The following is a 144179-nucleotide window of genomic DNA, read 5'->3' on the forward strand; positions in this document are numbered from 1 at the left end:
GGGCTGATGACTGATATCTGTGTCTTTGTGTATGAATCCTCAGCTATAAGCTTTCTGCTGCAGCCAGGCAACCAGCTGATCGCAACATCACGATTATTAATGATGTTATAAGCAAAGTCTTGAACCTGGGCTCAAATGATGATACAATATTTTGACGTGTCGAATCCTTCTGATACTAGAATAATGCCTTTGTGAAAGTTTTAAACTCTCTTAGAGCCCAAGCAAACTGAATCTACAATAGCTATGTAACTCAGGGTTCAGCTTCAATATACAACAAAAATGTATAACAATTGTAATACAAATCATCTTTATTTATGTCATTTTGGTTGGTAAAGAAGAGCTTTTTGTAATCGGGGATGCTTGCTGTTGCAAGGAAGTGGTTAAATAATCAAGAGCTTTAAAAAAAGACTTTGGTATAAGTGTCATTTTCATTTAATTTATTCTACCAATGAGAGACAAGAATAGAGGGGGGCCATTTTGACAAAACCAGTTTAGCTTGATCAAATAGACTCAGGCAATTGTATTCAAACAAATGTCTAAATTCTTTTGTGACACAAATTACAAGAGGGAAACCCTGTTGTGTCCCCCTGTGTAGATTGAAATGGTTTGAGCAAAGGTTATTAGTTCACAGAGGCTAAGGGAAAGGCAAAAAGTATCAATCCATGAACAAAAACGGGACAGAAATCTTACTTTTAACCTAATTTTTCTAATTTATGAATGTTTATTTTCATTCATTCAAATCTTAGTGGGTGCTAAATGTGAGTATCCTTCATTTTATTATTATTAAGGCATTTTTACTATTTCAAACCATTTATCTTGTGGCTTAAAAGTTTCAGCTACTTTGTGTGCCATTAGCCTTTTGTAAAGAACATTTCATGAATCTCTTGCCATAAATAAGCAGGTGCTGCCATCCTCTCTCTGCACACATCATCCAATGTGTTAATGAGGAATGGATACGCTCACACTCTCTGTTCTCTGCTGATTGACTTCCTGTTTCCATCCCTCATTTTCAGATAGGGTCGTTATTAAGCAAATGAGTTACTGCTCCAGTGGGCTTAACCATCAGATAGCCATGACTGAAGGTTAATGACAGGGTTGTTCAATGGGAAATGAGAGCGCAGGGGGAAACCTCTTGGGCATGACGCCGCTGCTATGTACACGTGCACTTTGACCTCATGTCACTGGTCTCGAGCACCAGGTCCTGACTCCCAAGGGTGCACAATCTGTAGAGAGCAGGTGGCAACAGATGCTCAATGCTAAACAGAAACAACATCATTAATCAAGGCAGGTAAATGTGTCCTTAGTTTACCTCACACTTCTGCATAGGTTGTTTATTTCAGTAATGTACACCAGGCAGTCGTGCTGAAATAAATTATCCAGCAGTCGTGGCTAACGCTCAAAAGAAGCAGAGGAGAGAAGCCAACTTGAGCCTGCAATTCACCAACATTTTTACACTACACAAGAGGTGATCATCTAATTCATTTCTTATAATTAAGCAGCAAAAGTTGAATGTAAAGACACTTTGCTGCTGGGACTATGATAATCCAGTGGTTGATAAAGTATTTAGTGGAATAGCGTCATGATCTCAGAGCTGCGCTTGAAATATCTCTAGCAGGACTCAAATTAATTGCTTTTCTTTTTGATTTACTGCAACTGCTCTCCAAAGCTTTCCCTCTTGTATTAATGTGTTGTTTAACTACATTGAAGTTCTCTGTGTAGTTAAATCAATCTTCATCCACTCTATAATTAGGTTTTCCGCTTTCCCCCCCTCCCCTGTCAAAGCAAACCAAACAGCAGCCGAAGAGTTTCTTGACAAATCCAAAATCCGCACCAAAAATCTTTCGCCGCAGGTTAATTGCCACGTTTGAAAAGTCAACCTCCTTTTCCGGTCTTGAATGAATCCTTTCTTTGTCTCCCGTGTGCCAAACATAAAAAGAAGAAAAAAATAAATAGCTTGAATCCTCAGGGCTGGCAGTGCCAACAGACATTGTGTTTGGCTCGGTGCCTGGCTTCAAGAGAAGATTCTTTCATTTGCAGCAGGCTTTCCTTCTTCAACAGGGGGATAGAGGGAGGATGAGAGGTGGATTTTCCTGCATTACAGCAGAAAATCACTCTTATAATCTGAAATCTTGGCATTTTTGTGTCACTGTTGGTTTAAGTAAGAAATCTGGCAGTTATTCTCAGATGAGCAGCTGGATATACAGTATATTCATTTTGGTCTGGGGTATAGTTGTGACTTTTAACATCCAAAACAAGTATGAGATATGGGTGCTTTACAGATTCTAAAGTCCGTCCTGTTAACGAGAAGAACAATTAAAACTCTATTACTGTGTATATTGAGTTGTATTGAAGTCTGGGGAGAAAATAAAAGAATCAGGCCATTTGACAAAACTGCAGAGATAAACAGTTGCGCCTTGATAACCACTGCAAGAAACGTAACATTACAGTTTCTATTCCACCACTAAACCATGCTTTATGTAGGCCTACAGTAAGCAAAGACATTTAAGTAGATTCAAGTATTTTCCAGGATGACTTTCCAATCCATTCATGTGTCAATGTGTGGCTTACAAGACACTTTTTCTTATTCAGTTATGTTTTTAACTTGAATAAACATAATGCTGTTTGCATTATTTTCCAAAGCAAAAACCAAAGCTTGACAGAGTCAGCATTTCCAATAAAGCAACTGCCATGGGCTTCCAAACAGCCCACAGAAACCAATAAGTAATGTCATTTAGGCTATACGTCAATGTGTATATACATTCTATGGGCATAATAAATCCAAATCTGTGGAGAGTTTTGTTACAGAACCAGGTTGTCACTGCAAACAAGAGTGCATGGATAAAAAAGGCATATCCTCTAGTTTTGTTGAAAATTTTTCAGTACTTTTTTAAATAATGGGGTCCAAAGTATTTGAAAGATTTTTTTGTGTTAGAATACAAGCCAAACACGCAGGCCTTTAATTCTTCGCAATCCTAATCATTTTCATATCTGCCACAGTTTCCTTGACTTACACACATTAAACCATATCTCCAGGCAATAACTTTAATATTGGACTATTCACACCAAACCCCACTATTATTCTTAAAAGTTAGTTGTTGAGTCAGTCAGTGTCACTTACAACAACATTACGTCAAAATGTTGATTTGTCTAATGCTTAGATGTATGACCTAATGACCACAAACGCCAATTCAAATGTATTTAGTGTTGGCATGCTGCTTACTCTGTCAACTATGATGGAAAACCTTCCTTTTTTTTACTGCTTAGTTAGCATTTTTGCATGCTGAAGACAGCATTTTACTTGTATTAATGTTCCCAATTTTTCAGTAGTGATACCTTTTTTCTCTTTCTCTATTCTCATGGAAACTTGGTATGAATTATGTAATGGAAAGACAATTCTACTTAGTTAATTCCTTGCTACTTCATTAAGGACACACAGTTTCACTTGACATGAAATCCCCCATATTCACTGTTCCTTATTTGAGGTGTAGCATCATTCAGAGGACTGAAGACTGAGACCAGAAATGAGATTCCCCGTTTCAACCAGCTGTACCCGCCCTTACCCTTTTGTTTCTATGCGCCACCCCTGTTGTCTAGCAACATAGGCAGCAGCATGGAAACTAGCTTACATCACTCAGATCAACTTAACATAATTTAACATTCTAAGGCCTCTTTGTTTCCACATTCATAATGGTAGCTATTTGAGTTTAAACCAATTACATACATTTAAAAGTATATTACTCTGCCACTTGAGAGTCCACCATCTCATTTGAATTGGCCTGCAATGAATCTCTGCATATGTTGGTGCACTGGATGGCAGAGATGGGTACAATTCACTCTTTGCAAGTCCAAGTCAAGTCTTAAGTCTTCTGAGGGCAGCTGTCAACTCTGTTACGGTTTTAATAAACAATAATAAAGTAAGAAAGCTATTCAAAAAAGTATATTCATATATCCAAATATAGGCCAGAACCAGAATGGCTTTAGTGAGTAAAGGCAGTGATTCACCTGGAAGAGGTCTGAAGGGCTTCTCTTGCCATCTTACCCCAGACAGTCAGATGACATGTTGCAATTTAAACATCACAATGAGAGGAAGGAAACGAGGAAAAACATGCCTTGTTTGGCCCTGAAAACATCGACAGCATTCTGTTCGGCGCAAAGAGACATTGATTGTCAGTCGGAGATGAGCCTGTCAGTCAGGCCTCATCTCCATATTCTTGAGAGTGCTAACATTTCCAGAGTGATGGCAGCTTCTCTGCTGAATTCCTGCATCCAGTTGCTGTCTTACATTTTCAGGTCGTTGCTTTTATCTGCAGAGCGTGCCAGTCACATTATTAATTACTTACTCGATGGTTAATTACAACAGATTATTACGGTCTGTAAAAACAATTTGATGAAGTTCATATTTACATGCAAGGCCAATAAAGCGGCTAATAAACAAAATTTGCAAAAAAAATCTGTCATTAATTGGTCAATTAAATATTCATTATTCTTGCTCTGATCAATGAGTACATTTTACAATTCATGAATGGATAGGATCACTTTTGGATCACTATATTTTAATCCAATTCAACATTAAACACAGTTGGCAGTTGCTCATTCTCATTTGTATTTTATTAAAAAATATATGAGTTTGGTAAGAATAAATGAAGAAGTAGAACACCTTTTCAAATACTGATACTTTACTCCATTAGAGACTCTTTTAGACCAGCTTTTCTTTATGTACATGCCATTGCAATAGTTCTACATGAGTCTCTTGTCTGAATGAGCGTTTGAGTTAACAGCTTGAATGGTCTTTTTGACATTTTTCAGCAGCTGCTAATGTCCTTGTGAGCACTGACTGTGTGTGTTCGTATGCCATATGCAGACCAACATGTCTGAAAATGCCTTGTTTGCAGACATAAAAACAGAATGTTATTAATTTGTGTCATCTCTACCTCCATCTGTTTTGGACCAATTTCATCACTCGATGGGCAAACATATTGTACATAGAAAAAACACGTCTTGGCAAATACAACTGGGTAGTTAAGTTGTTATGAAAAGCCTGTTGAGGCTCTAAAGGGAGCAAAGTAAAATTTCAGATTGCCTTAAATGATGTCACTTGAGTCAGCATTAGTGAGGCCTAAAGACGTCAAGTTTGCATGGGAACATTCAAGAAGTTATGGTTGGAGTCTAGCAGCTTGTAGCGTGCTCTAAGGGCATTATCCATCCAAATCTCTGACCAAACTGTACTGCATTGTGGGTAATGTAGGCACCAGGCAGTCATCGCCAAGAAAAGTCCATGGAATTTAAAAGACAACATCTCTTATTCTGCTAAACCTTTTGGGGACCTTTTTTTAATCAAGGGGTCCATTGTGAATCCTACACTCTAGCACTCTAAAGCTTTATCGTTAAAGTTTTTCAAAACCAAAGATGTTTGTAGTTTGACGGTATTGCAAAGGTGAGGTCAACAGTTGGGATGACAATAGGCGGTGGATCAAACTCAAATCTTAGCCTAAGTAGCTTTTGTTGCCCCTAACTCAGTGATATGATTGACCATAAAGCACTCACATGGGTCTTTGTAACCACAGATATAACTCTTCAAGGAACTGACATGTAAACCTGTTTTGTTGGTGTTGAGGTATGAGGAGTGTCATTTGATTTGTGAATTCAACAATTGCTGCAGAGACATTTGCTGTGAAATTTTAGAAAGACAGATAGCTGTCACAAAAACAAGTCTCGGATGATATTAAATCTTTCCTGGTAGACTTTTTTTTCAAAATATTACTTGATCTTACTTTATTTTTTACTTTCACTATTATGACTAATAGATGACACACATGGGATAGATGTTTTTATTTCAAATTAGTTCTTTCATTTAGACATGAATTATGTAGGAGGCTTCCTCAGTTGGTTGCCCGGCATTACCACTTTCTTCTTTGCCCATTTGATTAGTGATCATTTGTTCATCGACTTGATAACATTTAATTGAGAGTGTCCACAGAAAGCTGAGTCTGCGATTCAGAGGCGAGCCTTTGGAGAAAGAAAAGCTTGAGGGTAATGATTTCGTCACAAGTTATTGCTCCTTTCTTCATTCTTTCTCCTCTTTTACCCATTTTTTCCCCCCCCAGCCGAACTGAGCTTGCCAGACCTACATCAGTGCTTTGGCCAGGAAGTTCAAACATTTCATCTGCAGTGAGGAAGAGGAGCAAGCAATTAGACCCATAAATAAGAGGGAAGCTCAGAACCCAAAGACTTCTGGGTTCACAACAAGGTCGGTTGTTATTTAAGGTTGATCATCCTAAAACAGCAGAATTGTGGTGAAGAATACTGTAGATGTCCAGCAGCTCACACACCATACAATATGGTCAAAGCACACTAATATAATCTTTAGTGATTGATGTTTATGTTCCAATGACAGCATGTTTCTTGATGTTGGAGTTGACCTATTTATCACACACACTGCTGGCAATAAATGATGTCTTGTATTATTAACGCTGTCTCCAAAGGGAAACTGTCACCCGTTGTAGGCCAGCGTGCAGTGTTGTTCCCAGTGCATAATTTATGCTCTGCAATTAAGTAAGATCAAGCAAACTAGCTTCCATTTTACAAATGTCTGTTATAATGATTTTGAATTCCCCTAAGACACTTGTGAGATTTCATACCCTAGGATAAGAACTTGGTTAAAATTGTCACACACTTATCCCTGTTCAAGTGTCCAGTTGAAGTGTGAACATTTTTATGCATCTAATCTGAATCTCTGAAGCTGAACTTGCAGAATTCCTTCAGTCAAAACCAATTTATTTTACAACTTGCAAGACTAATCAATTGAACCTCTCTTTTGTTATTTTTTTTCCAGCTTTCCTACAGTCAATCAGTTTGAGCACTTGCGACCCCCATTACTTGCATCGACCCAGAACAGTGTTAAAGCATGAGATGGGATTCAATAAAGACTTAAGAATAAAGGTGAATTGAAGAAGAAGAAAGGGGAGGTCAGTGCAGGTAAAGCGTCATATCGCCCTACTTTGACCCTTAATGCCGTTGAGTGTTGTATGTGTCTGTACTGTATGTGCTTCACTGTGAGCTGCAACATAGCAAAGACAGAGGCCCCTGAGACCAGAACACAGTACCATGAGGGTCACAGCTGACCAAAAGGAATTCAGCAGTTTTTATCACAGGGGATGGGAAAGGACGGACTGGGAGGTTGCAGCTTTTTTCTTTCCTCCTTACAACCATTCTCTTTTCTGTTCAACCCCATTATTGGTGAGAGTGACCCTGCAGGTGAGCTTTTATATCTCAAACTGTAAGACGGTAGGTTTTAGGAAGGATAAAGGAAATGCTCAATTTTAAAGGTTGGATTTATTCTTTAAACCTGCAACAACAAAAAACCTTTTTTCGAGCAGTGGAAAAGAGTTAACTTTTTTTTTTCCTTTCGCGTTGTTATGATAACTTGTTTGCAACAGTTGAATAGTTTCATAATTAGCAGAGTTGGTGAAACAATAGCAATCATCTGGATTTGAATTTGTCCAATATTTAAGCTTTACTTTATTTCTTCCACCAACTACTCATAGAAACATATGGCTTATTAGCTACTAAATGCTAAACTGTGTTTGTTAGCTGGTTACTAACTTTATTCTTCTTAATTTGCTTCTTAAGTCCAGCAGCATCCTATAACTGAAAACATAAATCATCTATGTGGATTTTTTATGTCCAATATTAATTAGTTCTGTTATGTTCTCCACCAACTCGAAGCCCAGCAGCAATCATCTAATGGCGATATACCCTTTGGGAGTTTTGGCAACTTTTCCGGACTTCCGATGTAGCCTTGAAGCATTTTTGAACAGGACTTCATTTTCTGTGTGTTGCCTTCGTTTACAATCTGACTAGCAAAAAGATGGGCGAGAATTGGGATGGCTTTGAGAGATGACATCTAAGAGCACATTGTGAGCTGCACTTGTGCCCAATATCTGTTGAAAGACATTCATGAAAACTAAGTCATTAATAGGTTCTGGGTCTGCATTCCACTGGTTGGCGTTCTGCCTTTTTTGCTCTCAACATGCCTACAAATGGGTGCTACAAAATTTGTGGATGATACTAATTGTACTAAAAGAGAAACCAAAAAACTTCTGATACTGACGTCTGCTCATGCTTCCAAATATCTGCATTTTTATGCAGATCTGTAAACAGAGGTTAGTTCTTCAGCTGTCATCAAGAGTCTACACTTGCTAATTATGAACTTTATCCATCTGTTGTTAAGTACTTGGTTGGCCATAGTGGGCTGTGAAAGCATTTTTTTTGCAAATTTAAAATGCTTGAAGACGGTAAATAGCTCTGCTGCACTGATGAGTTGGGTGTTTCTTCTCTGTGACTTTCACTTACAAAACCATATCAGTTATAGGCATGCAACCTAGGGGCACGGAAGTGTCCAACCACTTTCATACAGAACTTCACATCAAAGTATTATCATATTCATTTTACCAGCTCAGGCAGTCACCAGAGAGTTAATGGCACACACACTCACTCCCTTTACCTTCACACTACATTAAAATCAATCAAGTGAGAAGATATTTCCTGGAGATAGCATCACATGTGTTGTAATTTCATGCCTGTTGTATTTTCTGTGAAGCCACATTTAATTAGAAATCATGTGAGTGTGAACAATTTTTATCAACAATCATTACAGGCTTAGAAATTAAATTACACAACCGATAATTAATGTACTAAAAAAGACTTATTTGCTTCTTTGGCAAAAGGTCATCTTTATATGGAGCAACAGTCAAAAACACTCATTATTCCAGAACAATCTGAATTAAGTGGTTCCTGTTATGACAATTTTATTCTTTTTGTTTTGCACATATGTGCCTCAGGATATGTAGGATTAGTGGGAAACTTGTTGAGAGAATATAGCTAGATGGTGTTAGCGTGATGAGTGATGAGTTCTACTAGTTAGCCAATTACAGGAACATTTGAAAGAGCAGCAAAACACAGGCTACAGACAGTTATAAGTGCTACTACAAGCCATAAGGAAAACACCCATTTATCTTAAACCTCACCAGGAAGTAGTGGTGTGTGTCCATGCCATTACAGCCTGTTGTGGCTGCTTTGCTATCTTTATTCAGTTGTGGTTTCGGCAGAGATTGTGGTTATATGATTGATTGAGTTGGTTAAGGCCATCATTACATTGGGATGTCATTGATATGAGGAGCAAATTAAGATTCTTTATTAATTATAAGCCTCATCCATCTCTCTGATCTCTTCAGTTACAGTCTAATTCATTTATCCGATTGATTACTTGTTAGATATTAAATTAAACTACTTCCATTTTGTCTTCTTCTCCAGTTCGATATTCTCTGGATGGAGTGGTTTGTATAATGTTCCTTCTTCAAGGAAAATAGTGACTCACTGAGAAAGGCTTTACGTCTGCACTCTGATTCAGTTCCACTGCTGGCTGCTTTTTGTTTTTCTGTGTGTGTTTGTTTGTGTGCGTGTGTGTGTGTGTGTGTGTGTGTGTGTGTGTGTGTGTGTGTGTGTGTGTGTGTGTGTGTGTGTGTGTGTGTGTGTGTGTGTGTGTGTCTGTAAAGCTGCACTTGGAAAAAAGCAGCTAAAATAAAGCTGACAGAGAGGAGACTGAGAAGTAACCTCAAATACATACTATTAGCCACAAGGACATTTATGCTCTGTGTTCAGCAGGCAGCTCCAGCATCAGCTATGAGTCAGCCGTCATTATAACTTCAGACTCACCACAATGAGATGTTTGCGTAACTGAGTTAGTACAGCGGCCAGAGTGTGTGTCATTTGTCCGAGTCCATCAGTACAAATGGTCTATTTAAAAACCAAATAACCGGAGCTTACAAAACCCCAGCATGTTAGGCTGTCACTTTTAATTCAAACTAGCATACGAATGAAAGAAGAAGTCTAATGTTTGATCTGTTATGTGACAGATTTTCATGCAGCAGGATGTGCCTCGCTGGAGATTTTCTTTAAGAACGCTTCCATCTGCCTGACGCCGTCTCTTTTGCTCTCTTTTACTTGCAGGGTGAAACTATAGTTCAACTCGTGGTTTCAAAATAAGGCAGATAGGTTTGCTGAAATAAATATGAAATATTCAGTTTGCACAACGGATTTGTTGAGTATTGGAAACACATAAGACAAAATCTGTTGCCGTTTGGTCAGGTTTAGCCACCGAGACAACTTGAGTTTGTTTAAAAGATACAGGAAGTACACTATATTTATATTTAGTAAAACTAGTTTAGCCAAAACAACAAAAGCAGTCCAAATATAGAAAAAGTTCAAGCACATGTGAGAAGTTTTATTGATCACTAAACAAATCCTGAAGCGGACAATACATAATAACGGATCTATTGGAGAAATGGTAATGTATTTCCTGTGTTTAAATGCCACTGCACAAGAAATGCATGTTGTATCGGATTTCATGAATTATTCCCAAACTACAAACAGCTAAAGAGCATGCTTTGTCAGCCATATACTACTGCTCCATGTGTCATTTCTGTATGAAAAAAAAAGCCCAAGTGGCTTGTGTGTCTGTGCATACACTAGTTACATGATCCTCTCTGCTTATAATTGACATGCCCCCCCCTCCAGATCCTCTGACCCTTATAATTTGAGCTTGATTGTGTGGCTGTTTCACTCAACACGAAGGTCTGTGGAGGTAATAATCATGGGAAAGGAAATGTGCATGGGGACACTGACCGGCTGAGCACTCATTGGCTCCATTTCAGCTTTAATTTGTCTCCCATGCCATAACTATATAGTCTGCAAGCAATGTCTTGAAATGCATCAAGTCAAGAGTGGAGCCTCTTTATAGTGTCTTCATTCTGTGAGTGCAACCAGAGAGAGAAAGACACAAGCACAGATGGACGCACCTCTGTGTCATTACTTGACACACTGACAGCCTCTTCTGATTGTTTCAGCGTTCACATCTTTGCTTTCATTTACAAATTCCTCTCTGCGACTTGGTATTGCTTTAATATGAGCTATCAGAGGACTCTCTCCCCTTTCTTCTTCCTCTCTAATCTCACTACAGTAAATCACATATCTAACATCCCACAATAAAAGGCGGAGGGCTGACAGAAGAATCTCCGACTACTGATTTTAATAGCTAATCACCATCAGCGCTCCGTCGGTAAAATGTGCAACCTTCTGGACATTTATTGTGGCTTATTGGCTGCTAGTGACAGCATAGTGCTTTTTTTTTTTTTTTCCAAGGCTGCCAGGTCTTGAGATACGGGGTGCTGTTTAATATGCATGGACTCACTAATTACAGCCCTCTTACTCTAATGATGTGGCCTTGAGACTGGCATGCACAGGAATGGGGCTCAAATATGCATGCATACACACATGTTCTGTCTCTTTCAAACACAGCAACACAATCACTGAAAAAAACATGACGACCAGGCTGGATGAGATTGAATTGATCTGAGGAACCCCTTGAGCGAATCACAATGTTCTTGGAAATGTCAGATGGCGGTGCGTAGGTTGGAAGAGCATGTGTCATGACAGATAAAGTATAAGACCGACCTATAAAACAGGGATAAAAAGAAGAATCATCCATTAAAATAAACTGGAAAATATGTGCGCACCTGTGGAGATGTTAAAAAAGAAAATTCATGAAGAAAGACAGCTCACTGTGCTAAAATGACTCAAATGACATGAGCATGCCCGGAGAAAATTGTTCTGACAATTGGCAGATCAAATGGGTAATTTTTGGTTTTCTGTGTGCAAGGTTCTCGTGCTGCTTCACCGCAAAATCTGGCACCAGGATGTCGGCCTGGGATGCTGCCTAGCACACCGTTACAGAGTGTTAGTGAGTAATCTGAAGTCTCTCCTCCTGTCTCCAACCATCCATTACATCTCTGAAACACACACTACACACACAACTATTTATCTGCCCGAGTCTTTCTCCATTCACACACAAGCTTGAGCCCGAAAGCGACAAACTCCCACGGTACTTTTGTTTCTGCTGCTGCCGTCTCCCTCTCTCTCACACACACACACACACACACACACACACACACACACACACACACACACACACACACACACACACACACACACACACACACACACACACACACACACACATAGAAAAGTAAACACACACTCCCTCTCTATAGCACTCACCAGAGGCACTGTGGGAGCTCGCGGTGGCAGCAACATTAAACACATTGGGAAAAAAAAAACTATCCTGTTTGAGCCAGAGCACAATGACACAACACTGTAGCGAAGCCCTTTGATGAATTTAGAAAATACATTTCAGCAAAATATTCTGCAGATTCAGAGGCTGCCCTGTGTCGTGGGAGGTGATTGCATTGTGTTTGTGAAATACAAAGCGAATTAATAGTTCACATGAGACAAAAACATCACACAATTTATACCCCACGTGAGCAGAACATTGAATTCTGCTGGACTTGCTAGAGATGGAACAAGCTTCTCCTATTTGATTTTGTAGAAGTCTGGCATGAAGATGCACTGACAGTTCCCTTTAGCAACATCTGAAAATGAAAGCAACGCATCAAAATTGTTCCTCGCCCCTCCGCAGAGCCTCCTGCTGCTGCACAGCAGAAATTCCACCGCTCCGTGTGTCGCACCGTGGCTCGCAGAGGAGGGAATTTACAGCATTGTGCATGCTTTCTGGAGCCATATCTTCGCCCCGCTCTGCGGGTGGTTCTCACACCCACAAAATGGATCAATTATCCAGTCACAGACACCCATCCATAGCACTCTCACACAATTAACTCAGCCTGACACATGACAAGAGGACTGGATGATCTGGGAACAGCTTCCTCAGCTGTAAAATTGATCTAGATGCATACCCTCTCAGCCTTCCCTAAAAATAATAAATATCTTTTTCTGTTTTAGTCCTTCAGTCACAGGAGAGCCCACATGTGGCTGCTTATGTTGTCCCAGTACGTGATTCTTCCTTAACTGTAGATATGTAAGAATGTGACAACCTAACTGTATGTTTGGACTTAATTAGGCAAGTAAAGCGCCAACACTGACTTGCACAGTTGTTTGCACACACACAGCGACTGACCCAATTTGCAAAGTCATATTTGTAACAAAGTAATGGGATCTGGATGCGAGTGCTCCCAGTTTTCCTTTTCATACAGTCAACGAAGAAAATTTGACGATGTTGCTTTTTGGTCTCGTGCTTTCAGTTGTACTAGACAATTGATGCATCATTCCGAAGATGAAAGTATGAATTCTACAACTCTTTTGGTAAGCTGATCCCACATCTCCAACTTCACCAAGGTAACATGCAACCGATCAGTCCCACAAATACATGCAAAAACATGAGCAATAACACAACACTAAAACTTTAAGTAGGATAGTGAATGAGCTAACCCCCAACCTTGCAGTTACATAATATTACGATTTAAGCTTTAAAGGATGTTTTTCAGTTACCGTTTGATATGCAAAAATCAACTGTTAGCTAAAAAGTTAGCCATACCAACTCAGAAGTGATTATTTAAATGTTGTTTACAACTTTATGGTTTGACATTGAGGTGGTTAGCCCTAACCACAAGCGGATAAACCATTTGCAGGTAACTTATTATTGTTTCTACATGCAGAAAGTATGAGGTTTGGTTTAAAAGATGAAGGGAATGTTAACTCTACCCTGAATTACGTTAAGCTAGCTGAATATGTAGCACATGGCTGTTCTGAAGGGAACAGAAGTAAATGATTGAAGCTAATCATCTACATTGTTGAGTTATTCATAAAGTTAGAAAAGTGATATTCAAAACCCACCACAGTATATCTTGCCAAACACTGGTATGGATACAAACAAAGTAGTAGCAAAGACATACACCTCTGATGAATTGTTGTACCTTTCAACCCTGTTTTTTTTTAGGTGAAGGTTAACAGCGTGCAGTCATCCATCCTGAAGCACACTGTGAACTTGTGTTTGTGACTGCATGATTGTAGTGAGAGGAGAAGACGTATTGGGAACAGACTGAGTGAAAGTGAAAGACTTGTTAAAGGACAAAGTTGGCGCAGCTCACTGAGAATCCGAAAACCCAAAACGAGGTAACCTCATCATGTTTTGGGGTGATCATAATGCCGCTAACGACATCAGATTTGCTAAATCCAATGTAATCGTTATGTGAATTCATGAACAACATAGTCACATTGTGGCGATTACTTTTGGACAAACTTTTCAGAACAACTCACATTTCCATTAGCATATGTTCAGCCAGACATTTTATTGCCTCCCTGGATTTTTTTATTGCTCCAGCAGATGTTCTAGGGGCTATCATCAAAGAGATTTATGCAAGCTGATTACAGCCAAAGAGTCTCCAGAACTGAATAAACATATTCAAGCCGGAAATGGACACAGGCTCCCTCTGTAGCCAAATAAGGTCTGGTCTCCTTTGGTCTGGAGTTTAACCTGAATGTGGAAAGAAACTGGGCAAGTCTCACAAGAAAAAAGTAAAAGTCCCTTTAAGATAAAATCAGAAATTGGTCAAGAAACACTTTTATGTTGGAAAAAAAAGTCAGCGTAGACATGTGAAAAAAAACTGAGAACTATGTGTTCATGTCTGTGTTTATTTCCATATGTTGTATTGTGTCCAATTGTAACTGCTGCTAATGCCAGAGTCAGTGACTGTGAACAAGTGTACCATGAGTGGCAGCTCACAATGTAATATGCTTGTTACTGCTTTGTGCCTGCACCGCGCCACTGAAGGCAATGAATTAAACCATAAACAGGTTGTTTGTCTTTCCCTTAACATTTAATTAAAAACTTGTGACTTCATACCTCCAACTAATTTAGAGAATTCCCAGCGGCCTGCGCAGGCCCATGGCTTGACCTATCTCTCTGTATTCAGCAAATGGAAACATTCGGTCTGAAGTGACACCAATTTATTGCGAAAAGGCAGCACTGGAGACCACCAGGGCCTGGGCTGCAGTCTCCTGGGCTCTCTGGGCTGTCAATGCAAAGGACAGACAAACAGCAGCAGTCAGCCACAATCAGCAATTAACAAATAACCTTTTACATTCATTTAGGGCCTACACTTAAATGAGACTGGAAATACACTGCTCATTCAAATGTGTTATATACAGCACTGGGGCACTGGGTTAATTAAGTCTTCTTTAAAAATCAAAGCAAAAGAGATTCCACAATGATATGATGTACTGCCAGGATATATATTCAGGTTTTTGAGTTTTTCAAATGTAAAAACACAGGACATGCAGGAATTGTACAATAGAAATCTTCCTCAATACACCTCTATATATATGAGGTGTTGTTTTAGTATCAGGGACTCAAAGAGGGGGAATAAGCTGTTTAATTTACTTAATATTAAGCAGAAAAAACATAGATTTTTGCTTTAACAAGGACTTAAGGTGCCATTTTTATTAGTGTAATAGGTTTTCCTTCTCATATTTAATACAAATGATTTAGACTCAACTGCTCAAATATTCATCAGTGGTATGATGTGCAGGTTTAACAACATAACCCTTTGGTTTAAACACCTATAGAAGTCCTACTGTCTTCTATTAGCAGGTAAGACGGTCGTATCTGTTACTAACACAGCATCCAGTCCATTCAGGAGGTCAAGCTGCTCTCATGATGAGCTTTCTCTGAAGGCTGAAAATATTGATTAAAACACAAGAATTATGTGTCTGCAACACAATTAAACTCATTGATTTTCTAGAGGGAGGCTAAAAGGGATTTCTGTTCCCATTGATTGTTTGTCCATTTCAATTTGTTGATTATTTCAGCTGATTTGAAGCTTGTGTGTGTTTACATCTCATTGAGAGAATCACAATTTTTCATTTTTTTTAAGATTAGTCGCTTCAAATATTAAAAGAAAAACCTTTCCAGTTAAGCGGTGTTGAAAATGATGCCAATCCAGAAGTGCAAAAAACTGCAGTTCCTCAAGTGTCAGCTTGAGGCTGGCTCCTAGAGACCCGGAAGTCGGATGCTCATCCATAGCAAAAAAAAAGCCTGTTTTACAGCAGAAATTGTTTACAAACCATTATGGTCTGATTAGTTATTGTCTTCATCGGCAAAAGCTGTATGGGGGGTGAATTTTTAGAACTCATCCGTTTTTATGTTTTGAAGGACTCAAGATATGCAGTAAGGCGCTTGGCTAACCTGACTGATGGGTGGGCACAATGTAACAATTTGTCAAGAGGCATGAAACCCCCTCAGCTCCCGCTCATAGCCTGTCGTTAGGTTGACTGAAAAAGGGTTGAGAGGGTTAGGGTTAGGCCACCGAATGGCTGCCAAAGCCCCCTGCAATAACAAATGGGTGATGTAACTTAGGCTTCGTCCACTACTGTTTATAGCCTAAGATTCTAACTTACATTTCTTATACAATGTTGCCCCCTCTTCATCACTTACTAATATTTGTAATTTCTACTAACTGAATAGCCATTGATGTGTGAGCACAGAAGAAACTACATCTCCCATGAAAAATTGACCAGTGTGTCAGTGGGAGTAGTCACGCAGTCAAAAGTGTGTTTACAGCATATACAAACAATTCAACAGAACCCTCTCAAATAATGTTAAGATGACTTCATCTTCGCATCTTTTACACCATCACATATCTCTGAACAGACGTGAGTTGTAGATATGGATAATACTTACATTACCAATGTCAATTGGACTTTCAATGAGGTTAAATACTACTACTTAAATACTTAATACTTCTGGTTAAATAACGGGGTGTTCTTGTTTTATTTCAGCTTTCTATTTCATGTATGGGAGCCTGTTGTGGATCTTACGAGAGTTGAGTGTAATGTTAGCAGCTCTGGCCTGATTTGGATGAGTTGACACACTTCGGTAAATCTTAATCCTAAAATCCCTTTTCTCTTGTAAATACATTTTCTCATAAAGTAAAAGTTAAAAATCGGTTTGAAACCTAAAGAACAAAATCTATGTGGCTAAAGTAAGGAAGAAAAAGCTGGGCTTAAATGTTCCCTTTCACTGCACCTTATCTAATTACTGACAAGCTCTACCCTGCTGTACAAATTTAATTACTGCTGAAGTCTTCAACCTGCTGAAGAAGTTGTCTTGTACTTCTTAAATTGTACTTTGCTGAAAGCTTTAACCTTGCTGTTGAATCACAAAATGCATACTTCAAGGGAAACTTTTGTTCATTTGTGAAAACAAGTCACATCCAAATCATGGAGCTAACAATACAGGCTAGCTTCCCTAAAATAAACTACAGACAGTTGTTATTTCCATAATCAATTAAAACCGTTACTGGCTAGAAGTGAATACTGCTTCTATTTATCAAGCTGACACATTTTAGCTCGTGACAGTTGTATTATTTATAATCAAAAAGATGGTGGCTGGCTAGAAGTGAGAGTATGTTAAACCATCATTAAAAACCGTGATAAAAAAAACCCCATTAAAACCACCAAAGGTTACCAGAAGTCAAAAGGAAAATGTGTATTCTACTCGGTTTTCATTACAATTTAATAGTTTTATGGTCAGAGTGATGAAGAATTTTCTCGTTTTTGCCCTTGGTAAGGATGTCGAGGACACTGTAAGATGTTTTGACCCTTTGTGGCTTCTGTTATAAGGAAGGTGTAAGACAGATCAGATCAGGTCATTAAGTGCCAATGACATTACTGGCATCTCTAACAAGGTGGTGTAACCTGTTCCTATCTACCAATGAGAGGTTACCAAGCCAGGTTATTATGGCACAGACAATGACAGACTGCTCCATGGAGCTTTAGAAGAGAGTCATCAGTCCACTGTACACCCCAAACCAGCTAGTTACCAAGAATTATACTGGAGACTGTTGACATTTTCTACAACAAAAGATGGTGGCTGTCTTGAGGTCTGAACCTTGTTCTTATCTATCTGTCTAATGAACCTTAGCCCATATGCCATTATACTACATGTTTGTGGCAATTCTGTATTCCACCATCAAGAAAGATGCCAGCTGACAAATGGGGAAACCCTGCCTCTCTCTCTACATCATGTTAGCTAGCTAGCACCAAAAAAAGGGGGCTGTTTTAAAGCAGGAACCATGCTTCATTTGAAAACAACAAAATATTGAACTACTTAATTTTCTAATTTCATATTGTTTTCCACCCGACCATGTTCAGTCAGCTTTCTTCATAAGATATTTGTTGTTTTGCATCCTTTTGCATCGGTGTTTATACAGACTTCAGTCCTTAACGCAAGCACACAAGTTGGATCTCTGTTGGTGTGGGCCTATGTGCCTCTTACTCCCTGCGGTCTGCTGCTGGCTAAGCCTCTGTTAATTTCACTAACCACCTTGGCCATCTTCTCCACAGTCATCATTAATCATCGCTCTCCTCTCCTCTCCTCCCCTCTCCACCCTTCCCCCACATCCTCGCCTTTATTTCCCTCCTCTACTGTATCTTTCCTCCTCTCTTCTGCTTCTCGGGCATTTGTGTAAGAGCTGCAGTGATGAGATAACACCAACAGGCCTAATAGCAAGAATGCAATAGAGTTGACACAGAACCCAGTCTATACAAATTATATAGATTATGCACTACTGTTATTGAACCCAGTTAACCAGAAAGGATTATAAATCAGCTTCACAAAGAATATGTGTATTTGTTTACGATGCAAGGTGTTAGAATAAAATGTTAACCAGTTCACATATCTTAGCCAACAGCCTCTGTCTTCTTTCTTATTATTTTAAATGCCATACAATGGTGTAAAAGCTTTTTTATGTATGATCTTGATTTTGGAATTGGCTGTAACATTGACCTCAAACTAGACAACCCCATCGGTAAAATACTGCTCAGAGAATAATAATAGCAACAATACAAGCTGAAGAGAGGCACATGTCCAACAGTATAAAATTGCAGGAAAATGAGTCATACCAGTCTGTCATGAAGTGTATGGATCTGCGATTGGGGCAATATGGCAACAGCCCTTTCTTAGATTAATTATTGAAATGCCATATTGCAACATTTGGGCTGGCTTATGATTCACTCAGGAATCCATATGCTGCATGTCATTTTGTTTTTGGTGGATTTCTTTCTTCAAGAGTAAGGTTTTTTTTTCTACAGAAACATTTGCTGTGAAACTCTCTAAACTGTCCGCTGCTAACACCAGTCTGTACGTTTACTCACTTTAACGCCACATGCTAACAGCTACGGAGTGTGCTGCCAGGGAATGCAGCTCTGTGCAACCGTGTCTGTTTTAAATAGGCTACTTCAATATTGTTCTGAAAGGTTAAAGAAACCAATCGCAGTTACTTTGTTACATCCCCTATTTTGAAGTGGGTGTAGACTTCTCCAAAGAATGCACTAGTTAGGTTACTATTATGATATGGAATGGTTAGCAAGCCTGAAAATAGCAATCTGAAGCTAATGATTTGCAGGACAAAATTTGAGTAATGTTTATTCAACGTTAGGCTAAACGTGATTTTTTGACTCTTTCCACTTGACTTTTACTTTCCTTTACTTTTTTTCTGATCCACTTTACGTGTTTTTGCCATTAAATGTTAGAAGCTAACATTAGCTAGTAAGCTTAATGACTTTACACAAATACTGACTGACATCTGGGTAACTAATTACTAAATGTTTTATGTAACATATGTTCAATTTCAACACTCAGTTATTGTATTAACACTTTAAACGTGAGCTAAGCAATGGCATTAGAATATTGGATATATTTTTTGATAAAATATTTTCATAAATAGGTGTAAGTTAAAACATGAAGACTGACAATACATTTACAATGCTAAATGGCTAAGTGGCTTCATAACTCAGACCCTTCTTAATAAGGGTTCATATATTCTTTATAAAATGTTATTATGTGAGATTAAACAAATATTTGTGCTAAACTGTGTGCCCCATAAACTGTATATATCACCCATTTATGACTTAATTTAACAAATCAATGTATGTTCGGCCTGTTGTTAACACCATACAGCTTCTACCCAAACACTGTCTGTAAGGAAGATTGAGGACAAATAATGTTACATAACTTAAAATTGCTGAATGTGTTTTAATGATCTAAATCCATTTAATATGGCTGATGGAAAGTCATTTAAGTTTAGGCCAATTGTTAGTCTGCTAAACTTAACTCTTCCATATAACCCTGACTTACTTTCACAAAGTGAATGTACTTCCCTTTGACATTTTCAAAAGCAGAAAAAGTTACTTCAGTTCAACTGAATGAAGTGAACCATGCATATACGCTAAGGTGACTGACAATGGAAACTAAGCAAGGATGTTTAAGGGTGAGAGGATCTCAGCAGCCCGGCTGTGTCTTCAAACACTGGAGCCAATATGAAAGGTCATCTCTCACCACTACACGCAGCCCACCTGGCATTTCAGCGGAAATGATCCCTCTCCCTGCAAGGGTATAGTGGTGCTCCTTGAAACATTTTTACACCTCCACAGAGGAGAGAGTGCTGGAGTGTGAATCAAATTATACCACAAATATGTATTGTTTTTTTCTCACTAAAGTGACCTCACCATAGGTTTGAGGTTACTCTTTCAATCTTACTAATCAATTTGAATCGTCATTTACATCATATAAGAAGTTCAACATTTATATCTATGACGAAACCCCCTATTCAGTTTTAAAGTCAAATCAACTTTATTAATCTAGCACATTTAAAAGTGTTTTACAAAGTAACAAGGTTAAAACAAAGACTACATCAAACATCATGATACAATAGTAAAATAAAATCTTAAAATCAGTTGGCATAAAACGTTCCCATCTAGAAAAAAAAGGCCATAGAGAAGATATGTGTCTTTTATTGTGTCAATTATTTAAAACATTCAAGAGTGGGGGCAGATCAGACTTGAATTGATAAGCTGTTCCACAGGTTCTGGGCCGTGACCACAAAGCCCAACTAGGAGCAGCTGATGGCTTGACCAGCTGATTACGAACATGGACTATTTCAGCTGGGTAAGGTGGTGCCAGTCCATTAAGAGACTGGTTCCACCACCTTTCATGACTGTGGTATTCTTTCAGCTCAATTGACTGTTCAAGGTAAATTGAATCAGTTGCGATGTGAGGTAATCAGCTGTGTAAGGTAATGCTAATACTAGATCACCATGAGTTGGTTTCTAACTCATGTCTTCAGCTCAAATGTCATATGATAAAAGATGGTGTCTAAAGCAAACAGGATCCAGGTTAAAAATCAGCATCTACATCAATTTCTGATCCATAGAGATTAAAATAAAAACCATGTATCGTTTGTGTATTGTTTGGTAGCGCTGTTAGCCCTACTGAGCTGTGACATAATTGTTGGATTGTTTCAACGTATTTTTTATAAACATACCTTGAAAGGATTTATGCTATTATGTTCCTATATTCCTAAAATTTACGAGAGAAATGACATTAAGACGAGGACATAGAGAAGAACTACTGGAGAGCGTCTAACCAAACCAAAGAGAAGAAAAGCGCTCTTAATGTCATCAAACCTCAGTACAATACTTCTATCTTTTCTCCCCTGACTGAATGTTTCAGTCCTTATTGGGTGTTATTGAACTCAACTTGTACCCTAAAAAAAGCGTAGTTAACGACGTGCCCCTTGCCACTGTATGAAACACAAAGTTAGTGTAGATAGTTCGGTCGTCAGCTAGTATTTACAGGTATTGTTAAAAAAGATAGACAGTTTAACCTTTTGTTCATGATTGGAGAGGACTTGTTTTAAAAGTTTATGAAGAGAAGTAACATTCAAACTCTTTCAAAAGTTTTTAGATAATATTTTGTTGTTAATGTTTCTGATCTGAACCATTGTTTCTGGGTCTAAATACGTGTCAGCTGTGTTTCTGGCTTTACTACCTAAACCCCGTTCCAAAAAGGTCTGTGTTTGGTGTCTGTAAGACATCAAGTCTCCCATCGGGGGTGTTATGGCCCACAGAGTGTCACTTCATAGTGTGTATGGCACCCCCCCACCAAGTGGCTAATGAGGTCAAATGACGAATTACACAGTCAGTTTAACCCAAAACCTTGGGGCCTTCGACAAAGAACAGCTTGCAGAGGGTGTTTGAGCCCAAATCCAGGACACCTGTGAGGCAGCAGGTCACTGTTTCCTTCATGCCTGATTGTAGGATGGCAGAGTCAAAGACATACACAGGAAACATGAAGACAAAAGATCTGCTGATAAGTACAAAAAAAATTACTCGCATATAGCTACTCTAAATTTTCTAACTAGAACAGAAATGTGCAGAGCAGGCGTAGCGTTTCAGCAGACGTTTAGGTTCATAGCCAGTGCAGCTGCCCCTCATGGGCTGAGATTAATTGCTGGATGGATAAAGCCACAGTGATTGACAGATGAGTTGCAGCATTGAGGAGACATGAGAGAGATGAATGTGGAGCAGTTCAAAGTTAAATTAGCATTGAGTTCTTTGAATTCCTCAAAAGAAATATGCTTGAATCAGACATTTGGAATTTATTTCTTGTGAAGTTTGATTTATGCTTGTGGAAAAATTAACAACAGGTGTCCAGAGTTTTGTTCTGACTTTGCTTTCATTTGGATACTCTTGAAAACCAACACAAAAACAAGTCAGACAAAGACTGAGACCCAAGCTGTTCTGCTAGAAATGCATGAAGTATTAAAGGGGGAGTTAGGATTTCTCTCATCCACTGTCAGTGTATTATTAAAAGTGGATAGAGTTGGCACACCCCAAGTCTGGTGAAGCAGTCAGGCGAGGCCTACTAAGATGAAAGCTAAACAATGCAGTGTATGTTATAACATTTTCAGAGCTTTACTTTGCTGTCAGACAGACATTACTCTGGAAGTACATATTCTCAACTGTATAACTTCTGTTTTCTCACAAGTTCTTTACAGTTGGTCTCTTTTTGACCTCCAGTCTCCACAAAAGACAAATGCTATCAACCCCAAATTCTAGGGACAGACAAAAAGTTATTTTTGACAGACAAAAAGTTGTTTTTGTCTGTACCAGTTTTGTCTGCGTTATTAATTAAGTGCAAGAGGCTGACATATTTGTCCTTTGCTCAAGCTGCAATTGCCTGTGGTCTGCATTGTTGTGTTAGCAGGCTACTGTTAGCACATTTTGTTAACTCATAGCTTCATATAGCACTTAAAATTGACACGGAATGACCGTGATCTAAAGACACTTACGTGACCTCGACTAAAACAGCGTCATATGCAAGGCCGTCCCGTCCCATACATGTAGACATGATGTAAACAGACAACAGTACAGCTGGCCAGACTCACCCTTCTCACTCATTGTAGACAGTCATGACTCAGAGATGTTTAAAGAGGATAAACTTGATTTCAGCTTTGTTCATGTGTAAAATGTTTCAAATTCTTCCATTAACTAAAAAACGTTTTGATATCCCTTTAGGTATTCCCTATACCTTTAATTCTGAAAGATGAACATAAACTATGCATTAATTAATTTATTAATTAATTACAAAATACCAAATTAAATCAAGATGAAAATATTCATTTATTGATGCCCTTCTACAATTTTAATAAAATTTACCATTTTATTTTTTGCACAACTGGCAGATACATTACAAGTCGTCCATTCTGAGTAACTGATATACCCAAAATACAATTTCCATGTGTGCATCTGATTTTTCACACTTTCCTTATTTTGCAGAATACAAGACGATTCATACTGTTCATTGAGGAAGCAAGGAGAGAGAGAGAGAGAGAGAGAGAGAGAGATAGAGAGAGAGAGAGAGAGAGAGAGAAAGAGAGGGTGCACAGGGCTTTAAAATGGCATGCTGTATTGCAAAAACTAACAAAGGCACCTCAACAAATATTCAGCCACATGTAGTTTATGGCCTATCATCTGATGGAATTATTTTCCTAGCGGCTCCAGGTGCAGGGACAGGATAAAGGCAGTTTATCACCAGAGACCCAGACAGCTAATGCAGCATAAAAAACAGCTCAAAATTTGCCCATGGTTGGAGCTACCCTTTATTGTAACCGGGTCTAGCTTAATGAACTACATGGTGCCTTGAATGACAAATAAATGGTGTTTTTTTTTTAGAGAAACAAACTTCTCAATGCATCACTAATAAGGTTAATTTGAGTCCCAGTGGGCAGTAGGCATTAGCCTAAGTGTTTATCTGCTTTAGCAATGTCCCCTGTGAAAGTGACAAAAAGAAGCAGTGCTGGCAGTGTCATTAGACCCACACTAAGTGGAAGGTGAATGCCCAATTCACTCGTCAGTACCTTGCCAAATGAACAGGATGCAATCACAGATTACTTTTTGTTTCATCAATGGTAAGAGATGCTTGTGTGATTGTTCTTTTGCACATTTTAACTAAAGCTCTTCATGGTCATGTGCGTGCTGCATGTTAAATGTATGTTTCTCAACGTGGATGTCCCATTTCCCTAATCTGATTACAATTACAAATTTAGGTTATGGCCGACACAGCACAACAGTTATCTCCGGCCAAACGGTAGACTTCCTTAATTAAAAATGGCAGACATTGAGAGTGCTGTTGAATGAATTATTTCTCCCAACGCCTCAGCACCATTCAGTCAAACAGTTTATATATGTCAGAGAGCTAAACCTGAGGCTGCTGTTAAATTCACCAGGGCTACTGTTGCATACAGTGGGCCTGATAAGCCTCATTTGAATAATTCCCATATAGCTCTGTTGCTTTATGTTTGAGTTTAGCCATCACAAACGTGGTGCTTATAAAGTTGTCAAATGCCACTGTTAATCAATAAATCAATAACAAGCTTTGGGCGCTGCATTGTATTTTGGCGCAGATACTATTGACAGCCTCTCTAAGTGGAAAACTTATTTTAGGTTTTGCCTTTGCAAGAGAATTTGACATTTTAAGTTCTTTTCAGCCATGCCTTTGTTGCATTTGTGAAATTTTGTTGAAAACAAGCCAGCCGCCCGACACAGTCGGCGTTCTAGCTTCATGGGAATTGATTGTACGTTTGCAAGAAAGTGCCTGGCTAAGCTCCAGATCTTGTTTTTTAGTTAGTTTGTTTGTTTGTTTGTTTGTTTGTTTTTTGTTTGTTTTTTTTTGGGGGGGGGTTGTCTAAGTCTCAAGTTCATTAAATCACTCTGTATACAGATTAGTGGGAGCCTATTAGTTGAAAAGAGTTGTGAGATTTTCCACTCCCACATCTGTTCTCAAAGTCAGCATGACACTCACAAAGTCTGCAAAGACCTGCTGCAAAACCAAATGCTTTAGGGTTATTGGAGGCTGATCTCTAGGACAGGATGTAATTAAGAAGAGGACATTAGAGAGGATAAAGTCCATATCTTAGAAATCTCAAGAGGGTTAATGCATCACTAGACACGCACAGGGGGGGTAAAAGTCCTTGTACTTCCCGTCTGTCATGCCACTATCAGCATTGTTCATTAGCAGTATATTTACGTGAAATTGTAATGTTAACCAGTGACATTAAACTACACACAGGAGGGGGGGCTGAGATCAAGATTGCCTCTGCAGCAACAGTATCTGAAGATGGATATTGTCTGCTGGGTGCCAAAACTATTTTGAGAGCCTGAGCCCCTGACTTGTCCCCGGGCAGCCTCTGATCCGCTTTGTCATCAGGTGTGAGAGCAACTAACACACCACACATATAGGCCTACATGCTGACACCTACAAGCGACAAACCGTATAGATCTTTGTCACTTTTTGGGAAAGAAGAAAAGGTACAGAAGAAAAAACAAAACAACTATATTTATCAATTTCTTGTACAAATTGGGAAAGAAATTGGAGCATTAGGGAGACACTCTTGAGATGACATTCTTGATAACCTTGAAGTGGATGCCAGAATGTAGAAACACACTGTGGGGGCTTTGCAGTATTTTTGGGTGAACCACAAATGAAAAAGAGAAGTAATTACGCAAAAGCACAAGTTTTAGGTGACTTTGTCCAGAAACAAAGCTTTGACCATTGATGCAATCATAATGAAAGACGTGCATAGATGCTTCCAGGTGTTTAATGGTGTTGTTTTGGTTTATTTCAGTCTGTAAGTTCCCCATGTTTGCTCATGCTGATAGAGATGACGCACTGCCATATATGGCTTTTTTTTCTCCATGTTTATTCAATTTCCTAACTCATTGCCTTTTCTGCTTACCTTTCCATTTTCGTTGCGCGGCGAGCTGAGATGAATTTTTATCGCGCGCGCGCTTATTGTTTAAACACACACGGACACTCAAAGGCGCACACTCATTTATTTTCCTAGTTTTTCTCGTGCATATGAATGTGTTTTTGTGTTGAATGAAGTCGTGTCCTGGAGAAGTTTCCACAGCGTGCGTCAAAAGTACGTGAGGCTCGTGGCGCATTGGACGGCAGTAGTGTTGAGTGAGCGGAAGGAGGAGGAGGAGGAGGGAGATCATACATTAACTCCTGCTGGCTGCGGGGACTCTCCAGTTGAAAGGAGCCAAGCAAGAGGATGCACTCAGAGCATCACTGACTGATTTTCTTTTTTTTTCTTTTGAGAAAAGCGAGAAATGAAACCCAGACGAACATCCAGTTGATTTTTTTATTGGGTACTCGGTGTTTTCCAAAGGATTTTACGCATCCGAAAAGAGTCAAGCAAACGCTGCGGAGATGAGTGTTGCGTGGTTTTTCATGCTCCCAAAGGATCCCCTCTCCTGATAAATGGACAAAAGAGGACAAAAACAAGGCTGTCCATGATATTTTCCAAAAAAAGGTTGCAAAGGTGGAGCGATTAGAGAAGGGCTGATGACGGGACTATTAATCCTTTCAGTGCATCAAAGGCACCAAAGGGTATTAGAAACGCTTGGATGGAAATCTGGCGCGTGTTTAGAACTGTTTTTGGTTCTATATGAAACTGGTGATTAGTTGCTGTGACTCACCTGAGAGGATTTTCTCTGTGAACTAAAGATTTTAAAAAGGAGTACATTTTGCTGTGTTTATCCTCTGAAAGGTATGCGCGCTTTCCCGGCTTGAAAACTCTCATCTCAATCTTTGTTTCTCTTCAAGTATTCCCAGATCTAAATGGAATTAGTTGAGTCTGAAGCCGTTTGTGAAAGGAACAGACATGGTACATGGGCACAGCTTCCCTCACGGTAAGACATCTGTATTCATCAGCTAAAGCACACTTGGTTAAAGCTCTTATTGCTTGCTTTCATCCTAGAAGTACAGTAATCCTTAAATCGGCGTTTAGGACCCCGGACACACGAGCAACAGATCCAAACTGAATATAGGACATAGGGGTACACATTTTTGTTCTAAAAATGTTGATAGCCTATCAGGAGGTGATATGGCCACATTTTGCCTCCGAAAACCAAACTCACTGCTGCTGGGTCAGCACTTGAAGTTCTTGCACCCCCCCCCCCCCCCTTTTTTTTATTCTTTCTTTGGTGCAAAGACTTATATTTGTGATAATAATTATTGTTGATGTTTTGAAAGCTCATTTGCCATCATTTTTTTTTTTTAATCTAATTAACTATTTAACTAACTCAATCACAGACAGTCCAAACTTACAGGCTACTTCATATTTCTGAGTTGTTTTAGACTTTTTTTTTTTTGTTAATACAGAAAGAAACTCCCTCATTAAAATAATGAATACAAAAAGTCCTTTATACATGAGATGATGTAGGCCTTAGTTATTTTTGTGCGTTCTTCAAGGTTACAGTAAGCTAGTTTCAGCAATAGCATGGCTAGCTTTACAATCCGTGAAATCCTATATTCTACCTGAAAAGTGTTTCTTGCTGACTCAACCCTCCCTCAGCAGAAATCAAGCTGTGTTTTAACAAGTGAAAATAGCAGAAGAAACAATAAATGTAAGGAGTCACAGTCAAAGAAGTATGTGTTTTTGTCTGTTCTTACAGTTGTTGCAAGTCTTCTCATACTTGGGTTGTCTGGGGCAACAAGGAAGGATACAGCAGGTAAGCTCCATCACCAAAACCGCATATGATTTTTTTCCCCCCCATCAATATCCTCCCTCTAACATTTGTATCACTTATTTGTCTTTTCTGTTTGCTGGTTGTGTTTTTAGTGAAAAACAATTCTGGAGTGAAGCCTGCAGGTCAATGTGGAACGTGGGTGAAAGAATCAGAAGGAGGGCTCTTTACGTCTCCCAATTACCCAAACAAATACCCCCCAGACACAGAGTGTGTTTACATCCTTGAAGGTAAATGTTCCCTTTAAGCACAGTGGCTGTGGGCAATGAAGGTAATCAAAGTAGTTATTCCCTGGAGCTAAAACGTTCCAGGGGTAATTCTGGGTGGAATCAACACTGTAACTTTTGGGGAAATAATGAGATGGGTTTTTAATGTGGCTATTTTCTAAAAAAAAATTTAAAAAAAAGGAGGTGATCTGATACTTTATTGATCAGAGCAGATATTTGAAAAAAGTGAATTTGGGAGTCTAAAACTGTTAAAGCTTTGGTGTTTTACAGATGAATTGACAAACCGCCAAATTTAGAGCTGTGTATTGATTGTGTGGGCGTGCTGATAATGAAACAGGTTGAGCGTTCATCAATGGAAGCATGAGTCATATTTTACTCCCTGCTTTGTGTTTGGTAATTATTTTCAACATGTCCTCCAGCTCCCCCAAGGCAGTGTATCGACCTACACTTTGAGGAGAATTATTCCATCGAATCCTCTTGGGAATGTAAATTTGACAACATCGAGGTTCGGGATGGACCTTTTGGCTTCTCCCCAATGCTCGGAAGGTACTGCGGCCAGCAAAGCCCGCCTGACATCAGGAGTAGCGGCCGATATCTGTGGATAAAATTTGTAACCGATGGGGAACTGGAAGCGGTGGGATTTTCAGCAAACTACAACTTCACAGCAGGTACATTTTTGTTTTTTTTGTCATTTGTTTGCCTTGCTGCTCTTGTCAATTCTTTTCTGTCTCTGTGAGCACATATGTGCTTTGGAGGCCTTACAGCGAGGCTCCAAATGAATAGCAAACATCATCTAAGAAGTCGTCTTTGTTGGAGCTTCTTGAGTTTTATTTATCGTCTCTTTGCACACACTCAGTATTTCCATCGGCGATATACTGTCATTGGCTGGGACACTCTTGTAGCAAGACTGTTATTTCTTTTCTCTCAATGTCAGGAAAGATGTTTAGCAGTGTCAAAATTGAATTCAGCTCAGCAGCACCACTCCTCAGTTTACACGGTTGGAAAAGGCAAGAGCAGAGGACACTAATGGGTATTGTCGAACACAATTGTGGCAATTATGGTTGGATGTAAAACCTTGGCTTTTCTAATTTCCCTAATCTTTATTGAGGCAGCATGAGGATTGATGACAAGTAGTCAGGGTATAGCTATGATTTAACACTCCTTCACCTACACTTGACTGGGTTTAATAACACTGTCAACTTTTTTTCATGAGTTTCAGGATTTCAAGGCACAGTGCCACAAAACACGAACAGTACAGCAATTGGCCTTCACATCCACTGCACCCTCAGGGATATCAGGGATATCATACCACTGGAGATTTGAGTGTGTCATTGTTTGCATGATGAATGCTCAGACAACACATTGACCTTTCATCCAAAATACATGCTACTTGCTACAGGCTATTGAAAAGACAGCGACCGAGGGGAAGCAGGACTGTAGATTTATCTCTAAAGGCTTTATGCGTGAGCTGCTATAGAGGAATCAGCATGGTGAAGCTCTTCATGGGAAATTACAGTGAACAAGTGCACTTGATAGGAATACATTCTACTGAGGGTTAAAGTGAGGGCTCTCTATCAGGGATTATTAAGAAGACTTACTGAAACCTTTCTGAGATGTGTAGTTGTAAATTGGTTATGTAAGACTACACTTAGGTAAAACAGCTGTAGCTCAGAGAATTCAGAGTGAAGTGCCAAATGTGATTTTTATTTTTCTTCCCCCGCTGTGCAATTCAGAGGGGAGTCGGAGAAGACACAGACAAAGCGCTCAAAAAGTAAAACATGAATCTACACACATTTCAAGGGAGTGTCAGACACTTTTTCTCAGCTGAGGCATGAATCATTCGGCTGTGTTATACATATCAGTTGCCTTGTTAAATTCAGTTTTTGAGTTTTGTTCATGTTAAAGCTCCTGCTTGGAGTTTTAAGCTGGTTATGAAACAGACTGAAATGTATACTGATGGCTTTCTAAGGACCTACAAAAGCAGTCAAGAACATCAGCGAAAATATTGATTATTTCTTAGTTAGTCTTAATGCCTGTTACAACTGCCACTGGGTAGGTGTCTTAAACGTGGATTAACATCTAATGAGGCAGCCTTGTTCACGATGTTTTTGTTGGAAACAGGAGGAGCTTTTTCATAAGAAAAACACTACTTACTCTGGTTGTAAGAGTCTGTGTATTTGTCCCAAACGGTCACGGTTCGGCAGTCCTGCAAAAAACATGATTGAGTGGATGTGCCAATCAGGGGAGCTAGTCAAAAGAAAACAGGTGTCCCATCAACATATACCTGCTGTATTTAAAGATCCTCAGGATGTGATAGTAGAGAGAGGGTCTAGGGAATTAACGAAGCTTTAGTAAAAAAAGCTTTTAGGAAAAGTGCCAATCCCCTCACCCTTCACCCTTCAAATAAACCAGTACATGTTCACTACTTTACTGGTGTACAGATGTGGTAGTTGACTATGAGTTGTCTACTGCACTAATAACAGTTGGATATACCTCCAATTATCTTTCTCACTGTATATATAGATAACTAAAAAACACTTTATCACCTCATAGTGATCATTATGCACCTTTAAGAGATTTTTTGTCCTCTCTTTTTTGTTCAATGTTGAACACACCCCTGGCTGTACCAACGGTCACATGTAGTACTAAACAACACTAAATGGAACAAATTGTAATTTGCACCACTGTCGATTTGGAGATACCTTTTTTGTGCTTTTTATTCCTTTTGTACTGAACTCGTATCTAACCATGACCCCAAAAAGCAGATATACTTACACATGTGCAGGACAGAATCAGCAAAAGAAACCGGACTTACCACACTGCACCATCATTTACCCAAACGAAAAGTTCCTCACAGTAACTTTTGACGTCTAGTTCAACTTTTTGGGAAAATTGACATTTTCTTCCAAAAGTTATATAAGGTGATCGATAGTGATCTCATGTTTGTAGAGTAATTTAAAGTGACACAGCAAGCTTGGCTTTTTTTAATACATCATAGTAAAGTCACCTTTTAAGCACCTCTACACATGTATCCAGGCAGAAAGAAAATTGAAGCTTCACTTTAATTCATTTACAAAAATACAATTGTGCGGGCTGTGTTGAGAGATCCAAACCATCCAGACGTTAGCTAATGCCTGCTACTATCTTTTATTTTTAAATATACATATTTAACCCAGCTTCTTATTGATTAAAGAATACATATATGTTCTGATATTTTCTAGCCACCTTACCTTCTCTTTCCATTTTTTTTTTCTTCAAATGAGGCTACTGTCACAAAGTCCTGGACGGACACTTTATCTTTCGGTCAGGGTGAAACAATTTGCAAAAGCTTGTGTTTAGCTCAGCTCACAAAGCACAGAGAATAGAGTTGGTATCTACATTTCCTGCTTGGCCAGTTTTCCTGATAAAAGTCAGCAAATTGTTTTTGTGAGTCAAATTTGAACAAAGTATATAAACATGAGAAGTATCACTACTGTCCCTCCCCAAAAATACATAAAAAAATGTAAGTACACATGGAGGGAAATGTGCTATTTCTGGCGCTGATAGTCAGACATATAGAGTGCTGACCACATTTGCTGTTGTGCATTATTGAATTACCGTTTCTTCTGCCTTCTTCTCGGGGGAGTCTCGTTGAAAATTTGCCAAAAGCAAAGAAAAAAAGCTCTCCCTCTTGACCGGATAGGAAATATCTGTGGCATATGATTTGCATTATTAAAGAAGATAAAAGTCTCGTATTCGCTCAACTTGTTACTCTGAAATCTGGCGATGTGAAAAGTGTCTCACATCTGCAGCTGCTCTGCTAACCGTGGTAATTCACACAGCTCTCGGCTGATGAATGGGAGAAGGAGAGAGAGAGGCAACAAAGGTGCCATGATTCTGCTCGTCTTACTCACTTTCCTCGGTCATATTAGGAGTGCAGATAGAAACACTCTGATGCTTTTCACATTCTGCCAGTGTCCTTTCAGAGCCTCGTGCACTCGATGACTAATACATATAGCACAGCAATCAGTGGATGAAACAGCAATGACTAAAATCCCACACTTTCTGGCGTAGAATTATATGCTGAGGTACTTCAGTGTATACAGCATTTCAAGTCTCCAGATGCCATACCTTCAACGTATATGTTGCATCAGAGGAAGGTAGAAATGCTGATGTAAGAGAACTAAAGATGACTCAGAAGAGTGACTAAACAAACTTGGCTGCTCCAGTGATGTGATGTGCTATTTATTTGTCAAACTAATTTCACCCAGATGCCTCACGCTTGTCTTTATCTGCGTCACAGAACTTTAACAGCAGTTACTTCTGAAGAGTGTATTGAAGGCTTTGGGGGAGGGGGGGGAATTAAACAGAACATTTGTGAATCATACATAAAGCTGTTCTGAAATAATTCAGCGACAAAGAATCACTCCTCAACAATGAGGCCGTCTGGCACCTTTGTGAGTATATGCTTACAAAGCTGGAAGACTGCAAGGGGGGCTTGATTACATACTGAATGAGAAAATGTAGACTTAACTCTGAAGATACCAACAGTTCTTGAGTCCATTTGGGCTCTCCTGATGAACCACAGTCAATGCTCATTAAGATCATATGTATGTCGTCCAAATATTTTCACTAGTTTATGCTGTCTTGCCACTCTACCAAAAAGAGCCTCTTGTCCATATGGTAAATATAAAGCTAGTGCTAGCAGCCAACATTACTTCCTCAAATAAAGCGAAATGAATCCGCAAGCACCTCTGACTGACTGACTTGTTTTATCTTCCATGCTAATTTGAACAAAAACAAAAGAGAAACAACATTTTTTCGATGAAAATCTGCACGTCACTTCAGGTTGAAAGGTGTCTTTGGTTTCTCCCTTTTGCTTCAGGCAAGATTGATAGAAGGCTACAAGTAAAAGCAGAACTAGAAAGTTTATTACAAATTCTTTTGACAATGAACATGCCCTGCTTGTCAAACAGACAAACACTTAGATAAATTTTGGGTGAGTTCATATTTGTTATGAATGCTGAAGTGCTTTTACTCTCTTGTCTAATTGAGGAGAAACTAAGATTTTTCAAAAATTACAACATATTCCTACGAATTCAAACTGATGGACTATTAACTAGTCTCCTAAAACACTCAGTTAACTGAACAGATTATCATAATTATACTTTGAAGCAGTAGACAAAGCAGACTGAATATCTTGCAGGAGTAATAACTTGCCACGGTCCCAAAACAAGTCCACAAATAAAAGACGGTTCTCCCAATTAAATGGGTAGAAAAGAGTGAAAACAAAGCCTATAAAAGTGCAGGTACATAGCAAACTAAAAAAAGAGGTTCAGGAAAGAGCCCCGGGCCCAGTAAGTCACGGCATGTATTTCAATTTGCAAAATAATTCCTGGGATGACTTTTATTTCTGTTGTCTCATCCATTCTGTCTCTCTCATTATTCCTCCCAAATATATTCATGATATGAAGACACACTCTCTGTGCTGTGTGAGTGACACAAATGATAACAAAGCATAATGAGTCGAATCAAATTGTCTCTCATTGAAGCCAATACAGTAAGAAGATGCTTATTGTTCAAAGCACACAACAAGTTGCCTACCGTTGGATTCCGATGATCTGTGGAGGTCGGTTACGAACCCATTGTGTGACAAGCAGCCTTATAGTACTTACAAATAATATAACATTCCAATAGAATAACTGAATTCAGGGTGCACAGGAGGGAAAAATTGCTGAGTGGAGGAACCATTGTGTGTATATTTCTCTGTGTGTGAGCGTGTGTGTGTGAGTGTGCGTAAGCTAAGGTGTTGGGGGATCTGAACAATGTTCTGCTGCTCAGATTGTCCGAGGGCGTCATGACCTCAGAACCCTGTGGACTGGCAGATTAAGTGGTGTTTCAGCACCTTAAGCCGAAGCCAAAGCAAATAAAAGCTGCAAGTTCTCCCCCTCCTGTTTCTCAGCTCTCGGATCACTCACTGTTTGCAAAGCGGAGACTTGGTGACTCGGTGGTGAGGCAGAATGAATGAACGCTGTGGAGTCTCAGGCGGTGTATATGCATTTCTTTGAGTCATGTTTTTTTATATAAAATGCCAATTAGGGATAAAACAAAAGATCTGTTTTTACAGAGCATACTCATGGTACCCAACAGGTGTTGGGCTGCTTTGTAGATGTGACTCATTTGTGTGTTTGTTTACTCATTTAAGATTAACTATGGAGTCATTTTATATGGACTCAAGAAAAAAAAAACAAAGAAATTGGATTTGTAAACTTCGACTATATCATGCATTTCTTTCTGTATTTATTTTAATCATAAAGAGGTTGTCAAGTGTTGTGGGGGGAAGTCTTACATTTGTAAACCGAATGCAAAAAAATGTAAATTTGTGCCGAACACAAGTTGAATAAAAATGGATCCTCATTTTTTTTTTCTGGAAAGAAACAGTGAAGTGGAAACTGGTCAGCATGCTGATCAGGCTCGTGTGTTCCCTGAGGCAAGTCTCAGTAGCTCTGCTACTTTATGTTTTCTACCATCAGGAATCCAGGCCATGATTTATGAATCTAAACCCAGGATGACACTGATTGATCTAAATGCCTCATAGTCTTATCGACCTCTAACTGGACTAAGAATCTTTTCTGGAATCAAATGAGTCAAATGGCATTTAGGATTATACCTGGAACAGGATATATGGTCCTATCATAAAGAAGGCAGGGCTGTGAGATTGAACTTTGATGGGCTAAAACTGGAAAATTGAAAATTGAACTGTAGAGATCGACTCTTTGCTCTTGGAAGGATACTGATATGGGCTGTGCTATAATTGAGGCTGGACAGAGAGTTCAGCAACTTCCCCGTTTTACATCTGCTTCCAAAGTCAATTAGTGGCAGCACTTGGCATTTTAATGAGTGCCTTTTCTGAATTGCATCCACTGTACTCCCAGTACCAATCTTCCAAAAACCATCATACTTCATGGTGGCTATCGTTGGCCATATTTTAGTACAGAACTGAACATTGACATCTCTTAATGAGATGTATGCTGTTAAGTAAATTGACTTGACTCTACTCTGAGTAGCCAATGACATGTTGGCCATTTGATCTTATGTAAATTTAAAGACAGTAGCCTTGTTGTTGTCTTGTTAGCTTTAGTTATTTATGGTTTATTTGACAGAGACAGGTACAATTAGACAAACTGAAAACAGCCACCCTAAAAGCCTAGCCAAGGACAGAGGTTGCAAATTAATAATAAATTAATTATTTTTACTGCATGTGCCCCTATTAAATAAACGAAAAAAAGCAAGCAAGATACATCAAGACACATTCAACTGTTTTAATGTGGATGTTCAATCATTGTTGAATGTAAATGTAGACAAGTCCTAGTCCGTGACTGGCCAAGAAAGCTGAGTTCTCCTGCTCCTGCCTACATGCCACAGGATGCATTGAATTGAGAAGCCTTTGGATTTCTTGTACTTTGAAAAACTAATACCTGAGTCAGGTGAAATACTGTAAAATGTGCCCTCTTCCAAACAATCCTGAGCATTGATGTGCAGGCATGCCGTTTCCGTGCTTTAAACAAAGTTTTGTAGCATGTTCACAAACCAATTCAAGCTGAAGGTAGCCAACAACATCAAATGGTGAACACATTTTGAATTACATCACAGACGAATACAGGCCCTTTGTATCCTTGGTTTAAAGTTGTCACTATTTCTCTTGAACAGTTGAGATCTAAGTAAATGAGCAACAGAAACAAAATTGTTCAGAAACATTTGCTTTAATATTTGGCACATCAGTTTAGGTGGCTGCTCTTTAAGAACACCAGCTCACTTCAGTGTGTTCCCAGATATTTTATTTATTTAGTAGGGTATATTGACAAATAATGACATTTATTTTGTCATATTTATGCATTTATTATTTTCTGTTTCACCACTAGGGGCCGAGAGAGCAGCATTTTGTCTTTTTTTATGAATGCAGAAACAAAAGGGAAAAGACGAATAAACAGAATCTTGAATCAATAGTCTGGATAATCTTCAGGAGACATGTGCTTCAGAAAAGTGTCCAATCAGTTCTCTACTAGAAAGTTCAATGTCATGCATCAAACAAAACAAAAAAAGTGTCACATCTCTCCTGAACTACAAAGCAAAATCTTGAATCTGTTCAGGTGGAAAGCAGACTGTGCGGCTGTAGAATCTCAACAACGACGTAGCTCAAACAGACTTCCCATCTTCTTGGAAACAGCTTTGTGAGATGTGGTCTGTCTTTTTCCAATTGTGATACTGCCCGACCTAGAATCCAATAAGACATTTTGAAAAACTTTGTCCCATGCTGGTGCAGCACCTAAGGCTCTGGGAGTAAAATTTCATTTTCCCTTACACCCCAGCATTGTCAGATTTTTTTCTTTTTTTTTTCACAAAGAAGCACAGAGGAAAGGTAGATGAAATTCATGAGTAGAAATGGGGAGAGAAATCTCCTGTGGCACATTTTTCTGCTGTTCTTCCAAGTTCTCCGTGTAGAGCATATTTGCCTGAATGAGCCACTTGCATGCCGTCACTCTTCATAAATCACACAAAAAAGACCTTCCTTCCAATGTTTTGCTCTAATGCTTATTGTCATTAATGCTCCCTACAGTGAAAGTCTCAGTGCAAGTAAGTTTTCTCCCTGATTGTTTCTACTGCTTACTGTCTCTGTTATTGTTAGGGCTATGTCTTTTCTCTGCTGGAAGAATGCGTAGGTGTACATTAGTCACAGGGTTGGTATTCTCCTCATGTGTAATACAATTTTCCCCAAAGAAAAGCTTTCACATGGAGGGCCCTGGGAGTGAAAAAACAGTAGAGACTCTGCTGGTGTTTATTCTTCAGATAACTGGTTTCAATGTCTCAGTCTTCCTGTGCAGTTCCTTATCTTTCTTTGTGTGTTTTTGAGTTATGGTTGACCACATCAATCTCATTTCGCGAAGGGGCTCCTTGGCTTGCTGAAGAGACCCTTCCTCCACAGTGCCTCTGCAAAAAGAGATGGATGGAGTGCGTTAGCATTGCAGGCACACCTCTTGCAGCTGTGGAAGAGGTCGGTCGCACCCTCGCTCTCCTTACTCATCTCTATGTCTCTCTGTTTTCACCCAACACTGCCTCCTTTCTCCTCTCTTTGCTTCTCTCCCTGACATAACTGGCTCACACACATTCACTCACCTTGGCATACATGTTTGAAATGCTTTTTGTGATGCTCTCGAAAACTCAGCTATCCATCCCTTAAGGAGGAGTTTTAAACAACCTTGTTCTTATTATTCTGTGATAATTTCTGTCTGCAGTATTAACTTTGCAGGCTGCGTACAAAGTGAAAGTAACAGTATGTGAATGTAAGGACATTGCTGAAAAGAAAATGTCTGGGGGGAAAAAAGGTAGTAAGAAGATAATTTAGCAAACAAACCCCCAGGTTAGCTGAACTTATTTCGTAGAGAAAACAAAGGCGCACACTAACATTGCTGCCAAAGCGTTCTGCTTAAGACATCCATCACAGATACAACTTAAGTCTCTGTTTCAACTTTGAAAATCTTCTCTCACTGCAGTCTTTTCATTATTTTTTTCAAGATTTATTTTTGGGTATTTTGGAGAGATAGGACAGTGGATAGAGTCGGAAATCAGGGAGAGAGAGTAGGGAATGACATGCGGGAAAGGAGCCACAGGTGGGATTTGAACCTGGGCTGCCCGCTTGGAGGACCACAGTGTCCATACATGGGATGCGTGCACTAACCACTGCGCCACCTGCGACCCTCACTGCAGTCTTTATAGACATCAGCTGAGATTAATGAGTGTGAAAAGCTTTCTAACATTCAGTTTAACCTTTATATAGTGTCTTTGACACAATTATGTTACTGAAAACTTTTTAGCTACAACCTGTCTAATAATCTAATGTCTGATTATCACATGTCCCAAACAAAATGAGCTTAGCTTGTACAATCATCACAACCAGCTGAAATGACCAAAGTTCTTAGGAATTATCCTAAGAACTTACAGGCTAAGGCACACTGATTAGCCTAACGCAAAATTTCACTTGAAAATGTGCTCAGTAAGTGCAAACTAGTTAGTAAGCTAGTTAGGAAGCTAGTTTGAGAACTCTCAATAACTACTGATTGTAAGTAGTTACACTTCTAACCGAAAATGTATTGAGTCACCAAACTTACTAGCTTGCTAATTGGCAAACACCTGTGACGTTATTTAGCTAGCTAGCTAGCTTTCAGATCTCTTAACTAGAGTAGCACTTGCACGTTCCCTCCTTGCTAGCATGTTAGTAATTAGCTCGTGGTTTACCAACTACCCCTGTGAGTTGAGGTAGTGTTTTGTGATATTTACAACACCTCACCGTGTATGACTCAATATATATCATAGTGAATTATAAAAAAAATGTATAGTAGCCTATGCTAAAAATGTTAGCTTTTACTGTCAAAGTAAACACCACAACATGTATAAAATTTGATTGTTAGAAATCTGAAGATAACTACACTTTCACTTATCACAGTCCCTGTAACATCAAACATCATAGTACTGTTTTCTTTACAACCTGCACCAAGGCAATAAGGTGTCAGTATCTTGGCATGGGATCTACATCAATGGTATTCTTTAGAATTGATACAGTATCACAAAACACAACATCAAGATACGCTAAAGAATTGATCATTTCTAACACTCCTGGAGTTATCAGGTCATTGTTTCTAAAAACCAAAAATTCCATGTTAATATCAAATTAGTCTGGTGTTCCTTCACCTTAATACCATTCAAATCCCGCCCCACTTCTACTCCACTCTACTCCTCTTCTCTCCCTCCTCTGACATCCCAACATGCTCCTTCCTTCCTTGTCGGCAGCTAAGTCTTGGAACGAAATGTTCACCTGCTTATCAGACAACGAGCCCTCACTCAGGGGACAAACCAGCCAGAGTTCATCGCTCTGTGGAACTTAACTCACAGGATGGCTGATATTTACGTCCTTTTGGCTGTTTGAGCCGCTCCCAGCCAATTACGCGGCAGATCAATCAGGGGCTCTTTCTGCCTCCTGCCTCCCCCGTGGCAGTTTGTTAGCCGGGCCTGCTGTTCAGCTGCAGATGCAGAAGGGGTCAGGGCACAGATATGCTTTAGCTGGAAGTACGCATGCTGGGTATCGAGTTGGTTTTGTTGTCTGGTTTGGGGATTGTTTGTTTTATCTGCTGTACACACACAACAACATATACTCTAATACCCAGTTGTGTATAGACCATGTTTGTACGTGTGTCTTATCTGTACCTGGATCTTGGCTGCTTTCCTATTCAAACCCCCCTGTCCTTCCTGTACTACATCAACAATAGAGCCACCTATTGTGTATTCACAGTGTTCGCTACATCGTACACATGGTGCATATGGTCCCTGCTCTCAGAACTGCATTTGAAATAAGCTGGCTTGTTGAAAGTGGGTTTTTTATGCACACCCCCCCCCCCCCCCCCCTCTTCCTTTGTAGGTATAACAGCTCGCCTAAGGCTCTTTGTTTCATTAGCCTATCACTATGGAGGAGCATCGTGTGTCACGCTGTGAGCATGACTCTCTCCATTATGCTGTATTAGACAGCAATGAGATTGAGCTGTGTGTTTTATCGCTGCATACGTTAAGGCTTCAAGGCTGCACAATGTCTTGAAGAATTATTCTCTTAAGGATTGACTGGAAAGGTCTTTTTTATTTTTGGAAGGGGAATGATGTTTGTTTGCTCATTGCGCCCCATTTGTACTCTGATTTCAAGGACTCACAGGACTGATTGTTCCACATGCTTTACAATGTTGTTTCTTTTGTTTTTGTTTCTTCTCATGAGTGGGATAATTCCTAAGGGAGTTCCCTTTACTAACATACATTGATAAAAAGTCTAAAAAAGGCCTCACAAAGCCTGTGATTGATAACTATTGTGGTTTTTTCTTACACTCCTTTTTTTGACAGTTGATTGGACTTTGCATTCCCAGAATATCATCTTAGGCCCCGTTTATATCTTGCATTAACATCCATCCTGGGTGATCTCATTACAAGTGAATAGAGTTGGAATAGGATGGATTGAGATCTGATAGCTCTGACACATATGGAGCTGGTCTGGTATGCATTTATCCAGATTGGTTTGGTAGTCGAGACGCTCATGCATCCTGGGCAGCATTAAGGACGGCTCCCTCAACTGGGAGAACAATGCTGCCTCCCGCTGGGTGTAAACGATGACTCATTCAGTCTTTTTTAAACATGCAGGTGTTTATATGTGAGGCGGGAAAGTGAGATCTGAATTCAAGTGCTCAAATAAGACACTTAAATGGAAAGTGTAAACGGCATACTTAAGTGCTATCCACTTATTATCCAATATCCGGGGATGGATGTTAATGCAAGATATAAACATGGCCTTAGAGCAGTCTGATTCCAGAGGGACATAGATCACATTTGGCATTTTGGTAATCTGATAGGTAATGTTGTTGTTTTACTGCTCGGGGAACATTGTCAACAATGAAGGAGGGCAAGAAAATGATGGGATTATGAAATGTGGAGTAATCCTCTGAACATTTTGAGCGATAAAACGTTGGTAGAGCCAAGCCAAGCGGACACCTGCAACGATATATGATGCTACCTTATAGGAAATGAAAATGAGTTTGATTGTACCTTTCAGGAAATGAAAGAGCAGCCAGGGTCGTATAGCAGCTGTTCTGCTCTGTGCACTGGTGGGACTGTGTTGAAGGGTTAATGCATAACATTACTGTTTGATGTGCTTAGAAAAAGCCATGACAAGTGGTTTATGGTTTACAACTGCCTGTAATTCAATGGCTCTCCTCAGCCAGTCATATTTTATATATATTCTACGGTTCTCTTGGTGCAGTGTAGGACTAGATATTAAATGGAATAATAATGGATCATAAAAGAAACAGAGACGTCAATGTCACACTGTTTTTACTTAATTTAACCATGTTTGAAAAGTCAAGACGTACAGAGGCTAAATTTTACACTAAAGGACGCACTTGGATCTCCTGCCTCCCCTATTCTTCCCCTGTCTGTGGGGGAAGGATTGCTATTGCACCCAAAGGATCCATTATGTGGGCTTCCAGGCAGTTCTTCAAAGATAGACCAGGTTACATTTGAATGTTTACCATTTGTCCTACAGGTTTCATGTCACGTTTCCTGGAGGCGTGAAACAGATTGCGCGATGTTCTTTGCAGGTGCTTGGGTTCACTTTTAGCTGAAGGAGCAAAGCATTTGCTCAGAAAATCGTGAGTCACCAGCGCTGAAAGACCTGTCAGGATGACGGCATAACAAACATTAACACGTTCTTTGCAAGGTGTCGTTTTCTATCAGCATCCCTGGCACACTTTGTCTTCTTTCATCCTCGTCGAAGATGAAATTGCCCACCCGTCTGTGATAATTACGGTGCAGGAGGGTGCGAGAGGACATGTTTTTTTCCTCGTTACGCTACTGACTGTACATTGATGGCGTCCGGCAAGTCAATTAAAACCATTTTGTTCCATCGGAGCGAGCGAGAGTCTTGTCAAGTCTTTTCTGGCAGATTGCAGAGAGCGAGAACCCGGAAAAGTCAGGAAGTCGATAATGTGCGTTCATCTCTGTTTGTCCCTCAAACAAACACTAACTGCCTGCTGTACAGCTCGGGCTTGCTGGCATTTCATTTTCCATTTGGCAAGCTCGATTAATCACAGCACTCCTATACAATGCGATGCACGTGGCCCCCCACCGCTGCTGGCTCTCATTATTCCCCGACGCTGGGAAATGAACAGCAAGCAGAGGCAGAGAAAGAGCAAGAAGAGCGCAACAGCTTCACTCTTCCACATACTGTGTATGTGCAATGCAAACAGACAAAGACAGAAGGAAAGGGAAAAAAAAGAATTTGTCGATACAGAGAAAGATTTGGATTGCTGTGAATAGGTTATAGCGGCGCTGTGAGGGAGACAGATAAAACATTGGTGCTGCTCCATGTCCCCTCAAGGCTCGGCTTCTATCTGAATATTCATTGAGCTGACACTGGCTTTTTCTCGCCACCGTCTATAAAATGATGCCAATTGGCTTTTACCTTGTGGCCTCGAATAAGCCTCTGTGCCTAACATGCATACAAACGACTCTCCGTAATGCACAGACACACTAAATGATTTCTGATGTCAACAGCCTGAAAACAGCTTGACAAACACACTACGTGATCACACTTTTTTTTCTCTTTGATAGTTGTCTCTATATCTCCAGGACTGAAAGCAAGATGCGCTGACTTGATCTCCTTCTATACATGCACGTTGATTGTTTATCCATTCTGTATAATGAAATATCTGATCTGCTGCAGGGGGATTATAAAAATCTTTTGGGAAATTTTTCCATTTTCCAGAAAGTAGATTATTCATTCATCGGAATGTTTATTATTTTATTTTTTTTCAGATAGGATCATGGACTGAGAGGTTCACAGCAAAGCCACTTCCATTACATTGTCTTTTTGACTGAGCAGAATCATTACTGCTTACAGTACTGGGGGGTGGAATCTTTTTTTTTCTTGAAAATCTGCATACTTCACAATCAAGAGAACTAACAGCTGTCATGATAAAAGACGAAAGGTAGTTATGATGCATACTTTCTGTGCACAAGCAGGGAGTTTTGCACATGCAAAGACACAAGGATGCTCTTTTTATGTGCAAAGAGGAATTTTCTCAGCTTGAGTCGAGCTGCATTTTAGCTGGCGAAGACTACTCAAATCTGTATTCTACTCCTAATCCCTGCACACAAACACACTGGACCTCTACTGAGCTGCAACATCTGAACTCTCACATCAAGGAATCCTTTTCATTTTGGCCTCCTGTTTGTTTGCCGAAGTGACGTCGGCTCGCACTTTGTATGCTGCGCGTTGGCAAGGAATAAGATCTGAAAATACTGTGGGATTTATCTTCTTGTGTATTATACATTAAACAAAGCAATGAACACATATTGTCATTCAAAATCCTTATTCACAACCACCCTCGCCATGTGCAGTAATCTTAAATATTCAGGCATAATCCTTCCGGGGCTCTGATGGTTAGATGTAGAATTGAAGTGAGATTGAAATCAACATCACTTCCCTAGATAGCTGTGTGCCACCAGGACATAATTTTCTTTTTCTTAAATTGGAAAAGATTACATCGAATCTGTGAGGCTTTGCTGAGAATTTTGTCGCCCTCTGGGCAACACTTGATTCCCAAGTATTTCAAAAGTCGACCAACTTCACCTCCTGATTTAGTTAATAATTCACTGTTTCTCTTACTCTCTACCTCTGGGTAATAGGAGGTGAAGATGTGTTGGGTGCTGGTATGATTTTAAAGGCCTTTGACTTGTTGACCTATTTTAGTTTTGTATAGAGTAAAACCCTTTTAATCTCATGGAAAACCATATGCAAAAAGCCTTTGACAGCACACTTGAGGTATTTTTTTTAGTTTTTGATCTAGATTCAGTGAAATAATCCTCAATGTCACAGTATTGTTTTCACCACGGCAGACAGTATGGTTTGAGAGCCTCAAACAGAACAGATGAAATAAAGAAAAAGTGAGTGAGATTGTGGTTAGATAAGGTTTAAAACTCCTCCAAAAAAACCTCTCTGTGTGTTTCTAGGTTATATGAGAGACAGGCTGTGATCAGGAGGGGAGTCTGAGCCATTGATTTTATCATATTCTGCCTCTGAAGAGGCGAGGCTTTGAGGGAAACTCAGATTGTGGTGGAAAAACCTCAGTGAAAATGCTTAAATTGAGAGTGTTTAGGAGAGGGGGGCTTTGGTAGGGCTTAAATATTCATTTTCTTGTGGCGCTAACTTTGGTGTGATGTTTAAGCTTGAAGCGGTCGTTCTCTTGACACATGACTTGTCAAACATCTGAGGTTTCACCCTCTTAGCTGAAACAAAAAGAATGCTTTACACAAGTGCTAAACACTTTCACATTTACATATTAAGAGTAGGTAAGGCTTTTTTTCATGGCGAAATCGCTGTGCCTAATGAGAAGAGCTCCAATTGTTTGAATTGGAGCCTTGATGTCTGACTAAACAGTAAATATGAGATCTTTGTTACACTTTTCAAGTCCTCCACTGGAAGTAACCACAAAAGACCTGCACTACATGATCTACAGACTGAACATAACTGAACATGTAAATGATATACTTTGTTCATCTCCTGCTTTGTTTTCTTGAATAGTAAAGTTCTGTATTAAGGCAGAAAGCAATAAACCAGAACAACCAGTGATTTGAATTGTTCTTTTTTAGAGTTGAGTTGTCGTGATACATTTTCAAAAGTACATTCATTGGCTTCTCAGCATGTAAACACAGTCGGGTGCATTTGTGCTGGCTCTTGTACTTCACTCGTATATCTTTGTACTAAGGTGTAGTTGACAACTTCCCACACACGATTGCCCTCTTGAGCATCAAGGGCAGTTGCAGAAATGTACAAACACTATTTAGTCAATATAAAGGACAGAGCTGCTCCTCAGTGAGCTGTTGTACAACCTTCTGAAACTTGCAAGATTCTACCAATGGAACAAGATGTGTAGTAGGATGTTTACATCCCAACTCTATACTTCCATTTTAATTTTAGCCCAATATGATATACATTTTCTAAAACATGAATAAGGATAGTGATAATGTAATAACTCACTAGTTTCATTTCTTTTGATTAATTGGCACACATAATTATTTGCTGACTGGACAAGCTGACCTTGTTACTTCCTGTTTTGCTTGTTCTGCTGGTAACTTGAAGTCCTGAGTTGACGGTGACACAATCAGCCAGCTCCAGTTTAGTTGATACAGGACCATTTAAACCGATGCTACTTTTCCCAGCGACATTCTAAAACCATCAAATGGGAAGAAATGACAGATATAAAAGCGTGAAACTCATATCTATGCTGGTGATTTTGATGCATCAAAATACAACCATTGAGAATTTTTGGTTGCAACCATTGTACATTTTTAGGTGTTTTTTAAAAAAAAAACAGGACATGTGTGCATGGGAGCAGATTTCATGTTCAATCAGAAGTGTTTTACTCTGAAGGTGATAAACGTTTGTTTAGCTTCCAGAGGCTTTATCTTTGTCAGACAATAGTTGATGGGTTTCAAGATTAAAGACTTTGTGGATCAACCTTCCAAACCTGGCAAAACTGTTGTTAAATTACATTGTTATATATCACTGAGTGTTGTGCAACTTCTTTTGGCAAACCTACATAGCTAAAAAATCTCTTTGGGTGTCCTCAATGTAATCCTTGATTTGAAATTGGGTTTTTCATTTCATTAAATGTGAGTGGATTTCATCACCTAGAGGGAGAGGTTTGCCTGGGGTTCAGATTCGGGAGGAGACAGAAATGTTGTGTATACTAATATTAACCAACAGAAGGGATTATTTGACAGGCATTAGAGATACCAAGTGACATAAGAATGACAAGAGAGTTTACAAGAGGACAGGGCATGTCAACATAATGAGTAGCATTGCAAACTCCATCTAAAGGACTTTCTCACCTCTGCTTTGCACCTTTTTTTAATTTGTTTTTTTGTGCTTTGAGTAATCTGTGCACAACTTGGCTGGCGTGATTAGCCAGCACACCAACGAGCAGCCATTTATTACACTGGATTGAGATCTCTATTTGATCCTTCTCTTTTAACACATTTCCTTGCTAATACCCCTTCTGATGTCTGATTAGGACTCTCACAGTTATGTGCCTCCAACCCCCCGCCCACGTAGACCCTCATACACACAACCCTATCAGGCACAAAAAAAAAGGCAATTTGAGAAAATTAAAAATCTTTAAAAGGATGTAGTTATCTCACCCCTTTTCTGACTGACATTTTTATGTAACTCAATTGATGCATGACAGCTTCCATTAACCTCTGATCCCTGAGTTGGTATAAATACTCTTTTCAATTTAGATAGTGGCGAGCGGTGAATGGGGCGTAGCGTTGGCTTGCATGTAGAGTACCGACCTCCATTAGACGTCTTGACGAATCATTCATGTGCACACACTGCAGCTGCGTCTGAATATTCGAAGAAGCAGCTGAATCCGATGACGTTTAGATATACATCTCTCAATCTTTAAGGCCGACTAAATGCAAATGTAAAATCTTTGGTAACGTGACCCTCATTTCTTCAGTGATCTATTCTGTCAATTTGCATTCCCTCTCTGTACGCAGATGCCCATTATCGTCTCCTTCATTCACTTCTTCACTCCCTTCCCCAGATTTCATGCAGCGTCGGGGCAACCTTGTATTCTTGCCCTCACACCCATTCCTCTGAGGCTCATAGCCTTTAAGTGTGTACGAGAAGAGGGGGTGAGAGAGTTAGAGCAAGAGAGAGGGAGAGATAGCGATGCTCTAATGGGGTTTATCAAAGTCAATGTGAATGCTCTGACAGTCTGGGCCTGAACTTCAAAGCCCAGTCTCCACTGCAATGCCAAGTACTCTGGACATCCATCAAACACCCAGGCAGGGGAACGCCTAAATTGACTAAATTGGATGACGGAAATGTTTGTATTGTACGGACAAATACTCTGATGAAGGGCTTATCCCAGCGTGTCGGTGGGACGGTGATAAAACCTGACATTTTGGGGGAGTTAGCTCAAAGGTGTCGCAAGAAGCTCCTTTCTATTTCTTCCTCCAGTCTTCCTCGTTGGTGGATTATGCCGGAATGCTGCGAGGTCTGCTCCAACATCCTTTATGACATGCAATTGATTCAAGAGGAGATGAAAGGAAACGCTGTGAGATTTGATTCCTCATTCAGGGGTCTTAATTCCCCCAGACATGCATTGAGAAACAGCAGTCCTTTGGATTGCAGCAAGTCTGACCAACATGGTTATTCTCTCCAGGAGATCAGAGTGTTTCTCCCCATTTTTTTATTTTGACTTCAAAGGTTCCATACAGTAATAAATGCAGTGCAGATACAGTACATGTATTCATCATTTTGATAGCTGTGCGCACACTTTAATTCATCATGAGTCAATGGGTTTCTGCGTGTGAGACCGTGTCCATTTAGACGAAGAGTAATGTTTGTGTTCTTTCCTGGCAGTGATAAATAAAAGTCTATTTATATAATAAAAAACACTGACGCTTTCCACAGTAAACCCAGGAAAACCCATTAAGTGAATTGCTCTTGCATTCTCCACAAGTCACTGAGACATATCTGAAAAAAAGGACATCATGGTACACTTGGAATTGAATAGTCACATTCTCTCAGCAGCCATATTTTGCCATATGGAGCTTTCTTGTTGGATTGGTTACCAAATGGTTATGGATCTGGTCCCCTGATGCTCTGCAAGATTACAGTCCCCTTGTGTTTACGGTGGTACTATTGTGAAAGGAGAGGCAAGAGTTGAGATAAGAGCACTTCTAGCTGGAAGCAATATCATATTTTGTAATTACTTTAAAGATAGAGTCAGTAGCTTTTGCCTAAAAAAATGAAATATACACTTACAGTATATACTTATGCAAAAGTAATGGAGTGGATACAATTCAGCGATAGGACACCATTCATACATGAGAATATATCAGACGTGGAAGTCGTGTCAAAGAAGAGAAAATATAATCAGAGTGAGGCGAAACGGCAAGTGGATAAAGCTTGTCTGTAACAAGGGTGAACCTTGTGTTGGCTTTCACCCACGGACGTGGAGTCGGCCTGCGTTCCTGTTGGACGGGCAGGTGCCAAACACCAGTGGTTAGCTTGTGCTAAGGTGTGGTAGCGTGGAGTGTGTAGATACAAGCAGTAAATGTACACACTACGTCCTGCAGTAAGTGTGCGCTTCTGGTGGTGATGAGCTCAGGAGGAGGGGCCCAGTTTGAATGTTGTGTTTCCAAGCTGCAATGAACGATGCAACTGAGTCCACCTTCAAGAGATTTTCTACATTTCAATTTATGATATGGGGAACACAAATGTAAGTCACACGTTCAAGACAATCCATCCAGTAGTTGATGTGACATTACTCTGAAAATGTCTAACAACAACAGGAGATAATCTAACTCATTAGGATACAATGTCTGGAAAACTTTGAATGTGTGTACTAAATGTGTGCCAATCCAGCATGCGGCATACATTGAGAGCTAATTCGAGCATTATGGGAAAATCTGACCTGAGGTTGGCCCTCTATTGAATGTCAGAGAGCCACCAAAGTCATTTCATCTTCTGTTCACCATGAATATTGTACTAAAGGTCATGTCAATGCTTCAAATAGTTGTCAAGATATTTCCCTAAGAGGCAAAAAGGTCAACTTGCTGGTTGTGTAGAGGAAAAACCAGGAAATTACCAAGACCCCCGGAAAATGGTCAATCACAAGGGACCATGAATGTCTGTACAGATTTTACAGCCACATCCAGTGGTTTGATCTATTTTTGGTCCTGGACCATGACTTTTACATAAACTCATATTAGCTTACTGCCGGTTTATCCACACCACTACATTGAAGGTGTGAGGCACGTATCTTCTAAAGGACGCAGTAAACTCACAATCCCATGCGTACCATATCAAACACAAGTTTAAAGATTTATTTTGGGGCTTTTTGTGTCTTTAATTGAGAGCTAGGACAGTGGACTGAGTCGGAAATCAGCGAGAGAGAAAGTGGGGAATGACATGCAGGAAAGGAGCCACAGCCTTCATACATGGGGCGCATGCACTAACCACTGTGCCACCAGCGCCCCAAACACAAGTTTAACTCTAAACGGGTAGCAAATATGATTTTTGTGTCTTGTTGTAATTTCCCAGGGACCCACTCAATCACCACACGTGGGACCTGGGGACTCACTACATTGAAAACCTATCAATATAACTGCCATTATATTTGTTTTTTTTATCAGTTACTTAAGTAGAAAGCAGGTAATTAAAAACACTCTCACGATAGTTTTATCCCCTTGAGACACTGAAAAGTTTAACTGTAAAATGTCTTCAGTGTGCGCATAGTGCATTTGTATATTGATCACATTTTTTTCCACAGTTATTTTTGGGGCTTTTTTTTCTTTATTGGATAGGACAGAGTGGGAGGAGAGAGTAGGGGATGACATGCAACAAAGGGCAGAAGTCGGATTTGAACCATCAGTCAAGGACAAGGACTACAGCCTTTGTACATGACATAACTCTTAAGCCATCGGCCCGGTTTAATGCCATTTTTAATGTATTAATATTGGTATAAGACCCTGAAAAACAGCTTTGGTTTTGTGACACAATCTAAAGACCCATTCTCATGCCTACATATACACAAACCACACATTTGCTGGTTTTAGTAGTCAAAATGTAGTAGTGGAGATGCAGTCGAAGGAAACTGCGAAAGCCAATACACCAGTAACACATACACACACATATGCACACATGCACACACACACACACACACACACACACACACACACACACACACACACACACACACACACACACACCTTAACTGTATAGTTATTGATTGCTCCTCTCTATTTTGCTGAGCCAGATGCTGCTGTTCCCAGAATGCTGTTGGACCACTTGGCTGGTGCCCCCCTACCACCCCCCCCCCCTCCCTCTTGCCTCTCTCCATCTCTTGCTAGAAAGCTATCCTTCATCAGCAGCCACATGCACTCACACTTACACACAAACGATCACACACACAGACACTCACACCTTATGTCATCACATCACTACTCTTCACCTGCTTTTCCATCTTGAATTCAGACAGCTTGTAGTCTTTCACATTTGTCTTTTTCCCATCTCTCCTCTTCTGTCAGTCTCTATTTTACTCATTCACCATCACTTGATTTTCCCTTTTATTTCCTCTACTGTTTAAAAACAAGTATTCTTTCGTTTCCCTGCCAATGTCTCCACCATCTGCCTTTTTGCTTTTTCCTTATTCTCTTTCTACTTTAAAACCCCTCCGTGTCTCTCTCCTCCTCTTGCTTTCTCGACAGCCAGGACCAATTTTCCTCGCCCGTGTCAGTCTTCCTGTGCCAGCCTGTTATTCTTGCCGTTTTGCAAGACAGGTTGTACCCGCCTCTGTCTCTTAGCACCCTGCAGGGCTGGTCGCTGACTTACCACTCATCCATGGATTACTCTGTGTACATCATTTACAAAGCTGCTGCACTGTTTGTCTTGTTTGTTACTGCTTCATTGCCAAACTTCATTATCTTTTAACCACCTAGAGGAATAATTTTCTACTAATTATGTTGTCTTTGCTCATTAGTTCTTTAAATTGGGGCTGCAACTAACACATTTATATACATGACTTATTAGTATGGCGGTGATTTTAAATTAAGCCGATAATCATTTAAGCAGAAAAAATAGACAAACTCCAACTGAAAGCAAAGGGATGTCTTCAGTTTTCTTGTTTGGTCAACAAGTGCCCAAATACCTTGATTCAAAGACAGAGGCAGCAAATATCTGAATGTTAATTCATGAGAAAAAGATTAAATAAGTCCTTCAAAACCCGATTGCCACTTAATCTTCTGAAGTACAACTAATTGACTTGTATACTAAATGTTATTACATCTAAACTGAATCTAACAGAATTGTTGCCAATATCAAAAACATCAACACATGTTGAACTCTTCTCTCCATTCTCTTTTTCTGTACATCCTAAAAAATGCAACATTATTCTATGATAGATTGACAAAAAACATTGATTTTGTTACAATGTTACAAGATGGAAGAAACAAAGTGGAAAAAGCTGTTCCTTCAGAGAATCAGCCATTTCAAAGACCTGAGTATGCAAAAGTGTATTTGCCTTTTGGGTGGAACACGCTTATGAACAACTCTTCAGAAAAAAATGAAGACAGAATGTTTGAATGTGAGTGTTCATGTCATTTCTTCCTTCTAAACTGAAGCAGTGCTTGTTTCAATGAGACTAGATTCACTTCGCCCCCAGAAATGTTGTTTTCCATATTGTCAAGAAGCTCTTATCTGGTCAACTTCCACTTTTTGATTGCCCTCCCTTTGGTCAACATACACTCTCCAAACGTGCAGCCAATCGGATCATTAGTTATGTGAAGAAAAGATGCGCAGGGATTATTTTCCTTTAAACTGTAACTTCAAAAATCAAAGGAAGATATCGATGACATTATCAGTGTTGCTTTTTTTTTACCAAACCTGTTGGCTGTAACAACATAGGACATGGTTGTATATCTTAATTTTAAAATATGAGACATCCAGCAATCACATTTGATATAGAAAAACATCATAAAATACTTGAATGGCCGCCTTTGATGGTTTGCGTTGACTTGAAGCTTTTAGTTCATTTCCCAATGCTAAATAAATCATTTCTACATAAATAAGAGTCAATCTAAAAGACTTCTGAGTTGTACTCCACATTAACCACATGTCTCCTGTTTGGAGATATTCCACCATCCCTTGTTTTCCTGATGGCTTGTTGAGCTTTCGACAACCACATGTACAGTTTAGGTATAGTTTTCACTCAGTTCAAGGTGTGTGACGGTCTTCAGTTAACCTGATTTATGGCTAATCCATGGAAAGTGTAGTTATCGTTTGGATTATTTGATAGGCAGCACTGAGGCATGTTTGTTGGGCTGCATGCCTACTTGTCATTAAAAAAAACAAGCAGATTGTTTTTTTATATTAGCGCTCCTGTGAAGAGTTGGTAGTTGGTCATGAAACAGACTGAATACTGATTCCTCTTTATGACTTGCAAAGTGAAACAGAGCATCTGCTAAGACTTACTTTTCTAAATTGTTACTTTGAATGCCTGAAAGCTGTGGGGTAGGTGTCAGAAGAGAGGATTCACAGCATGCTTTCTTTCCACAGCAAATTAAGACACCAAAATCAACAGAGACCAGACATTTCCTGAAAGGAGTTTTAAACTGTTGTTGAGAAAAGAACATCGATGACAGAACCATGTCCCTTTTGTGAAGATAAAACTCAAAATGACCATTTATTTGATTAGTGTGCAGAGCACTAAATGGTGTTTTTATGCATCCTTCAAGTCCCCAGAAGACTCTCTTGTTTTCTAACAAGTGAACTGTGACCTGTGAGTAATCTGGTTGTGGGAACCACAGTTGGAGCAGCTTAACCAGTTGTAATCTCCTCATCTGGCACTCTGCGCTGTGTCAAGCACAAGTGGGCTTTATTTCACGTATTCGTTGGAATCCATCAAAAATGGATTGAGCTATATTTAACTTGGCACGTGTGAAATAATGAATGTGAGGGAAGGAAAATGAATGATCATAGCAGGTGTCAGAAGTATTCTGGTTTAAAGCCTTGGGGCTGAGGGAAAATTGGACAGATCTTTCTGCTTTTATTTATTCATGCTCAAATCTGGCAGACTTGTAGCAAAAAGCTATGTTGTGGCACAGCTTCCCTGCTGCTTACAGCCCTACAGCTAGTGCTAAGAGCTAGTGCTTGGCTAGCGTCCTGTTGCCTTCTTATTGTGCTGGTGGCAGGCGAGAGTCTTGCTGCCAAGTAGGCCTTATCCTCCCTTAAAGCTCTAAGGGGGGGAAAAGCACCATCACTGCTGAAAAATGAGGTCGGAGAACATTTGAACTCCTTTAAACTCAAATTGTACCAAAACATTATCTTCGAAAGCTAATGTGTCTTATTGAAAATGTATTAAACCCCCAAAAAACATGTTTTACATGTGTGTTCCCTCATTAACCCTGATTTTGAAATGCCCAATCACAAGTTTGAAATTATGACAGTAAGAGGAAGCTTAAGGCTCCGGTGAGGAGTTTCTAGCTGGTCATGAATCACACTGAAATAAAAATTGATACCTCTGTGTGACCTGAAGAAGCAGACCAGGATTTATTTTCTGCACAACTTCACCAACTCCCAAAGTGCATGAAGCGTCAAAGGCTTGAAGCGGTCAAAGAGCTCCAGCAACACTTGTAGTATGAAGATCAACTTTATGAACAAATCAGACCCGATGTGTTTCGGCTTGTGGCCTTCATCAGGGTCATCAAGAAACAGATTGCAAACATCATTTATATGCATATATATATATTTCATACACGCAGCCCAAAGTGTTTCACAACTGCAATTCACAATAATGGATAAAATTATAAAAAGACTGAAACAAGAAAAAAAAGGTAATGAAATATCACACTAGTAGCACTCTTACTTTTACCCTTCGTGTTAAAGTCCAGTGTTGTTTGAAAGGTGTTTCTTTCTGTTTAAATCAAGTTCACAGAGGAAACCTTGAACTTCAAACTACCATTTAGGGAATTAATAAAAAACCTTAAAGCCAAAGTGTATGAGTACCATATCTTTTGTGAAACACACATCATTTCAAAAGCACACACACTCAGACATAATGTCATGGCACAGTGCTTTTCAATACGCCCTCATAAAGCTCATGACGCAAACTCATAAACAAACACTAATATAAAGTTGCTCATTTACCCCTCTGTACCATAATCTGCGATGAAAATTTAATGAAGTGAAAGAGTACTCATAACTTTGTCGTTATATCTTCACGTCTCGTGGACTTTATTGGCCATGTGTGGAGCAATAAAAAAAACACATCTTAGACCTGTCACCTGCTCGTAGAAGAGTTGGGTAAAGTTTTCCCAACTTCAAATCTCAGACACTTTCAGCAAGTTAGAGCATCATTGTTGAAATATATTTCAATGTATTCTCATTGTGAAGTCCCACTGAAGACTCTTACAAAAACAGGCAAGTAGCAGAAATATATTATATATTGCTGATAATCAGATTAAATGAAGCATGCTATATGTTTTTTTTACCGGTGATAGTGTTGTACTATAAAGACATGATCTCTTAAAGATCACATGTGCTCTGGCTGTTTTGTGAGGATTTATAGACCTGCATAAAAGATAGAAGTCTGAGTGGTTTTGGAGGTCATATGAAAACCTTTTTGACGACGTAAGCTTCTCTCTAGCTTTGATTCAGATTTATTGATCATCGCTTAATCATCCGTCAGCGTGATGTATGCTCCTTACAAAGACATAAATCCTTTAAGATATTTTAGAAATTGACATTTTTATGTTTTTATTTCTCTCTCGGCCACTGGATAAGAGGAAGACAAGTTAGCTCTAACGTATTCCTACAGATGGACCACTGGAGGAATGATTTGAGGGAGGCATATTTAGAAAGAACATCCGAACATGGCTGCCTCCGCACGCACCAAAAACCAGGCCACCGGCACCACGACATTTTTTGTTGTTGTTGATTGTGGCGCCACTGTGGACAAAGAAACACCTTTTTTTCTCTATGCTGATCTTGACCTACACATGTTTGGGGTTTTAAAAAACATCTCATCCTGTTTTTCTTGAAGGGTAAAACACTCCTTATGAAACCTCTCCATGAAAATTGTTGTAAAAATGGCTGATTCGTCTTGTTTGCTTTTGAAGTCAAAGATATACATTAGTATCAATTCCAGTCTGTTTCATAACCAGATAAAATCTTCTCACAGGAGCTTTGAGTCTTTTTTTAAAATATGTGTTGTAATTCAAATTGATGTAAAATTACTCCTACCCTTGAAAAGAAATAGTTGGGAATAATTTACTTAGAAGTTATTACAATACAGAGCTCCAGTATCAAAGAAAAACTTTTTAAACACTTTAAAAAATGTAAGTGAGCATGCAGGATGTACACACTCAAGTGCATTCAACATCTCATGCATGTGTGAATACACTTCAAATACAGCCACTGCTTCCTTGTGTATACATCAAGTTGTGTGTCTTGACATTGTTGTCACATTACTAACAAGCCAACACTCAACATCCCTGATGCAGAGTGATGCTCGCGACATGTGTGACACGTGTGACAAGCGATGCAAACCTCAGGGTCCACGTCTGGTGTCACAGTTTCAGGGCTGTCATCACTCTCAAGAGTCCAAGGCACGTGACCTTTGACTTTTCCTGTGACAGTGGAGCACAGAGACTACAGATACAGAAGCTTGTGCAGAGAGCGATTATGTCAAACACATGAACTCCAGTAGATGAGGCGTGGGCGTAAAACAGTAAACAGTACACAGCTTGTGTTGGACACTGGATTTGACGAGTGAAAATGTTGACAGTGTGTCACATAATGGCTCAGTGACAGCCAGCTCGACGCTTCCAACTTTCCAACTGCCAGGAATGCTGGTAGATGAGGCAAGAGGGGGGGAGGGAAAAAAGAGACTTTTCCAACCCTTTACGGTTCTGCACCATGGGATAGAGAGCACAGGCGAGGAGAGGTTGGCATGTTGACAGCTGCGATCTCTCTCATGCATATGTGCACATAAACATTAATACAAAAATCGGCCCTGTCCTGTCAGAGTTCAGGTTTGCAGTTCTCTTCTCCATAATTGGTTTAAAAAAGAAAAAGCAGGATCCCGGTAAAGACAATCACCTTGACATAAGAGCTATAAAGTTAGATTTTAGGATGCAAAGTGTGCCAAGAGCTCCCTGGAGAGCAATGTGAAAATATTGTAGGAGGATAATATGAAAAGTGCACTGCAGGAGCTGTTAGAGGGCAAAGCCATCAAAACTAAAACTGCTCAGAGCCCTTCGAGAAGTTTGGGAAATATTATCTTTTATTCATTTTTCCAGATTAAAATCAGCCTAAACCTCTCCAGCATAATGTTGATATAAAACTGTACTTTTTGTTTTTCAGGGGGATGGTAGAGGTTAAAAAGTGAATCCAAATTATGTGTGTTATCCTTTTATAATCTGCCTCCGGAGAACTTGTGCTGTAAAAATCCAACGATATATCTGCACAAAGAGATTACTCCATCTATAAAAAAGAAAAGCTTGATATTTCAGAGGGAGAGCACCGTGCCTTACAATAGATCTGAATATTGACAGTTATTAAAGGGCTAGATGAGAAAAAGCAGGATTAAACAGGATATGAATGAAGTCCAAAAGAGGTAGTTTAAAAAATGCAGACATTAGACGTTTTACCGCTTAACTCTCAAAGCACTGTGTCCTGTGAGAGCCCAAGTGTAGAGTCGCTTCATTACATGAACATCCTAAACATCGGGGACACATATAGATTAGCCCTCAAGGGCAGTCACACAATGAAGCTGTCGGTACTGACTGATTATGGATTCAGCTCCAATGTTCTGCTCCAGCCTCGACTTAGGAGATAAATAGAAAGATGACATGGCCACTGCATACTGTTACCTAAAGTCAAGAATATAGTTTTTAAAAAACCAACAAAGGGATATCACAGGTGTCCTACAGAAAGTTTAATGGCAAACTTTTTTGTTCAACAAACACATGCAGATATGAAGTCTAATTTCACCACAGGCTGTGTGCCCTGTGCGGTTTAGGTAAGGTTTAAAGCACCTAAAGATGAGGAGTAAGGAGTATTCACTTTCACTTTCCTCTCTCAGGTTTGTCTATTCAGTACTCAACACTGCTTTTGTCACCCTCAACCCATGCTAATGGATTTTTTTAACTGAATGACTTGATTTCTTTTTACCTTGAGCCTACATAAAAAGTCAAAAGCTAGCCACTCATTGAATAGTGGTGCTTTGAGCTAATTGCTAATACCAGTATGCTAACATCTTCACAATGGCAGAGCTGTGTTCCTATCTTAAGCAGGTAACTATCTCAGCTTAGCATGGTCAAAAAACAACATTAGGAAGTTATTATGCAGCATATATTACACAGTGATGCTTATTTGCCAATCTTTAGCTGGTAATGTTGCAAATGTTTACCATGCACTATAGACCTATTTATTTAGGCCAACGTAGTGTATGAGTAAATGTTTTTTTTTTTTAACCAAATGATTGAGCTTTTATGTTGACTTTATTTTTGATGGGAACATGAATGTGTACACAGATGTCAATTCATCCAAAAGCTGAAAGAAAGAACACTTCCCTCTTATGGCAGCGCTGGATGAAAAGTCACAGTCACAAAATACCCCAAGATTCATACTCTGGGAACTTTAGATACTGGTAAAGCAAATTATTTGGCAAGCCAGCTAACAGGATCTTACATTTTAGACAGACCAGCCTACAGACCAACATTTCTATTGCTTAGCCAGCATGGCTCTGTATGTTACACAAGAAAGTGAAACAATGCATTTTGGGTGAGAGTATTTTTTTTTTCTCTTCACTTTGATTCATTGCTCCTTCACTTGTTCCAATTATGTTGTATTCTTCAGTTCTTTATCCTCTGCTACATGGAGGTCAGAGTGTGGAGTTAGCAGAAGTCAAAGCAGTGCATATTAAGTAGCTTCAATTAGCTCCTTGACCAGTTTTACTTCAGACACACCAATTATCCCTGCATTGTAGCTGAAACCTTTTAATTATACAGTTTCAACTTTCTATGTTGCACCAGTTATACGGGAACTACTCCATATAAATAAAAGAGAAACTGTTTCATAATCTGGTGGGTTTTTTGGTTGTTTTTTTTTTTATAATTGCTTTTCAGATTCTCACATTGACAACACGTATAGACGAATAGAATTACACGTGAGTGTCCATCAGTGGTAACTGTGCAGATTCTGGCAGGCTTCCAGTCTTATCAGAAGAAATGTAAGTGGCCTTCGCTGACTGAAATGCTGAGCCTGTCATAAAAAATGTGAACATATGGATGTGTCGAGTTGTAAAAGCAATGACAGTACGCGGTACAACCAAATGGAACATCTGGACACTTAAAGCCAAGCATGCATGCACATCTTTAATGTACACATGCAGCCATATAATTGGACATGGGCACTAATGCGAGCACATGTGTGCTTGTATGAATCACATTTACATGTGCACACATATGGGCACAAACAGATGGATACAGAGTGCTGTATGAACCGCTCCCTTTTTGCTACAGTATAGTTTGATCGACCACAATGCCATAACAACCTCATAATTCATCCTCCTCTCAATGAAATCTGCGGGGCAGAGTACGCCAGTGTATTGGAATTTATTGCATGACGCTCGAGCAGCTCTCCCTTATAGCGTGATGATGGTGAAAGGGAAAGATGGGTACAGCAGTGTGGGAGTATTTCAGTGGGTGGTTCATCTGTAGCTCCTTCTGCATGCTGGTATTTGTTGCTCTGCCAACAGGGACTTAATCAAGTGTCACGTCAGTGAAAGGGAGTATATTTATGTGTGCACACCTATTTCTGTCCCTGTGAGAAAGTGGAGGGATTTAACATCCTTTTTTATCTTGTACTAAATAAATCTCTTGTCTTTTCTGTTGAGAGGATGATGACATAAAGTAGACGTTCAATATTATGGGTAATGCAACCTAATGTAACTTTTGCTGCTTTGCTAAAGTGCTCATGATGGATAGGCCGGGTCTTTGTAATATAGCAATGAGTAAGGTCTTTTACCTGCTTTTTGTAAAGATAACACTTGCTATGAGTTGACGCTATACAAAATAAATTGAATTGAATTGAATTAATGCGCTTTTTTGCTTTCCTGTTAGAAGTAATTATAAAGATAAAGCCAGCAGCCAGTTAGCTTAGCATAAAGTATGGCTCTTCCAACAGGAAACAGAATTCACCTTTCAGCTCCTCCTAAAACAACTTATTTACAAACTTTATCTTTAATCCATATATTGTGTAAAATCCAAATAGTGTTTGCACATAATGAACACTCTTTAACAATGCAATGTGCCTATTTTGCACTTCAGTGTTTGGGGAGGTAAAAAACACAAAAACCAAGCTCTTCCGGTGTTCATTGTATCTTTACACAATGCTATGCTAACTGCCTTCCGGCTGTAGCGTCATAGCTAATTTGTCCAGTGCACTTTTATGTTGTGTTATATCTCTGTGTTTCTTTGTCTGTTTTGTGCCTTTAATCTTCTCTCCTGACATTTACTTCACAGCAGCACTCTCAGACACTAGATGTACTGCAAACTTAAAAAATCAATCTTTCTCCGGAAGGGCTTGTTCACTTAAATAGGTCGTATGGAGACATCAATATTAACTTGAGTGTGTTTTATAACCATCTAAAATTCCTTGCAGGAGCATTTATGTTGTTTTCTTGAACATATACTTTCTTTATTTCTAACTTTTTGTAAAAAAATTATGAACATCATGCATTCTGTAGTTTGCAAACACATAAAAAACAAACTGAATAAACATTAAATTCTTATTTCAAACAACGGATGTTTGTATTTGAAATAACTGTAATTTTACATGCATGTCTGCATTTAGGTGTTCAATGTATTCAAAGTGCTGATATCTTAATGTCATGCCATTGATTATTGGCACCTAGTGTAATCAAGAGGGATGTCTAAGTAGACGAAAGCAGTCGTGAAGATGATTTTAAAAACACAGGAGTGCTTAGACAAGAGGATCACTATGATAAAGGAATTGACTGAACATTCTGACCTGTCGTGATCCACTGTACGTTCATAAAGATTGTACTAAATGATGTGGAAGACTTTTATTTTGAACTTTTTGGGCAACATAAGTAGGATTTCCCAACAGGTCCTCTTGGGGAAGCTTCTTCTTTTCATAGTGATATTAATTGATATTAAGAATGCATGCTTGCAATGGCTTGGAGGAGGATATAAAATAATGTGAAATCAAGAAAGGTTCTCTATGTTTTCATGCCCAAAGAATAATTCTTGTGTCAAAGACCTGCTGCCTTGTTTTATCCATTCAAATGAACAACATACTGTATACATAATAGTACTGAAATACTTGAGTAGCGCCCCTCTTCATTTCAGTGTTAAAAAATGTCTGCTGTTTCAGTGTTCCCAAACAATGGCACAGACATCCAACACTGATCACCCTCCATTAGCTTTCCTGTCTGCTCCGCTGAGATTTGTGTGAAACAGTCAAATCGGAGGTTACAAGTGTAAATGCAGTTTTCAGTGTGCAAATACAGATTTAATTCCTGCTAATATGTGACTGCAGTAACGCCCAACTGCTCACCCCTCCCTCTATGTTTCTCTGTTGATTGCATTTGCTTATTTGGGTGTAATGGCCAAGGCTTGGAAATATTCCATTCAGTAAGGAAAGCACTCAGCCTGGGTGTTTGCATTCATTAAGTTTAACCAACTCTCGAGGATTATTACCTTGTTGTAATTTCACAAAATTTCTACTTAAGAGTGACATTTTCTGTGGAATTTGATTTAAAAGTTAACTTCATTTTCTTATCATCCAGAGGAAAGAGAGTTACCGTTGTCTGAAGCCAGATTTTGCAGTTTACAGCCAGTCACTCTGTCGAGAAGTCTCTCCAAGAATAATTTGCTGACTGTCATAAATATTTTCGGCCTTAATGCACAATCAGGATTGGGAGGCTAAATTTAGCAGGCTTAAGCGTTTCTGGAAATAGACTGCAGAGAGAGTCAGGGGTGTTAAGAGAAAGACAATGTCATAAAGTTTAGTCCCAGAACAGTGAGTTCAGAGAGGAAATTAATTTGACTAATCCAATTCAAACAGATCATACCTAGTTTAATCTTCATGAAGACACAGTAAAAACTCTGTATGTAAAGGAGGAAGTTAATCATGTTCAGTTTGATCAAAAGGAGAATGAATAAGAGGGTCGAAAGCGGTCTTATTTGCCATCACAGGGCTGCTGTTTCTGCACACCAGTCCTGCATGGATTATCCTCTTGGCTCAGTGAATAGAGCGGTTCAGTCAGGCGTAACACAAGAAGCCCAGCACACTGAATATTTCCCTTCCTATTCAGCCAATTTAACACCTGCTTTTTCCCAGCAGACAGAGGTCAAAGTAAAGGAGACAGAAGATCGAAGCTTGTGGGTTTGTGTGCGTCAAGGTCCAGCAACTTCACTTCATCTTTCCCCCATGACACGCTCACTGTTCCTGGTTACCTGCAGTGTTTGTGTGGTCAGAGAGGCCAATGGGGTATAAAACAGAAGCTGCATCTCCTTGGTGACAAGAGAGAGCAGCCGCTTGCTGATGTGTCTGCAGAAAGGGTTGTTAGTTGTTAGCCATTAGAGGAAAAAAAATCATTAAGAAGTGTCGCCACAGTTAATCGTGTTGGGGAAAAGTTATAGTTTAAGGTACAGACTGTAGGATTTTGAGCTCGGGAGACTGAGGCTGCTGAAACTTTCAGAACTTTGACCTTTTAGTTTTCCAACCGCATACTAAACATAGTCGCTCAATTCTGATGTAGTGTGATATAGATCCAGTTGCTGCCATTGTTGACTTGACTATATTAAATATTTATGTCAACGATTGTTGGGATTTGCGCAACTTGCCGACTAAATGATTATACGTTGTACCTCTTGCGATTCTGCACCGGAATTACTATTCTGTGAAGCAAATTATTCATATTTTTATACCTTGACCTTCAATGCCGGTCAAATGTTGTGCTCAAGCTGTAACGCAGTCACCCACCACTAGCTGGGGCTGTAGTTACAGACTAGCTGTAGCCCAGGTCATTTGGCCTTCTCTTCTTGCTCTACTGCCTAGATGTAAACCAGCACAGTAAACAAATTGTGTCTTGTAGGATCTGTCTAGTTTGGCAGTGTTTTGATCCAGAAAATGGAGAGAGAGATGAATGAAGGCTGAATCAGGTTATACTGTCTTATTGACCAGTGCAATGCATAACCACATACAGCACAGAGATGTGAACGTTAACCTGAAAAGAGGCTGATGTTGTGTTCACTGCTATACTCCACACCCGGCAAACCGATTTCCTATCATTTACCCACAGACGCTGTGATCCCACTCGGTCTGAAACATGATACAGTTTAAAAACAATAACTGCACAAAATATGTTTCCCCTCAATTCAAAATAAATTCTGCTCAATTTTAATTCTTGTTTCTTGAATTATTCCTTACTTTTCGACTATTGCCGGTTAGTCACTGTACACTGGTTATTTTTAGTTACAAACCCACTGATACTGTTCTCCACATTTGTCCATAAGCTGTCGTTTTAGCTTTCTAGCCAACGACCTTACTTTTTTGTCTCAGTCATGCTCTCATGGTGTGATTTCTTATATACACTCCCGGTCAAAAGTTTGGACACACAACAGTGACAGTATTATCAATAATACAGTACAATATATTATTTTAGATACTGTAAGCTGTATCTAGGGCACACCTACTAATAGAAGGGGTTTTCACTATTTTCCACATTTTGGAATAAGAGTACATATTAAAACAATAAAACAATCTTCTGGAAAGAAATGCATACATATGAAGGCATCACCTTCACTATTTCTATTTTTTTTTTTTTTTTAAGATTTATTTTTTAGACTTTTTGTGCCTTTATTGTAGAGAGAGGACAGTGGATAGAGTCAGAAATCAGGGAGAAAGAGTAGGGAATGACGTGGGAAAGGAGCCACAGGCCGGATTTGAACCTGGGCTGCCCGCTTGAAGGACTACAGCCTCCACACATGGGGCGCGCGCACTAACCACTGGGTCACCAGCGCCCCACTATTTCTATTTATATAAGAAAGAGATGTCAAACATTTAAGCGTAAGTCTTCAGATAAAAATGTCTTTAAGAAAATAGCATGCTTTTTAATCAGGTGTGTCAAAACTTTGGACCGGTAGTGTACTTTTAATAATGGACCATCAAACCTGCCCCCCCATGTTTGTGTGCAAGGCAGGCATTAAGCACATAAATATATAAATAAAGATCAAGTTAAGATTACCCTGGTGACATAACCCAGGGTCATTAACTCATACTTGATTAAGCTCCCTTCAGAGCCGCAGAAAACATTATCTAACTTTTTCACAGCTGAGGAGTGCTCCATACAACTTACTGTATAAACTGACTCTGAATCAGTGAAGTTCCCCTTGTTACTATTGATTGTAAAATGATTATTAAAATTTACTAATTTTCTTCTGATCTTAAACACACATTTAGAATACTGATTCATTTTGACACCACTTGTGCAAAATAACGGAATAAGAGAGTTTTGGTGAACGTTTGCTTTATTCCCAAATGCTCAATGTTCAAGGTCTCTCTTAGATTACTCCTTAAAGGAAAGTTGTCATTGTGTAAATGCCCCCGCATGTGTGCTAGTAATGCATACTGTCAGCATTGCTTCAGTTGCTGTTGTAGTAGCTGATGTGTTGTAAGGATTATGTTCTCAAAGGGAACACGAATGTTGAAAATGTATCCAGCACTGCTGACAGTTGTGATTGTTTGCAGAACTGCAGGTTTTATAGCTTGCAGTGCCTCTGGCCTAATGACCTGTTCCCTTTAGAGCTCTTGTTGCGCTACACAGCTGCTCTGCTGGTTTAATATTCTTAATGCAGCTGGAAATCCTATTAAGGTTCTTTTTCAACAATTTGTCAATCACTTTAGAAATGGTAAAAGTTTAAGAAAATATGGAGCTTGGAGTCCAAAATCTCCATCTGCCTCTTACTTTCTCTCTCTTCCTTAATCTCTCTGTCATAATCCCTCCCTCTGCCTCTGTCAGACGCCATCTCTTCTCACAAACGCAGATTTAAATGCTTTCCCTCCACACACTCTGCTCACTGATGAAGTGTTTATTTAAAGGCTAATATTCCATTCAATTCCACCTTGAAATCGCATTATTTCTAATCCTAAACCATGTTTTGCTGACTATTACTGTGCAAATGTGGCAAGCTATTTTTCCTGCGTTCCTCCTCTAAATCCACATTGTCCACTAGATAAAGTGAGTTTGACTGCAGTTTATCACCCTACTGGGTCAAATTGTAGCCTGTTGTTGGCGTAGAAAAGTCCATGAGCCATTGATTCCCCCCTGGGCCCTGCTGGAACAAATGCAGAGCGGCGGTGGAAATTGAAAAAGGAGCCTGCTACCTCTCATAATTCGATGACAGTGAAATGAAACAGTACCTCAAGAAAGCAATCAGAATCTCAAATTACCTTTTTTTTTTTGCAGACGCATTGTTTGCAGATCAGCAGAACTGTCCGCGCTCTGTCCCTTTATGTCATTGTTTCCCTCTCTCTCTTTCTTTTCCTGCCTCTCAGGTGCTCTGCGTGCAGTAATGAGCGGCAGAGAGGCGATGTTGTGTTGATTTATTGCATGGTTGCTCAAATGGAACCTGGATGGAATGTGTCTGTCATTGGGGCGTCGCTTAGATAGAAACACCTGTGATGCCCAGGGACAACTAAGTGCTCCATCAGGGATAGGTTCTCCCCCTCAGCCATCAACTCACCTTACACACACAATCACACACAAAAAAAAAAAAACACACAAAATTGAAGCACGGTATACAAAACGTACACTCAGCATTGACAAAGTTGCAACATCATTCACATCAAATTTGCCCGAAATCACAGTAGCAGCATCTAGTTTACCAGAGGTGTAGCTGTGTTAAAATATTCAACCAATTTAATCTTGATCTACAAGAAAGATGTTTGACACAGAATGAACAGTTTCAAAATCGATCCTGCAGAACAAATATTCCACCTATGTTTCTTTCTTGTCAACCTGGTTGCTTCATTTGCCACATTCTAACGCTGATCTCTGACATCCATCAGGGTGGGTGCCCACATGCTATCATAATGTTGTACTGCTGTCCTCCATTCAAAGGAATGAAGGGAATCTAGCAAGTTGTTATAGTTTGACTTCTAGTTTAGATTTGAGAAACTGTAAAGACGATTTAAGTTACAATTCAGAGCGACATTGATCCATATCTCAAATAGAACACATCTGATATCCCATTAGCTACAGTTAGAAAACAGCTTATAAGCATCAGCCACTTCCAAGCTCATATTTACGTTATAGCTAACACTACGTTGGCTAACACTACGTCAGCTAAGAATGAATACCTTTCCTAATGTACTGTTAGAAACTACAAAACTGTTACATTAGCGTTCAGCCCCTTTCTAACTAACAATATTTGTTAAAGAAATAACTGCTAATGTTTGTTGTTTTTAAAAGTAGCTAGCTAGTAGTTACTTTAATTGGCGGTGATTCATGAAGACATTAAATCAAAACAGTTGTCAGGTACCCTTAATGTGAAAATGCAATACATTTCAAAACTATAGTCGTCAGCATTAACAAAAGGTCATCTCATTCACAAGATTTCGTGCAGTCAAATTTTTCAACAAAAAAACTCTGATGACTGAAACAACAGAGACCACAATTAGCTCAGATTTCAAGTGCTTTTAACACATAATCTCGGCATTTTTGTGTTTTGATTTGTAAAAATGCAAAGAAAGGAAGAAAACAAATCTACTGGAGTATTGTAACTTCATTTATGAGTTACATGAACATACATACAATGTTAAAATTAACTCATTAGTGAATTACACAAACGTCAAATACCACTCTTGAAGAATTCCAAACAAACACACAAGCGCAAGGGATTGGGGACATTGTTTACTTGGTGATGGAGTAGCAGTTGTCGAGGATCAGCCTTGTGTCCTTGTCATTGTTTCCCAGGGGCATCTGGGAAGGAGGAAGGAGGAGAGAAGGAGAAGAGCAGTTAACAGCTTTTGACCAATGAATGAGCCACACACATATAAAGCTACACGCACAGCCAAAAAAGCAAGTCTCTCAAATACTTCAATTTGAAGGTGCAGAATAAAGCAAGACTCCTATAGTGACTGAATTCCCAGCAGTCCTCTCAAACCAAAGACCTTGATGGAAAATGTTATTGTATGTGGCATACTCTGTGAGAGTAAAGATGTTTGCACCAAACTCTCAAGGTAGAAATGCTCCATGGACAACATTTAGACAGATATGTAGACAGAGTGGATGAGTAGATTGATTAAAATAAGCACTTCTCTAACCCTAACCCTAACCCCAACCCTTCTCCTTCAATGTCAAAATGCTCAATGGACCGTAGAAAATAGTGACATTGTAGTCAATGGAAGAAACAAAACTTATTTAAGAAGTTAATGAGAAAAATACAATGAAATCAAAGATGATACAAATCAGTTAGTTTTTCTAATGCCATATAATGCTCCCTTTCCAAGATTGATTATTTTTTTCTGCACCAATGAAAAAACGATGTGTCGTATGTGTGGAAATGTTCTAGAGTGAAATATACTGTGATAATAAGGCAAGTAAATACAATAAAAAGCCATTGGCTAACAAAAATGTTGGCTAAATATAAATAATAAATTCTTAAAAGTGCAAGCTAAAAGCAATGGTTAAAAATACTAAGATAAAAGACATATTTCAACCGTTAGCATTATCTGAAAAGTTATGGAAAAATAATGGAAATTGTTAGCTTAAAAAGTAATGGATAAGAGTTCAAATGTTTTAGGTTCCAGCTATATTCTTGAAATTGTGAGCTGAGAGTAATGGATAAACCAGATCTCTGGCCTAAAAACACATAACAGTAATGGAAAGTATTTTAAGCTAAAAGTTAAATGGATGAAATTGTAACTGACTAGAAGTTTGATGGTTACAATTGTTGGGTAAAAGTGGATGGAGGATTAAATTGTCATTGTGAAAGCGTTGAAAGTCATTTTGAAAGAGTTGAGATTGTTTGCTGAAGCTTACAGTTAAGTGGTTAAACTTGTAAGATAACAGAACTCCTTCAGATTCAAATTTCTTAGCATTAATAATGGTTAAACTTGTGCAAAAAGTAATATTCACCAAGGTATTCAACACGGTTAATGGTTGAAAGTTTAAGCTAAAACAAATCTCAACATGCTACTGATGTTGATGATATTAATAACATAGTAAGGATTGTATTGATAGGGATATTCATGATGATGATGATGATAATATGGATGATGAGGCTGTTGATGTTGTGGATGATTAGAAAAGAAAAAGTCATTAATCCCTGTGATGGGTTCAGTCCACTTCCTGTATTGAAGCGGTTTGTTGGCACTTACTGATGTTGTGTCCTCCTTTATAGGTCCTTGCTTGTGTTGTTCATACTCTCAGATGTGTGTCACTTTGGACAAAGGCATTAGTTAAATTCAATCATAATAGCTAAAGAGTTGAAATAGCTTGGTAGCCTTACAGATAAACGGTTGACATGAAATCCAAACATCACTGAGCCAAACTGGACACAAATTTAAAAAAAAAGGCTCACTAAAAAAAATGATCTAACTTTATCATAAAGAAAATGTTTAATCCATTAAAATCATAAAATCTCGAAGATAGTTCCCGTTGTTGATGAACGTTACGACCCTGAGAGTCATGTGCTTCACTTGCTGACCTGTCCTTGACCAAGACACTGTATCCCTCTCTGTATCCGGAGCATTTTCTTCTCCTGCTTCCCTTATGGAGATCAATAATGTATCACATGAATCATCAGTTCACACACAAGGGCAGAGATCACACAGTTCTGTAATCTATATGCCTCTGAAATGCTGTGACAGTCCATCCTGTGCGCTCAGAATAAAGAATGCTAGACTGAACATTACCAAACATTATTGGGGTTAAATCTTTGCTCAAGGGCACTTGGACCATCAATGTTTGGGATTGGTGTTGGGATTTATTAGTAGTTTTTTTCTCCAAGGTTTCCCAGTCACAGACCATATTTTGCATTTAGCATTGTTGGCTACTTTGATGAATACAGGTCAAGGGCAGGCTATGGTAATGCCTGTATGAATGCAAAGCAAGTAAGTTAAGCTTCCCTTGGATAAATAATGGAATTGTAAGTCATGTCAAAACGCCTCTTCTTTCCCTCTTTTCCCGACAGTCTAGTCCAGTGGAGTTCTTAGCAGTGTTGTTGGTGTGAAGCCGGTATTGGTCATGGCGTGACATTAGGGTACACATTGCTGCTAATCGCTGTTCAGGGCACAGACCCAACTCACTGGCCATGACACCCAGGGTGTGGTGAATCCTATCAGTCCTCAGCAGATCCTGTGGCCTCCTCGTTTCACTGCTACTGTCCTGTGTAGTCCGGCTGTCATCCGCAGGGTCAACAAAGCCCTGATGAGGGGATATTAGCTTTAAAGCTAATCTTTACTGCACCGTTTGGTCAAAAGTTGTTGTTTTTTTAATATATATTTATGCTTACATAAATATATAGAGAGAGATTTTTGTTTCTTTGTATAGTCCAGTATGTAACATGTAGGTTTGTTTTGGAGTTGAAGTAGGGTGAGTTGTTAGATTGAAAACTGCATACACACAGTCAATATAGGAGACTGTGCAAGTATGAAAGAGACAATCATCCCTGCCAAAATTGTTCTTTAGCTATGATTGAAAGGGCTGGAAGTAATCAAAACTGTGGGAAAAAAAATCGTCCTTTTTCTTTCAATTTCTTTTTCGACTTATTCTTCTGCCTGCCTCTCCACATCCATCTACAGTTGTGCATGGTGTGATTAATGGCAGCCATTCATTAGCTTGATCAACCACTTTAGCAGAGATTATTAATCAGATGCTTATTTAAATGTCACCACTGAGCAGCTGAGAGGAAATGAGGCCACTGGGAAATTGGGTTTTCTGTGTGTGGGCTGCTCATGTATGCGTGGTTGTGTATGAGTGTGTGTGTGTGTGTGAACTCCCTTTGGTTGCTGGAATATTGCCACATACTGATAACTATGAACCTCATTCATACTGTTTTACATACATTTGGCTCAGCCGTGAATACTGAAGGGATGTGTAGCAATAGAGCCTGATGTTCAATACCAAATGAGAACTTATTGTATCATTAATAAAACATGTGTTGTGCCTATTATGAAGAGCTATACATGTGGGATTGTACATTACTGGACGTGTATATCTCTTAACACCTCTATAATGGTGTGTTTCATTATTTTGTGTTGTCTTTCTTTTTCCAATAAAGGATGTTTCTCACTAAAGAGCCTAAAGGGGCTAATCAGGACCAACTCAACATTTGATTCAGATTTTTTACGAGAATTAAATTCTAATGTTGGTGGCTGCCAGACTGAATTACCATTGCAGCACTGCTACAATTGCAAACACATTTTTAAAAGAATGTGATTAGCAAATGTTTTGCCGGCATTAGCAAGCTGCTTGTGTGTGGTTATTGGAGAAATTGCATCTTTAATCTGTATATTCGACAGTGTCTATAAATCTCTGGGTTTGTCTTTTTTTTCATTCAGGTGTGCAACCGCTGTGCATTTGGTGTAAGTGTCATTTTCTGTCAGGATTAGTAGTTGTAAGTCGATGGCAGTGTTTTGCTCTTTGAGGAGCTCGATATGTGTCTGTGCAGAGCTGCAGGGCGACTTAAATTCTGCGTTGCGGGCTTTAAAGTGAACATTTTCTGTGTTGCAAAGGGTAAATACAGTAAAGCCCCAGAAGATTACTCACTTACTGGCGCTTTATAAGAAGAGGAGAGGGTGTGGCCATGTGAGGATTTGCTCTGAATTCAGTTCACCCAGGCAAAGGCATTGTAAAGAAGCTGCAGTGTGAATAAAATGACAGCACAAAAGACCCATACTCCTCATGTCAGAACGTATACAGTGAGCTATGATTTACCTTGGAGAATTTACTCTGGTAATTATTATTCAGTGAAGCAATACATAGTGATACTTTTGAAGTTTCACCTCTGTAATCAAATATTACCCAACGTGACCGAGCCTAGGCATCAGGCTTATAAATTTAACAGGATTAAATCACACGCTGTGGAAAGAGTACATACGCTTTTTTATAGTTCATCAATCATTTTATCAATCCATGTAATTGATTGAATCGATTAATCAAGGAGGGCAGCGTAGGAGAGGAGTTGATTGATAGCAGCGGGGATGGGACCCACCTGATTGAAATTCAGGAGCCAGAGTCTTAAAAGGTCACGGGTCACATGAGAAGCATTTATAGGCATGGCAGTGTCTTAGTGGAACCTTTGTTGCTGTCTTAAGAATAGCCTTACCAGAAGTGTCCTTGTGAGTGTGTGTGGGAGTGTGTGTGTGGGCATGCGACCATCATGCTTCTATTCCTTTGAGGTTGCCTGGCCTTGTGATTGTTGTAGGTTAAGTGATGCCAAAGCCCAATAATAAATCTCTGGAACAACCAGCACAGATGACCTGAAGGTCACTGTTTCATTAACTGTCTTCCACTTCGATTGGATCTCATCCCTCGTTCCTGTCTGCTTTTCTGCCTGCCTACCTACCTGCTCTCTATAAGTACTTAAACATCATGTGGAAGGCAGCATGTCGATACCTTACATGGATAATGCAGAGGGAGGCTTATGTAGGAGGTATAAGTAAATCAAGTCAAAAGAATAGTTCAAAAATATGGGTTTTTACAATGTTGGTGAAATATATAGGCTACTATTCTTATCTCTATATTAATAAAGACAGCAGAGCCAGAAGATTGTTCCCTTATCTCAGCATAAAGACTTGAAAAAGCTAGCGTGGATTTGGCAACAGGCAAAATAAACCAAGAACCAGAGGTGTGGACTCGAGTCACTTGACTTTGATTCACAGATTGGATGACTTTGGACTCGACTTGACAATATCATAAAGGGCTTACACCACCAATGACTCGTGACTTCACTTGGACTTGAGCCTTATGACTAGCGAGTACTTGAGATTTAACAGAATTGGTAATTGGGAGTGCTGATAGCCTAGCGGTTATGTCGCATGCCCAATGTACAGAGGTGAAAGTCCTAGTTGCAGCGGATGTGGGTTTGATACTGACCCTTAGCCCTTTGCTTCATGTCCCAACATTTCCTGTTTCTCTTCAGAGATGGCCCAAAAAACAAGTTAAATGTGTTCGTACAAAGACACTCATGTTGTATTTGCAGCGAGTGAAAACATTATTGTCTCAACTTTTGCCTGCATTCAAAAAAGAGGCTGGGACGCTTAGGTTCGATTCGAGCTAATCCAACCAATAGATGTCTGCGTTTTGCTATTGAAAGAAAAATTCCCTTACTGCTTTGAAGTACACGACTCAGCAGCTCTCTAAAATGGAGAGTGGCCATGTGGGCGGTTTTGTATGAATGGTAAAGCAGGCCATTGCTTCCAAGAAAGACAAAATAGAGTTGCTCACTTTCCTTTTGCTGTCCAAGGCCAAAGAAACCACTTGGTTTTTTTTGTTTTTTTAAATGCATGGCATACTCCATTCAAGTTCCGCTCATTTAAAAATTAGTTGGAAGAAATCACAGGGGAACTGAAGTAAATGCTTCAGGAGAGGCTTTTAAGTAGAAGTACCACTTTTGAATGTCTTTTGTGTTCACACGATTGCTTCACTATGTCTCTGTTGGTATAGTGAAAGCACCAAGGATAAAGTGATTTTTGCCTTTTAATGGGATACATTTTTTAACCAATATGTAGAGGCTCGGGTCTTCTGGATCCCTTCTTGAAAATGTCTTGAATCCGGCCAAAAAACTCTTTTGATTCCAGATTTGATTCAGCCAGTTTCATCTTCAAACCCATCTTCCCTCCCCCAATACTTGATTTCATTCATTTTTTTCCATGTAGTGTTCTGTCACAGGCATGAACCATTGCCATATATATATATATATGGGACTCGCTCTTCAAGTGTGCTCCAACACTGAAGCTCTGACTCATGTCTAGACAGAAAAATTAGGGCACACATACAGACAAAAACGCTGACATTTAGGCAAGGTATTCCTGCTGTGCAATCAGGGCTCATTTTCTAAACTGAGCTCAGCCAGCGGTCGCCATGTCTCATTCTGGCGAGGAACAATCAGATTTAATGGGAATCCTTTTTTGTGTTTCCCTATTTTCCACAGGCTCTGTCCTTAAAATGAATACAGCTCACAACTAACAGCGTCTCTCTGAAAGAACATCTTCTGTGGAAATATTTGAATCAACTGAAAGCTGTGGAGGTTTCTTTTTCGTTTCAAACACAATGCCATATGTCATGTCATGGTGACAAGGTGACATGCTGTGCTATTAGAGTGAAACTTCAGTACAGAAATTAGTCCAAGAATAGCAGTCATATGACTACTTTAATAGCTTTCATTATAATTTCCCTTTTGTCAAGAACAAAAGTGAGTCCTGACTATGAAAAACAAGTCATTCATAAGTGACAGGAGATCTCAATGATACATTTTTCCTTTGTCTTGGTAAAATCCTATGATTTTATTTAAAATCAACTACATGTCAAAGTCATTTAAGTCTATAGTTAATCATAAATTCTGCTGGAGTTTGGTTGAAAAAGCACATAAACATCACACACAGAGGTGATGATGTGAAAAAAACAAGACAGTAGAAAATGTTAATTTCTGTCTTGTGTGAAGTCGTCTGAGGAGTGATGTTGAGTCTTTAGGGATAAAAGTCAAGACTGTGATGTTTCACTAGCAAGACGAGGTAACACACCTCACCATGGACGGGCCTGTTGATGTAATTTATTGCAATATTATACAGAGAAACGTTTTAAAACCTTGTCATTTTGACTGTGAACACTTCAACACTTTCCCTTATTTGGCTGACAAAGGTTTGGCCTTTGTTTGGCTTAATTAAGTACTTTTTATTCTTGGTTTATTCAGGATTATGTTTACACCTTTAAATGGTCTACACCAGGCCTGTTCAAATAGCAGCCAAGGGGCCTGCGAATGACATCAGACTGGCCCACTGATCAGTTCTATTTACAATTAAAAAAGTAATAACTAATAAACAGGGGGGAAAACTTGTGAATGACTGTCATTGTTGCCACAGTAAAGTTTTAAAAACAGCACAGCGCTCCAATTTAATAGAACATCACACCTGTGCTCGCAGCCTATAACAAGCTTGTGTTGTTGATGTTTAAAAACAGGCCTGTGTACTGTTGTGGTGGGCTTGCTTGTCTGGCCCCTGGGTCCTTAGCCCTGAACAATATAGTTGAATAGCCCTGGTCTACACGATTTTCAGAAAATGTAGGCAAAAAGCAATTTATTTTTGCTTTTTCTGTTCCCATTAAATCTAAAATGTATCAAATCCCATAAAATGAACACAATTAAACTCATAAAACTCTCAATTTCCCTGTAAAATGAAGCTGAAACTTCTTCTGACAAGCATGTGAACTAATGAACGAAACCCAGAAGAACATCTACTCCACAAGAGTTTGACCTAGATCCTTTAAATGTTCTTGTAAAGATTAAATGGCCAGTCTATTTGTTTGTTTCTAGAGTTTTGCTTACGTCGGGACGCTTTTCAGAAATGATAATGTAAACAGATGGTCTCCTATTTCTTTTAGTAAAGATTCAACCCCTGCCTAAAGTAAAATTACAGGTTGGGCCAAGCGAGCAATAGGGAGTTGACATTAATTTACCATATCTAAGGAAGAAGTAAGTTTCTGCTTATGGTGTTATGGTCTTGCAGAACATTCATTGTAGATCATTTGGCTCTTAATTTTCTGTTCTTTAGCAATAGTCATTGCAATGGATAGAGTTTTATAAGCTAAGCTTCCAAAAAAATATCTCATGCTCAGTACTTTATGACTTTAAGTTGTTTGCGTTATACAAGATTACATTGGTGGTGCATTACATTCCAACCAACTTCTTTTCAGTGACTGAAAAGAAAAGAAAGTAATCAATGATTTAATGGTTCCAAAATAATTGAAGCATGAGAGCAACAGTTTCTCGCTTTCTCTGGAGGATTTCCCTCGGCGCTTTGTTACACCTTGTTGTTTTTTGTCTCTGTGAGGATCCTGATTTTGTAATCATGTATTAAAAATGAATGCCCCCGCCTCTCTTCTGCTCTCTCCTCAGATCCGGACTTTGCAGACTTGGGAGTCCCCCCGCCTCTACCCTGTAGGTATACTCGCTCTCTCTCTTTCTGCCTTTGTTTCTTCCGTTTCTCTCTTCATGTTTTTGTCTCACTTGTTTTCAATCTTTCTTAGTTTTCTCTTTTCATCCCAACAGTTTCATCCTCGTACTGTTTTTCCTCCAGTTTTTCTTCAATTTTCCATGAATATAATTGGACTTTTAGCTGTAAAAAACATGTATGTTGTGTGTTCCTGTGTGGTATTTGTGGAGTTCACATACTGTATATCTGTGATTGTGTGTGCATGTGTTTATGCATTCCCATGTGTTTCAGCCTGTCAGTATGATATGGTTGGTCCAGAAGGTATCGTTGAGTCCCATCAGATCACCAGAGACGGAAAGGCGGGCGCCACAGAGGCCGTCGACTGTAAGTGGTACATCCGGGCTCCCCCGCGCTCCAAGGTTAGTGACACCAGCAGCACTAACGTAGCTGTCAGTTAGATTTACTGGCAAATTTTGAAATGTCACATGAAATCTTAACGCAGTTAGCAAGTCAGACCAAGAATCAAAAAGAAACATAAATACTGCAAGAAAATAGCGCGTGTCTTTGGAAATTTCATTGAGCTTTTGAGTTTTTTTCCTTGTTAATTTGCTGTCTCCATTCAGAGTTCCTTCACTCATGCATTAAGATCAGTGGTTGCATCAGAAAGCTTTGATGTTTCATGTGGGTTTGTCTGCAGCTGTCAGCACTTTCCCAACGTGAGTGTGTGTTCTTGGAGGGGGGGTGAGGGGTCAGACAGACACGCAGACGGGTTTATTTTGGGTCAGACCCTTTTTTTAATCAGCGAGCTGTTGCCAGGAGGAATGGAGGGATGGTAGAAGGAGAGAAAGAGGGAGAGAGAGAGAGCGGCCAGACAGAGAGAGAGAGAGGGGGGGGGGGGTGCTGATGAAATGGTGTTGCCATGCAGCTTGACCCCGAGGTCCACTTCGGCCTGTGTTTGTTTCCCCCGGCCGCTGTTCTCCACGCTGCGCTGCATGCATATACAAATACTGCATACATCCACACACATCCACACTTTTGCTAAACACACACGAGACTGGTTTCCTTATCTGCCAGAGGTACCTGTGCTGCATTAATGCTACAGGATTAAAAGTTTCCTGAGTGCAGCAGTGCAGGAAAAGGCCACATTATTCAAATACTATAACTTCTCATTTGGCTCCATATTGCTCGTTCATACACACATACACATACCAGTCCCATAACTGCAGTAAAGCTGCTGATGAAACAGGTTTGGCTCCTCATGCTGGGTTTGATTTAATAGAAAATGGCAGCACATATATGGTTATAATAACAATTCATTCAAGTAGAGAAACTGCACTGTAGGGGTTTTAGAGGAGTAGTCACATTTACAGTATAATACTGTGTAATACTGTAAATGTAAATGGTGAGGTAAAATACCTGCATTTACAGTTCTTATGAATTAAGGACAGGGGCTTGACCTGGGGTAGCATTTCTCCCCTGAAATGTGATTGGCTAACCAAGGGGCAACTCCATAAATCTAACTATGATTTGTTGTCTGCTCAGTCAGAGGCGGGACTGAAGTCAAACCAACTTCTTGGGCTGTGTTCCAACAGTCTTGCCAGTATCTTTCTGGGGAATTCAATGTAGCTCATTTGTTTTCTGGTACTTTGTTCAGTGACTTTTGGAAATTCATTTTCTTTCTTAGTCCTTGTTCTAAAAGGAGTTGGCATCATGGATATATGTTTTTATGTTTTGGTACTATTTAAGTGGAAAACAAGTGCGTTAGTTGGGCAACCCGAATCAAAAATGTGTGGACACACCCGCGCTTCAGCTTGCATTTTTAATACTCTTTATCTTACCTTTTCCGGATTTGGAAAATATATAAATAGGTAAATAAGCAAAGCTCCCATTAACCCAAATACCCAAAGGTTTTGCACAAAGAAGTAAATACATGAAATCATTACAACACTACAGGTTTTTGTTGCTGCAGTTTCTGTCTGCATTCTCCCAGGTGTGAGACAAGGCAGCTGCAGTGTAAGCGTAACTGTGTCACTATTAGTCTCACTAATTCAACGTGTTACAAGATGTTATCCATCATTGCTTTGGCTACCATCCTTTAAAGTCACACAGAAGTCGAGGTAAGGGAAGCTATTAAGCTTTTTTTCCGCCCCTGATCAAATCTGGTTCATAGTAGTTTTCACACTGTTTTTCACACTATGCTGCAGGCTCTTGTTTTGTACTGTACACACACACACACACACACACACAGGCTTATGATATTAACTGCTGATAATCTTGGTGCGACTGTGATTCATGGAAGCAGCAGCTTCTTAGCTCTTATCTTCTTCCGCCCGCAGATTTCCTGCTCACGCCCTTATTTCCCTTCAGAAACGTCCTTCAGATTCAGTTTCTTTTAAGCCCCAAGGCCACAGGAACTATTAGACTGCGTCATACACCTGGAGCCATTCTCTCCATCATCAGTACTCATGTGGAGCTATACAAGTGTAGCATTGAAACAGGTATTAGCAGGTACCCTGGCCGTTTTTGATCGATTAAAAAAAAAAAAAAGCAGGATCGATTCCTCAAGGCTTCTAAGTGCAGTGTATGAGTCAGCAGGCACACCAAAGAGGACCATAAGTCAATTTACTGCTTGTTCCATGCATGCCACCATGTGTGAGGCTGTGTGTGTGTGCTTGAAAGAGCGACAGAGTGACACAGCCTGGCAGTATGATCTATTTTTCTTGGTCTAAATCAGTGTCATATTTCGCCCTGCAGGAGTGCCTCACAAGACAACTCATGGGGCCAAAGGCTGACACTGATAGACAAGGCAGCAAATCAAATTTTTAGCACAGATCTGTCTTCGGTCCTAAAGCTTTCACACTCAGCTACACATAAAATATAACTTACTCCATCTTTCCGTTTCTCTCTTCCTCTTTTTTTTTTTTTTACTCACATGCATTCTCGCACATTACTGCAGAGGATGCAAACAACCCCCTCCAATCGATGTGTATGTGCATGCGGGGGGCTTTCTTTCCCCATGCTGTTACAGTCCTGCACTAGTACCCAGTGTGCCAGAAACAGCAGAGAGATAATGACATCCTATACCGGAGGCTCTAATTAGACTGCACCAGAGAGAAGGAGAGAGGAGAGGGGGGGGGGGGGGGGCAGAGGAGGAGGGAAATGGGAAAGGAAGGGATAAGAGATGTACTTAATAATGTATTTTATCTGCGATCTTAATATTTTGGGATGGATTTTCGGAACGGGGCAGAGGGTGAGAGAGAGGGATGGCAGGAAAGGTGAGGAAGAGTGAAAGATATACCTGCAAGTAAGCAATAAGGAACCAAGTGTTGTTGCCAAAAGTTACAGCATTGCAGCAATTTGGTACTATAATGTGATTGCTTTTCATCACTTTGTCACGTTCTATTTTTTTATATAATTCGATTTGTCAGAAACTAACCTTAGAAAAAGAATTATGAAGCTAATATTTGTAGACTGCGTCACTAAAAAACAACAGGAAGCCAATGCCAACACAGTACTACACATATAGATGTATTTAGGACAGATTAGGATGTTTCAATGACAACAATTGGATTCTAAATTTGACAAAATGAAATGTCATTTCTTCAGTATGTTTTTCCAATATTTCCAATTTATCTGACAGCTGTTACTGTGGAGGAATCTTGCCGTTACCTCATTTTCTCCGCAGACATCATTTGTGTCCTGTTTGTCTCACACTGTCTGGATTCTTCCACCACACCTGCCTGTACTGTCTGACACCTTCTGTGTCTTTTCATGAAGATAATGGCCAAAATATGGACATTCATTCTGACTGTAATGAACAGCACGAACGCTGTTACAGGCGCCTCTTTAGCGACAGTGAGAACATATTTCTCCCCCCCGAGTCAGTGATGGATTCTGCGTCATTATTAGGCACTGCAGAATCAATGAGGAGGCAGCGCTATTTTTCTGCTGGAGCCAATCTCTCATATAACAAATTGGTGATTGTATCTATCTGATCCATTGCCATAATTTGGCTTTCGCGATGTCGTCTGCACTCAGATCTTTCTTCATCATTGGTCAGTTAGAGGATTTAGCCAATGAAAGCTAAAGAAAAACACCACAAAATGCTTTTTTTTCCTGGTATCTCTTGGTCTGTGCAGGTTTTCTTCTACACAAAACAAGGCTTTTGGCTGCCGCTTTGTCAAATCTGGTTTAGTGGTTGCAAAACAATATCAAAGACATGACATATTGTAGTTGTATTTTTCATTGTGCAAACTCAGCAGGATTCGCATGAGCAAAAATTGAAATGACTGCAGTCTGTGATACCATTTGCAGCACTTCATGCAATAAAAACGCTCCAGAACCGCAAGGCTGTCATCTTTTACAGCATAAAAGGGTGTATTTAGCAGCATTTTGTGATTTCTCTTTCTTTTATTCCTCTGTTGCCTCATCTCAGCCAAGTAGCCATAATTGAAACACTTCTATTTCTTGGTACTCTCAAGCACAGCCTGTAACTGTCAGGACTTACAATGGCAGCCACGTCCAAAAGCCACATTTCAGTCTGTGCTGAAATAGTGTTTCAGGTTTTACAGTTCACACTGGCTACGCTCCAACAGTAGTTGGATTTTCAGATACAGTAGTACATCTGCAGTACTTATCTTCTAGGTAAAGGGAACAATGAATCAATCGAGTGTTCTCTGCTTCTTCTTGGCAGATATAGTACAAGTGCTGCATTGGTTTACTTTGTAGTCGTACATCAAAATTGATAAGCTCTCTTTCTTAGGCGACCACAACACTTATTCTTCCCCCTTATTCCTACCATGCTGAGGACAAACCCACAAGGTGTAGCTGTGAAATGAGGCATACAGAAAGGATATAGGAATAGACATAAGAGTCTTCATTATTCTACTCTGAGACATATTATTAAGATGTATGTTATCTTGAAACTGCATTAAGGGTCTGAACCAACAGCAGCTTGAAATTGATATTCATATTCATTGCAAAAAGCTGACTTAGATCTTAAGTTTAGCTCAAAGGATTGCATAGAGTGCAGCTGTAATATATGTCAGAAAATGACAAACGTAATAGTCAACAGCCTTCCAGGCATCAGAAGCCAGCCGTGTTTAGCACTAATTCTAATAGAATAGAATAAAACTAATGCAAATTTTTTGAGCAGATGTGATGTTGTTGATGAGAAGTGAGGGGATCTCTAAAGTGATTCTAATTCCCCCTGGAGGGGGTCTCTAACAAAATGTAATTACGATTCCTCAAACATATATCATCTTTTTAACCAAAACCACAAAACATCAACACCATAAAGCCTGAAGATTACCAAAGTCCAGGCCGAACTCTCCCTGAGGAGCAAAGTGAAAATCCCCAGTGACCTTCAAACTAGTAAACTGAGTTAATGAAATCTGGGTCTCTTTCTGTCAAAAGACTTAAACACATGCTACAGGGTTAAACAGTGAACATTGTAAATATTCAACAGAAAACAAACGTTACACTAAGCGGTTACATGTGATCAATGGATTTGGGAAGGTTTGCCTCAGCTGGTAATTGCTGTCACTGTCCATCCCTTGCCAAAAGCCATAGGATTTATTGTCTCAGAACAATGAATAGCTGTACAAAATGTTCAGCCAATCCTTACAGCAATATATTAAATATCTCTATATATCAAACAGGACAGATACAAACTTTTTATTTATTTTGCAAAACAGCTGGGTTAGTAGAATCCATCCTCTCTGGGCCATGATTTGTACAAAATGTTCAATGGCAATTAGCCAATCTGTGGACACGAAACTAATTTTGGCCACAAGCCTCCTTACACCACCACCTGCCCTGTGACTCCATCCACAATTAATTATCAGAGTTTGTGCTCTTTAATGATCTTTAATGATTGCAGCTTGATATCTTTAATCAGCAATTACCTATAGATGGAGTCTGTTTAAAAAGTTGAATGTACACCATATAGCAATGTTTTCTAATTTTAATTATCTCCCCCTGATTGAATTACCTTTAGTTGGTTACACATGGATGCATTAACTGTATTCTAGGCAGGCAGACTGTGTGTCCAATATGGATGTGACCGGAGAATGACTGGGACAATTTGTTTTATGTCACTGGACTGCTGTGCAACACATAGAGATGAAGCATAGCTTTAGCCACAACATTAACTTTGACTATTACACATAAAAGCAGACTTCTTTGACACCATGCTGCGTGGAATAAGCCATTTAAAAAAAAAAACTTTTCCACCTATGTAACTACTAGGCTATTTCCTTGTTCTCAGTGTAATGGGTTGCAAGCTTTTCATGTCCGACATAAACATGTTCAGCAGATTTGTGTAATTTAACTTCCCAAATAACTTCCTCCGATTCTTGTAGCGAAGCAAATATGGCCACAATAGTGTCTAAAATGACATCGTCTTATTAAATAGGAAATCAATGACACAAATTCAAGACCTTAGGGGAATTGGATAGCTTGTTTTCCATTTTACCTGTCATGCTGTTGAAGCCGAGTTGACATTGCGAGGTCCATTATCCGGCTCCATCTGCAGCTTTCGTCATTTAAAAGCGCCACATTCCCCCCCCGCCCCCCCCCCCCCCCCCAGCCCCCCGTCAAAATGCTGGATCGGTCCACTCATTAACCGTAATGATGGCGAGGGCTGTGTTCGGCCAACCAGAACATGAGCTGTGATTGGGCGATCCACGTCTGATGAATGAGTGACGGGCGATGATACAGAGGCAGTCAGGAAGTGTTAATTTCACCGGGAATGGCTGTTATCAAGGTTGAAAGCAAGGTGGATATTTCACTCAACAGGGGGTTGTTTGGGTAATAAAGTATTCCATATTCTGTTCACATCTGTCAAGGTTTGAAAGTCTTCCTTAAATACTTTTATATCCTTTTAGTACGTTGATCAAAAAGTTTAGTGAAATTCAAAGGTCTCTTTAATAAAAAGAGCTATAAGTGGGGGACATTTTCTTTTTTGAACCTCCAAAGCTTGTGAAATATCCAAGGTCTCCCTAAAGTTTAAACAAGGTTGCAGGTTTTGTGTAACGCTTTATCTCAACAGATACGGGTAATGAGTCCAAAGCTAATAGACTCTGTCCATCTCTGAGTCCTCATTTGATATGCATATGTAATGACTTTGTACAAGCTGCGGCCTGTCAGTCTTATTTCATTACAGGGCTGCTGTATCAGACAGTTGGATAATGAGTAAATTGCACAGGAAATGATTGGAAGGAGCTGAAATCTTCTCTGTCACTCCTCTTTTCCTTTGTTTTGTTTCCACTGTCATGTTCACGTCGAAAGATTGCATCGTTTGATCTCTGCTTTTTCTCTTTTATGTGCTCCTTCCTTATTGCATGGACAGATCTACCTGCGTTTTCTTGACTATGAGATGGCCAATTCCAATGAATGCAAGCGCAACTTTGTGGCGGTGTACGACGGTGGCAGGTACCACTGTTTTAATATTTTTGACCCCTTCACAATCATTTTAGGACCCTCATGACTTGACCATATAATTTACCTTGTGAGGAATTATTGACGTCTTTTGTCAAGGAGAGAAATGAATGGTTTTGACTAGAACAGTCTCACTGTCAATGAATCATTAGCCTTACCTGACCTACTGGGTAACATCCTGCACACTAAAGGAAAAGATTGATTAACTCATCAGTTCTATTTAACAGAATCTATGTACTGCACACGCATCACAGCGAGTACTTTTCTATTCAAGACAAATTACAAAAAGGTTTAGTAAGTTACAGTCGAAAGAATAGTCCAAAATGTCCTGATTTTGTTCTCATTTTGAGTCTGTACAGGAAATACATAGCCACAGCCAACTTAGCCTTGCACAAAGAAGGTAGCATGGAATATTTTGTTTTCAAATGACATTGTTTCTTAACCTTTGGTGACTCCATGAGGTCACTGCAGCTGGCTATGAAATAGTCCACCTCTTAAAGTCATTGTCAATTCAAAACTTGCATTATTTTATACCTAAGTTCTGATTTATCAAACTAAACATAACATGTTTCTGAGAGAGCTTCCAAGAAGCTGGCAGATGGATTCGTTATTGAGGAAGAAGCAGGCTATCCTTTTGCTTTTGTTCCAAGTGTTTATGCTATAATGCTACATTATCTGCTAGCAGTAATTTCATTTCAGACAGACAGCTGGGAAAGAGGTGATTTTAAAGAACAGCGAGACAGAATGCATTTTAACACAAGATAAAAGGATATTTGAATCATGATCATAGACAAGAATGTTTGATTGATTTGAGATAAGGATGTATTATGGAATCTTCACGACTACATCAGGCCTAAAGACACTTCAAAAAGCAAATCTGTTATCTTATGAGAAACAGAATTTGAAGTTGTGATCAAAACGATAAAGCAACAATGGCTACACCATGGCTATTGGCATCTCTTAAACAAAGTAGATCGTTGTAATTCCCATTAATTAATGTCATAAGCAATAATGTTATAATAGACTCTGGTTTTCTTATCTCATTCTGTCATGTCTCAGTTCGGTGGAAGACCTGAAGAGCAAGTACTGCTCCACGGTGGCCAACGACCTCATGCTGGTTTCCACGCTGGGCGTCATCCGCATGTGGGCGGACGAGGCCAGTCGCAAGAGCCGCTTCAGGATCCTTTTCACAACCTACCAAGAACGTAAGACGACACACTGTTACACTCAGACACACCAATGCTGATCATAGACGCCAGACTGACCCGCTTTCAGGGGGGGGGGGGGGGGGGAGGGACCGATTAGCTTATGAATCAAACAGCAACATTGACACAAAAATAAAACAGGTCAGGTCTTTAGTGGTAGCTATTAATGGAAGTAACCATGTTTATGGTGAGTTTTATCCGACGCCATGGGGAAGGGGTTGTCAGAGGTTGCTATTTAGTTTTATGACCATTTAAATCGCAGCGAGCAGAAAACCTAAGAAATGATTTCCAATACATCCTAATACTGCCTATGAGTTATGAACATATTGGTAGACTTTAGCTCAGCACTGCAACAGTACTAGATAGCTCAAAGAACAGAGAAATGGCCTCAGACAGAGGAAGATCAAGTGGGTCAGTATCTCCTCGTTTTCTCTGAGCAAAACACCTGGGAGAGATTTTAAATTCACACAGACTCACATCTTCCTCTTTCTCATTCAAAAGCTCCTCATTCATGGAGCTTGTAATTTGACATGGGATGGAGAGTGCCTGTCTTTGTTCTAATGAGCTGAATGAGGAGGGTTAAAATCTTGCGAGTAAACAGTGTCGGTGTATGTCAGGGCCTTAAAATGACACAGAAATGACACACACACACACACACACACACACACACACACACACACACAGATTGCATTAGTGAACGTTACATCTGCAGATTTGGAACTTGGGAGTGCAAACTCTCAGTTAATGAGATGCAAAGTTTGAACCAAAATGTGCCAAAAAAATATATTTCCAACTGTGACATTTTCAGATTTTGAGAAGGGTTTGTAAGAAGAACACATAACGCATCTTTTATTAAGATGTTGTTATGCAAAAGTGAGTAAAATTCACTTTTCCTAAATGAGCAGGGTTGGCTGAATGTATTACATTTCACAAACTAGGTCTACACACGTCAAGAATGCTAAGCACTCCAGTGAAAATCATTAGCGTACATACCCATGTCCACAGTGTCTCTTTTGCTTGTATGTTGTTGTGATAAGGTGATAAGGATTGGGTCGTTTCTGCAGAATAGGCGACAAAAACGGCAGCAGAGTTGTTTGTGTTGTTGAAGTCAGTGTCCCTTTTGTATGGCATTTTCACCAAGCTAAGCCAGGATGTGCTGTTGCCGGGGAAACGCCTCTACCCAAGTCACTCAGGCAATCTCCAGCCAGACCTCAGCCTTTAGAGCTGCTCCATCCACCACAGCTCAGCAGCACTGCAGCAGCCCAGCGGGGGGGGGGGGGGGGGGGGGGGGTACAGGTGTAACAGAGAGCTCGAGCAGTGAGACAAGTAATGCACTCTGAACTTTTTTTAGACACTCACCTCAAATAGTTTACGGATCATTTGAAAAGTGATACATTTTCTCTTTTTTAAAGCTGTTTCAAGATCATTTCTTTTGCACAATTCTAAGGTTTTAATGACTTGTGGAAAATATGTAATGCTATGTATGTCCATGTGCATATTTAGAAGATTATATATGGTTTTACTGGTTTTGTTTTTTAAGTACTTCCCAGGTCAGTGTTGCCTCCATTATGTAAACACAAAGCTTCCAAATATTTGACATGGCAAATCTATTGAATTTTATGTGTACATTTACTCCTGTTGTTTACTATAGCTAAAAAAAATAATATTGGAAACAGATATGAGTCATCCAATCAAGACCACAATGTTCACAGCAGAAATACAGCTCATAATCCTACTCTTCACCTTAAGAGAGTGTGCAGCTACTAAAAGTGAGTGTGTGTGTTCTCTTACAGGTGTACTCTCTGGATTTGCAGCTTTTAGACCATTTTTTACATAGAAGCACTCCCCTGTTACAGTAGATCCTGAGGGTTTATATGTTTGTTCACAGCTGCTGGTGCCCACTGGGATCAGCAGCTTTTAGAAAACCATTCACAGCTGCTGACTCCCTGCGAGGTGCTCCAATGGGAAGAGTAATGTTCCCAAACGCAAACATTCAGCTTTATAGTCTGTGCTGTGTTTACACCTGCTAATACTACTGACTCTCCTCTGTTTCCAGGCCCACACACACACACAAACACACACACACACACACACACACACACACACACACACACACACACACACACACACACATTTTCTGTGTAAGGTTAACAATTAGAAGCATAAACAAGTGATGCCTGTCTTTACCCAAGAAGCAATTATGTCTTAGGTGATAAATGTAGTTGTGTGACATCTCAGCTGTCAGCATTGTTACGGCTCATCAACAGATACTCGTCTCTGGGGTTGCAGATGGAAATATGCTCCGTCTTTGCCACACACATCACCTCTCGTTTCTAGCAAAGCTTTTGTGCTGTATGCATTTTAGAACAACAGAGTATGCTAAGTGATGTTAAGATATGGATATTTGCTAGGTCTTAACTCAAATCTTAGATTCAAATCATCTTTACACACTTGTTGCCTTTGGTTACTTTGGGATTAAAGAGAATTATGTAGGGATGTATTCGTGAAGCATTTTAATACACTGACTGTAGAGTGAGGACAGAAGCAGCACGAGATGGATGAAATTAATGATGGGTGTATTGATGGATGGATTGATCAACACTTCAATAAATCGATGGATGGATGAACTGATGGATGGAGGGATGGATGGATGGTTGGATGGATGGATGGATGGATGAATGGAAGGATGGATGGATAGATGCATGGATAGATGATTGGTTTGGTTCATGGATGGATGGATGGCTGGATGGTTTGGTTCATGGATGGATGGATGGATCAACACATCGATACATCGATGAAGTGATGGATGGATGATTGGGTGGGTGAATGGATGGATGGATGACGGATGGATAGATTATTGAACTGTCGGATGGAGGAACGTACAGATTGACGGACAGTTGGTCGGGTGGTAACAAACATTGTAACAACAGGAGCACATATAAACAACATAACCTGTTGAAACAGTTTTTCAATGCATTTCCAAAATCAACAAAGTAATCTGTAGGAACACTACAATATTACATTTCATATGAACAGATCTTGAGGTCAGCAGGATTTTGACTGAGCTGAAAGTAGAATTTAATGCCCAAGTCAAGTCAAGTCAAATTATATTATCGATAAGTATATCAAAAACATCATATGACAACCAATTTGTTTTAAAGAATTTTAAATGCAATTAAATTATTCAAAAAATGTTTTTGGCTTGCTTTTAAAACACTTGACATTACATTCAAATATATCTACAATGTTCTTCACTGATAACTACTGAATGAAGTGAATGGAAGGCCTGTACCCGGTGTGTATAGTTTGTCTTTCAGTAACACGTTTGGGGCATTTTGAACAGACTGCAGGTAACAAGGGGATGTGTGAATGACTCCTACATAACAAGAGATGCAGTCATTTAAATCCTTCTTATTGGTTGCCAATGACTTTTTACAACAATGGCAAAAAAGCACAACAGTAAGGTGTCTTACTGTTGCCTTTACTGTCTAAAGGTGTCTTATATATTAACAAAGAGTAATTAAACAATATGACTTCAATCAATAATCTAAAGTGTAAAACTTACAGTGATTTACCAAATTACAGGAAGTGATGGATAAAACAACTGGAGGTGTGATGCTGAATGAAAAACTAGTTTGACATTATTGGAGAAAATATGGGTAAATGCAATCATCCCAATATCCTTAAAAGGGCCCAGCTACAGTCGTACAGAACAAAAGAAAACAAAACCCAGATCTATAATGGTTATTTGATTTAAAAAATTCATTAGAACAATGTGTTGCTTCCAGCTCTTGACTGCAGAATCCCCCTCTGCAGAGGCAGCCAGACTATTCTCATCAGCCTCTCATTTAGGACTTAATTTATGCTTCCAACAGAGACTGTGAACGTCTCCGTGTGGGCAAAAGGGCACTTTTATTAGAGAATGTCTTGGAATTAATTTCGCAGGAGATTAGTGCAGCTCACACTTTTCATAACGCCTGGTCTTGCCCTGTGGTGTGTGGAGCACTCAGAAGCAAAATGAGAAGGGGTGGGCTCCCTCTGCTGGGAAATAACTGTCACAGCTTTGGCATACAATGTATAAAAGAAACAAATGATGAAGAGAGAAATGGAGGAAGGGGTTGAAAATGGGAGGAAGAGCAGCAGAACACACACACAGAGCCACTATGAGTCATGAAAAGCTGGCAAAGGCCCAAACAGCATGGTGCAAAGTGAAAGAAAGAGATAAGTCACTCTAATTTGGTGTGTTATTATTCACTAGGGATAAGTGCTGGGATGAAAACAGCCATACATCACAGTGGTAACACTGTCACATAGTCCCCAGCTCTGCCATACCACTGGCAAGCTGTTTTAGTACCCAGTGCCAGTGTAAGATAAAGAGAGAGAGTGAGAGACTTACAGAGAGAGAGAGAGAGAGAAGCCAAATAGAGTCATCCATTATGCTCGCATGTCGCTGGAAAATAAATAAGTTGTGGAACATTCAGGAATTGAAAGTGCTTGCAAAGTACTTTTGCCCTTCACATATACTTTTTCATAGGACTGTGTGCATGCTGACAGAGGTACATGTAGTTCATTTGATAACTTCTATTTTAAGCTTCTTCACCAATCTACAACACTTCAATTCAGAGGTTAAAATGTTACTTTTTATTCAACTTTTTTTTATATATATGTAAGGTATCATTACTAAGGCTATAATGCTTTAAATACAGAAGTCATGAAAAGCTAGTGAAACATGATAATGTTCAATGGGATCCACTGACCAGCAATAATAGACCCGTGGTTCCCAACCTTTTTTGTCTTGTGACCCCACTTTGTCTTCACAAAACTCTGGGGACACAAGACATCCAAAACACTTACAGCTTTTTGTTAAAACGATTAAAATGTCAATCATGTTTTCATCGTTTTTTTTCTATTGTTTTGCAAGTAAACATTCATTTTACACTTCATTATGGCTCTTTCAGGTACATTATTGTGGCCGTGGCAGAAATGCCAGGATGAGATTTGTGCACAAAGGAAAAATTTTACTTTTTTCAGTGTATGATGTGTTCAGCCTGATGAGCTTGTGTGAACCATGCTGGAAATGAATGCTGGACGCATGATACATAGATGAGAGATAGACTGAAATATTTTAAGTTAGTTAGCTTTTAAAAATGGGCTATGGCCCACTGTAGCCCTGGATAACATTGTGTAGCTTATTTAAGGCATGATCCAATATATTTTATTTTTATTAATTATTATAAATTTCAGGGGAAACCATTTGAATTCCATGCAACCCAATTTTGGGTTAGGAAAGCCTGATAGAGACTAAATAACCCTGCCCTCAACTGCCTCAAGTAATGATACTTCAATTTAATGCAGGAATGATTATGATATAGCAATATACTAGAATAATTTTCAGCTACATATTTGGGGAAGTCAAATTGAGTAAAGTAAAAGATCTAGTACTTATTGTACTACTCTTCATCTGACATTGTGTGGCAATATTTCTGCTTGGGGTAGACAATACGGCTAACAATGTTCCCTTTATATACATTTGGAATTTTACATGGCAACAATGCATCTATCTTGATCTATCAATGCATCTATCTACATTCTGAAATGTAGTTTTGAAACATTGAAGATTAATTGAAAAAGTTGGGAAAGACATTTTTGACCAGTCATGTGAAAATACATCACATCACATTAATGCCAAAATCATCAAAATCAAATATTGCGATCGTTCTTCTATTATCCTCTATGTCGTGCTTTAGGCCAACCATGGGTATCAAAAAGATCACTACTGCTTTATGAATCCCGTAAAAAATGTTTTAATGATGGCAGTGAAATAACATTTTACACTGTTGTCAAAGGGTAACACATTTTCACTGTGGTCAGGCTGACATAGTAGTGTGTCTATCACTTTGATTGACGTTAGATGGCCAATAAATTGGCCAATCAGCTGGCTTATGCATTAGTTTGATTGGTTGTTGAGAGAAAGGGCACCTTGGCTATGAATGAAATAGTTCCTTTGCCATATATATACTGTATGTGTGATGTGAAGCTTACAGGACTGGTTTTATTGTCTTGCTGGCTGGCAGGTTTACACGATGTCATAGAAAGGTGGAGGTAGCAGAGTTCCTGTCTCAGACAGGCTGCAGTAGGTGAGCGGGTGTCATTATGCTGTGTTGGAAGACATGCTCATGTTCATGGTCTGGTTTAGATTTGTGTTTACCAGAGAGGTGAGGACAAATAAACAACATCCTGCATAAAAGAGAAGAACGTGTTCTGTGTATGTGTGAAGATGATTCTGAAAGGTCATAGCACACACGACACACACACACAAGAAATTCATTCATATCCACAAGTTGCCTGTCTAAATGTTTGAAGAGGAGGAAAAGTATGAAAATTCATGAAGAACAGATGGGTTCAGGGGGGGAACAGGTCCAATTTGAGTAATGCTCATCCAAATGTATTTCCTGAAAAATGTGGCACAGTGGAACTTCTGCTCAGGTCTACTTCAAATACTGATGAGTGCTGCAGCATATCCAAATGTCCAACACGTTTGCTGTATTAAATGGTGGGAAATGCAAAAAAAACGTTGTACTTAACTGTGGAGATGAGATAGCACTACTGTAGAATTCTGTTATCTCTTTAGTCTGATAAGAACAATCCCTTAATGCCATGACCATAACTTTCATTTTCTCTTTCCTATAACAGCTCCATGCGATGCAGATGCCTTCTTCTGTCACAGTAACATGTGCATAAACAACACGCTGGTGTGTAATGGCATGCAGAATTGTGTCTACCCCTGGGATGAGAATCAATGTAAAGGTGAGATGTGACACTTACACTGAAAGGTTTTGGCATTGTGAAGAGAGATACTATGACAGGCTATAGTTTCATATTTCAGCACCATGGAGAGCGACGGGCAGGGGGAAATGACTCACTGTATTTTCTTTTAGTCTAATTGCCTCCTACAACTGTCAACACTGTTTCTGATAATTATGGTGCTCAAGGTTTTTTAGTAAGTCCATGATATCATTATGCCGTTTTGCTTCACTGTATTATTACGCATTATTTTTTTCTAGTTTAAAAAAAGCATGTCATTGACTAAAAAAATGTTTTATTGGACCCTTTCCAGCATCTTTTTTTTTCATCTGAACATGCTGGCAACTTAGTCTACAATTTGTGTTATTATAAAATCATTGGGAACACACTGCTTCTGCCAATTTTAGAACTGTTATAATATTTTGTACAGAGATTTTCAAATGTCCTGCTGTTCTTTCTCATTTCATGAGTTGGGGATTAGTTTGAAATGTGGTGTCATATTTGTCTGTGCAGCAATCAGAATTTAGCTACATTTATAGCACACTCTCAAAGCAGATATGTAGTTTTGTGCTCCAAACTCTGCTTACACTATGACTCTAAAATATATTTTTTAACTTTGAATGTACATGAGTCATGCAACGTAGTGAAAAAAACCTAAAGTCTCAGTGGCTCCAATTGTGTGTTAGTAGTTTGAAAAGGCAAGTTGATGTAAACTGAATTTATTTTATGAGTTGCTTATTTTATTTTAGAGATTTTATATTTGGTACCTATGTTCTTTATCTAAACCTTTAGTGGAATTCCCCTTGTTCTAGCATCTTTATATCAGATGCCATTCCAATAATAGTAAGTAAAGATGTGTGAACTCTAATGTTCAGTCAGTTTTTCTTTGCATTATGCTGCTTAATAATGAGTCTTCTTTTCCTTGACCGTTTATAACCCATCACTGCTTACAAGAAGATGAGATATATACTGTAGCTCCCCTTTGCCCTCCAGCATTGAAACTCCCACAGCAATAAATAAAATGTGGTTTTGATGCTCATTAAACTGTTTGCTAAGAGTTTGTGCTTTGCTAAGAGTTAAGATATGTTCTCTTTGTTTTTCCTTCATCCATATACCCTTTAACCTGGTGCAATTTCTCTTGATTACCTTTCTTTGCTTTAAACTTGGATAGCAAAGCTGCACACGTAAATGCATGTTTAGCATGCAGTACTGAAACTCATAACCAGAGCCAATGACAATTTATATCAAGTAATACAATCCTGCATGACTGATTTTTTTACTCAGACTAAGGTACCTTTCCAAGCCTCAGTCTTAGATTGAAAGTGTGCAGAGCCCAGCAAGAAGCGGCCATGTTTCTCAGCCTGTTACTCCATCTTTCACCTTGTCTGCGCTCTAGTAATGCATAGGACCACCGCAGTGCCCACATTTGTCCTCATTAGTGGTGAATGTCATGCTTTATCCCTTTCTCTTTTACACTTCAGAATGTAACCCATTGGTAGTCATTGGAGTGACATGTGTTGTGCTACATGTTCATCCAGCATTTAAATGTCACAGGTCTCCCCACAGCGTCGCTCTCTACACACTGTTAGGCTATGCTTCCATGGTAGTTTCCCTTTTCATAAATATACTGCAGCTGTGACCGAATAGGACTCTTTTGTCCATGTTTCTGATTGCTCATGCAAGTCCTGACCTTCCTTTTGTACATGATGAGGTCCAATTATCAAAAGATTTCTATCTTTGAAAATCTAATGTTGTTTTGCTAGACCCAACCCTCTTATCTGTCAAGCTTTGCATTCTAGTATTGCACAGTTGCAGTTAGAGATGAGACATTATCTCTTGAAAATGCACAGGCCTTATGATTTTAGGTAGACAAAAGAAGCCTTTTTATTTCAGCCTGGTGACCAACAACTGATTTAATCAGCTAGATAGCAAATTGAGCTATCACGTTAACCTGAAAGCTGAAATAAAAAAAACAAGACTTAGTTTCTGATGCCTAGTTTGTAATAGTTTAAAACAGTATTTTCCGCAGCGCTGGATAGCCTAGCGGTTGTGACACTCACCCCATGTACAGAGGCTGTAGTTATTGTCACAGCCGCCGTGGGTTGGAATCCGGTCCTGCCCTTTGCTTCATTTGCTGCATCTGGAAAATGTAGAGCTCTCTTGGATACCGTGTTTAGCTTAACATCCTGGACCACTTCCCAATGTCCAATACAGCAACAAAGAACTTCAGTGTTAGCCTATGCCTTGAAATGGTAGCCTTGTAACCTGGAGTTGTTAACACAGAATGGAAATACAGCACAGTGAATGTGTTTATCTTTAGCTGAGTAGTGCTGGGTTTGGTAAAAAGCGAGGGTAGCAAGCTAGTTAGCCAGACATGCAAACATTTGCAGCCAACATCACAGCAGATAGATGATCTGTTTAATGCAACCTTCACAGTAACAATCTCAAAGATCTACATTTTGTTATCATTGGAGGAATCTATTGAGCTAATTACAGGTGTGTTATTGACCTCATTCAACCTCATTTTCCACGATCCAAACAGATTTGCTTCTGTGATCTAAGTCATGTTTCAGTAAAATCATTTAGAATTCAGTTTTTCACTGGTTCATTTAACCCTATTTATTCCAAAGGAGTATGGAGAGTTCTAGATCCTTTCAAAATAAAGTATGCTCTTACAGACAATGGGGATGGGGAGCAGTTTGTTGCATTGGCCTTGATTACCTTACTGGACACCAAAACTGGTTACATGTTACAAACTGTTAGGGCAGCACAATTAATGAAAATTCAATCAATTTGGCAAAGTTGTCAAAATCTAAGTGTTTTCTGTTTTCTCACTGTAATAGGTATCCTAACATGTTTTGCAGGACATCTTTCTTGGTGATATATTTAGTCTTCTCATAAACTTTCCCTGTCTAATGTGCTGCTTTTTGTCGCTTTACAGAGAAGAGGAAAGCAAACATCCTGGACAACCTGAACAACACCAACGGGACCATAATTGGTGTCACTTGTTGCATCGTCCTCATACTCCTCATCGTCTCTGTCATCGTCCAGATCAAGCAGCCGCGAAAAAAGTACATCCTGCGACGTGAGGACTTTGACCCCACTATGTTCCAGGAGGTCTTTGAGCCGCCTCACTATGAGCTGTGTACTTTACGGAGTGCGACAGCGGCTGCAGCCACCTCAGCAGACTTAGTTGACCTGGCGGAAGACTTTGAAAACTATCACGCCCTCCGCCGTGCCTCCTCCCGCTGTGTCCACGATCACCACTGCGGCTCCTCCTCCAACCCCGGCTCGGCCCACCTATCCCAGCTATCGCTCAGCGGACGAGGAAGCCGTGGGAACTTGAGCGCTCGAGACAACGCAGCGGCCACCCTCCTCACGGACCTCCCGCAGCCGCCCATGTCGGTGCGGCCTTTGCTACCGACCACAGGAAACCGCAGGAGCATCTTGGTCATGAAGCACAGCTACTCACAAGATGCAGCAGACACTGGATGTGACCTGGATGACGACCTGGACGAAGTTCCCACCACCAGCCACCGGCTTTCACGCCATGAAAAGGCAGTACAGCGGTCAGTATCCATTGATTTCTGATGAGGAAGTGTCAGCAGCACTAGAGTTAACTGTGGGGATGTCTGAAATGTATCTGGGAAACTTAACATTTATTTTTATTTTCCTCTTATTAAGCTCGGTTCTCACTTCTTTTCTCATTCTTTTTTTTAAGAGTATTATTAGCTTTTTGTCATTGATTCTCGTTCTTTCTCCCCTTTTTATCATTGAAACCCTTTTTAAGTTTCACAAAGGGCTATGTTATGATCTTGCATGCTCACCTTTGAACATGTCAAACTCCCCACTGCTAGGTTTCCTCAAACTGTGATTTATAACTTACATTAGTAGCTTTGAATCGGGTCTTTCTACAAATACAGACCTCTCTTCTAGAAATGAATACTGCTACCAGTCGTATTTAAACTATTAGCACAAGGGCTTGAATCTGTGCCTCATAAGGATGATTAACTTTACTGACATTTATGCAATTCATTCTAATAAGAGCATTTCTATTTCTAGCTTTGATACTAATGATATATCAGATAATTCCTTATAGCACAAGTTTTTGGCATGAGCAGCATTTAGTCTTTAAAAAAACGGTATTTTACTGTATATTGGCACCTTGACTGCTCTGAAAGTAACTATATGTTTACAAAATCAAAATGTGAAGGTCTATTTTGGATGACAATAGGTGCAACATTCTGCTGCATGCACTGTCTACAGTATGTGCTCTTTTCAGAGTGTACTTCTCTACTGTTTGTTTTCTACAAGTTCTGCATGCAAGACTCCCCGAGACTAGCACAGCACTCATGAAGTTGATTCCTGTGATGTAGTAGCACATTATGCATTCTGATCTTTCTATGCAAAAGGAGTTTGATATTAAACGAAAGAGCCGTGACATTTCAGGTTCTGCCTCATTGGCTCTTTGAGCAAACATGAATCAGAGTACAACACAACTAGGGTCTAAGAGACAATCTCAAGGTAAGCACCCTTATCCAACAATCAACATTACTATATGTTGTGTAGTCATCATTTGCCCAGTCAGTATATACTTTTGTGTAAGTTCTTTTTTTGTTTCCTATTCTGTGATTATTGTTGGGTTTTTTTGCGCAGGTTTTATTTGATTTTTTTTTTACGTTTTGATTATTGTTCATTTTCACCAAGATGGTTTTCCTGCTTGCAGCCATCTTGCCCTCTGACTGAGTTTGTTTGAAGTCTTTGTGATGCTCGAGTAAACTGTATGTCCTCTCGAGGTCATACATTCTGTCACTCAGTGGTTACTCATTAGCATGAATTTTTTGAATCATCTTTATTTAAAGCTGTCGTTGAATAAATGTGTCTAACCTGTGCACTTTCTCCCTGTAGGCCTACAGCAAGTGATTTATAATATTAGTTGTGTGAAGACAAGTTCATTCCACAAAAAAGCACTCACACACAAAAACAGACATGTTGCCTCATTTTTTTATTTAATTATATCATCTGAATTTTTGCAAAGGCTAACAAAAGTACCTTAATGATATTCACACAGTAACTAGTTTGCTCTGAAATCATGCTAAAGTGGCTTAGCTCAATTTTTTAACTGCTGTGGTCAAAGGTTTCAGGTGAGGCTCTGTCTCCATCACCACCTTCAGTTCCTTCCCCAACAGAGAGATAATCAGCTGGGGATCAGCACGCCCAGGTCCCTACCTCTGTCTGACGTTCAGCTTACATAGTGCCTAAGAAACAAAATGGGAGAACAGGAGCGCTTCTGGTATCCCTCAAACCACCGGTGCTCCTGGAAGGGAAAACTTCAAAAAAGTGGAGGAAAACTTAAGACTAAAAAACATCGGTATAAATAATCCAGGTCCAGGCACTCGGGATGGTTGGAAAAATATAAAATATAAAAGGCCTTTAGTTCATAGGGCTACAAACATTAAAATACACCAACGCGTATCGGCTTGCACCTGAGCACTTTGGTTACTTTATTCCGTTGGTAGTCGATAGCTAACTTAGCTAACAAATATGTTGATTAAAACTATACATTAGAGGTGGGGTAAAAAATCGATACAGTATAGTATCGCAATATTTTGTGTGGCGATATTATCATGGCGCCAAGTATCGATATTTTTCATATGATATTTTAGATATTCTTTTTAACTGCTTAAGGGGTTGCACAATTCATTTTGAACAAGTTGCATTGTTAAGAATTCATGTTAAAGTTCACTTAGACTGGAATACAAATAAAAAGACTGAAGTGAGATGAATAAACTGAGAATTGTATTTATTTGACAAAGCAGTTCTTGATTCAACTTAGTGTAGTGGAAATAATATGCAGTTAAAAAGCTTAATCGCAATATATTGTATCGCAATTCTCAGCATATTGCAAAATGTTAAAAATCGCAATAGAATCGTATCATGTCTCCAGTATGGCGATAATATTGTATCGTGGGGACTCTGGTGATTCCCACCCCTACTATACATGGCCCTAAAGATTTTCACTGACCAATAACATTTCAGTTACTTATTCCTTTGGAAGACGTATGTTGATTTTGATTTTTTTCTCATTCCCGACCTGAGCTTGATGTCAGAGCAAAATGGCAGCTGTGTGAATATGCAAAGTGAGGTTAAATCATTTTAATACCTTTGTAATTAAAACAATCTTGACTGATCACACTCTTATACATACTTCTTCTGTGGGTTTGCATGATTTATGTCACTCGTAGCATTTGATTTTTTTTTTTGTTTGGTTTTATTGTGAGCCATATTTATGCCCGTGTGTAGAAGTGAATGTGATTGCTCCATATGACTTGATCTCATGACCTTGCAATAAGCTCAATAACATATAATTAAAAAAAAGAAGTTAAAAAACATTTGAGGTGAGAAAGGTGAAAGATAGATCCAAAGGGAAATAAAGTATTAGTTTATGTTTGCAGCGTAATGATTACATTCAGTTATAATGGAGCAGTCACATCAAGTGATACTCGTTGTTGCTTTGTCTGGATGTGTGATCAATTTGCTGTCCTGTTGTGTGTGTGTGTCTGCTTATGTTCTACATTATGTCGCATTGTCTCCATCATGTAGACTTCTTGAGAATAGTGCAATCCTGGATCAATACGAACGGGCGTCACTGAAATATGAAAAAGCGGAGCGGGGATTTACACCAGCATGATGCTGATGATGATGATGATGATGATGATGAAGGGACACTTTGCTGAAAGTAAACTGAATGTTCTGTAACGTGGGACTAGAAGGATATCCTGCAGCTGAAGCGCTGTGAGAGTTTTGAAAATAAGTCAGCTATGTGCGTACTGTAATAAATCCAGATTTTTTTCTGTCTCACTGGAAACAAATGGACCTTTACAATGAACCTGATTATTCATTAATCCAATTTTTAAATTTGGGATGTTAGCCAGGAACACCTGTTACTGTCATAGATTTCTCACTGATAACAAAATGAATGTGATCAAACATCGTCAAGTTCATTTTTTAAAGCATGTACGTTTCAAATAATAGCAAACATGATTTGAATGGCTTGTTATAGATGCTTGCAATAGAGGATGTTTTTTTTTTTGACTAGCAGAAATTTGAATTGATTCATGACTAACCCAAATAAATCTAACACAGTAGGAATAACCAGACGTAGTTTAATTTTGCTAATAATTCAAAGCCGAGTGGCTTGTGCATGCTTATTTATACCCATTAAAAGCATTAACACACTAACATTAAGATATGAAATGCCCCCCCCCCCCCCCCCCCATCTAATGATACATAAATCATGTGGACGTAAGAAGTGATCAAAAAAATCATCTTCACTATTTATTGCACTGCATGTCGTCGCTTAAACTTCCATTTCTTGTTCAACTCAAACTCCCTTTAAAATAAGTTGACTGACTTTTTGACCGATCGTTTTATTGAAAGAGTTCTCCTTTTGAGTTGCCATGTATTCACTTCAAGTCTGTTTGTCTTCTAACTCCCTCTCTCTACCGTAGGAGCTTAATACCTTTGTACTAAAACAGACTTTTGTACTATAGGGCTAACTGAAAAGATGGCCGTTTTTACAGTTATTCAAATGAACATTCAGGGCTGATTTCACTGATGCTTTGTAAAAAAAAAACAAAAAAAACAATGACGCTTCACATTTCCATTGTTTTTTCGTCAAAAGTTTCTCTATCTTTATGTAATGTGTCCTCAAACTGTCAGTCTCCATGTTAGAGTCTAGTATCCATGTTTCACAATCACGTGTTTTTTGGATGTTGGGGAATTAATTGTGGCTGATTTGCTTTCCAGAGCATTCAAACAACTTTTTCTTTTTCACTCAACAGGACAATAGAATTAGTCCTAAAAAGCTCAAACCCTATTAACTCTTACCTGAAAGACAAGTTTATTGACTTCTTCTGTTTGTCCTGAAGAGATCAGACCCGTACAAAGTGCAGGAGAGGTGGGCTATCCTCACAGTGAAATAATACTGTTGGCAGGCTGGTTTTGGTCAGCCTGCATTATGTGGAAAAGGATTAGAGTAGAACAGCTGTGAGCACAATAACATCAACTCATGCAACTCACACACACTTGCTTACGACTTCTTTTCTTACGCTGTCATTGTCAGAGTATGTTTTGTTTTTTCTTACTGTGATTTTATGGAATTTGCCATCTATATGTACATTTTTTCCTGTATTCAATGCCACATAAGCATCATTTACTTCCATGCTCTTCACTCAGTTTTTCCTCCATACACACACAGTCATTCACAGAACCATTTGTCTGCAGATACTGAATAAAATGTTTCTTTTCTATACATGCATCGCACTACTGTCTGTGTTTTGTCTTTTTGTTTCCAACGCTTTAGTTGTTAAAACAGTTTAAGATAGCTCACCCAAACACCCATCACTAGCTCTCTCTTTCTTCACTCTCTTTCTCTCTGAAACACACACAGTGTCATCTGCCACCACATTAATAGTGGTAGACACCTCAGTGATTAGGTAAGTCTGAAACAATTTGATCACAAGCAGCCCAGCTAGGCAGTATATACGTAAGAGAAGTGGAGGACCAAGTACAGACTGAAAGTAATAGTGTTTTCATTTCTCTGCAGATACATCAGACAGATGCATCATTCCTCTGCATCTTGCCAAGTTTGAGCATTCGGAGATAAAGTGTTTCTCTCCCTTGCATCTTGAGCGACCTGTTGTCCTGAGTAACTTTACAATTGTAGAGTGTTGTGATGAGAAACGTCTTTTTAAATAAAAGGTTTGTGGTGTATGCATCAAGATTTTTCTTTGCTTTGGACTGCAGAGGGGACACTTCCTGTTCAGTGCTCTACAAAGTGGCTCGGAATGAAGAGCCAAGGGACTCTGTTCATTTCAGATAATGGGCCTGGAACTTTATTGAAAATAGCGTACCTTTAATGTAAAGTTGTTCATGGAGAATAAAAAAAAAACAGAATCAGGTTTTTTAAATCATTTTCATGTAATATGAAATTGCATATTTGAGCTGCTGATTTTACATCCTATTCCTTATTTACACTAGAGTATCAGGATTTTTTAAAACAAATACAGGAAGTCTTGATGAGAAAACAAGAAAAGTGAATGTTTGAATTAAAGTTCTGTTAACCTTCATGACTAGGTGCATACATGATTCTACTCAAACAACTAACCTTTATTTACTCTTACTTTCACTGATTTATGAACTTGACCTGTTTGTCTGTTCTTGTCTTTGTCAAACTCCATTGTGTTTTTTAACCTGTTTGCATATTTCTTTGATAACATAAGAAAATGCTGGACAGAATTTTTCAATAAACGAATGTTTACTGACTTTATTGTGATTATTCATTTGGTCTGTTACACCTGGATGGTATGTATATTTTATATTAAAGATTATCAACAGTTTAACAACACATTTACACCACACTACACCAAGGATGCTTTTAACTATACTTAAGGTATTTCGTAAAAGGTTACAAATTAATGTGGGATTAATCACACAAAAAATATATAATGAAGAGATAATCAACTGGCCATTGTTGTCAATGTTTTGATAATAGAAGCCTTCAGAAAATAGTTTAAAGGCTGATTGTTTATTAAATATAAAGTTTATATCCCACTCACATTTTCTATCTGATCAATAACTATAAAGAGTACCATTTATGACTGTAATCGAACCATTTTGTGTCGGTATGTGAAGGTTTTTCTGTACATTTGTAGGCAAACACATTGCACTATATGAAAAACTCTGTTTCCCATGATTCCACTGAACATGGCGTGACGAAACAAGCACGCGACTCGAGTATACAAATACCACGATAGATACGAATGTCACCCATGTTACACAGTATGTACTAAAATGATAGTTTGTAATGTCGCATACGGAGCTATTTTCATATTATAACTCTTGAACTCTTGAACTGTAGTTGCTACATGTAGTTTAAGCACTTGTTATCTGAGTGTGCAGGTTAACTAGAGTCTGAAGTGAAGCTAACGCACAGAGGACATGAACATGGCTTACGCGCAGATATTGAGAGCTCTGCACCGAAATCTACAACAGAAAGCTTCAGGGTACTCCATGCAGAGGTGCCTGCTTATCCACACACAGGGGACGGCGTCCGCAGGATCCAGACTGACCTTCCAGAGGACCGGGGAGGCTCCTGGGTCTGTCGTCCCGGCGCTCAGCTGCTTCCTCCAGGTGCAGAGACGACGGGGTTTCTCGCTCGACTCCACAGCGAGAAATAAAAGTAGCCCCGAGGAAAGAGGAAAATCAGTTTCCAGGTTTCAGAGTGGGAGCCCAAAGCCCTCGGCTGGACAAAAAGGTAAGCAGGACACTGACATGCAAATTAATTGTGAGTTTTTCCACTGTCTAAACAATTATTTCACATGTAAGGTAAGAGAAATGACAACCTTGACACCAACCTAAGGCTGGGAAATATATCGATTTTTTTAAAGATATATCGATATATTTTCAAACGAGATATAGGGCAAGACAATATCATTAATATCGAAATAGTTAATGTTGCATTAAAATAACTTTACAGAGGTGCCGGGTCACTTTTTTCTAATCTCACTGATGATGACTGACTGTCTGTCCCTCTTAACCCTGCTCCTCCTCTCTCTCTCTCTCTCTCTCTCTCTCTCTCTCTCTCTCTCTCTCTCTTTTATTGTATTTAAGGAACATTTTTATTTTAAAATAGCCTATTACGTTTTAAATCACAAAAAGGTAGTTCATTTTCCATGTGTTTTCACTGTTTATAAAATACATATCGATATATATATCGAGTATCTCCATTCCGCTAATCAATATCAAGATATGAGTTTTGGTCCATATCGCCCAGCCCTGCAACAACCCTCACATTAAAATTTCAAAACTAATATATTATTATTTAACACAATCTCGATAATTGAGTCGATACATTGTAGCTTAAATGTGACAAAAATATTTTCCCAAGTGATCAGAATCCTGTTATAGCATTTTAAAATGGTCTGTCTCCTTTCATTCAAAGCATAAAGCTGTTTTTTTTCCCCCCCTTTTTTGAGACCGTGACCTACATATTTTTAGGTGTTTTTTTGAATCCAGTAATAAATGTTATAGTTAACTCCTGCCTTTGTTATCTTTCCAGTGAAAGATGCTGGCAGAGACTTTACCTACCTGATCATTGTACTCATCGGGCTCGGAGTGACAGGTGACAATGCTCTCACGATTTCAAGCATCTCCATTAAGGTTTAAGATCTTATCACAAGTCAGATAACAGATCCTGCTACTGATATTAATATTGTTGGTTCTGTGTTTCAGGTGGGCTGCTGTATGTGGTGTTTCAGGAGCTTTTTTCTTCAACAAGTCCAAATAAAATCTACGGGAAAGCCTACAACAAAGTCAGGTTGGATCCAGAGGTAAGCCAAACAGTGTCCATGTTCTTAGTCTATAATGCTAAAGCGTGATTTTTTTTTTTTAAATTACCACAACGTCTTTTCTTAGAGGTGTTCCTGAGCCTTTGCAGTGATGTCCATCACAAAATGTGAAACAATATCGCTGTTTGGCCTTGTCCCCTGCTTACAGACATTCTCTGAATCTCTTTACAATTTCACATGTACTTTATTTTATTTTTGGCAGCACAGTCTTCCACAGAGAGGTGAACCCCTCCCCATCCTTAATTCAGATAGACTCCTTCTCTCTGGGATGCTCTTTTTTTTTATACCCAAACAAGTCTCTAACTTGTGTCAGGAAACCCTTTTATTACTGATAGATGCTCCATCAGGTGTTCATTCCAAGCATTTCATAACTTTACCAGTCTTACTTTGTCACTGTCCCAACTTTTGTGACACATGTTGCTGCCTCTTAATTTAAAACTGCAGGTGTATCATTTTCCCAAAACAATGACATTTTTCAGTTTCAACAATCGACATGTTTTTAATCTTTTTTAATAAATATGAAGTCCTAATGTTTTTAAAAAAAAAGACATTTTGTTTTCAGTACTGTAATGTATGTTAGCTAGCTCTAAATGTGGTATGACTGTGAGCTTTACAAAAGAATACTTTTGCAACCAAAGGGAAAGTCTTTGAAGTCATCCCCTGTGAAAAAGTATGATGTAATGAAACATTTGTGTCTGTTGAAAATGAAGGTGATTGGCGCATTTGGGGAGCCAATCAAGTGTTACGGGGAGACCACCCGTCGAGGAAGGAGGCAACAAGTCAGGTGGGATTTTTGTCTTTACTCTGCTCATATGAAGTGTTTATTTGCACTTTGGCTAATGAATGAATGGCGCATTTCTAGCTGGTTCAAGGGTTTAAAATTATACTACTTTTGTGTGCTAGCTAATAAACTAATTAAATAACATGAAAGTCTTCCATCAAGTCAAGAGTAGTCGTGCTTAGCATCCTTTAAAAAAAACAAGACATATGTTGGAACTTTAGTTTTAAATAGGATCTACAGTTTTAGACATGGGTAAGCATATGTGAGTAGGTGGTAGTGCTGAGGTAATGCAATAATTTGTACTAATGTGTGGGTGTGTGTTTCCGCTGTAGTCACTTTGAGTACCTGAAGGATGGACGGAAGTACATGCAACTAAAGTTTTACATCGAAGGCTCTGAGCCAGGCCTCAAGGGAACTGTACACTCGGAGTCAAAGGAGGTTTGTATGATTGTTTTTCACATGGATGTGACATACCAAAGAATTTCTGTTGATGTTTAGCCAGCCCATTTTGTAAGAATAAGACTTTTGACTTAACGGCCATCCTTTCATAAGACTTTTAAAATGTTATTTTGACTCTTGTAACTTGTGTTTTTACAGGATCCTGAAACTGGAAAATATGAGTTCCGTTACATCGTTGTGGAAGTAGACACTTACCCAAGAAGAACCATCATTGTGGAAGATAACCGTAAAAGCACATAAATGACTCAGAAGTGTCACGCTACTGAAAAAGCAATTTTGTTCCTAAATTTCAGGGATTTTATGGACTAAGCCAAAGTTTATGTTGAACTTCAGTTGATTACTTAATGTTATGTTAAACATAAGCAGTTTTGACTGATTCAAACTTTGCAAAGCCAACATACTGGTCATAAATTGGTGAAGAGCTCTGCAAAGCACAGCCTCTCTTACTATAAATGATCACGTATTCTTATACTAAATGGTTAATAAATCATACACGTGACACTAAAGGATGGCTTGAGTTTTAAATGATTTTTACCATGAAAGCTATTTACCGGTAATTGGATTTAAAATATCCATGATATGCATGGAACCCGATGGAGCCAAGCATTTTCTTTAAATACAGCATCAGTGTTGTCTTATCTCAGTGAATGTTGGGTTAAACTATGAAACCCTTTGGATTGGATGCGTGGTTTCAATTGGGTGTTTGGTATTTCAATAAAATTAATACACTTTGTCAGATCTGGAAATACTTCTACTAACCTTTTGTTTGTTCGGAAAACATTTTTTTTTTTCAACTTCCATGTTCGCTTTTCTGACTGCAAATCTGCATTTGGTTGTCTGGAATTGGTTGGTTGTATTACAAGGCAATGACCACTAGATGGCGTTAAGGAATCAAGAAATAGAACAAGACATGACCCCTTCGATTTTTTTTTTTATACCATCTCATTTATTGTCACTTTGTATTTAAAAGTGTATTTTAAATAGTTTGTTATAGACTAAATATTATCACAGTGACATGGAACTGAACATCAGACTACTGTGCTACCTTCATAGATCCCCGGAAATGATATTTTAAACCAATTATAAAACGATCCAACCCAGGTCGTAAAAGTCATTAGACTATCAGCTGCAGTCTTTCCGGCAATGACTCTCTCTATTTTCATTTTCTATTGTTTTATAAATCGCTACTTGTCTTTGGTGTAAAGTTTATGAAAAGGCAATTTCTAAATGCGGTTTCTAAAAGCAACAACCACCACAGCTGAATGTCAAAACTAACCGAATAGTTACGTCAGTTTTACGGTGGTGCAGTTTACGGGAAGGCAGTGAAGGCAGCATTCCTCTGAACGCCGCCCACTGAGAAACCAAAGGCAGCGTTGAACACACGGGAGTGCTAAGTCTGGATAAGACACTGGATCGGTGGAGTTGTTTCCTTTGTGTAAAGTGAACGAGTAGCACGTTACATAACTAGCTAATCACCTTGTGAATAATACCAAGAAGGTCGGTAGATGAAGCAGGTCGTCTTCAGCTGTTTTGTTCGAGGTAAATAGAGTTAGCGGCTGTTGTTGTTGTTGTTGTGGCCTGCAACACGATAGCTTTGCTAAACTAGCTGTTAGCTTCCGCTGGTTTCCGGAGCTCTACTCGCATCTCATCCCCAAAACGGAGTTGGAAATGGCACATATCTGCTAGTAACTCAGAAGAAGTGATTTACCTTTTTGAAGTAAGTGAAACATTTAGCTACTTGTTCTTGCGTCTGGCTAACAAGAGCTGAAAGTAAAAGAGGAACTCACCATCTGTTTCAGGTTTACAGAAAGTTAACTGAACCTTCTCTTAAGAATTGACGATATTTAAAGGTGTAGTTTTAAAAGATATTCAGCCAGTATTGACGTGTTTTAATGTGTTTTTTAAACGTGTTAAGTACAGTAACACTGTGAGCATAGCTTCAGGGGAAACTCAAAAGTAAAATGTAATCGTTTCAGGGGAGGTGTGGTTTTGGCCAGGGACCAGCAAGTTGTTCCCCAGCTATGAAAACCTCCACTCACTGATTGATATCCCTGAAACATGGAGTTGTACTGGTACATGTGAGTATAACTTTATCTATACAGATACAAACGCAGTTAATTTATGACTTGAACAAACATTTAAAACTGATGGAAACCTGTCTAATGTTCACACGTCTACTTGTCTCTTTTTTCAGAGTTGTCATCATATTTATCATCATCAAGATATTCTTCTATGTCTGCTGGTACCGATCGAGACAAAGGCAACTGGCAGCGTACCTGAGCAACCCACGCAATGCTCAAATTGTCATTGTTGGAGGACGGGCCTACCTTCACCAGATGTGTGAGAGACAGAGTGTAAGTACGGATCCCCATTCACACAGAAACACTTTCATTTCAGTCTCATAATGTAGAAGAAAACCACAGACGAGCTGTTATGCCTTCAGGATGGGCCTTTATTAATCAGATTCAAATTCAGGGAAAATATATGCATGTTATTTGACAGCTGTAGGCCGATATGTCAACCCGAAAGGGCCAGACAACAGAGTCCCCTCAAACCCGAAGGCTTCCGTAATGTAAACATGGCAGTGTACGGGTGAAATAACCACTATGAAGTCATGTCAAAATGTTTTTTTTTTTAATTTTGCTACAGGGGTGAAAGAAATGGTTGTTTTCAAGGCCTATAATTAGGTTATTGGACTTGTGCATAGGCTGACTTACTTTAAACCAAACGTGACTCCACATTGTAAGTGACATTGGAGGTGTGTCCCAAACATGTATGTGTGTTGCAACAATTCAAGTTGTACACAAACAAGCAGTTCAAGGCTCTTCAAAGTGAAAAATGTCTGTGGGAGAGTGTCAATACAAAGCCAGAGACATCCTCTTTATAACACTTAATGTTGTTTTTCATGGTACTCAGAATGTGGGTTATTTTGAACACACATGAATCGTTTTGAGTATATGAAGACATTTTTTTGGTTACCTTAGTTGTACAAAATGAATGTATTATTAAATCTTGTGTTAACAAGATGTGATTATGTGTACAGTGAGTAAAACAAAGGGGTGTTTAATGTGTTGTTCCTCTTTTTACTACTTCTCTGGCGCAGCTAAAACTGGAAGTGATGTGTCACACAATGAACCTCCGCAACCTTTTCTCAGAAGTGCTTAGCGGGCCCCCAGAAAGAGAAAGTTAAATAGGGTCACAGTTGTTACATTTTTGCAGAGGAGTTGTTTGTCCTCTCAAGGGCACGGGCTTTAAAGTGGTTGGTTTTTATTCGGAACAGGATGACGAGAGACAGGCTGCTTCGTTTCACTTTTAGTGGCACACTCAGAGAGAGCCTGTGGCTGTGCAGTTAAGAGTGTCACACTTTCTCACTTTGGTTTGACCTCGTTGATGTCAGAGGTCTGGCAGGGCAAGTCATAACTTTCACAGCTATCAAGTAAGAAAGCACTGCCGAAGGTATGGGTGGGATCTCTCTTTTTTTTTTTAAATAACTTTGTTGAATTTCAACCGTGCATGTGAGATGTGTGAGTGTAAATATCAGTAAAGGCAGATAGGAGTAGACTGATTTACAGACAGAAGTGTTGGCCCCTTCTGGATCTGAACAGTCAGTGTTTTGGTTTAAAGTTCTTTGTGCTGCACGTCATGGGTTCATTCCTTGAAAATCCTACAATTGCTATCTCTTGTTTCCTTGAAATTGTATCAGAAATTGTGAGTAAGAGAAAAGTCCAATCTGATGTTGCTTAAGATTGCAATTAGTTAATCTTGTGGTTTATCTGAGCTGCTCTATAAGAGTCATCTGATCCCTGTGACGATCATCATGAATGCCCTTCTGTTTGAGTCTCTTTATTTTGCTGACTCTTGGTTTTCACATCTCCTATATCAGAAATGAGATTGGATGCACACTGGGAAACTCGGGCTTCTCTTTATTATTCCCCTCAAGTGCTTGGTGACTGTAGTTTTATTTCTGTTTCTATTTTCAGAGATCTGCCTGGAATAGTAAAGCCTTGTCTTCAGCATCAGTTTGTGCGCGGTCTTTTTCTGCGGGCTATGCCACAGGTTTTCGACAGTCATCACAATTGTGTTTCCCCCAGAGCCTTTCTGCTTCACTGCCTCTCTAAAACACCTGGAAGCAAACTCGGTGATTCAGAGCAATCCTTAAATATGCTCCATGAATCATATGAAACGGCTTCCTTTGAAGTTTTTGTAACTTATTTCTTACTCGTTGTCCACTTCCTAGTAGCACGAGAGGTCGCATACGAGGTACTACGTTCTTCGAAGAAATCATTCACGTATATTGAAGGGAGCGAAAAAAATGAGTTGCTTCCAGTTTATCGTGAGATTAGCCAAGCTTTGAGTTATTTGTCCTTGGTGGCTACATCCACAGCACTAACAAGGCTATTTTTGGAACAGTTTGGGATATTTGTGCGACAGGAAATGCCCAAGATGTAAAAAAAAAGTAAACAATGCAGTTAAAACTGAGAGATGCTTGGCCTTTTGTCCCTGGGTTTCCCTGAGCTGGTTCTAACATCCTGTGTGCAATCTGAAACTTGATTATAGGGAGAGTCAAATCCAGTATGAATATGTAAATACTCTTATCTTATTGGGCATACAGTATATTATGTATACAGGATAACTACATGTCCAGGAACCATCACAGCAGCCCTCCTACCTCCCTTCTTAATAAACCTTTCTCTTCTTTACCATTTCTCCTGTTCTTCTTTTGACGCTTCCTTAACTCTCCACGTTCCATAAGTCCTTTGTTTAATCTAGTTCCTCCCCTCCATGTTCACGTAACCTCTCTTCCGTTTCTTCTGCTCCCCTTCCTTCCATTCTCCCCCTCTTCTTCACTCTGCCATCTTTGGTGTGTAATGTTCCCTGTTTAGATTTTAATGGAATGTGCAGCAGGGAGGCCCCACGGTCATTCATAGCCCTGCAACCTGAAAGTGTTCTAGAGAAACCGCAAGATGACCCGAGTCCTGTGCTGAAAAGAATCACACATAAAAGGGGAACAAAAATTCCTGTATCACTCACTACGCTTCATTATTCACAGCTATACCTGAAAAGTGCACCCAGAAGAGCTTTTTGGGGGAAAAAGCTTAAGATGTGTGTTGTTGGCCCTAGAGAAGGAGGGAAGAGTTGAATCATTTTTAAACCACAAGCTGTGATCCTTTTTGTTTAGGCCTACAGAAATGTTGTTGTTTGTTTGCTGTTTTTTACCCTGATGCAGCAAAACTGTGACTTGCAGGGCATTCCACAGACATGAGAAGTAGTCAGCCAGTGGGGAAAAAGTAGCCAGCTAGGGATGTCAGGGACACACTGACACTCTCACACACAGACAGACAGGCAGGCATCACTCTTATGTTCGCCATGATTTTAGCAGAGAACTAAAGATGGGGGGGAAAAAGTAGTCGGCTGTCATAAGGTGAGCAGTCGGCTGTTTGAATAACGGCAGGCGCTTGTGGAAAGCTTTGTACTTGTACATAGCGACAATATGATTGGGCTAATAATAAATTAACTTATTAGACTACTATATGTTCTTTTTGCGGTAATTGCCTTGAACTTCGGTTGTCCTGCCTGTGCTCTATCTTTCCTTATCACTCTCTGTCACACCCACAACAACAGGATGGCAATTTGAACTAATTATCCATCTGCAAGGACCTCAGTCCATCATCACAATACGCCTGTGCCTCTTTCCTGTTGCTGCTGTAGTTAACTAGCCAGCGTGAGTGAGAAACATTCATGGCTCCTTTTTGGAGGAGATTACAAAATGCAGAGAATTTTGTGCCACAGCCGAGTAGTGTATTTTGGATATCTGCCGCCTATGAAGTCCTGCTCCTGCATTCTGTGTACACAACTCTTCTGAGGGGTTATGATGGTTCAGGTCAGCCTGATACTGGAAAACACGCGTGTAAACACAGTGTACCTGCTGACATTACACTAGAGTGTCTTATTTCTCTCCAATGTTACAGTCTGGCAGTTTGTTAAGTGAAATTTGTGCTGCTGTTTGTGAACTCTCTTTTCAATCTGTGCCTGAAGCAAAGAGTTTAATAGAGGGCCCAATGGAGGAGTGAATACATGATAAATCATTATTACCATAACTAGAAGCTATGATCTCTGTACAGATTTGTACTAGCAAAGCAGCTCCATTAGTATCCCCTTAGTGTTGACGTTTGTAATGTTGACTTGAATGTAATGTTTGTGTGTGTGTGTGCGCGCACATGCAGGTTTTCATGCATATTAATGTCACCTTGTGTTTCTTTGTGTGCTTCTGCTTCTCTTTTTTTGTAAATCAATGTCTCAACTTTTCTTCCCTCTGCAGCAAACGTCTGTGTGGCCGAGTTGGTACGGTGTTCAGGATGACCTGTCAATAGAAGAGCCCTCGACAGCCCTGCCACCAGCTGCATCCTTCACCCACTTGGACATGCCACCACCATATGAGGCTGTCTCCGGAGGTAGCACACACACTGTTTGACTCAGTACTACATCATACAACTGCTGCTTTATTTGACAGGGGCCACGCACAACTCAACTCTCAGGCCACAGCTAGCCGTATAAGCTAGCGCATGCTGTTTCTGATAGTGGTGCTGATTAAGTCCCAGGGGGATGTTTCTAGATGTGTGTTAAGGAAAAGATAGAGAAGATAACAGAGGCTTTTTTTAAACACACTTCAAGCTTTATTGACTGTGCTTATTAGAAACTTGTTAGATAAAACACAACCGATCCAAACCAAACCTTGCAGCTCTTGCAGCCCCCACGTTGCTGCAGCAGAGGCATGTGAGACACATGTACTCGACAGTTTAGCCTACAGCATAATGAACCCACTCACGTTGCCTCGTTGGAAAAAGAGCGCAGTACATAAACACATATTCAAAAAGTAAGCTTCAGTCTAAAGGGACTCCTTTTTTCCAACTGCACAATACACAATAACAGATCAGAGTAAGATTTAGTAATCCAACAGTCTGGACTTGTTGTGCAAAGGTTGGAACTGCTCACTTTTTTCTAAACACCAGCAGCATTATTACTCCATCAGAATCAGTGCAATGATCGCCAGGCTGGAAAAACAGAAGGGGGTCACCGCCACAACAACATTATTTGCAGAATGAGGTGTAATTCTGAAGCAGATAACTTTTATTGGTAAAGTAATCTTTTCTGAGCTCACAGTTGTATGTACACACAGAGTTCTTTGTCTCCTTTTAAAAAAGACAAAGTTCACTCTGTGTCAGTAACCTAGTTATGAAGAATAGAACAGCCTCAAGGCTATTTCCTTGAAGTGTTAGTAAACATATTTCTGTTGTCTGTTTTTAGCTGTGCTGGCTGTTTTATATACTGTTCAACTAAAAAGAGAAAAGAGGACTCAAACTGATAGCTTTCAAATGTTGAGTTCCTTATTTTGTTTTCCCCCTTTGCCGATCCTACTCATGATTTATATTTTGGATCGTATCTGATGTTCTACTCTTAACACAGTATTAAAAATGTTTTTTTTTTTTTTTTTTTTAAACCCCACTTATCATTGACCTAAGCCTCTGAGCCATTCATGTGAAAAACTACAGATTTATGTTCTCAGCTCATCACTATGAGTTCATTAAAAAGACGGCCCAAGCTTGCTTAGACAGGTTGTTGACTTTTGGACTCAAGCACTGGGTTGTCTTTTACAAATTGTTTCCCATTAGATGTGAAGCGCTCGTTCAGTCTGACAGCAGGAAGTGGTTCAGTGTGGGTTGGAAGTGGTGACCTTTAAGTACTAATAGCACAAAACGTTGCTGCCTCACTTCGCCCCCACATATGATCTCTTTTCTTGTCACAGATACCACAGTGTGTCTCAGGGCTCGTTGTAACGGAGCTAATGCATGTAGCACATCGGTTTGGCAGCTATGCAGCGTTTGTTTCCAACTTTCTCATAATGAAATATTGATCAAATAAAGCTTTCACTACTGACGGTAGAATGAAATGCAGTTCATTTCAAAGACCACATTGTATCTCATCAGTAGCCTGCAGATGCTCTTTTGGAGACATCATGCCATGGTCACTGCAGGAGTCAGGTGACTTCAATAACTGAAACAAGTTCAAGAGAAGTGTAAATTCTTCTTGCTCCACTGCAGTCACTGATGTGGCAACATTTTAGTTTCCCTGTGAGACTCCATCGGGACACAGTGTTTTTATATCATGATGTTTAGATGCAGATATTCGTACATGCTTAATGGAAATTATTATTCAGCAAATATTCCAGTTCATTTTAATCATCGTCATTCTTTATTTGCAGACCTTCATCATGATATTTACAAATCTCAGCAAATTATTGGTTTGTTGGTTTGTTAACATTCACACTGTTGAAGGTAATTGGATGAGAGGCTGTGTGTCTTAATCAGATGAAGACCCTGAATGAAAAGGCCTTCTCTGCCTCATTTCAAATGGAGTATGATCTTTAAATACTCTACTTCAGGCCTATTCAAATGGTGGCCCAGGGGCCAACTCCAGCCCGTGGATGACATTAGACTGACCCGCAGATCAGTTCTATTTACAGTTAAAAGAATAAATCAATAACAAACAGGGGGGAAACTTGTGAATGACTGTCATTGTTGCCACGGTAAAGTAATTAACCTGGTTAGATTCCAGCCTTAAATTAGTTAGTTTAAATAATCATTGATGTTAAAACTCACTTGAATTAAAGTTAACATTTTTTCAGAAACATACTCATCTTGTCACTTCTTTCCTTTCAGAGGATGATCTGAAGCCCCCTCCCTACAGCGAGTGTGCACATGGTGATGAGGCCGACGCTGCTCGTCCCTCCCGTCTCACTCCTCTAATTTCTGAGGGAGGCCTGGACACCATTAGTGTAAACGAAGCTCCTCCCCCCTACACGCCGTCTCCTTCAACACAAATCAGTCAACAGGGCGGCCCAATGAGCCACAGCGAGACCCCAGCCAGGTCCACCTAATCAATCCCTGATGCCAGTTTGCCTTTTCCATGCACTGCCTTCCTACATTGAACCTCAGTGATTGTTGCCAGCCTAACTCTCAGCACACGAGAGCTGTTTATTTGAATGCGACTGTGTGTGTGTGCGAGTTTATATGCGTGCGTATGTGTGTTCCTCTGTGGTTTTTAGAGTTGTGTTTTTCTACCTTCTATTGTTTTAAAATAGTTTTCACCTGATGAGTTTGGTTATAACAGATGACATCAGCAAGCCTGTGTGCCTCAGTCTGGACCGCAGAACCTGCCTCGTAGCTAGGATGAGGAGATTACCCATGACCTCTGAGGTTGGCGAGAATCAGTGAGTCACGTTAGCAGAGAGATTTCAAATGTGCTTTTCTTCTTGTTAAGATTTATTTCTTCCTGAAGCCACTTCCTTTCATAGATCTAACACGGCTGAACATCAACACACTATGGCCATCTCCCTCTCAAGTCACACTCGGTGTAGAAAGCTCAAATGCTGTTAAATTGCTGTTACACAAGTTTGGTTTAAATGTCAGGAATCATGTTGGAGTTTCACTATTTCCTGGATTGATTAAAGGCTTTATATTCACACTTAAATTTGATAGAAATCACGTATATGCTCTGAAAATAACTCTGAGTCATGACTGTCTACCATGGGTGTAACACCCGAGTCCCTCTGTCTGTGATGCTTTCTGAGTTTTCAGAGTCCCTATCTTCAGTTTGTTTATATCGCCCGGACAGCCGACCGGCTCCTCCCCTCACGTATAAAAATTGTTTAATTGAGGGACTAAAGAAAGGAAGAATAACATACTGTACTCACTGCTTAACTGTGTTTCTAGATCATGCTCATTTCAGGTAAATTTACATGCAGTGCGAAGATGCAAGTATAATAAAGATCGCTAGCATTAGCATGCTAACACAACAATGCAGCACGAGTTGTTTTGGTTTCATGCTGGTACTCAACGGCGACATCTGCTGGATCAAAAAAATCACATATAAAGCCTTTAACAACTAAAAAGTCAGACAAATATAAAATCCAGAGGTCAACTGCACGCTTTAACACCATAAGCCAACGTTAGAAAAAGTAATATATTATAATATTCAACTGCTGTCTACTGAGCATTAGCACACAGTGTTGAAGGGGTCTGAATTCTGAGTCTGCTGCTGTTAGCAAGCTAAATGTCAAGCTAGTTAAAACATGCTAACATAACCTTCAGTCACCTGGCTGTTAAACCTAAATATTAACTTGTTGTATTACCGTGAAACATGGCCTGATGTCCCTTCACATCTTCACTATCAAGTGTCGTCTTGGTTGCTGTTAAACCGGGAAGTTTAACATTTTAGCAATTTGTTAGATTCTCTACATTTATGTGATTTGCAGAATTGTAATACAACAGGACTTTTGGGAAATGAGAAGAAGCGCAGCAGTTTTTAATTCATTCTCCGAAGACACACTATGTGTTGCACATTTCCTCGTCTGTATTATCAACATTGTCTGAAAAAACGTACTTACAGTCTGTGATTTAAAAAAAAAAAAAAAACTGTATGTGGTCTAATTAGAAATCTGGCAAAGCGCTGAATACATTTTCACACAATTAATTGTCTCAACTTTTCTAAACTATTTCCACTCTCAACACTTCATTAATACAGCGTACGTGTTATTGAAGACAAAGTTTGTTGACTGAGAAATATTTGATAATGAATGTGCTAAATGTAAAAGTAATGACCTCATTAGCATCGCTGCCTCCGTCTAATACATCACGTTGATTAGACCGGCACATTAGGCAATTCTAGTGCCTATTAGATCTGTGAATGGAAGTGAGCCAGGACTAGTTGATGAAAGAAATGAACACCTTACGGCAGCAGAAGAGACATTATTCTATGTTGATTATCAGTTGTGCTGTCTTTTATCCATTGTGTTGTTATCATGTGCATACCAGAAACACATATAGGACTCAAAAACGTTTTGCAATTGGGAAAAAAAAGATGATTCTAATCCCACAATATGTATGAAAACCAATTGTTCTGTCCAGCCGTAAGATAATCAGAGGATGAATTGTATCGATGGTCTGAAATATGAAAAACATCCAATAAGAAATAAAGTTAACAATTCCCTCCAAAAAAAAAAACAAGCCTGCAAAGAAAAAAACAAATTGTGAACCGAAGGTGGAATTGAATGTCCTTTAAAACTTTAAAAGTCATCCACATTACTCAGGTATGACTTTATTTCTCTGAAGAATTATTGCAAAATAAAGACTAACCAAAAATGTGTGGTTAACCTCAGCTTCCGTTCCTTGGAATAATAGTCATGTTCTTCTACCACAGGCTGGTAAAGGTTTGATAAGTGTTGTGTGTTTCCCCTTTTGACATTTCCTGGAATATTTTCACTTTGACAAAGATCATCACCGTGCTTTTTCTTTTCTCTCTTTTCTTTTTTTTATAAGATTGTTTCACATAATCTGGATAGAACACTGTAAAATGCTCCCAAATGACCTGCCTTCTGTTTGTTTCAGTAATATAATCTGTGTACACTTTCTGAATCTTGTAAAAAAAAAAAAAAAAAAAGATCATATCAAGTGAGGCAACATGAACACTATATCGACGCACTATATTGGAAGACGTTTCAGAAAAATCTTTCCTGTGGTCTCACAATCTGAAGGAAGCTGCAAGGTACAAATCTGAACTCACTCACTTAGCAGCAAGATGATGACTGATGACCTTAACTTCTATTCTACAGGCTTTCTCTGTAACAACGTCCTGTTTGTTAACTTCATGTGCATTCCCATGCTGGTTGACAAATCAGATCTTTCCAGTCTGTAGTTTTGTGGGTTGGGTGGAGTTGTTTTTTTCTTCTTTTTTTTTTTGTATTTTCTGTTTCAGGTTTAAGACATCTTCTGTATTAAAATGTTGTTTATAATCCTGCAAGTGTTTCTTTTCTTGCTTGACCCGGAAGTCTCTTACGTACAGTTTACCTGCACTGTCGATAAAGTAGACGTCATTTACCTGAATTTAATAGTCAAAAATAGTCAGTCTGTCATTATTACTTGTTTCAATTGTATGCTAAAATTATTTTCGAGATTATCCAGTAACATTTTAACAGACCAGCCCTCCAAAAGGAATCCAGGAGATTACGGTTTGTACTGGAGGCCAAGGTCTGTTCTCTAATATGGGTCAAGCTCCAAATATTTAATCCTTCATTTCATAACGCCGCTCATTCATGTATTTTATTCGACCCGTCATCTCTGCTTAATTTTTACAGTTTGGCTCTGTGACGATTTTGCCAAATCCAAGAATACCTTGATGACGTCATTGGGGACCCTCCAGACTCAAATTGACTGATAATCATTTGCAGAAGCTCAGTATTACTTCCCCCTGTGTGACTAGTAAAAACGGCTTTTTAAAATTTTTAAAGCCTATTGCCCGAGGTTATTTGAACAAGATTTTAAAGTTGGCCTTAGTTGTGGTGAGAGTGCGTTTGTCCTTCAAAAGAACTGGAATTTCTTTCGAAGTTGTAACAGTTAACTCAAGATGAGAGAGAGAGGCGTTTTTAGAATCTGAACTTTCACTCCACTCTGGAAATTCCATGTCACTTTCTGTTTTTGATGTTTATTCTTAAGTGTCTATAACACACTTTCCAAGAACTGTTGCACACATCAATGTAGAGAGCATTGATGAAGCCAAAATACTTCACATACACAACAGCATATTACTGGCTCATTTACCTTGAGATATCCATTTATTTATTTATTTTAAAAAGCTTGTAAAAGAAACAAAGTTCACTGCAAAAATAAAAGATTAGATTTTTTAGTTTGAATGGACACAATTCATGACGGTGAAAGATGTGGTCATCAAATGTGTTTGTCATATCAATAGGGGTTTTGTGTAGTGCTGACTGTGTGAAGGGCTCTGAACGACTAACCCAGCAGATGTAGTCGTGGATGTTTTCTCATGAGATCACTTCTTCAAGCAATTTGCATTTAAGGAAATCAGGGACGGGACTCTCCTATCCACGTCCTTGCTTTAGAAGTTTGCCACAAAAATGAAGCGATTATCCTTCACAGCTGGATTCTTGAATGTACAAAAATAGGGAATGTAGTCCAAAAACGGCAGTATCATGTGAAGGATAGCCTACGTCTTTTACTCAGGCTAGTCATAATGATTCTTTTTGGGAAACTTTGTCGTTGTTTTGAAACACTTTTGCACAGAAACATTACCGCAGACTCATTTCCCCATTGCTTAAATCTGTTGAAATGTCTTTGCAGCAGGCAGGGACATGATTTGATGATTTCATCGTACAAAAACGATTCACTTAAGAGCTTGTAAGTTTTGTTTTGATGCGTTTGTCATTTGAAAAAAGTAAACCTCTGATTGGCCACTAGAGAGCAGTATTGCACTAATGATTTCTTCAGCTCCGTGTCTGAGCAGCCTGCACCTGTTGCTGCTGAGCACCAACTGAGCTGTTGCTTACCACTTCAGTCTATATTGATGTCTTTTAGAACACACTTTTGAAATTGAAAATATATTCACATTTGTTCCAAACTTCTGTACTCTGGATGGAGAGAAAAAAAATGATAATTGGGCTCGATCGAGATCAATCAAAGAGCCCCGCTGCAGTATGTATAGCAGAGTAGATACTCAAGGACATTCATTTTTCATATCTGAGCGTCTCTGCTGCTGCAATGCTAAGCTGCATACAAATGAGCCGCGCGGGAACAATTCACTATGTGTACTTGATTAGACCTGAGCAAAACATTGCATGGGAGATACAGACGTGATACATTGTGATTCGACGGGCAATTAAAAAAGAAAGATACAAAATGAAAAATGAATGTGGAACTTAGGTGACTTGGATAAAAGATGCAGTCAATTAATTGTAGAAATAAATGTTTAAGTAAGGGATTATATGTTCTGGTACCCACTTTAGCTTTATCAAAAAGGCCTATGAAGTAATGATTCATATATCACTTTGAACATTAGAAAGAAGGTAATCAATCAAGAACGCAGCCCTTATACCGAATTCAAATATGACTTAATCTTGTGTCAGTGTTAAAAACTGTTTTAGAGGCGACCTGTTTGTCACTCCTGTATGCATTGCGCTGGTTTAGCTTTGAGTAATTGATGCTTCCAGGGGAAAGTATTTGCATTTTGGGGAAACCAGCAACAATCCATCATGCTAGCAGCTCTTCTAATCATTACATCTCACTATAAACAGCTGCATAATAGATACCAACACCACAGAGCGCTCCCCTCAAGGATGCTTTACTGAACCCGCCTCAAGATTATTGAGGTCCTCGAGGTCGTTCGAGACACACAACTGACGGCTCAATTACCCTCTGTTGTCTCGTCAAAGATGTATTACACTTTCAGGCCTCTCCTATAGGTGCAGTACCTATCAGATGACGAGTTTTTTAGACCGTGGTATGCACGCGGTGGCCGTGGAAAAATGGCCCCACCTTTTGAATTCAGCAGGACAGCACATTCCTGGCATGGGTGAGGGGGGGATAAGATGTCAAAAAAAAAAAAAAAAAGGTCTGATACTGATTTCCCACCTCAGAATTATTACACATAACCATTCATCTTGGCCTAAAGTGTATAGTTAAGCTGTTACACTTTTATTTGGGTGAAAAAGACTTCATTCTTGTGTATTGTATATCTGACAGAACACAGCAGAGTGAACATTAATGATCTCTGCAGGTCATTAGATTTAACAGATTTCTTCATTTCTGTCGAGCACCATCAGCGCTCTGGTTTTTTACTTCTACTTGCGTTTGGGTTCAGTGTGATGCAGTCAAGTATACAATTAATTAAAGGTTCACATATATTTTGAATACATATCAAATCAAGGAGTTGAAACGGCTTCCATTGTCCGTACATGTGGGAAATTAAGTGTGCCTGATAGATTCATTTATTTGTTCCACAGAACTAGATGGTGGTGACGTTCAGTTTTGGGGTTTTTAATGGTATCAACTTCAAGGGCCAGTAATTGGAGAGTCTTTTATCTGTCAGACTGCAAGCTATCCAAATATTACATCTTCATTCGTGTTAATCATGTCTTTGCAGCAGTGTGACACCTTCATCAACGTTTTTTTTTAACCTGTCAGTGTGTACACAGTGGATTTTTAAGAGACTACATTTCTCTTCAGTAACCGGACTGACTGTGTGTTCTGCCTTTAGTATTTTTTAACCCTCTGTCCATGCTAGCTTTCATCACCATCAAGTGTCAGCAGCTTGATAAGCAGGTAACTCATCTCTCCTTGGCCTGACACTACAGATATAATCTAGAGGGCAGGGACGGGCCTGCTCCTGTGTCCATGTGATGACAGGATAAGTGCGGGGATGTCTGAATGTCAGGGAGAAAGGATGAATGAGCACCAGGTACAGACAGGCATGTGTTTGACGATGCAGTCACAATTTTAGATAAGTTATCTGAAGAATGTATCTTTTACTGGTTTGATCCGCCTTCTTGTTTCGCCGTACGTATCTTTAATGGTTGCAGTCCTAATCACAGGTAACTTGTTGATCACTGGAGTTTATCAATCAACCAATTAACCTTATTTAAACTCTGCTAAATCACAACTAAAATTTTCTGATGACGCTTAACATTTTAGAGCAGGTCTAGACTGTTATCTTTTTCTCCCCGTTAATTAGAAAGACCCAGGGTTAATCCACCATGAGAAGGTTAGAAAAGTTTTCTTTAAACCGGCAGTAACCCCAAAAAGAACCAGACTCAATGACAGACAGCTAACTGCCGTGACAGAACGACAATGCCAAATAATTGACCATGCCAGTAACTTGCGTTAATTGGAAATATATAGATACAGATAGAGGAGGAGACAGGAGCTCAGTATATCAAGTCCCCCAGCTTCTTGGCCTATAGGCTTTATAACTATAGGCACTATAATAGGTCCAAGCCTCATTTCATTGCCCGAACTTGTGATTTATCAAAAAAGTATTTACTGTGGCAAGGGTGTCTGCCTCTCAGACCCTGACTGGTAGATTATTCCAGAGGAGGGCGCTCTGATGAATGAAGGCTCTACCTCCCATACTATTTTCTAAAACTTTATGTACCGTGCAGCAGGCCTACATTCTGTGAATGTCAGTGTCCTTTAGTGGGTGGTATTTCTTTTTTTTTAAACCCTGGGAGTGAGTTTGTGATTTTTCTTCACCTACATGCTCATTCTGGATGACAATAGTAAAAATTGGAACATTCTTCTGCCATGCAGCCAGCCTCAGTTGGTATTCATGTAACCAACTTCTGTTCCGTTAAATTCATCGGAGATTTGATGCTAAAAAAAGTTTTGAAATATTTACCTGCTTGTGCAGGTGTAGTAATTCTTATCTGGATTCAGTACTCCAAAGTATTGCATTTTTTCACCCAGGGGTGTTGGGTTTGACGTGACTTTCCCTGAAACTGCCACGAGTTGTAGAAGTGTGTCAGCTCTCTGCAAACAAAGTCTCTCTGCTTGTATAGTTTGTAGAAAAACTTCAAAGGGGCAGGTGCCGACCAGATTTAGTTTTTGTGGGAGCTGTCAATACGCCAGACAAAGACGTGCAATACAGAGAAGATGCGTGATGTGCAGGAATAGAGAAGGAGTGAGGGAGACTGCAGAGACTAGACCAGGCTTTATATCCCTCTGAATGGCCTGAATCCTGCCAATCTCCGACCTTATGTTAATTCCTCCCTTTGCCTGCCGGGCCTCATTGCTCACCTGCTGTCCAACACAACAACTTCCAAGACTTTTTGCTAAAAGACGCCTCCTGCCTGGCGCCCCAGGAACTGAGAGCGCTGTTGTTCCCCCGTTTATCAGCTTAGTAAGAATTTACATTTTAATTGAATCCTGACGTTTGAGCCAAACTATTCTTGCTGAGCAACTGGAGCCCCTTCAGAGAAAAACAACTAACAGGCTTGAAGTGTGAGTCCGCTGAAGATGACAGGCAGTCAGAGCTGCTCATTGACGATGCAGAATTCAACTTCGTGTGCCAAGATTGCTCATGCTGCCATCACCAGAAATATCAGTTGATTGTATGCGTGAGGGGATGTCACAGAACTACAGCTGGGCTTTGTGTGTGTGTGTGTGTGTGTGTGTGTGTGTGTGTGTGTGTGTATTTACACATCAGCTTCTATGTAATTTAATGAGTTTTAATGTGCCAAGACTTTTCATGCTTCCATTGCCAGGGAGAAACTTGGAACTTGTGAGTAAAGACAGCAGGGAATTATAGATGGGCTCAAGGTGTGTGTGTGTGTGTGTGTGTGTGTGTGTGTGTGTGTGTGTGTGTGTGTGTGTGTGTGTGTGTGTGTGTGCGTGTGCGTGTTTTCTGTGTTCTTAGATCACACACAGATCAGCGGTCTATCATACTAATTAGGATGGACTCCACTCCTACACCATCTTTGATGTGGCATGTTGGTCTACTCTGCTGCTGTGGAAGATTCTGTCTAATGAGATTAGAGATGATAAGAAGATGTGATTTGTCAGCAGCACCTGTCTTTGTTCGGTCATTTCTTTGTCATCCATTCAGAATATTGTGTTAGACACTATGCACATAATTGCAGAGGAGCCCTAGTACATTTGTTTTCAATCCCTAATGTATTAGTTGTGTTTACATTTTTGATCTTGTTCTGTATCGACAGAGATGTGGTGAGTAATTCAATTCAATTCCATCTTGTCCAAATCTTTATTTGTCAACATCTTGAAATATCAGCTTTATCCCGTTTTTATTAATTCAAGGTAGCCTACACATCTCCAACATCTAATTTTCTCCACTTCCGTCAACACAGCTCGTGGCATCATGGCAGGTATAAAGTCAGCCATGTTGACCGTCTTAGTTGAGCTTGTTAGCATGATAACTTTGGCTTCATGTGACGGAGCTGGAAGCAAAGACACCAACAAATCCATCATCTACCCATTACTTTTTGACACATTTTACTGAGGTTCAACAGTGAACATCATGGTGGTTGAGATGAAAAGTCTGTGCACCATCAATATCTGTCAGGCCCACAGGCCCACATCCACAGAGCCATATAAGGATAATAAGGATTTAAAGGAAACCAATTTATTCACATCTGCTTCTATAAATCAACGTATTTCTTAATTAACTGTGGTGCATTAAGTCAAATAAATAAATATAAAGATTTTGACTTGCCCTTTCTTTTGCTTTCTCCTCAGTCCCCTTAAACGTCCCTGGTCATTCGAGGACTAACAGCAACTGATTTCACAGTCATGAAACATTTTAATAGTTAGACTAAAGCTTTCTACCGGAAAATCTCTCAGGTCAGACTGAATCAAGTCTGAGTATTCTGTTTAAAAATGTTAGCTCTTCACATTCTCTCATCGGTATTTCAAAGTTGTTGTTTTTGTTCTTTTGTCGCACAAAAAAACTGACAAAGGACTATACCTTCTCTATGTCACATTTGCACTGCTGTGGACGGAGGCCCGGCCCATTACAATGCAATTAAAATGCATTGAAATGCTAATTTCCGTTATTGCATAATTTCCACACTGTGGCATCTGCAGCCTGCATCCCCGCGCTGTACGCTGTAACGAGATAGTGATTAACTTCAGCAGTATCACACTGATAAAGAGCAACTGAAAAGTCAAAAGCATAAATCGAGCAACAGACTGCCGGCGACAATTTCCGTAAGAGGTCATTAGGATTCTGACTAATTACATCCAGCCTGACCTTCCACTCTCATTGATTCAATGGGAACAAATAGATGTTCTTCCCTTTGCTTTTAACTCGTGCATATGGAATAGAAAATCAAGTTGGGGCGAGAGATGGTCCCGGCGACATTGTGACTGAAGGAGATTATGCTATAGTGTGACACAGGAAAGTGTTATTGTAACAGTAGAGCAGATAAGAGTTAATTAACTGATAATGGCACACTATTCACTGAGATTGAAAGTCAGGGGCTGGAAATAAAGGGTTGAAGTGCAAGAGAAAAATGGACATACTGTAGATCTGAAAGAAAAGATAATTCTATTCCTTCTTATTAAGTTTCACGTTGGGATGGTGTGAATGCTAAGAGCGCTGAGTAATCATCCCAGCTGCCAAAACAATGACCTGAATCAAGGAGTACAAGTTTCCTCATGTCTTTTTCTATACAAATTGTTCAAAAAAGCTTCATGGAGGGAACACCACACCTGTCACATCCCAGCCTTTGATCTGTTGGTGATGACCTCTTTTATTCACTCTTACTCCACATCTGAAAGGCAGTGTAAGAACAGCACAGTGAATCAATACCAACAGCTCCCAGGAACCCAAAGATGTTCTGTTTTTTTTCGTTGTTGGAGGAAGTAAAAGTTAACAAGAGGGCAAGAAAAAACCCAATCCTTCCTTCCTGTATGCGCAGCTTTTGATCAACTTTCCAGCCGGCCGAGTCGCGTGGCTTTATCGGCTCTATCCTCCTCTCTCACTGATGAGAAACAATGTGCTTTATTCCATTACGCTGTAAATCCAATCTCATGCTTCACGCTCTGTGGAAGAGTAGCAGAGAAAAGGGGAATGAATGAGATGGCATGGGGAAATGTTGACACAAGTTGCACAATCTCTTGAGCGTCACAGGTCGGTTATAGGGTTCAGCTGAGGGATCCTGAGCTATTAAGCGATCGTAAAGCGGCTGATTGGACTCCATGTAGCTATTGCTGTAACACACATGTTACTCATATGTCGTTGCACATGGCTCAACAAAGCAGCAAAGTCAAACTGTTAATTCATTTTCTTTCTTTTTTCCTGTCAGGACACATTTGGGAAATCAGTGCCCTTCTTTAGGGATGGCATTCAAGTACACAATTAAGAAATAATTAGCTTTTTCATCTTAAAAAGGAACACACAACTCTGCTGTTATCACCATAGAGGACATGGAAGGGAATTTAAATTACTGTACATGATCTGCCTGAAAATGAATGTCTCCACCAGGCCTCCATTACTGCTGTTGACTCTCCCAGACATCTGACGAATGTCTAAATTAATAATGGATTCGGGGGAAATAAATATTTAATTCTTTAAATCTGTTGCAAACAGCTTGTAATACTCACCGATCTCTCTTCTGCATGATTCACACGGCATTATAATACCTTTAAAATGCCCAGAAGCTATATTCTCTTCACAGCTCCTGAAGACCAGAATGGCGTTCACCTGCTGGTATCAGTTAACGAAATGTCTCACATATGGAGCCGTCTCCATTAGGTGTTGAGTGCTGACGAAGAGGATGTATGACTAATTGCTGTAGAAGCAAAAGTAGACGCTGTTATTGCTCAAGATCTGATGCTGACTATTGCAACAGACGCATCTATTTATTTCAAGCTGCAAATATCGTCTGTGATCTTCACTGATTTGGCTCCAGGGTTTAAACTATCTTTTAAATGTGAACACTGCAGGATGATATTCAACTACACTTGTTCAAAATCTCTTAATATAAAGTTAGTTTGTTAGAAATCTATTTTTCATGTTTTCTGTTATCCCCATGTGTCAAAATCTAGTGGAACGTTCGGCACACAATTCTTGTTGCGACATTCATCGTTCCCAGATGATGACCTGAACTTAAATGACACTGTGACCCTCCTTTAGGCTTTTCCATGAGTTCGACATTTTTACTGATTGAGAGGTTTTTGCTGAAATGTCTCAGCAATCATTGGATGGACTGGCATGAAGTTTAAAGGCGTTCCTGCTCTCCTGAGGATAAGTTCCAACAGCTTTCGAGGTTCTTCACATCTTATGTAGCGCCAACGTTAGCTCTAAAATCTCCATTTACGCAAAGTTTTTTGTCTTTTAAATCACGTTTTAAGAACTCAACACTCTACCTCAAAAAGCTCACCTTGACATTTGTTTCATAGCATCACTACTGCTGACTCAGTGTGAGTATGGTTGGTGCTGGTAGCGTAGTGGTTAGTGCGGGCGACCCATGTACAGAAGCCCTAGTCTCCAAGAGGAATCCGACCTGTGGCTCCTTTCCTGCATGTAATTCCCCCTCTCTCTCTGTCTCCCTGATTTCCACTTCTACAATAAAGGCACACACAAAAAAAAAACAAGATTCCAATTATGAGAATATTCAAAACTGAATAGGTCCTTTGATACCAAAACACTGCAGAATGATTTCCAATTCTCAAAGATATAAAATGTGTTTAATATTTCCACAGAAGCAACATTTTTTGTTGCTGTTAAGTGTATATGATTCTCCAAATTGCTCATGGTTGGAAGATGCAACTCCACACTGGCTCCATAAGATTAATAAAAGAGCTGCAGAATTAAAGCCTAAAGAGCAACTAGCATAGTGTGGGACTTTTCTGCAAAACGTTCAACCACAGTCTTTCTTATTCATAATTGTGTGCTGTATCAATGAGATTTAAAAATGAAGGTTTGACTTTTGCACAATAAGTCAGTATCAAGGGCATGTCCAGAGGGGTGGACGGGCAGATGCATGGGCCATCCCAAAAATCCTAAACTGTGTTTTGTGGCTATTAGCCCTGTCAGAGGTGGGACTTGTGTTGAAACCAATGATCTTGTGTTTGAGTAGATGTTATTGGTGAAGTTAGAAAGGGAAAATAATTGATATTTATTTGTGGCCACTCCTTCATAAGTCAGTGCCCCAGTACGGCCATCCCAGTCAGAAAAGTCTGGACACTACTGGTCTGTAGTGTAGGCTTTGGGATGTACAGTACATAACCTCTCACACAAGATGAAGGGTTTAAAGAACTTTGATCATTATCCATCACAAGAATAAATAAATAAAAAGGCTTCATGATAAAGCAGTATTGTCTACTTAATCCAGTCGCAACACTCATTCTCACCATAGTAAGCTGTTTTAAAAACTTCTCCCACTGTTTGGTAATGCTTTTTCAATTTAGTGCAAAAGCAGTCCAGCCAATACCATTAAACCATTATAAACTGTCGGTAGTCTCTTGTTCTCCTTTGAATTCTTGCTTTTAGAGGCACTTTACTTCACATGAGCTGTCTCAGTATGTAGCAGATCCTGACTGAAGTGTTCAGACATTTGCTTTCATCTTGTCCAAAGGCAAGCCTCAGAGATGGGAAAAATGGGAAAGTGACTCAGGGAGGTGGGTAGAAAAAAAAGAGAGAAATGTTCAAAGCCAAAGCAAAAGAGTTTCTTCCTTTTTTTCCCCGATTGGCCTAAATTTCTTTAAAAACAAGCAGGTACTTCTCTCTTCTATAAAGCTATTTTGATGGTTTCCGATTTACTTTGTCAAGACAGCTGGTCTCACATAATCAGCAGGCAGAATATCTCTGAAGACAACTTCAGAGAAAAGCATGTCTAAACACACTAACAGGTAATTCGTCACCCCAAAAGGGTCCTACAGTTATGTCTTCTTTGATGAATGAAAATGAAATATAAGACTCTGCTTCCAGTGCACAGCCGTGTCCAGCATGACTTCTAACCTCATGCTGGAGAACAGCAGTAATTGAAATTCATTAACTTGTTCAAAGTGGGGTAAAAACAATTACCCAAGAAACCTCTTGCTTGAGAACAATGTTTATTTTTGAAAATAATGAAAGCATGGTGGGGTTACAGTTCTTTGCAGTTTACCCCTTACAGTAGCCAGGCAGAGATGATGGATGTCTATATTTGTCTACCTTAAAGTTGTTTGGAAAAAAAAGCCAGCTCTGCAGAATTCAAAAACAGCTATGTGTTACTTTTACAGTACGCACACATATCAAAATAGGAGTTGGACATTTCCTCCAAAGGTGTTCAGTCTCCAGCCTGTGAATCTCCCGTTAAGTAAACTGAAAGCCACTCCACTTTCTGACAATTTTTGTTTTCCTCTGCGGACCATGAGGAGCACAAATAAATAAAAGTTTCCAAATCTCTGCAGATAGAAATGCAGCGTTGCGAAAAGACAAATCTTTATTTCCTGTGCATACCTGCGAAGAATGCGTCACGGTTCACACAAATAGGAACTCCCTGTGTATCGTCCTCTGGTTCAGCTCTGTTTTGGGTTTTCCATTCAACAGTGAGAAGAGATAAAGGTACATACAGTATGTCATGCATATCTGAACATGTGTGCTTGGTTGGGACGTGTTCATTCATAGATTACATAGTTGTATATCTGGGCATCAGTCAGTGAGGACGACCTTGTGCGTGTGTTTTGAGAGAAGAAACTGTAACGTGTGACGAGAGGCCAGTGAAGTTACCCACACACCCAGGCTACTTTTGAAAGAAACAAATTGCTTTTGCTGAGACTGAAATTGGGGGGATTTACTCTTGTTTCCTGTTGGACAGTTTGGTCAGTGTTTGAGAAAAATCACTTTGGTCCCTTGTGACCGTGAGGGGCAGCGTTAGTGTATTTGTCTTTTTAATATAAGATGTTTACCTTTACTGAGTATGAAGCGTGGGAACACGGCTGTGACTGCAGGATGACTTTTTTTTTTCAAAGGAAAGGTTATTTTCTTAAATCTAAAACTATTGTCACTGTAAGGAGAGGTAAGTACAAAATCCTTCCAAAATCCTCATGTGGTTCAAATACCACTGGACAATTAAAACTGTTATAAATGAAATATAAATGAAATATAAATGAAATATAAATGAAATATAAATGTATTAATTGAGTAATTTAACCATGTGTCTGCCTTCGAGCTTACAATACACAGATGGCAGTTTTCCTGTGTGGCTCCTCTGGATTAATCACGCCCTGAGTATTTACATAAGTGGCTTTACTTTTCTATCCATTTAGCCATGGGTAGCTTTTGCCTGCTTTATCTGCACTCAAATTGCTTTGGGCTTCTTAAAATAACTGACTGGGAATAAAATATCGTCTTGAGTGTAAAAACCAGCAGACTGCTCTTTTTACTGAATGGCAAACACCATGCCTAGCAGTCACATACATAATTGTCCTTTACGGCCTCACCCTCTCTACGTTTTGACATTAATTAATCTGAAGCAATCTCTAAACTGCCCATGGGGCCAAGACCTCACGCCTTCAAACCTTCAATTCCCATGATTGAATTTCACAGAGTTCATCTCTACAGCCCTTAACTTTGCCACTTCGCTAATGGTGAGCGAAAAAAAAAAAAAAGAAGACACTAAAAAAGGAGAAAAACTCTCACCATCAGCCGTATTCGTTTTACTATCCATCATGGCCTATGGAGGGGAGGACAAAGACAAATACAGCCAGCAAGAATCTGGGCAGAAAGCAAGAAAGATGACCCCATTGGACTTTGGTGCTGCATTTCATTATCTCACTCGGCCCATTCATTCACAACCTATGGACAGACTGGGGCTCATACACACTTTATCATACACTACATTGTAGCTAACTCAATGGACTAACAAGAATGAGATGAAGATAGAGTGAACTTCCATAATGATATGATCATGAATTGAGAACAGAGAATAGGATTTTTAAATCATTGAAGTTCATTTGTTAACAAGAGTGTCTTCACTTTATACCACATGTTAAAAAACAAGAGCCAGACAAGCTAAGGGTTCTGTGCGGCTGAACTACTCAGACAGTGATGTGAGGAGCTGCAAGCTATCTTCACCATGGAAAAGCTAACATGAGATACCAAGATGTTTTTCATTTATAATGTTTACCGTGTCTTTCATCTTAGTTTAGCTTGTTAGCATGCTAACATTTGCTGATTCCACTAAACACAAAGTCTAGCATTGCTGCTGAATCAAAAGTCGGTGCAGGAAATGCCTGCACCAGATGTCCTTTATATGATAGCTCATGATCGATATGTTGCTCATGGAAAAGTCTAGGGATCAAACCAGTCATATAGTGTTGGTTAACCAACTTAAAAAAGAAAAAGATTGCTAGTGGAAAACTCAATGTCGTTCAGTTAATGATTTTGGAACCATGATATTTTGAATTGACTCTGATATCTTTTTTAGGAAACCCATTGATTTTGTCATGTTTACTTCTAGACCATATGTGTCTAAATGGTGGACCAAAGTTGCCATCACAAGAGCCAAGGTGAAAATGGAACAGCATCCAAGTATCAGCATTACCTCAGACTGAAGACACTACAGCTCCGGAACTGCTGGTCTCTGCTGTCGCAGACATACTTCCTCTGACACTGAGACAGTTATGGCATCATCGTCCAATCCTTCCTGCCATGGAGCGTGGCAGTTACAGTAGACTTTGTGGAGTCCTGACTCTACACGGCCCTAGATGATGCTGCTGCAGGGGCGCAGTAAGGCTGAGTAAGCCTGAGAAATCGCACGGCTTTGGCCCTGCTGCAGCGTGGGACGGCTCATTGAGTCTGCAGGTACAGCGCTGAGAGTGAGGGATGACTGCAGTCTTTCACAGATGGCTGACTTTTCTCTCTCTCTCTCTTTCTAACTCTTCTATCTTTTATACACTTCCTCCCTCTACCCCTGTCCTTCTTTTTCTCTTGGGAAGTGACCCCTCCTCTTTCTCATTCACCTGTACTCTCTCACCTCTCAGAGTCGGGCATTCTTACACAATCCTGCATGTGTACCAGCATCAGAGCGTGCACATATCTCAACCTCTGCATGTGAAAGTGTTGCATATCTTTGTCATTGAGCCTATGTGTGTTTTGCACACCCCAGTGGCTGGATGTGTTTGCAAGGAGTGAGCTGACCTGGAGCTTGAAGCGGCAGAGAAACTGCATGACAGATGGCCTGTTTGAGAGAATGATTCGGGGGCTCGGCTACGGTCAACTGCAGTTTGGCACAAAGGAAAGAGGTTGGCCTGCTGTTAGCATCTCCGCTGCCTCCATCGCTGTATTCCAAATTCACAAGAAGAAAACACAGCATGAAGACATGCCAGGGATGGATTTCAATTCCGTCTCCTCCCGTATTCTCAAGATGAAAGTTGCCCTTCAGTTCCTTTCATTATGACATTACTTTGACAATATCGAAGCGCTGAATTGCAAAGTAGAGCAATTTTTTTTGTGCTCAAAAAGTGGAGTGATAAAACGCCACGAACACACACATGCACACACAAATAAAAATGCAACCTGCTGAGATCTTAGACGACCAGGTGAAATATAGGAGGCTCCCTCTGTAACTGAATTTTTTGGTTGTTGCCTGGCAACTTGAGTCCATTTGCCTGACATCAAAACAGGAATGCTGAGCAACTGAGGTGGCCACACACACACACACACACACACACACATACACACACACACACACACACATACACCAGTGGAGAGTTCAATGCCAGAGTGGGTTTGATTGATTCTGTCTCAGGCCTCCCATCATGAACTAATGTACTCCCAATCATCCATCACTGAGTCTGGTGGCTCAATGGAAGACACTGCATTGTTTTTTCCTGGTGAAACTTGTTCGTTCTGTGCAGCTAAGGCAGCCGAATCCTCACTCTGAAGTTTAGCTAGAGCTCTGTGGGTTTTGCTTTTGCCTGTGAGCAAGTACAAAATCTATTGTAAGAGAGAGAGTAAGTCATGCAGAGTAAAAGAGAGTCTGAAGTTCCTGAAGCGCAGAGAAATAGCTCTGGAGGTCACGGCACTTGCAGCAAACGAAACTATATTTGATGGCTGACTCGTCTAACTAACTTTTAACTTGCGCGCAAAGACAGTGTGTTATTTTATTGTTTTTTCTTGGTTCTTCATTATATCTGTCAAGGCCTTTGGCACCCCAAATCTTCAATCTCCAATCTGTTCTGATACTTTTTAAGACAGCAGATCAGCTCCCTTTGTCATCTCCCTGCGCGGAAACAGAAAAGAAGAGGTTACCCACGCGTTTCCCAGAGTAGCACGGAGGCCACTTGAAATGTAAATCTCAGCTTTGCTTCCTCTTGGTTGTGGGAAGCTACATTTTTATGAAAATTACCTGATTTGAATTTAGATGTCGGTCTTCAGGAGCCGGAGCTTTCACTGGGGCACGTTCCTGACGAATGAGGAGGCGTTTTAACGGGCTGTTGTTGTCTTGGCTGCATGTCTGTCAAAAAGATAGACACAAGCTTGCTGTCAGAGCCCTAAAGCTGTGTTCGACACTGTTTGGGCTGTTTAGGCTTGATGGAAGGACGCATTCATACACGGGGGGATAAATAGGTAATTGAACTGAGTATGTCAGTATTAAAATTCACAAAGGAACAAAAACACACGGCTGCCACTCTTCTCTCACACATTTGTATATGACTAAATATTTTACTTAAAAAAAAAAAAAGAAAGACCGAAATTCGAGACAGAGTGAAAAGAAAGAACACAACTTCATTCAGTGATCTTTTTTTTTTTGTTGCTAAAAACTGTTCTTTGCTCTTACTAAACACTCAATCCACTTTACAGGAGGGCTGGATTACAGAAGTTAAAGATATGCATGACAGGGTTCAAGCCCCACTTGAAGTAAGTGTCCTCTCTGCTGAAGTGTCCTTGAAACTGAATCCTAACCATGCTCCGCCAGAAGCGATATTCTACCTTCTAAGGCTTTGCTTGTGAGAATTTTTTGAATGACTTTACAATAGTGTCACGTGAAGCCTACTGTTATCACTTTACTGTCTTCTATTATGAAACAGATTCCACCAGGTAGCAGTTCATATGTGGCAGGAGGAACTCAAACCTCCAGGATGTTTTATTTCAGTCACTCCTTCCTTTGTTTCTTCTTCTCTGGTACTTTCTGAAAGTGCCCTTGCTCCTCCAAGTCCCCCGCTGGCACTGGTACGATTTCCATGTGGGAGAAGTGTCATGTTTTATCGTTATCTGTTCCTTACTTATCATTGTCTTTAACTCATATTTTTATAATGGCTGTCCCAACTTTTCAATATAAGAATTTAAACTGGGAAAGACAAGCTAGCCTAAATGAGGCACTTAAGCTACAAGCTATGTGAGTAATTAGGTCTAATGTTTTTATTTGCAAGGGGGAAATACTCAGTTAGCAAAATGAACATGGAGATTCTGTTTCATTATGTGTCAGGTATGCTTTGCTGTTGTTGTTTTTTTAAGTTTAATATCCACTCTTAATGTTTTCCCGCTGTCGTTTTAACGATTCAATTATATATTTTATATTAGGCCTACTGATAACATACAAATTCTAGCTTTTAAGTTACAAGCTGTCTTGCGTTTTTTTGTTTTCTATGTGTGTAAGAGCAGGATTGTAAACTAAGAATGCCTTAGAAATGATGTTGAGATTCTGTTTCAAGTGAATGTTATCATACCTTAACTGTATTCTAATTTTATTCCATGGTTAAAGTTTTATGTAAAGGTGCGTACGTATCATCTGACCTTCCAGCCAAACAGGACAGCACCATATTCCACTGTTAAAACAGAGGTCTAACTCTCCAGATCGACCTCATCCCACTTGTAGCTCCAGTGGTTAGGGTGTTACATTGTTCTCCTCCTCCTCCTCTTCCTCCTCCTCCACCTGCAGGACAGCTGTGCGCCGCTGCCACGTCTCTCCTGCTTGTGCCGGAGTGGACGCACGAAGTGGGGGCGCACTCCTCAGCCATCAAAACCCAGCTCGTGCCGATACGCAGCTGTGACTGAGAGCAGCATTGGACACATCGCTCACAGATACTCCATGTGACTTCTTTATTTTGTAGTTGAAGGACCCTTTTTGTTGGTTTTTCTTTTTTTTTTACGCCGCCGTTGCTTTTTGGCAACGCGTGCCCCCCCCCCCACCCCCCCTGAAAGCGGAGGCGCATTGTCTGTGGCGCAGCGCGACAGTGCGGTGTCCGATTACAAGCCGTGCGCTGAAGAGCCACCGGCACAGAGCGCTCCACTGTGGGGGCAGAAATAGCTCACAGTGCTCCGGAGGGACGAGAGAGAAAGAGCCTAAGGGAATCTGTGCAGACAGAGACAGAGGAGTTTTACCGGCAGAGGTCGATTTCTGACACAGCTGAACTGAGGATTTATCATCTTCAGCTCATTTTAATTTCTTATTTCTACAAAATACTCCACTCACCGGCAGCTTCGCTCCCTGCTAGATGAACGGGAATTGGGCACCTCACTTGGTGAGTGAAGCTTATTTCATAATTGGTTGTGTTTTTGTCATGTAGAATGCTCGCTGTTTTCTGCAGACTGTTCGTTTGTGAACGTGAGGTAGTTGTTTTCTCCTAGATATCACTGTATGACTTAAATGCTGCTTGTTATGTATCCCATGTCACAGTCATACTACCCTTTATGATGGGTTGAAATTGTTGCAGAAATTAGGAATTGCAGCTTTTTCAGGAGGCATTCACTATTCCACCACTCCCGGACCCTATCGTAAATAATCAGTTCTAGAAGTTTTGATTGTTGCTTTGCGCTGTCTGACCACTTGGTGGTGCTGGCAGAGTGCAACCATCACCTGTTTCCTGAGAGATTTAAACTAAATGTTGTATTCCTCTACTATTTCAGTGTCGTCTGACAATTGATTAGCGTTAAAGGCAAAAGTGTCATCAGCAAAAGAAAACTGCAGTCAGGGTCATTTTTTTTAAAGGAGAAGCATGAAAACAATTTGATCAATTGAAAAAAAGCAAAAGGTCCCTTCAGAAGTCTTTAAAAATCCTTGTAAGCCCAAATGCAAACCTCAGTCGTTCCTGGATAATTGTGTTGATTTAGGGTCAGGGTTCTCTGTTTTTACATTTGACTTTTAAAGTGCATTTCCTTCTATTTAAGTAGAAAAATCAGAATGTGTGACCTTTATGATGCTGATTGTGCACTGTATAATGCTCGTATAGGCCTATTTGGCATTTCATTTCATTTCAGAGTTTGTAAAGGTGCAATTTTTTTTTTTTAATCCTGCATATGCCTTTGTCAAGGTTTCTCGACCTTCCAGCTATACACTTTCAACTTCAGTTTTATTCACACAATGACGCTGTAGAGAAAGTGCTGAGTCCTTGAAGTTCTCAGAGTATGGCTTTGTATTATTAAGAAGAAAAGTTATTTTACAAGCAGCATAAGAGGCATTTGAACTTTTATCTTACTCAACAAATTCCAATTTAAAACCAAACATTTCTCTTCCACAAAAGCAATTCTTAAACAGTAGTTGTGAGTGAGCAATTTCAAGAAGAACTCCTGTTAAAGGCTCTGCTTGGGCTTCCTGCCGGTGAAAAAGCGTGATTGATGTTGTGCAAGAGATAAAATATGTGTTTCAGAGTAGCTCTACTCAGTTTGCCCACGGCTCTGTCCTTGGCTCTTTTTTTTTTTCGACCCACAGCAGGTTCAGATTAATTCCAATCTCCAACGCTGATCGTTCTGATTAGTCCACAATTATCCGAGCATAATTGTCAACTAAGTCACTTATTTATCACAGTTTTTTCATGCCCGAGGCCAGAACCTTTTAAGAAAACATGCAAATGTGTTCTCTCAGATGTTGTGTCCAGAGTTTAAAGCACTGAGCAGATCCCGTTTTCCACCTCATTCCATTGGTATTCAAGCGGCTCCACGGTTGTTTTGGTCGTGCAAGCTTTCAGGACTTGAAAGCAGCAGTTCTGATAAACACAGTGAGCCTCCTCTGATCTTATGGCCTCAGACCCATGAGGATGCTGCGGCTCATCCGTCCTGTCACACTGTGCTTACCAATAGAAAAAAAAAGGACCGCAATCCAGATGGTACAACGGCTACAGACTCTCAACATCTAGGCATTTATTCGACGTCCAATGCTCGGTATCCCTACAGGAAAGGCCAGGAATAAGATATGAAAAAGATACTGAAAACTAGCGAGACAGAGAGAGAGAGAGGGATGATGTGAAAGTGCTGAATCAAGGAATTATGTCATAGGATGCCTTTTGGCTGAAAGTTGCCAGTTTATATTGCAGCTGAGGAGCCAGAATCCGCTGCATAAAGAAACAGGACATTAGAGTTAAACTATTGGGTACTTCAGGCTGTTGGTTGGATCGAAAAAGAACCTAATACAGGAACCTCTTCTGAAAATATGGTGTGAATTTAGTCAGACTATTTCACACCCCAATATAATAACTTTATTGATAAGTTATTCAAAGATCAATTGACTGCGGAATATTATGATATTTAAATATCAGTCCAACCCTCGGGAGTTATAACACAGATGATAAGCGGGAGGCGAAGATGTAGCGTGAAATCCAGCCTCAAGTTCCAGCGCCGAGTGAAGAGCAGCATGTGATTAGCATGATTGATATTTGCGCCGCGTTGGGAATTTGCCCGAGCGCTGACACAGAACGCGAGCGCAAACACAGCAATTAGTCCCCAGCGCAGGAGAATGCCATGATGAAAATGGCCCGTGTGGCCTCGGAGGGCTGTGCGGTCTCCATGGAAACCCTTTTGAGTGACATCTCATTGTCGTCGACCTCTTTGTGATTCTGTACCACCCACCGGAGGGGTCGAGCGAGCCTGTTGGGAGTGAAAGTGAAAGGCATGATCATGCACGTGTAAACTAAACAGCCATTACCCTCTGGCCCCTTTGGGTACTTATTTATCTGACAGCAGCAAGACGGAGCTTTGAGACTGTTTGTACGCGTACACACAGACTTACAAAAGAGCTGAGTTTTTATGGCTGTGCATCACATTGGAAGCCCTGGTTTTACAAACTCATGAGGGGGGGGGGGGGGGTGTTTGTTGCTCTTATGCAAGGAAACTTTGAGATGCTAACAATAGTTGAAGTGGTTTGCTGTTCCTCCCCACTGTGCTTTGTCCTCTCACTACCACAGGCTATTTATACATCACAACCACTTTGCCATTATCTCATCCCGCCCTTGTTCTCCCTTCCACTGCTGATTGCAGAAGAGTAGTAGCTCCAGAGAATCATCCCACATGAGAAGAGAGACTGACTCAAAATATTTACATTCATTTTCAGAGCTTTATTTATTTGTCCTAGCAGTATTTTTCAAATCCATTTCTGACCCGTTTCTGCATAACAGACTAAGTTGCCATGGTGTCAGTAAACATTTTTCTTCCCATCATTCTCAGTTTATAGTGAGATGGCACGATGTTGCCACGGATACTCAAAGGTTTCCTGCAGGGGGGATTTGAGTGCCTTGTCTGCCACAAAGGAAATGAAAACATTGGCAAACTGAAAGTTTATCACTGACACAACTTCTCTTAAGAGGCCAAAGTGTCACAGGGGTTGTCATGGAGACCATGAGGAAGCTATCAAGCGGGATGCACAATGCGACCTCATAGCATCTGTTGTTTATCCTCACATAAGTATGCATACGGCTCTGTCGCTGCCATACAGACAGGGCTGATCTTTTTTCTGCCAAGGTCATCTCTGAGAGGTTTGGCCAAAAAAAAAAAAAAAAAGTAATCATGGCATTATTTCAAACTAACTTTGTAACTTTATTTTCAACCTAAAGTAGATTGTAATGCCACACAGCTAGTAAAAACAAATCTGAAATCAAATGTTCAGGCATACAGAAACAGACTGTTCAAAGTCTATATGATCGTAACAATCCCATTATCCCAGTATCCTTCTAAAGCCTTGGGTAAAACTTGTTTTCTCAGCAAATAGATGGTATGGTGTTGATAAAGAGTTAAATGGTTGGGAATTCCTCTGAAGCACACACACACACTCTCTTTCTTTTTACTTTAGGCTATGACATTTTTTTTTAAGTATGTGATACTTGCACCAAACCCGAGGGGATTTTCCCAAGATATAAAAAAGTTGCAGAGAAATGTGATTTCAGATCCAGAGTCACTTAAGATTATATAGCCCACTCCTTTCCATGCAGCAGTGATCTGTAGTAAACACAGGTCGGTTCAACTTGATTATGAGTGATTACACTGTCTAGACTGCACAAATACATCGGCTTTGAAACATTGCCGTGTATTTATGTAATTTTTGGTAATAAAAAAAACAAGAAACTATCCAATATTGGGAGCTTAGCCCTTCTATTTTTTGTCGCCATCGTATCAAAACAGTTATGGTCAGATTTGAACTAGTATCACATCAAAGTTTAAATCCTGTTGTTGTGAAAACCCTACAGGCTTGACATATGGACAAGAACAAAACATATATCCATTGATTGCTACAACAGCTCCACACCCTTGCTGGTAATCAAAAAAAAAAAAAAAATTCAGCAGAAATCTTGCTTGAATAGGAGTTACTGCTTTTGGTGGAGAGATTGAAATGAAATGATAAAGATCAGATGAACAGAGTGTGCGAAAACACAAACACAGCAGTTCTCTAATGGGACAGATTCTTGTTAAACAGGAAGCGAGCATTGTTAGATTTTCCCACTGCATGCTAAACAGCAGAAACAGCACAGCGGCAGGTGTAGGGAATCATTTGAGTTTACAGTGCTGCAGGGAAGCTCGGGCAAGCAATATGCAATCCTGAATGTGCTATTATTTTCAAGAACCAAAGTCTGTGGTTGGGAGTTAAAACATCCAGCCTCGTGTCCTCACGTCAAAGGGAATTAATGCCGCTAATGCAGCCTTCACTCTCCGCCACTGTTAGACCACATTAGCTCTGTCCCTCTCAACCTCAAACCCTGCTCAAATAACAAGAGGAATCTGTCTTTTTTTAACCACCATGCCGGTACAGGAGGAAGAGGGAGACTCTATTTGGGTCACGATTAAATAATCCCCAAAGCCTCTTTTTCGCTGGGGGATCAAGCAGAGGGGGATGTTTGAAAGGTTAAACAGAGTCGGATCCAAACTTTGTTGACAACAGGAGAAGTGATAATTGTGAACTCCGTTAAGTTTGGAGTTGGTTGTATTGCTAGAGAGAGGAAGGAGGAGGAAGATGAGGAGAGGGAAGAGAAGATGTGAAATGAGTCAGGGGGGGAAAAAGCGAGGAAGGGAAGGTAGAGTCTTTTTCTGGTCTTTGTTTATTGAGTGATTAAGCACCAAAGGGCCATTCGAAGGGTGAATGAGTCATGAGTTGTCACCAAACATACACTCAGGAAGCAACACTATTTTTCCTCTCTCTGGGCAGTCATGCAGCTGTATTTCTCTGGAAGATGAATGACTTTGAAGCATGAATGAGAGGATCATTTGATAGCTATGCTCGGCTCGTATATTTCTCTTGTACAGGAGCTTCTTTTTTCTTCTTCCAGGCTGCGGCTTGTACCTCCGAGGTGAGAGTAAAACTGGACTGCCTCCTGTGAGACTTTGTCACTATGTATAGTCGCGGCTAAATTAACACCGCACACCTATTACTGAAGCAGGTGCTTGTGTGCGCTGTTTGTGTATTTGTTGTCCCATGTTGTGGTTTGCCATATGTTTTTGGTATCAGCAGGAGGTAACGCAGAGGAAGTCTTTGGAGGGTTTGATTTTTCTCAGCCCCCATGGGAAGTGCATTCGTCTTATCTTTATAGAGCATATCATTAGACGATAAGGATCTGTTTTGGTGTGATGTGTTTAGAGCTGTCTGATCTCCATCTATCGCAGCATCGCAAACAGCCTGAGAAGCTCTAATTTGATCTGTGAGAGGGTATAAATACAGAAGATCCTTTAATCTTCATCAAATGGAAACATTTATCTCTACTTTGAAATCATTACGAGGCGCTAATCAGAGCAATGTCCTCGAAAAGAAAAAGAAAAAGAGAGAGAAAATATTAGAGTTTGCAAATAGGGACGCTTTCCTCAGCAGCTGAAAAACGAATTTACAGAGTGCGCTTTATTATTTTTAATCCGACCTTATATGAAAGTTTTTGCGATAACATCTGAAAAGATAAAAGGGTCCCCCGGCTTGTAGTTCGGCCACGCGAGAAAAAAATGTAGGCAGAAGAGAGAGATAAGAGGAAAGATTTAAAGAAAGCAAAGGGAGATTGGACAGCCCAGATAGAGGTGGAACGATAAGAAGTTTCAGATAAAAAAAAAAAAATAAAAAAAAAGAGAAGGTGCCTGCTTTGTGAGTGGAAAAAGAAAGGGCACAAGCAAAAAAGAATTATGCAGAGATAGGAGGGGTGATACAAGGATTGACAATCAGACAGACAGACGAGCAGGCAGGCTGGTTCGGAGGAAAATAGTTAAATATACAGACTACAGTACAAGGAGGAGTTTCTCTCAAGAGGCAGTGGTCTAGTCGGTCCTCCAGAAGCATCTGTCTGCTGGTTTCATCAGTCAGCGCGAAACATCCTGAGAGAGGGACAGACCGAGAGAGAAGAGAGGGAAAAGACAGCACTGCAGGCAGGAAGAGAAGGGGAAGGAAAGATGAAGCAAAGACAGGAGAGCTGAGAGAACCGACAGAACACAGACGGGGAAAAAAACACACGATGAAGGAGGAGAAAAATGAAGCAAAGGCGTTCTCTCGCTCTGCAGAGGATGAAGGGGACACACGTCTCCCTCACTTTTCAAAATCCTCAAAAATCCCCTCATTTTAATTTTCAGTTTCTCTGTTTACTCACTAAAGCCTGTTTCCAAACAGCGTCCTCCCACTTTCAGCAAATTCAAATGTGTTTGCAAGCAAAGTTGCTTGGGTAACTTTAAATGATCACCTTGAACTTGCAGCATCTATTGCACACTTTTTTTCCCTCAGGGTTTTACCTCTCAGGCTACATATGAAAAAGTAGTTAAGTGCATGTATGTTTTCAAATAGTTGTTCAGGGTAGTTTTTCCAACACGCTTCCTCTTACCTAACTTAACCTTTTACTGCACTGCTTTGACTTTACAGCCAGTAACACATTTCCTTTCAGCTGAAGATTACCACTGAACATGACCAACTTTAGAAATACAATGCAACATTACAGATTAAAACAGTGCATCTCAATCTTTCTGCCATGTGACAAAGTACAAAAAGGCGCTCTCTAGTTGGCTGTCATTGTTAGTTTTCAGACGTCATTAGAGTTGTTCACACTTCCATCAAAAAGACAAGACATTTCCCCTTAAGCCTTTAAGATGAACAAATACACATAGATCCTATCTAATAATTCAAGTAAAGCACATATTATAGAACGTACAGAGAAAAAGAGTTATGTTGCATGCAGTTTTTTTGGAGGGTCCTTACTCCTAAGTATTAAAATATGTATCTGTGGAATGTTTTTTGTTCACAGGAAATATTCTCGAAAGATGCTGTGATTGAACATCAATGCAAAAAGAGCAAAGAGCTATGTATTTCTTTTTCAAGAAGTATCAAGGAAACTCAACATGTTTAAAGTAGGGGTACTGTATTAATAATGTAGCACTCTCCATACTCTTCCACTGAAGGACCTCTTACTTTGCCGTGCGCTGAAACCAAAGCGGCACTCTGCGGAATGAGGAACGAGAGAAAACGCACTAGCGTGATCTCGACTTTAGAGCCCTCCTTCACACCTCACCAACTATATACTGTATTGTTTTCTCAATCCGGGGCCTGCAAACACTGCACACTCCAAACACACTCCAGACATGAGACTCTCATGAGTCATGCCCTTTTACGAGTCTGACTGTTGCAGTCTGACCCGGCGCAGACACAATGCTGCCTTAGTTCTGAAGGTGAAACCACAGTGCAGAGGACGTGTGGTCTGATCTGAACCACCAACAGCGAATAAGAAACCACTTATTATTGCTTCTGAATAACATCTCATTCTTCCTTGAATAAACCGTCGGTAAGAAAGAGCCCTCAGTTTGGAGCCAGCAGTGAAGGCTCTATTTTGTTGATTGCACACTTACACTCCTTTAAGCTCTTTTGACTTTGTTTTTTAAGCTCTTTGCACAAGAGGAAGTTGTCATTTGGATTTAAATACTAATGTAACACAAGTGGGAGTTCGGCTCCGAGGGGTATTTTGTCATGGAACATTAAGTCTGTTCAAAGTTTAGCCAGGTACTGGGCGTCAGCGATAAGGGTATCAGTTACTGTTAAAGACAATGTAGTAATTCAAGAGGTATTGCCCGGAGTGTCCTTTTTTTATTTTCATTCACAGTGTTGGTTGGCTAATACAGTGGTCTGATTATGCTGTTCATGAAACAAGAGTGTCTCTATTCTCCTGATCCGGCTCTATTGTGTTACTGGATTCCCCCCGAGATGTGAATTACATTCGAGAGTCTCGCTGACTCTCTGCCTGTGCTTCTCCTGCGCTGAAGTGTATTTAAAGATTCTTTGGGATAAGAAGTGATTTTCCCTTCTCTGTCTGGCTAACAAAGAAAGCGGCTTATAATTAAATATCACTTCCTCACTCTAAGATTGTCTAATGTGGCAGCTTTGTCTCTAGCTCTAAGCCTCAAATATGAAGAACTAGGCACAGCTCTAGAGTGTGTATCAAGAAGTATGCTAAAATGAATAAAGCTATTAACCATTCCATTAGACTTTCAAAATGAAGTAGTTGGTTGACTGATCATAAACAAGCAATAACCAGTTCAATTTTCAAAATAAAGCTGGAAAAGAAGCATTTCACATTTGATGACTTTTGGACATGCTACAATGATTAATACTTGGTTGTTGAGAAACAAAAAGCACTTTGATGATGTTAAGCCATTGACTTTGTACTTGTTCTTGGTTATGCTTCAGCAAAATATTATTGTTTGGGTATGAGTTAGGGATGTTCCTAGGGTATTCATTTCCTTGTCGGTTAAAATGGAAATTAAAGTTTAGACTAACCAACGTAAAACTAAAGGTAAGAAAACAATCCGTAAAGAGTAAAAAAGTTTGCACAAATTAGCTACGATTGTTTGTGGGATAACCGCGTCATTTGTTTAGCAGTGCTAGCACCGCAGGCCTTCAGTCCTTCCCACTTGTTTACTTAAGGTGGTTACAAATGGCTCCCATCAATATGCCAGTTTAACCCGACTACATAGACTACAGCCAGCCTTGCGGCTACAACCCCCTACTAGTGGTGGGTGGTTGCTTGGCACTTTGAGCATAACACTTGACCCAAGTCCCATGGTTGTTTGAGTCATCCTTTGGCCCGTCCACCACCCACAGTGGATATTCAAGCTTTTCAAACGACATCAGCTGGCTTCACTGCTACAACAGAGCAATGATGCATAAGGACAGATTCTAAATGACACTGGTGTGGTACCAACAATTTGTCATTTCCCTTATATAATGTGTAAGGTAGAAGACAAAGCGTCAGTATTTGACCATTTGGGAATTAAAACAAGTCAAAATAGTGACCCTAAAACATCAATTATTCCACACACTTTAAGGTGTCTTACATTTTAAATCGTTAAATCATTGTTATGAGACAAAGCTTCATTAGAGAAAGAGGTGGTCAGATAGACAGAAAGAAATCACAACAACAAATTCATCCCCAAGAATAACTGATCAAGAGTTAAGTCAGCAACAAACATGAACTAGTGCACACTGAGGAATATTAATACTCGTGCTGATAGTTTCACATGCAGCTCAGCTCTCAGGTGCATGTGTAGGACCTTCTGGAGGTCCACAGGGTGAATGAGAGCGACTAGAAGGAAAGGCTCTGGTTTCACTTTCACAGAGACCCCACTGGTCGACCTCAGCCTGACCAGAGCCGACCCCAGCCCTGACCCTAACCTCACTGCTGCCTGTCAAAGAGAAAGGTGTGCCACACAGGTGTTAGGCTGCGTTAAAGCAGAACATTTTTCACTGCTTAATTGCCTGTTTTCTTGAACCAAGATATGCTCCATCTAATCACTTTAAATGAAGGATACAATAGATTTTGTTGTAGGAAATCTTTGCTTTTTTTTCTGACTCAAGCTGTTACAGAACCTTTAAAGACTCCTACGAAACTCCCACGCAGACAAAACATTTCCTCAGGACTTTGTTGCAGCGCTCTTGTTGTCATTAAAAATAGACCTCTGCCCTTCTGAAACGATGGCCTCCGTAGCATCCTGATCTATTTTGTGCTCCACGTCGTCCCCCCGAGGCTCTCTGGTTAGAAAAGTGCTGCCTTCTCTGCAAGAAGTTAAGGGCAAAGGGGGGGTTTCTTTCCTGCAGGGGCCGACATCTTTTTATTGACTTTAGAAAAGCTCACAAAAAAAGGAGTAAAGGAGTGATATCGCAGAATGAGGAAAGGAAACTGTTGCGGGAGGCAGTTGATACGGGAGGTAATTTTCAAGAGACGAGGGTGGATGTTTTCCCCCTCATTTGAATCCCTCTGCTGCTGTTACATAAACTTGAAATTTGCAGGTGGATTTCTGCAAAGAACTCTAATTATTTTAAAAGAAAATATTTTTATCCTCTTCCTGAACCCTTCAGTTTGTGTGTGTGTGTGTGTGTGTGTGTGTGTGTGTGTGTGTGTGTGTGTGTGTGTGTGTGTGTGTGTGTGTGTGTGTGTGGGGGGGGGGGAATAATGTTCAGCAAAGAGCCAAGATCGGATTTGAACTCACAGCCGCTACAGTGAGGACTATAGCCTCTGTACATGGGGCCGTGCAACATAACCACGAGGCTATCCAGCGCCCCTGAACTCTGTAGTTTGATGCAATATTTTCGGGTCGGAGGGAATACTCATGGTCTTGGTAACTCGCTGACGGACACAAAGAACCCTTACGTTCCGCTTTATGGCTGGCGTTATGTCTTAATAGGCGCGAAACAACCAAAGTTACTGCTTCCTGGAACCATTTCAGCCCAAAACAGCCACAGGCGATGGCAGGTCTCTGTGCACACAATGAGCGCCACAGTAACATGTCATAGTCATCAGTAAAGCTCCACACCGGCACCAGCCTCCCCCCCCCCCCCCCCTCCCTGAACTCCTTGTATATCATAATTAACACTCTCATCGAAAAAAAGAGCGCTTTTCTTAATAATTGCACTTGTATGTGTGGTTTTTCTCACCCTCTTTGAACTAATTGGCCGCTTTCAGCCACTTTATTCCATCTTTCATTTTCAGTCTTTGATGCTTCTTTGTCGCTTTCCTCTTGCAGTGTTGATTATTGAAAATCACAGTCAAAGGTGTTGCTATTCACAGGCTACAAACATCTGTTATTTTACCAGTTAATATTGGTTATAGCGGAGGGTTAAAAATATCTTGATATCACAAATCATCAGCCTTGATTTAAAGCGCTCCAAAGAATGATTACTGTTAATTGCAGTGTACAGTCACATGATTTACTGGGAGCAGAATGCACCTACAGAAACAATTACACAAATCACTTCTTTTTTTTTCTGCCTCAGTGGCTGGACTGTAATTTAGCCACACGTGCGTCTGGTGCATCTGGTCCCATCCATTGTCAATCAGAACTGCCTGATCTTTCTATTTCTTCCGTTTCTACGTCCACATGCACACACATTCACCACCTTCATCCACTCTCTCGGCAAACAGAAGGAATGAGACATGACGGGTTGATTTATGCAGATCATCCAGCTGTATCATTCTCTTGAGATTAGAACGTGTTTGCACATATTTGATGCATTTTCTATGCGTGATGAAAGAAATGGTTGATGTGGAAAAAAAGAAAGTAAAAAGTGTTGTTTCTTTGCAAGTGTGGAGGGAAAGAAGTAACAGAGACAGAGTTGAGCACACCTGGAGGCCACATGTGTATCACCCTGCCAGCCCACCACCAGGAAAACTCCACAGTCATCATTATAGCAGAAAGGGTGGAGGGGATCATTAAGTCATTATTTATGTGCTTTCTGCAGTTTTATCACCTCTAGACACAGTCTCCCAAAGCAGACACCCCCACACTCGCAGCCCCTGAAGAATAACATAATTGTATGAGGCAGCCAGGGGGTCCAGTCGAACAGAAAAAGTGCAGACATTAACAGTCTGGGCCAGCTGTGGAGACAACTATCCCGCCTTTTTTTGCTCCTTGTTAGGCTCGTTTACACCTTGTGTTGTTTATGTTTATTTGCACGCTGCTCGCACATTGAACCTCCACTTCCAGGTTTTCTCTGCTTTGAGGGATCAAGTAGCAGAGGGGATTTTTTTTTTTTTACAGGCAATTTCCCTTTTACAAAAGTGGTAGTTTTCTAAAGATGCATGGCAAACAGCTCTTTAGGCCCACTATCAGCCTATTTGGGCTTCTTGCAGCGCAACATCCTTTAGCCTGTAATTGCAGCATGGGTTGTTATTGGTATTATTCATTTTCTGGTGGGCATTTTTTATTTTATTGTAGCTAAGCTGACGTTGGTAAAAAAATAAAAAATAAAAACTTACCCAAATGAATTTGATTCATTACAGTAAGGTTAACATCACAACTGACCTTTGAATAAGTTCAAGCAAACAAGATATCGGTTCTTACATCCATTCATACCTTCCAATTTTTTTTGGGGGGGCTAATCAGTCACTCCCTGCTAAGTGCTGAGGCTAGCTCTTTAACTCAGAAGAATGCCAAGTAGAGCAACAATAAATCCAGCCAGTCTCACAGATGACTGGAGTAGATCCTGAAGCATGTACTAATTCAAAAATAGACTTTGAATCGATGGATCTGTGAATCCAGAATGGTTTAAAATCGAGAATTGATTCTGAATCGAATCGTGACCCCCAAAAAATCGAATCGAATTGTGAGACACCCAAAAATTCCCAGCCCTACTTTACAGTGCCTTCAAGAGAAAAACCAACTCTGGCAAATAACTGTTGGTAGGCATTCATGTGCATTTCACTCAGTGATATGATTGCAGTCTACGTTTAAAAAAAAAAAGAAAAAAGCTGTGCTTGTGAAAACAGTGACATATGGAGGTTGAGGAGGCCTTGAGAAATAAAAGACACGGTGAACTGGAGTAGAATTGGATGTTAAACGGACCTGCACTGCGTTGCACCTGGAGCTGGGTCTCCTGTGAAAGGCCACGTAGAGTCAGCGCCCCCCCCCCCCCCCCCCCAAGTTTCCTTTCCTTTCACTTTTAAAAGGGAGTGACTGTTGCTTTTCCAGCTGCGCCTGACCACCTCACCTCGAGTCTGTTCCTCTGTTGTTTTCATGTCCTGATTCAATTACCTCTGTGGCACCGCTCTCCTGACACATGACATACACACACCCAGAACTGGAGAGAAGTGAGGAATTGCAGTTTCACGGCATGTGGTGTTACTTATGGAGATCCCAGGAGCTCTTCATAGCTGCACTTTCCAACCCTTCCTTTTTCTTATCTGGAGTGCCTCTAAACTCCTCAGCCCCTTTTTTTCCCCCTCTCGATCTCCTTTTAATCCTCTCTTCCTCACTCAGCGCACCTTTTGTTCCTGCTTCTTCTCTTTCTTTTTGTCTCCTCCATCCAACCTTCATTTCATCTCATCCAACCTCCACTACTCATCCACTACTGCAACTCCTTCATCCTTTGTTCCTCTATTCCTCTCATTATTACCGTTCGCTCTCCTGTAATCTACCACAAGTGACCCTAAACGACTTTCTCCCCTCTTCACCCACTCCAGTCTTGCATGTCCTCCTCTCTTCATGTTTTGAAGAGCAGGTCAGCGTCAGTCTGAAAGCCATTTCTTCATCATGTTTCCAGTCCTTCCCAGGCAGCCGAGCAGATCGGTGTCTCCAGGAAATCCACTGGCAGAAACAGAAATGCATTCACTTGTTTGATATTGTTCATATTCATGGGAACGTGTGCATAGAATAATACTTGCTGTGAGCATAATGCAGGCATCGAGACGAGCCCCGCTTGAGTGTTCAGCTGCAGCATAAATCGAAGTGCAGATATAAGGCATGGTCACGCACGTACACACTTAAATTTGTTCTGACTTTGAACCTGAGCTGCACAGTCAGACTTACCATGTGAAAATACACTTTTTGATTCCTGACACTTTTGAACCTAACAGCAGACTGAAAATAACAGGCACTCAGCATGTCTGCTGAATTTTGATATAAAAAGACACATAATTTATATTTTTCTAAAAGAAGGAAATTTCTCATTTTTATTGGAGTTATTACAGAAATCACATATTTGTGTTAAAAAGCTTCAAAGTTGCTGCTTATCTGCAGCTCATGTTGACATGAAAGAGTGATCCAGATGCATTAAAACAAACATTTAATACTTTCTTTTTTTCAGTCTTAGTTTTGCGCAAAAGTTTCAGCATAAGGGCAACGGATGTTACCAGAGAATATGTTCAGATTAATGAACCCCCCCTGCATTTTTGTGCCTTTATTGTAGTGACAGGATAATTGATTGTCAGAAATCAGGACGAATAACATGCGGGAAGGGAGCCACTGGTC

The 144179-nt window shown here is 39.8% G+C and overlaps 3 protein-coding genes across 11 annotated transcripts in view; all 3 read left to right on the forward strand.

Moving 5' to 3' along the window:
• Positions 1–26245: 26245 nt before the first annotated feature.
• neto1l (neuropilin (NRP) and tolloid (TLL)-like 1, like) lies at positions 26246–98111 on the forward strand. Of its 7 annotated transcripts, XR_010664819.1 has the most exons (13): positions 26247–26943; positions 27709–27765; positions 27876–28010; positions 28427–28675; positions 73299–73340; positions 73627–73754; positions 80687–80769; positions 81835–81980; positions 88674–88787; positions 91726–92353; positions 93234–93308; positions 97237–97282; positions 97393–98111. XR_010664819.1 is itself a non-coding variant. In XM_065948683.1 (12 exons), the coding sequence occupies exons 1-11, from the start codon at positions 26916–26918 to the stop codon at positions 93292–93294; spliced, it is 1671 nt and encodes a 556-aa protein (XP_065804755.1). In that variant the 5' UTR covers positions 26247–26915; the 3' UTR covers positions 93295–93308; positions 95388–98111. The 7 variants fall into 7 exon arrangements, 5 of the variants coding, with proteins under 5 accessions (XP_065804754.1, XP_065804755.1, XP_065804756.1 ...); XR_010664818.1 differs by lacking the exon at positions 93234–93308 and having other exon boundaries at positions 26246–26943; positions 95388–97282; XM_065948683.1 differs by having other exon boundaries at positions 95388–98111.
• A 449-nt stretch (positions 98112–98560) lies between these two features.
• timm21 (translocase of inner mitochondrial membrane 21) lies at positions 98561–112635 on the forward strand. The gene is made up of 10 exons (XM_020646079.3): positions 98561–99102; positions 99907–99969; positions 100080–100177; positions 100906–100979; positions 101309–101414; positions 101574–103152; positions 103412–103513; positions 103630–103789; positions 107755–107887; positions 110153–112635. The coding sequence occupies exons 1-6, from the start codon at positions 98787–98789 to the stop codon at positions 101673–101675; spliced, it is 759 nt and encodes a 252-aa protein (XP_020501735.1). The 5' UTR covers positions 98561–98786; the 3' UTR covers positions 101676–103152; positions 103412–103513; positions 103630–103789; positions 107755–107887; positions 110153–112635.
• Positions 112636–129702: 17067 nt separating this feature from the next.
• Positions 129703–144179, forward strand: part of sema5a (sema domain, seven thrombospondin repeats (type 1 and type 1-like), transmembrane domain (TM) and short cytoplasmic domain, (semaphorin) 5A) — a 127373-nt gene continuing 112896 nt past the window's right edge. For 2 of the 3 annotated variants that reach the window (XR_002278352.3, XR_002278353.3), the window contains exon 1: positions 129703–130249. The gene's annotated coding sequence lies outside the window, so the exon portion shown is untranslated. The remainder of the gene's footprint in view (positions 130250–144179) is intronic. The other variant, XM_020645593.3, reaches the window with a different exon arrangement.

This window comes from Labrus bergylta, chromosome 20 (genome assembly GCF_963930695.1).
Source record: "Labrus bergylta chromosome 20, fLabBer1.1, whole genome shotgun sequence".
Taxonomy (NCBI): domain Eukaryota; kingdom Metazoa; phylum Chordata; class Actinopteri; order Labriformes; family Labridae; genus Labrus; species Labrus bergylta.

Coding starts and splice junctions, on each gene's coding strand:
- neto1l (XM_065948682.1), top strand. CDS start 26,916: ATGGTACATGGGCACAGCTTCCCTCACG. Junction 28,676..73,298: donor AAACTACAACTTCACAGCAG/GTACATTTTTGT, acceptor CTCTCTCCTCAG/ATCCGGACTTTGCAGACTTG. Junction 73,341..73,626: donor AGTCCCCCCGCCTCTACCCT/GTAGGTATACTC, acceptor CATGTGTTTCAG/CCTGTCAGTATGATATGGTT.
- timm21 (XM_020646079.3), top strand. CDS start 98,787: ATGAACATGGCTTACGCGCAGATATTGAGAGCTCTGCACCGAAATCTA. Junction 99,103..99,906: donor GCCCTCGGCTGGACAAAAAG/GTAAGCAGGACA, acceptor TTATCTTTCCAG/TGAAAGATGCTGGCAGAGAC. Junction 99,970..100,079: donor CATCGGGCTCGGAGTGACAG/GTGACAATGCTC, acceptor TCTGTGTTTCAG/GTGGGCTGCTGTATGTGGTG.